This window comes from Eulemur rufifrons, chromosome 26, assembly GCF_041146395.1.
Source record: "Eulemur rufifrons isolate Redbay chromosome 26, OSU_ERuf_1, whole genome shotgun sequence".
Taxonomy (NCBI): domain Eukaryota; kingdom Metazoa; phylum Chordata; class Mammalia; order Primates; family Lemuridae; genus Eulemur; species Eulemur rufifrons.
The window spans coordinates 6,395,061-6,539,239 of NC_091008.1; the positions used below are offsets into that span (position 1 = coordinate 6,395,061).

Here is a 144,179-nt window from a genome sequence, read left to right on the forward strand (position 1 = left end):
TAGTCGATCACAAATTACTATTGCTTGAGAAAACTACGCAAGATCAAGAAATAGTTTAAAGAAAAAAAAGTTTTAAGCAATAACTCCTGCTTTCCTATCATGTTTATACAGATTTCAGATTTATAATGTCTTCTCCACGTGTTTACACACAGTAATTTATTCATCTAGTCAAATACATTCCATATACACTTTATTTTATTTGCAATTGCCTTTTTTGTGTGTGATTCTTTCACATGTACAAACTTATTTTCTCATCTGGAATTTATATAAATTAGTAAAATGCTTAAGTACTAAGCAAAATTTTAAAAAAGGAAACATTTCGCAGATATAAAAATTGAAGCCATTTTTTTCTTGTGGTTTTCTTAGGATTTTGCCAAGAGCCTGGGGTGGTACATCATAATAATTTAGTTTAGAAGACACTTATCAAGAGTGTATCTAATATTTCTACCAATTTATATTGAGATGTGTGTTTTCAATGTGGGCAATCTTCCAAATGCCTGATTAAATTTGTTGGAAGTTTTGTTTGCTAAAACATTTCACATCCTGGGGAAATTAAACCAAATATGTTGTTTTTCTTTGTTCTCCACTGAGCCATGCAAAGTTAAACAGAGCTTTAAAAAAAGAAGAAGAAACAAAAAATCTGAATAAATCCCCTCTAAATCAAATTGACCTTTTCTAGGCATTTTTTTCTATATCTTGGCAGAGACTGACTCTATCCTTCTCTTTTCCTAGGTACACTCTGTGTGGTCCACGTCCTGTTGGCTGTTCCGTTCTCTGAAATGACAATATTTTTGGACTACAGTAGCTTAAAAAGCATTAATTCCCAGTCATTGGAAATAACCTACATTTCACTCAAGGCAACGAAACCATTCCTGCTTTCTGATACTTGAGCTTTATGGCCGCTGATTTAAGGCAACCCAAATACTGGAAGGTGAGAATAACCGTTTGTTCCTGTGCTGCTTTGCGCTGCCACCCGCTCCCTGTCCCCGGCCAGCCTGTCCGCACGTTCTCCTCTCGGGCTGCGGTGGGGAAAGTAGGAGAAAGGCGTGAGGGTGGAGAGCGAGTTTATTTTAGGCAAATTCAATCAAGCGGCGAACTTTTATTTTTACTTTTTATATGTTGGGGAAAATAATTCACTTTAGAATGACAGAATTTTGGAACTGGAACTAAGGTTTAGGGATTTTCAGTTTAACAGATGACGAAACAAAGTTTTGGACCTTTCTGCTTTTTCCCTTTACAATTTACCTCCTTTTTTGGGGGGGGGGGTGCGGAAAGGAGATAACTTTGCAGTATTCTCAAAATGCGGTGCCCCTCAGTCTACAGTATTTGGGAGCAGCAGGCTGCTTGAAAGAGAAGAAAACTTCCCGATTAAGAGTAAAATAGACAATTTTCCAGACTTCACTCAGACATCTAATGGAAAGAAAGCCTCTAATTCAAATGGTCTGAGTTGGAGTTGCTTTGCTGGCTTCCTCTCTTTTCCATATTCAGATAAATCAAACCAACATATCATCTTGAGTGTGAGTATATGAGCCCTGTGGTAGGCACGTCATTAATCGCAACAAACCCATTCTCTGTAATTTATGACTGTGCAACTGCAAAGCTCACATTTCTCTGTAAACTGACACAAATTACCCCCCGGGGCTCTAACTGATAGAATCTGGTCCATACAGCTTTTCTACACCTTGAGTGGATGCCCTGCCAAATATAAGAGAAATGCCTTTATCTCTCTTTTGTCTTATTTAGCAAGGTTGTCTGTACTCTTTGTTGTCTAAATGCCCTATTCAAGACTGTATAGTACTGAAAATTATTTATGACGCATTTATTACATGGTGGGTAATTTACCTATTATCTCTTTCAATGACTTAACTAAACCTAAGGGCTAGTTATGCCCACTTACCAGGTGAGGAAACGGAGACTCAGGCTAAGTTAATCATCCTGTGTCTTACTGTAAGTGGCGAAGACCTCAGAGATATATATTGTTATAGTATATATAATATTATATACTTCTGTGTCCTAGAAGTAATGCTTAGAACTTTGCAGCTATTAGGGATATCTACTATAGTGGTAAAACAGAGATTGTACAATCATGGAGACCTAAGCTCAAATACTAGCTTCTTTTGGACAGGTTATTCAAATCCAGGGAAACTCAATTAAATAAGACCAACTGTCTGGAAGCATATTCCCTAGAAGCAGAACTTAAAGCAGGGGTTTGCGTGTGCTTTGTAGAGGATATTCTGTCCAGGACCAAGTCGGGGAGGAGAGCAGGGTAGAGAGTGGGGAGAGTGGAGGAAGGATGAGGTCTCAGGGAAGGTCTAGCCTTGTCTGATCCTCCAGACACTAAGAATACACTTGGTGGTGGTGTGGCCCCACTGAGGGAAGGGGCAGGGCTTTTGTACCTCTTCATGAGTCAGTCGCTGGCCAACCACAGCAAAAGGTTGGCGTAACCTCTTCACAGGCAGCTTCTGGCAAGTTGGCGCCTGTCAACCAAGGGCAATTTTCCTAAAAAGGTGGCAGGTGGAAACCACCAGTCCACATAATTCCCCGTGCCTGGGAGGTGAGTGTTTCAGCAGGATAAGATGAGCAGTGTAGGGCCTTTCAAACGTCTTTCTTATCACCTTTGACTGAGTGTCTCCTAGATGCCGTTTACTGTATCCCTCACCCTGAAGGAACTCAAAATGTAGCAGGAGAAAAAACGAGTTTGACTGGGGTCAAACTAGAAGTATAGTTATGATGTGATGGTGTGTTTTGCATGCCTAGAAGATGGAGAGGGGAAGAAGAAAGAGAGGGATGGTCCAAGGGGCCAGTGAAGAGCCAAGTACAACTGAATGATGGAAGGGAATGACCTTGAGGTGCCTCTTGGAGACTGTTTAGAAGAAGTTAGTGGATGAGGTGGGGAAAGGGAAGAACAGTGTCAACAGGAGAGGCTGGACAAAGCGTGGTGACTTTCGGGGCCAGCGTTAGAGCTCTAGCATGATTGGCATCTGTGAGGACAGGGCAGACGACGAGGCTGGAAAGAGAAACAAGAGCCACCTCGTGAGAGGTCTTTTGGTTTGTGCCTAATGGTGGAGCTTAATGCTGAGGAAATGGGAATGCTGAAAAGAAGTGTTGGTAGTCTGAAGTCTGCGTTTGCCACATCTATGATAGTAATTACTTATTACTTATGGACATTACTTGCAGACACGTTGCTCTGTAATTGGATTTGTGCAATGTCGCCAAGTTGGTTTATACTTCGTTTTTCCCACCTTCACTTTCCTGGGAATACATGCAATACAGCATGGTCTCACCACACTACTATAGATGATTAATGTCCATTAAGGATAATCCTGGCCGGGCGCGGTGGCTCGCGCCTGTCATCCTAGCACTCTGGGAGGCCGAGGTGGGCGGATTGTTTGAGCTCAGGAGTTCGAGACCAGCCTGAGCAAGAGCGAGACCCCATCTCTACTAAAAATAGAAAGAAATTATATGGACAGCTAAAAATATATATAGAAAAAATTAGCCGGGCATGGTGGCGCATGCCTGTAGTCCCAGCTACTCGGGAGGCTGAGACAGGAGGATCCCTTGAGCTCAGGAGTTTGAGGTTGCTGTGAGCTAGGCTGACGCCACGGCACTCACTCTAGCCTGGGCAACAGAGTGAGACTCTGTCTCAAAAAAAAAAAAGGATAATCCTGAGGGTGGCATAAGGATGGCTGCCTTATTCTCCATGGCAGCCAAAGCGTGGTTGGGAGCACAACTGGCCCAGGCTTGCAGAGCCAGGTGGTGGGTTCTCCTCCAGGCCTCTCTGAGCCAGGGCTCCCCTGATGCTTGCCCCCTGGTCTCGGAGGTCGCCCCACCTCCTCCGCAAGCCCCGTGGCTGTGAGACTCCTAACTTGCTAACTTCCTCTGCTGTTTCTCAAACCCATGGCGCACGTTGTGGAACACCAGTAGATTTTAGGGTGGAGGCCAACTTATTCATTTTTGCTTCTGGTCACCATTGTTTTCTCTCCGTTTTGATACTTTGTCCTTTTCCTGTCATAGAATCGTATCGCTTTTCCACATGGCCTCTCGGTGGAGCCTGTCCTCCGTGGACTCAGCGCACCTCCCCTGAATTCCAGCCAAGGTGCGTGTGTTAGAAATGCTCTTCTGAAAGGGGGCGGAGCAGTGGGGACACAGGCGCAAGTCCGGGGTTCAGAAACGGGCGTGTGCAAACAGAGGTCTTAACAGCACTGTTTGTGATAGCAAAACCTGGAAACGACCCAAATGCCCTTTGGGTGGGGGGACGAATGACGAGGGTATAGTCGCACAATGGATTATTGTATGGCTGTCAAATGAATGGATTACAGTCCCACCCAGAAATATAGCCACATAATATCAAGTATAAAAAGTCAGTCCCAAAAGTGTATATATAGCATGACACCATTTTCATAATGTTAAAAACAAAAAATAAACATTTTAAGAATATATATATATGTAATAAAACCACATAAAAAAAGAAGCAAGGGACAAATGAAGTAGGATCTGAGATGGTGGTTACCTTGGACAGGGGAAGCACAGGGATGGTATGGGGAGGTGACTGGGTGTATGTCAAGGTCCTGGCTTTTGTTTTGAATGGTAAGTTTATGTGTGATTTGTTTTATCATTGAAAACAAATGAAAATTGTTAACTACACGAAAGAGGGTCAATTTGGACCAATGACGAGACTGTGTCATGAGCCAAGGATTGTCATTAAACTCATTCTGTGTACCTGAAACCCAAAACAAAAATCATAGGTAACTTTTGTAGTTACCTATGGCGATAAAGGAGAAGCAATACTTGAGGCCTGAGTTGTTTGGAGAATTAAGTGAGACATACTCTGATTAGTAAGTATGAAGTTCTAACTACAAATTCAGCTGTGGAAAAAAAAAAACAACTGTTGCACTTTGTTATCTTTTTAAAATCAGCTGAAATTGGACTCCTGGCTTGCAGCGACTTTCACTTGAGTTATCAATGAGGTCTACTCCTCTCTGCAGCCTGCTCCCCCATCTTGCTTGAGCCAAGTGTCTTCCAGAGCAGAAGAGAGCTGGGATCCTGCCGTTCACTGGTGAGAAGTCCTTTGCCCTCATCTGAGTGGTCCCTTGAGCCGGGACAGCTTCACAGCTTTTTAACTGAGTTGGGAATGGGAGTGAATCTTTGGCGAGACTGGGAACCCTCATCCTTACGATTAGGCCTTGTAAGTGCATGGCACAGCCATTTCTCTCTGAGGCCTTGCCAGTTGGATATTCTTGTCCTCTTTCTACTTTTTAGGAATCTTCTCTCTCCTTACTATCTACAGAGTCATTCTCCTTCCCTCTGGAATACCTAGTACATTCTCTTCGATGATTTTAATTTTTTTTTCCAAAATATCGGAAGACTGACTTCAAGAAGCTTCTGCATTATGGCCTGAAAATATACCTAAGGCAGGGAAATGGAAAAGGGAAAAATGCAGGGAGGGGAAACACAAATATTTTAGCAAATTTTCCTGTCCGAACGTTAGGGACTGGTCACTGGGGCTCAGTGAGAGTTCCTGGCCTGCCTCCATCCCCAAACTAATGACAAAAAGGATGGGTGTTTGTTCCCCGATTGGCTTGGGACATCACACCTGAACATTTGAAAGAGATCTCAGCTGGACACAGGAGAAAAATCTGTTCTCGCTATTCTCTTCCAACTGTGCTCTGCTTTCTCCAGAGCAAAACTGACAACCTGTGTGCTCTGGGGCCCAGAAGAGCTAATATGTGTATATTACTACATCTAAGGATTGATCAAGAAGAATTTCCTGACTGATAACTATGATGTAGAAGGTGAGAAAGTACCATTTTTTGCTTGGAAAGAAGAAACCTTAGTCAAAGAAGAATTAGCACATGTTTTAGAAGTGGCCTGTGTCTTTCCAAGGCAGGGGTGCGGGGGTGTGGGGGGTTGGACACGGTCCACTCAGTTCCCTTTTTCTAGGCTGAAACAGGATGGATGTTTGCTAGTCCGAGGAATAGGAAGTGTGTGTACTTCCTTGGAGTGGGACTTCGAACATCTGGGTGTGCCTTGAAGACAGCCTACCCACCACTCCCCTTCCCTGCCACACTTAACACAGTAGGAACCTCGCTTAATGCTCTGTCTTCCTTTGCTCTCCAGTGATTCAGGTAAGCAGACAACACAAGGCAGTCTTCCGCCTTAAAAGAGCAATGGCTTAATCTTAGAGAAGTCATTCTGCACAGCAGACTGTCCATTCAGAAGTCCCTTTGCCTCTGAGCAGTCCCCCGGGGGTCACAGCTATTCACTACCAGCATCCCCCGAGTGATCAGCAGACCCGGCCAGTTTGTCCAGATGGCCCTAGCCTATCACTGGGTGTTGCAATGACACAAAAAGAAAGCATGCCTTGTGTTCGCTGATTTGGAAATGGATCTCTGTTGTGGAGATAAATATAGAACACTGATCAGGTTACTAATCTGCCATTGAATGCGGGCCTCAAAGGAAAGTCATGATCATGCTTGTCGTGCCTGTCTTCAAAGGCTGCCACAAATATAGCTAATGAATTACAAGAGCACCTGCCTCCACCTTTATTGGCTTCCCTTTGTCTGCTTTGCTTTGTCTTTTGAAAATGATATCGGCTGGTTTCATCATAATGTGATGGTGATACTGAGTCTAATACTAACAAATACTAGAAGACTGAGAGCTAGTCTTAGTTACAAGCACCAAAGCATATTTCTTATTTGTTCAAAAAAAGCCCAGGCTTGAAAAATGAGACCAAGTATTAGAAATCAGAAATAGTGATTTCTGATCTGTGTTATCAACATTGGCCTTGTATCAGAGGTTTTTCTGTCTTCTTGGTTTTTTTTTTTTTTTTCAGTTCAGCTAGAAATTTATGGCAATTGAAAATTCATCTACTTTATCTGTAGCTCACTACAAACATTTTTGAATGAATAAATTAAAATATGCATTCAGATATCTCAAAACTATCTCAAACATGTGTAAAGCTATCTTTTTTTAGTCTTACATAAAAAGTCTCCATAATTTTAAGTAATGATCCACTTCAAATTATTTTTAAAACTTATTTTTTTGTTTAAAGATTGAAAATAATGAATTACCACCTCCTGCATAAAACTATTTAATGTCATTTAAAATTATTATTAGACCACTCTAGAGACTTGTTAGCTGACTATCTTGTTGCTTTCGACCTTTTTTCCTTGATCTCATTTTTCAATTAGAAAGATGGGAGGCGTTTATACTGAGGAAATGTGAGAGAGAAGGTTAGTTCATGGAAGACTTAGGTAAGAATCTGTATAGAAAGGAGAACCAGGACGCTGGTAGAGGAGCCCAAGGAAGGAACAAAGGAATGAGTGTCACCCGTAGTAAGGCCATCACTGTAAGTGAAGCGAAGCAGTTAAGAAGATGAGAAGTGGAAAAGAATGCAGTGGAATCTTGGAAAAACAGGGTTTGAACTGTGCAGGTCCACTTACACTTGGATTTTTTTATGCAAACACTCAACCAAACTAGTATAGAAAATGCAGTATCCCTAGGATGCAAAACCCAGGTATACGGAGGGCCAACTTTTCCTATGATGGGTCCCACAAGCCCTACTGAGTATGTGGGGACTGGAGCATGGGTGGGCTGGTGGCGGGGGTGGGGCAGAGTACTGGGACAGATGCCTGCGTATATGGAGGGACCACCGCATGTTCTTGCCTATAGGCTAGTAAAGAGCACAGAGCTACGTTTTGTTACTGGACTATAGTAGATGTCATAAGATCTAAATGGGATGAAATATTTGGGGAAAATGATTGTAATTTAATATAATTAAAAAGAAAAAAAAGACTCTGAAAAACCTTTTTTTAAAAAAAGCATTTATTTTTAGAGCAGACACTTTCAAAATCTTTATCCAAAGTAAAAAAAAAATAGCTTTTAAGAGGAAAAGATTTGTGTATTTTATATAATTTCTCTAATTATCTACGTGACTATATATTTGCTTTCTGTTTATTCAGGAAAAATCTTCATTCTCTTTAGACAGAAGAGTAAACCCAATAAATGTCATATTATTTCAAAAGCATCAGTTACACTTTTAGGGTACAATCACTTATTTTATATGCCACACTCTAAACACTATATTTTCCTTGTGATACAATGAAAGTCAGGGTGGGCTTTGGGGGAAAAAAAAAAGTGAAACTTTCAGAACGCACATTTGCTATTGATTATCAGAATGTGTCAGATTCGTGTGTGGGGAAGAGGAAAGGGCGAATGGTGGGTAGTCGCATGATCTATTAATAAGAAACAGTTTCATGCAGTGCATCACTAAAGCATGGCTGATTCTGAAGCCAAAAGCCACACATGCTTAGCTTTCCCCCTAGCTTTAGAGCCAGGCTCCATGCACTCAGTACAGGAACTGGAACATTATTCTTTGAAAGCAAAGCCAGTGTTTAGAAAATCTGAAATTGAGCTAACAACATAGCATATAGAAGTCACACAGGATGTTATTTTAAACGGTAATGCAGACACGTCAGTTCATTTGATATCTTTATTTGTTACATGTGGGCTTGAAGAAAGCATGTTATGTACATTTTTGCTTTGTGGATATTCTGTTACAGGGTATTTTCAACTTTCAGGGAAGTTTGAGGTCCATCAAAGGAGACACATTCTTTACCGAACAGTTTTTGGAGCTGCGGAAAAAGAACATACAATGATTTCTCTAACTTCTTCCCCTGGAACAATATATATTTAAAGATGTCACTCAGGAGTCATTCAGAAAGGATGTCTAGCCGGGAGAATCACATACCCGAACTGAAATGATTATACAATTTAAATATCTATCTCATCTTCTATCAACTTGCCCCTTCTCCATTGCACATAAGTCAAAGATTTGAACACACAGTTGGATCCCACGGAAGAGCTGTGCAATATCCAGAGGTAATAAACATCACATTTCATTGATTGCATTTGACTAATGCTTATGCTGTCCCCTAAACACTAGGGTCCAAATATCTCACGTGATCCACACTCAGCCCTTAGATTTTCTCTGTTTACTTCATTACCAGTTACATTCGACTACTCCCAAATGTTAAGTCAGATGGCTAATCGGTGAGCTTTCACTAATTGATTAGATTAGCTGTTTTTTGTTTGTTTGTTTGTTTGTTTGTTTGTTTTGAGACAGAGTCTCACTCTGTTGTCCAGGCTAGAGTGCCGTGGCATCAACCTAATTCACAGCAACCTCGAACTCCTGGGTTCAAGCGATCCTCCTGCCTCAGCCTCCCGAGTAGCTGGGACTACAGGCACACACCACCACTCTTGGCTAATTTTTTCCATTTTTAGTAGAGAGGGGGTCTCACTTTGCTCAGGCTGGTCTCAAACTCATGAGTTCAAGTGAGCCTCCTGTCTCGGCCTCCCAGAGTGCTAGGACTACAGGCCTGAGCCACCTCGTCCAGCCTGATTAGCTGTTGTAAAAGGGGAAAAAAATGGAATGTGAAGTTTTAAATCAATGACACATGCTTTCATGTTCACAATAGTCTGGAGATTATACATGTCTGTTGTGTATAAAATACATAAAAAGAATAAAAATATTAGTTGAATTTTTTGTCTTCTACAGATAAGCAGAAAACTCTTTTGCATATACCACTGAATATAAAGCAATCCTTGGTACCCTTTCTTGGAATTATTTCTAAGAAGAAGATGAAGAAGACTAAGAAGAGCAAAATTTTCTTTAACAAGAAGGTAAAAATATGGAGAAAGGACTTTAATTTTATCAGTTTAAAAAGTAGAAAGAAAAGCCCGTAAGCTATATCTAGATGTTATAGCTGTAGGTGTAGTGTCTTAGTCCGTTTGTGCTGCTCGAATAAAATACTTTAGACTGGGTAATTTATGAAGAATAGAAATTTATTTTTCATGGTTCTGGAGGCTGCGAAGCCCAAGGTGCCGCAGGTTCGGTGTCTGGTGAGGTGTCCAGGGTGGTGCCTGTTGTGCCCTCCAGAAAGGAACAGAAGGGCAAAAAAGGGCCTGAGCAACTTCCCTCCAGCACTTTCATAAGACACGAATTTATTCACGCTGGCAGAGCCCTCACGACTTGATCACTTCGCAAAGGCCTCTCTCTCGATGCCACCACAGTAAGGAGGACTGAGGGACACCCGGACCGTAGCAGGCAGAGAAATTCTGTAATTTAGGAAAAGGTCCGCCGAACCGTGAAGGCAGAGGTTTTGCGTCTGGACTGTGGCCAGTGTACGAGCAGCCAGGCTGTGTTGAAGGTGATGTGTTGCAACTCCTGTCTGCGCCAGTTTGATTGAAAGGATCTGGCAGTATAGACACTTCCAAATGGGCGATGGGCTATTTAAAATATTCTATTATTTTTAAACTTTATTACCCTCAATAAAAATTTTTGTAGGACCACAGCTTTTTCAAAATTGTGAAAGTAAACAGGAACGTATTTAGAGTGGAAAGATTTTATAACTGTATGTATTTCAAAAATTAAAGCACACCTCTTTCCAAATGGCTTCATTTATTTGAAAAAATGAACAAAACTAAAGATAACGAGCAAATTTTATTTTAAAAAAATTATTTCAAGCTACTTAGTATCCTGAAATGTCTCTACCCTTTCTAAAGTATCCTGAACTTTCCCATCATACTTACCTAAATTGAAAATTCAGTATCTACTTGTTCAATTCTTTAATCTCTCAACTAGAACTTCAGCAGAGTCTAAGATCGTGCCTTCTTGCTCACTGTGGTACTTCTGGCCCTAAGTGACTAATCAGTTATTTTTGAATAAATAAATGAACAAGTGCTGTTGGATCACTGGAAATGTTGATGTTAGAAAAATTCCTTTACTCTCCTCTTCAGGCTATTAAATGTCAATTACATGAGTTATGAGATTCACTTGAGCGTTATTCTCTGTGACAAAGGGAAGATCTGTGGAGTATCTGAACACTGTTCACAAGCCAGCACGGCTGCAACGACTTTATAGCCCATCCTAGTCCGGATGGAAACGCGAGAGGCAGCCTTCCTTGCTAAAAGAGAGTTCAAACATACGAAATTAGAAAAACTGAGTTTTTAAGTATTAAATCTGTCTGTGGTACGATTATTTCTCTTGTGCGGAAATGTCCCTCTCCCTATAAAATTAAAAATATAATAACGGCATACACAAAATTTCAAGTTCTGTTCCGTGAAATTCTGGAGGTTGGGCCATAATTGAAAGAGCTTCGCTGAAATACGGCGTGGTCACGAAAGACCTGCTTTAACAACGCCACCGTGGGGACCTGGTCCTGACAAGGAAAGCACATGGGGGATAGCAAATAAAACTGTCTTCTCTGGATTGCAGAATTTAGAGTTGCATTAGGGAAGCAGTGACTAATTTATGACAAGTATTTGGAGAAGAGATAGTCTGTCACAATAAATGTTATCTTTCTTCTTTTCTTGAGAGGAAGCAAGCTGTTTTATGGAGTTTCTTGGAATCCTTAGAAATAGCAGGAAAGGAAATGTTTCAGTTATTCGTGGCATGCTTTATTCCTGCAGGCCGAGCAGGTCAACTATTTGCAGGTGAAACTGAAAAACTCCACAAATTATTGGACATTGAGCACTTGTAGGCATGATGCACACCCACAGCTTATATCACTCACGTCCTTTGGCTTCCTCAGTCTGTCAGACAAACGGGTGCCTGACTTTAGCCACACTTAGATTCTGAAAATTCTGTAGGTCAAACACAGAAGGGAGGAAACCAGAGTATTGGGTAACCCAACGATACTTGCAAGTGACTGCTTGTGTTCTTCCTGTACATAAAAAATGGCAGAATTCATACTTCAAATTCCTGGATCACCCTGCTCCTATTCTCCGTTCAGATGATTCTGCCTGCACAGGCCCCCATATCTTTTTTCCTGACCCCCAATAAATTTAATCCTAGACTTTGAGGGAGCTTCTGGAGACAGGTACGTCTGGGGCTCCAAGCTCATCCTCTGAGTGAACTGGAAAAGTATCAGTTACTTGCAAGGTTGTGATGAAGACTAGACAAGAAAATGCAGCACTTAATGAGAAACCTGGGACACAGCAGACACCCCATAAATGGTAGCCCATAAAATCAGAGATACTGAGATCCACATCTATTTTATTTAAAATAGTCTCATAATGATACTATGCTAACATGCTTTTTCCCTTATTTTCAGTTCCTTCAGTGGGCACTATACATGCTCTTTTTCATGGGATCATGCAGGTAACGTGTGAAAAGATTTTACCTTGTATTTGTTCTACCATCATACGATGTGTTTTTCCAGTGTGTTTATGAGCTTACTCAGGTTGAGAAATAATTAACCAAAGTCCCTCTTCTCAGAGGCTGTCTTGGGCACACAGTAGGAGAGCATGTGTATAGTCTTTGAAAAATGGTTTTGAAAGTCAATTTTCAATATTTAAAGGCATCTAGGTCATGTCCCTGATCACGTATCAAAAGTGGGACAGCTTAAATAAACAGTTTTCACTCTCTACTAGAAACCAATGTGCAGGATAAGTTTATGGACGGTATTTGTCAGATTTGGATTCTTTTGGAAGATATGGAGGAAAATAATGCCTCATAATGACTCAATTCAATTTAAAATTGATTTAAAAGTCTCTCTCTTTGGTTATTACAGTTGTTTGGGTTCCTGACCCTCCTCCTCTAATGACCGTGATTTCTGGCCCCTTGCACTTCTCCTTTATTTCTTGCCAAGGAATAAAATCAAACCCTGCTGTGATGATCCTTTTTCATTTTTTTTTTTTCCACCAAGTATTGTCTTTTCAGACTATGGAAAGTGAAGTGGGAGAAAGTAAAGTTTTGGTTGGACTGTTCATCTCTGATTTCTTCTCCTCTGGGAAATTTTTTCTATGCCCTCCCTTTCAAATTTCTATAAATGTAATTATTCATGATTATTCATTTTCTGTGCTAGCTCTGCACTTGGCACACATTGTTAATCTTTCACGTTACCCCACTGTGCTGTAACTTACTTCCTTGCATCCCTGCATCCCTTCTGAGACTGAGACTGTGGGCTGCCTAAAGGTAATGACTGTGCTGTGACATCTTTGTGTCCTGAACTGCTGCTCAGATACATGTGTGGCAGTTATTTATTGAACTGAACTGTAGAGTTCTTAGGTCTTACTGTTACTTTTAATTAACATGTTTTAAAAATATGTCTACATTTCCATTTCACAAACGAACAGCGATAACTACTTCACTAAGCCATAACTTTGAAAAATTGTCTTTGTAATAAGTTCATATTTCCTAACTTTAACAGACATTGTTGCGATATTTTTTCGTCTCTAGACTCTTGGCAATGAATTACTTCTGCTTCACATGCAGCCCTTAGCTCTTGGTGAAAAGTTTCTTGTCTGTTCTGCCTTTTCTGATTAATGTTTTCCTGCTGGGTGTGTATAAGTTATTTACTTCTCCTATAATGACACGTTCTGTCCAACCATATACTACCTTCTACCTAAGTTGTCACATAAATATCCTAGATTTAATTGCCCCTGAGAAATTAGTATGATATTTAAAAGATTTATATTCTCCCTGTTGTTCCTCTGATAAATAAGTTCAGCAAATATAGAAAGGATGTTCTGTGGAATATTATGTACTATGTTTTTGTTTACCTTAATTTGGGGGAGTAGGAGAGGAGATAAAGGTGAAAATATATAAATTAATAGGTGAACTTTATCCCTGTCCCTTACTTTCAATTTTTGTACTTTAATTTTTCACTTTATAAACTTTTTACAATGTTTATACTAAGTTTTTTCTATACTTACAAGGGAGACAATAAAGCAGGATAAATACTGAACGAGTGATAGATGCAGATTTAGACATATAGTATTTTGGAAGAAAAATTACAAATGCAGAAAATCAATGTCCCTATTCTTAGTAACTATAACGTATTTTGGATTTTCTGTCCCTGTATATTTATCCCTGGCCCTATCTCTGCCACTAAGTGACACGATTTATGGCTTCTTTCTTCCAAGAAATGTGAATATTTAGGAAATAGAAATTCATTTAATGTTACCCTATGTAAAACATGAGGCAACAGACCTATGAAAGAAAATAATATATGACATTGCAAAATAGGTCTTTTACTGGTAATTGATATAATTTTTTTAATTGATAGAATGTTAGATCTTCTTTTACTAGTTATCTTAAAGTCAGGGTTTGTTTTTTTTTTTCCCTCTAGCCCTTGAGTTATTTATTGCTCAGTGTTTTCCTGCATATTAACATTTGTTAATTTTGTTCGTTTACCTGACCAAGTAGAACGTTACTTGAATGTAAGGATATGTCAATAGTTACACAACTGAAGCAAAAATAGAAATGACTCTAAAAAATTTAAAGAATATTAAAACGTATGTAATAAAAAGTTAAAAGATATCCTTTATCAAACCCCTTTCCTGTAATCTCACCTCCTTCTTTGTGCTTTGAAATAGATTCCTAAACGTGAGCCTGCTCGCTGAGTCAAAGGACAAAGGCACGTGCGGGTGACCAGGTAGCCAATTCCGTCTATGTGGAGTGAAGCCGTTCTGTGTTCTCACCAAGAGTGTGTGACGGTACCTGTTTTCTCACAGCCTTGCCATGGAGACATTGTCAAACATCTGGACTTTTGCAATCTGATAGGTAAGAAATGTTATGTTGGTGCAATTTTAATTTTAATTTCTCTTATTATATTCATGGCATTTTTTTCCTATTTTTATAATATATATACGTGTTTTTTTTGTTGTTTGTTTTGGTTTTTTTTTTCCCCCTCCAGACTGTCTGTTCTTAGCTCTAGGCTAGTTTCTTTATAAAGTTGCTGGACTTTTCCTTTTTCATTTTTAGAAACTCTTTATATATCAGTGATATCCATTATTTGTCCCTGATATAAGATTCATATACTTTTCCTGTTTGTTGTTAATATTTTAGCTTTACTTGATTTTTTGCCATAAAAAAATCATCTTTATGAAATCAGATTTTCCAATTTTCCCTTTATTACTCTTGTATTTAAGACAGAAGTAAGAGTGGCCTGATTATGAGGAATTCAGTTTATGGAGGAATTTATCCATTTTTTTCCTTTTATCTCTTGCATTGTTTTATTTCTTTTCCATTTAAATTTTTCATCCATTTGGAATGTATCATTTTGCACTGTGAGAAATGGATTCAGTTTTAACTCTTTTCATGTCTATCTAGTTAGACCTTCCAAAAAAGGTAACTATGCGAGATGATGGATATGTTCATTGTCTTCACTATTGTAACCATTTCACTCTTTATTTCTACCCCATGAATCATGTTGTAAACCTCATATACACACAATAAAATTTATTTGTTTAAAATCCGTTTTTTTCTCCCACATTTTTGGGATGCTGCCTCTGTCGTATACTAAGTGGCCGTATGCAGTTGAGTAGACTTCTGAGTTTTCTGTTGTTGGTTTGTGTGTCTGCTTATATGCCAGTAGCAAATTAACCTCTTTGCTAGAGACTTGAATGTCTGGTCGCTGCACCTCTGGTCTTCCCACCAGTACTCTTCTTGTTCAGAGACTTCCTGATCACTTTTATGTGCTTTCCCGATCAGTCTTGAATTTTGTTTCAATGCAGTGAATTTTAAATCAGCTTTCCCAGCTTTAAGGAAAAAGAAATATGATGTATTCTTATTGAGATTATATTAAATTTACAAAATAACTCAAAAATCATGGATATCTTTATGGTGTTGAGTATTCCCTTTCAAGAATGTTGAATAACTTTCTGTTTGCTTAAGTCTACTTTTACTTTTTTATCTTTCAGAAGTACAGTCTGATAGTTATTTTCATATAGATTTTTGTACTTCAGGTTATGTTGTATTATTAGTCTTTGGCAATTGATGGGGGATCTTATTTTCTGTTACAACTTTAAAATGGCTTTTTCTTATATACGAAAGCTGATCATTATTAGATATTAAGTTTTAAAACTGCTTCTTTACTTTTGTGGATTTTCCAGATATATACTTATGCAAATAGAAAATAGTTTTACTTTATCCTTCCTGATTCTTATGGTTATAATTGATTTCTCTTACTTAACTGAATGAACGTTACCTCTAACACAGTGCTAACAGTAGTGGGGATTGTGGACATCCTTGTCTGACCTTCTCACTTTCTCGTTTAAGCATCAGGGTATTTTCTACTAAGTAAAGATGCTAACTCTTGTAATGAGGCACACACACACACACACACACACATATACATACACACACACACACCCCTGCACACACATATACATACACACAAATCACACATATGCATACATACACTCACACCTACACACATTTACAAACACACACATATGCATTAATAAATTCCCACTTCACTGAGTATTTTTTTTTAACATGAATGATATTGGTTGAGTGTTGCCAAATGGTTTTTCTGCATCTGTAAAGGTGATCATATAATTTTTTTTCCTTAGCTGTATTATCGTGATGGAAAATATTAATGGATTTTCTAAATTTCTATTTTTAAACAAACCGCATTTAGCCATGGTGTATTGTTTAAAGGGCCATTAGATTTTCTTTACTACTATTTTATTTAAGGCTTCTTCACGTCAATATTAAGAAGATTGGTCTTTTATTCTCTCTTGTATAACTTGTCACTGCATGTAGCCATTAAATAATATGATATCTCTCTCTCTCTGAATAATGTCAGATAGTCTTAGTTCTACAGGTAATTGCATATTTAATATTATTACTTATTTCAATCTCCCCAATCATTGCCGTTGTCTGAATCTTGTGAATCTCGTTTTCTGATAAATTTCTGAGTAAGGGCTTATGTGACAACATTCTCTGTCTTCTTGCATTCACAAACTATTTTGTCTATAAACTTTTGCATAAAAATTAGTTTAGCAGGATTTAACACCCATGGTTCACATTTTCTTTGCTTGAGTATCAGTTGCCTTCTGATATAAAACATGTCTGTTAAAATGTTCCTTGTAAGTGCCATAATCTCTTTTCTTACTGGACAAAGAATTGCTTTTTTTTTTTTTTTTAAGTTGAAAAGTTTAACTAGAATATGTTATAGTGTTGTCCATCCTGGATTGACTTTCCCTTGAGTAAGTATATATGTAGTTTCAAATCTTTTTGCTTTTGTTCTTGTTACTTTAGAAAATTTTCTTATAGTCTTTAGTATTTGATTTATTCTGTTGCTTGGGTTTCTTATTTGGGGAAAACTATTATAAGTATGTTGGATCTTCTTTTCCTGTCTTCTATGTTATTATTTTTTAAAACTCTTTTTACTTCTTTTTAAAATTTCTTTTGATTTTTCCAATTTCCCTCCTTTCCATCTTATATTTATCCTAAAGCATTATATGTTTTATGTTTAAAGCATTTTATGTTCTTTCCAGTTTAATCTTCATTTCTGAAATGATTTTTCTTGTTTATATCACTTTTTAAGTCTTTTTTTCCCTTAGAACATATGATTAGAGCTTTTTAAATTCTGATTTATGATGTACTTTCTTACTTCCAATATTTTTCTTAATTTGTTTTAGCATGTTTTGAAATATATTACTTTTTATATGTGTTTTGGGGCATTGCTTTATGGCTTGCTTATACTGATGCTATTCTAGCACTTACTTACTTTTTACTCATATTAAATTTATATGTGATTGGACCAATATCTTTTCTGGTTGCCCATTTCTAAGTCAAGTAAGTTTTTCTTTGCTATCGAAGAGAGGGTTGGTCCAGAATAAACTTTTCTAGCCTCATTGCTCTTGGAAGACCCTCTTCTATTGTTTTCGTGAAATGATTTTAAAAATGGCCTCATATTTTTGAGATCTGCTTCCTCCCCTTCTATTATTTGAAATTTTTTTCTTTTGTTCCTATTGTCCCTGCACTGCTCAATTTGGATCCCATTCACAACAGTTTCTCCTCACTGAAGGGCTTTGTTTCTTGATTAGGCTACAGAACCCATTCCCCTCTGATTTTGTCTATTCTCAGATTGGCTGTGTTCTTTCCAACCTGTGTTTCTCCAACCTGTTGGAGATTTGAGTACTTGCTTATTTGCAGAACTATATCGCTTTCCTTCAAATTTCTACTTTCATAGAAACTGATATTATATGGGCCTTGTAACTATTGGGGATTGTGTTCACTCACCTTTTCACCTAATTTTACTATAAATGTCATATATATGTGTGTGCACATATATGTGTGTCTTTGGTTTTGTTAATCCTCATATCTTTTTCTGGTTTTGTATTAGCACTACAGGAGGTAGAAAAACTACACTATCGTGTATTCCCAAATTCTACCTTCTGATTTTTACCTATGGGATTTTTGAATAATCACCCCCCGCCGCATTGTGTTGGGGCTGCTTTATTTGATAGTTTATCTCAAGCGGTGGAACAAGTAAGGTCAGGATGGAGTGAGTGAGGAGGGAAACAGCTTGTTGAAATAGTTTTTGAAAGAACCAGGACAAAAAGTTGCAAACATTATTAGGGTGATGAGGAGTCACAGGAACTAGGGGACAAGTATGGAAATTCTTAGATTTTGTTGCATTTGTTTTCTTTTCAGGTAACCAGCGAAAGACAGAGGATAAAGAGGCAGTAAATGAGATTAAGTAGGTATTGTTAATTTCCAATGCATTCTGCCCAATTATTGGATGATTTACAATATTGTATGCCTGCCTTTGCTTCTGAGTAATTTGAAACAGCTTTTACAACGCCACATGGACAACCTCTGCGTAGACCATGACAAAGGAAGATGGCCCTTGTGAGTCTAGTTGGATAAGGGAAAATTTTTTAAAGTTTTTCCTTTTTTAATGTTGGCAATCTAATATTTGAGTAATACTGCAACCTTTTCATGGGAAGAATAGGTGATTCTATTCATTCTTCTCCATCCAATAACACTGGTATAGGAAAAGTCTTTAAACTTTCTCCAGAAAAATGACTTTGTAGTAATCTCTAGCTCATCTTTGTTACCACGATAAGTGTGCATTACTGCCCTCTGCTGCATGAGGTAGAACCTCTCAGTCTTTCAGACTAATAGCTGTGTAAGATTATTAATTTTTTAATCCCATTACTAACAGTTAACAGGAACTCATGTTGTCAGAGAATGATACCATGATGGTTGCAATTTCCATCTCCCACATATGTGGATTTACTTAGGGGCATTACTTAGAATGGTTTCCTTAGAGACATTTTAACATTAAATGGCCACTGAAACAGAAAATCAAACGATCGTATCTGCTTTGTTCAGGAAGTGCTTTACACGTGAGTGACAGACATCATACACATTACTTTATAATTAGTGGTCTTGGGCGGTATCTACACTTGGCTAAACAAAATGAAGAGTTTGGACTGCAACAAACATAACTTTGAGTTGCAGTTTACAGCTATGGGCTTCTTTAATGAACAACCTCCTTAAATTATGCTAGTATGTAGGAGAAAACTGAAGCAATTCAGTGAATTTGGAAGTAACGCTTAGAAGGTTCTAAATGTATCTTGTCTTATGTTGGAAAGGATCCCAGTTTGCATACCCCTGGCCCCAATACTGGCTAGCTCCAGCGTTAACTGGTGGGGGGAAATATACTCAAAATTTAAAGCAAAAGAAATAGTTTCAAGCTGTGAATACTTCCATACATGCTAAGAAATACTTATACAGTACATTTTGATATTATATAAAATGTAAATTGACCAAGGATTGAGAATTTCATTTTTAATTAAAATATTTATTAATTATTAATTTAAAAAATTATATTGATTAGCTAAAAAAAATTTAAAATATTGGTTGGTTTTAGAGAACAAGGCTACCACAGCTTTAGCTGTATTACGTAAGCAGTTGTTATGTTTTAGGAAATATTATTTGATTTTTGGTATATATAAATCTGCACATATATTCTTAACACTAATAACCAAAATACATTTCATGAATTTCAGAAAGAACAACAAAAAACTAAACTAAATTTGAGCTTATTCAAACTCAGATTTCTTGATAATTTGAACACTAAGTGGTCAAGGGCACATATATTAAAAATGATTTCATTAGCAGTTTCAATGAAATTAGATAGTCCCATTTTCACATGTTTATCACTGTCTTGAATTTATTAAAGGTACCGTGATTCCAAGTGACTATTATAATAATTTACTGAGTAAATTGAACAAATCAAATTAAATTATGGATGAATTAAGTTAGTAACAGAACAACTTGACGATTGCTAGATCACTTTGTGTTTGATTGTCACTTCCTTTTTCTTTGATCTGCGATGATTTTTTCTATCATGTACTCATGTGTTTTATTGTTTCCAGCTTTCACTAACCAGGTACTTTTTTAAAATGTAGAAATGGCCTTATCTTCTGGGAAAATTGCTTGTATTCTGTGTTTTCTTTTTCAGGCCCCAGTGGAATCTTGACAATCACATTCAGACTCAGTTGGCTTTAAATTTAGCCACAAGTCACACACACAGGGAAGGTGAGGAAATTAATATCATTAACACAGATTCGGAAGTAAATGATGATAGAATTAAATAATGTTTTCAAGTGAACATATAACACAACTCCCCCATTAAGTTTGGAAATTCTAAGAGAATGATGTATGTCTTTTGTACAGAAATGTTACTTTTTTCCTAAATGTTTGATGCACTACATCTATAAATCCACCTATTACGAGCTGAATTGCACCCTCTGTACCTCTGCCAAATTCATAAGCTGCAACACTAACTCCTGGTACCTCAGGATGTAACCGTAGTTGGAGATAAATGTCTTTAAAGAGGTAACTAAGTTAAAATAAGGTGTTTAGGGTACTCCCTAATCCAATATGACTGGTATTTTTATAAGAGAAAATTTGAATGCAGACCAAGGGACCCAGCTGAGAACACAGTGAGAAAGTATCATCTGCAAGACAGGGAGAGCAGCCTTGGAAGAAACCAAATCCACTGACACTTTGATTTTGGACTCCGGGCCTCCAGAATGGCGAGGAAATAAATTTCTGGTGTTTAAGCAAACAAATCTGTAGTATTTTGTTATGGCAGACCTAGCAGTCTAACGCATCACCTTATGATCATTTAGTCCCAAGAGTTTTACCACATTAGGCAAAGCTGCAATACATGTACTCATGTTCTCATATTTTTTATGTTATTTGTAGCCCTTTACCAAGTGTTTATCCTGGTTCCTTCAGAGAAATCTGTGCTGGGCCCCGCTGCAAGGATGCAAAGCCACCTCCAGCTTTTTCTGATGTGTCCCCTTTTCTTATGTGCCCTCCGCAGTATTGGCATAACTGGGCGTCTGTACCTACAAATGAGGACCTGCTGTGCTGTGAGCTTCTCTTTGCTCAGTATTATGTTAATATTGGATTGTCCATTCGTGTTTTAAAGGCATGAACCGTGGGAGATAAATAAGAGATAATACGTGTATTCAACAAACCTGGCGCATAGCAAGTATTCCATAAATTTGATTATTTTTATTATTGCTTATATCTTCCAAGTTACCTACAAAATTCCTGAAGCTGATTGCAGTTTAGTATCTTGACTTTCTCCCACCCCAAACTATTTTTGAGCTTAGGTATTACAACCTATTCCTAGAGTATCAAAATTAGGACCTACTACAAATTAATCTCCCAGAGATGAATTAAATACATTTTACATTTTTTGTTACCAAGCCCAGTTATGCTTCAAACACAGATTTTGAATTGCCACTCAGGAACCCATTTCCTTACGTTTTGCAAATAGTTTTCCCATTATTTTTAATTTGTATCACAATTTATTTTATGTGTGATATGAGTATAGTTAGGTTCAGGTAACTGACCAGGGAGAAATACATTGTACCATGACTTGACTAGCTATGCTTCATTTTTTTAATATTCACTACTTCAAATGATCAAATTATTTCTGACTACATAAATTACCATATTTTCAATAGTTTCCCCTTTGGAGTAACATTCATTTTGGAAGTAATGTGTAGTAATAACAGGGTAGAAAGCAATCCATCCTGTTGTTGGCAGTCGGAAGGCTTACAGCGCAGTTTGTCCAACTCACCGTGGCTTCTAAATCTGAGCAGTTAAGAGTTGCTTAAAACCAACCAGCCAAAAAACACAATCCTTCCCAATAAAAACAATAACAAAAACAGGCACGTAAAAATTAATGTTGCTGGATCCCTCTCCTCTGAGGTCTTATTAAAAATACTCTAACTCCCCACTTCCTTGTGAGACCACTGCAGAACCTCAGAGATCTAAGGAGCAGAGTCAGGGAACCACCACCAGTCCAGACCATGGAAAACTTGTTTGTTTTGTTGTTCATCAAGATGAGATTTCTTGCAATTGAACCTCACTCAAGAATTACACCTATTTCTCTTTCATTGCCAAGTATTACTTGTTACTTTAATACTATTTCCAAAGATGAATCTTGAAACAGCCTGCCAGAACTCGACAATGAGAAAATACCAAGAAAGGTATGTTGTGTATAGAACCAACAGAAATTGTGTATCATAAAGGGAAAGGTTTGGTATTAAACATTTGGCGATTGTTTCTAACTCCACCTCCACACGCAAGAATCAGTAGAAGTTTATCTGCCTGAGGTTTATGTTATGTTACTTGAATTTTATTTTTATGCCTTGGGTTCAGGCTCAAGGGGGAGATGTGTTCAGTAATCCTCTTTCCTTTAGGTAGCAGGGAAAGTATTGAGAAGATGACTGATTTATCGAGGTTCAGAAAAGAAGCCACTGACTGAGCACTTCTAACGTTTCTGATTTATTTACTGTGAAATCCCCTGAACCATCTCACTTGTGCATGTTTGTGTGAAGCACAGCCAGTGACTCAAATGTAAGTGACAAGGTATTTTCTCATTACTAGTCTTGTTGTCTGTGCCCGCGGTCCCCAACCGCAGACTGGCACGGGCCTGTGGCCTGTTAGAGCTCTGCCACTGTCCTCCCCCGCCCCAAACACCCCCGCCCCTGTCGGAGGAAAAACTGTCTTCCGTGAAACTTACGAAAGGGGCAGGGCACACAGCAGGAGGTGAGCTGAGGGCAAGCAAGGGAAGCTTCACCTGCATTTAGAGCCGCTCCTCATGGCCCGCATCACCACGTGAGCTCTGCCCTCCTGCCCTGTGGAAAAATTGTCTTTTGTGAAACTGGTCCCTGGTGCCAAGAAGGTTGAAGACCACTGTCTGTGAGATCTCAGCGGGTTGGAGTAAACAACTGAAACTAACACAGGGATCCAATAGGAGATGCTGTTTTTCATATCTGGGATGGAAATTGTTCCCATTAAGAAACAGAAGAGATTCTCACAATACCAGTGCTAGCTTACATTTGTTACAAATTATTTAAAATGTAATTGACGGCAGCAAGTGATACTGTTGTTCTTTAGGCAGAGTGAGAAACATAAAACTCTTACGTGATAAAATCCAAAGTGGGAGTACCACCAGAATACAGAATGAGGCAGCTTGGTTTGCTATAGAGAGGGCAAATCCACATAACCTTATTTTCCAGATCCTTAACATTCATCAAGATTCAGCCATACGATGATGATCTTTCATGTCTATTCTGTGTGTGCAAGATGATTTGGGGTCCTATGAGACCTGCTAGAAAGTAATCTCCCTTCCCAAGTTCACCATAATAAAATACTGCTATTCTTATTGACCTAAACTGACCATCACCAGGATCATTTCTTTGGGCTCAACCACAAATATAGGCGTATTGTCGCTATGTACACTATTAAAATCTCCATGTAAATTCTGGAGAAAGGAAAGCACTCTGGGAGGTATCTTTAATCCTTTTTATTCCCATAGACACATGAACTCAAGGCAGCTTGGAAGTTGCAGGTAACCTGGGAGAAACCAGACTCTGGTTTCTCTGGCAGCATTCAGCAGTGGGTAAAAACAGAGGACGACTCAGAGAGGAGCTAGAAGCAGATTTCAGTGAGTCAGGGCTTAGACAGTGGGCCAGGGCTACGAGCCTCTTCAGGGCCAAGGCCCCCACTCACTCACCTCTGTGTCCTCAAGGTCCTGCACTTAATGAATGCGTGATGAATGCATAACAACTGCTGAACAGACTAACATGGGAGGTATTCGCTAATGCAGGGAGAGCGAGAATGGGATGAAAAATAGTGAGTCGCAGCAACCAGGAATAAAGTGACAAGTCGTACACTTATCTACCTTCAGGGTTCAATATTCAGAAGGAAACCAGGATCCAGAAACAACTGCTGAGAACGTGTTGGCTTTTCTATAGAACCAAAATGGCCCCGCAGCCAGAGGAGCAAAGAGAAGAGGGAATGTATGGCCAAAGGAAAAGTGTTCGAAGAGGTACGTTCTTCTGAACAAGAGGGTCCTGTCCCTACTTCTGAACAGTCTTGATTTTATCTATTTACTCTCTAATCATGTTACTACAAATGGCATAAAATCTCTTTTTCTAAGTGAAATATGAGGCTTGTGTCTTTATAGTTAGGAAAACACACAAGGCAAAAACACATGTAGGGTTATGACGGTTATCTGAAAGGTTATGTTGATTTGCAGTTGATTTTGTGTGTGCATATCTGCTTGTCACATGTGGGTTATGTGTATCTATTTCTGTCTGTCACACAATTTTACAGAAAGCTTTTGGGTCATGACTGGAATTAGTTTTTGCCTCCTTTTTAGCCTAAAGTGTAGTGGTGTGTGCTTTCGCAGTGGATTCCATAGTGTGATTTTGTTTTCTATGGGAGAATGTTTGTGCAAGTACATTTTATCTGAACCTTGATTTTAACTGTATTTAGAAAAGTTTGCTTTTGGAGCCTGTGTGCTAGTGTGTGAGCCTCTGTAATAATCTCTTTATGATCGTACGCAGAGCTGATAGTAAATGCTCTGTGTCTGACATTTCTTTTTAGCAGTACAGATGAGTGAAATTACACCTGTGTGTGGGATATTACTTTGACTAGAGATAAATGAAGAAGGAAGAGACAGAAATAGGCAAAGCATCTGCAGATTTTCTCTTGGTTCATTTGAGTTTGTCCTTCATCATGGGAACAAATCTATATCCTTCCAAGTGGCTGTAGAGTGATTTGTTGCCTACATATTTAGCTACATTTTGTCGTTTCCTTTTGTCCTAAAATGTACTTCAAAAATATCTGAACCAGTAGGTCCCTAACTTGAGATGGAGAAAACTCCATCTCTGTAATGCTTCCTGATTGGCAAATCAGGAAGAAGGCAACAGGTACACCCTTTTGTAAGTCTAGGCTCTGAATCCCAAGTACTCACTTGTAGAGTACGGGTCAGTTTCCTTGCCTTCTACTGGTGTCTGAAATGACTCGCCTAACCTAACAAACTTACAAATCTATTACTGGGCATATATATATATAAATTTATAGTGTATGTATAGGTTTATATATGTATATGTATATATACATAATGTGTATATATACATTATACACATATAATCAGGTCAGGACAGAAAAATTTGTAAAACCGGAGCTGTCTCGGAAAGACCAGCTCCGAATACACTCTTTAGATCTCAGCGTTGTTAGGAGGAAAATAAAGGAGTCACTAACGTTCTCACTTAGCTACACGTTAAACTTGTGCCCCCAGACGTGCTGGTGCGTGCCAGGATCGGGCGTGAAAGCTAAGGAACCCTAGGTCCAAAATTTAAAGAGGACACTGCTAGCGTCCTCGTCTTGCTGCTGGCCGTCACTGTCTGTTGTGGCTTAATGCTTGGGTTTCTCTGCCCCGGGACGTTTGTGCCTGCCAGGGAGAAATGCAACAACGTTCCAACAACCCCTTACTTTGCAAGTCCGCGCCGGGCGGTCAAGCCTCACCGGACTCAGCGCGGGCCAGGACAGCTCGCCCCTGCGGCGCTTCCGCGCTGCGCCAGCAGCTGCCACGGGCGCCCCCAAGCGCCCGCGCTTCCCGGTCCCTCCCGGAGCCGGCTCCGACCTTCGCCAAAGCGAACCGGACCTGGGAAGCCGCGGGGACTGACAGCAAAGGCTACCCTGACAATTCCCAGGGGCTGGGAGACGGGAAACTCCTCGAAGAGGACCTCGGAGGCCCTCTGTCCCTGCCCATTCCAGCCTGGGATTTCCTCTTTGCCAAGAGGGCAGTGGCGTGGTGTGGTAACGATGGTCCAAAGCTGCGAGGTCCAAACCCTTGAAGCACCCCCGGGGTACCCCGTTACTCCAGACCTTCAGCGACGTAGACGCTCTGTGTGTGCTGCGGTCCGGGTGGAGGAGGAGGAGGATAAAAAAAAAAAAAGCCAGACGCCTCCGGAGGGGAGAATAGGCTCATCTTCCCCCTTCTTTGGTCTCTTCTCTCCTTCCAAAGCCTCCGTCCGCATCCGCTGGGTGCCCCCTGCGCACCTGCCTGGCGCCGGCGTCGCACACTCACTGGGGGGCTCGGGCTAAGCCTAAACCCGAGCGCACGGGGACCCACGCGCAGAGGCTCGCTTTTCTCGAGCTTCCGTGGTGCTCTGCCCGCTCTCCCAGGGAGTCGGGGGCCGGGAAGGGCGCAGGGGTCGCGGCGCGTGGGGTAGCTTGCTCTCTCCGTGTCCCCTTCTGTTTAGAAAGGTCCCTCCACCCTCCCGAGCTGTTGCCAGGAATCAGGAGCCCCCAGTCTCCTCTGGGGGTGAACCCCACTTTTCCGTTAGTTGTGGGGGAGAGGAGGAGAGGGCGGGCGAGGAGGGGCAGCCGCGCAAGGAGCCGCGGCAGGGGCAGGGGAGGAGCGGGCAGGAGCGCAGGGGTGAGAGAAACGTTTTCACTCTTTGTCACTCTGGAATTGGGGGCGGAGGGAAAAAAAAAAACCCCACTGTGGGAAGCTATAAAAAGCAAAGAGGGCGGGAGAGAGAGCAGAGAGCGCAGGAGCTCGCGCGGGGCGCAGTCCGCTCCCGGGCACAGCTGTGTCTCTGGCAGCGGTGGGTCGTCCCGTGTGACGCTTTGGGGGCGACTGTGATTGCGTGCGTGGGGGACTCGGCTCGCCTCAGCTCTCGAGGCTCCGATCCGGGGGGCAGCTCCTGATCCCTCCTTACAGCGCCTGCTGCTGACCTTGAAACGGAGCGCTTGGGTCCTGCAAAGGTGGAATCGCAAAGGGTAGAAACGGAGAGGTGAGGAAAGCATCCGAGTCCGGAGAAGACACCGGTGCGACCCCCTAGCCGATTAGGAGGGGGACTGACCCGCGGAGATTTCGGCGGGACCTCTTCGGTGCGGTCAGCGAGCTGCTGGAGCGGTGCGCCCCACGGGCTGGGTCCTCCTGCACCTCGAGTCACGCCTCCTGGGGGAGCAGGCGCTGCGCCTTTGATCGCTGCCAGTGACTGCGGCACTTCCTGCCCCGGCGGAGAAGCGGGTCTCGCTTGGGTCGCGCAAGCTTCTGGCCCGAGGCGAAAGACTGAGTTCGCCCGACCCTGGGGCTCAGAACCAGGAAGGGTTGCGGGAACGGGAACGGGAACACAGTCTGCGTATCCCCGCTCCCCAAAGCGAGGGGCCCCGTGCTGGGGTCCTCCCTCCCCTTGCATTCGCACCCTCCGGGCCGTGCGCCCCCCCAGGGACTCCTCGCCGGGAGATGGCCGCGTGGATGCGGGGCAAGGATCCGTCCCGCTGCCTGCTCCTCCTGGCCGCGGTGCTGATGGTGGAGAGCGCACAGATCGGCAGCCCGCGGGCCAAACTCAACTCCATCAAGTCCTCCCTGGGCGGGGAAACGCCTGCCCAGGCCGCCAACCGATCTGCGGGCGCGTACCAAGGCCTGGCTTTCGGTGGCAGTAAGAAGGGCAAGCACCTGGGGCAGGTAGGAAACATCCCTCCACACACCCGCAATGTACTCTTCAGCCAGGAGCGGTGGCGTCCGGCGCTCTTACGCCCGCAGTTTGCCTTTGCGCCCCGCAACTTTTGGAGAGACGGCCCCAGGTGTGGCGCGCAGGCGGCTGAGCTGGGGTTCCCTGCGGGGGAGCTGCGCGGGCGGGTGTGCGGGTCGCCGCTGGTCCCGCACGGCTCGGAGCGGGAGGGTTGGGGGTCTGTCTCACCTCTGCTTTGGGACGTGGGCACGTACCAAGCTTTGGTGCGTTCCTGTGGGGAGAGTGGCCAGAATGGTCATTCCGTTGACCAGTGATGAGCATGTTGATGGCGGCTAACGCGTGGTGACTGTTGCGTGCCAGGCACGATGCTAGGTGCTTTGTGTGTCACTCGTTCTATCTGCACGAGTCTGCGAGCCAGGCGCGGTTGCGTTCCCGCTCTGGAAATGCAGCAATCGAGGCACGGAGAGATGGGCGATGTGGCGGAGCGGTGGGCGGTCAGGTCCGGGTCCTGGGGCTGAACCATTGCAGTCTGCAACCCGGAGGGAGGATTTACCCCCTTTCACCTTCTCCTTCTCTCTCGGCCACTGTCTCCCTTCAGAGAAGCGAGGTCACAGGTAGGGAACGACTCCAGTGGACACGCACTTCTCACGTAGGATTGTAAGTAAACCGCCCGTGGGAAGCAAAGTGACGAGGTGACAATGACAGTGTAGTAGGTGCCCGAGAGACAGAGCAAGGACGTGTTTTTAAGAGCGGGAACTTTCCACAGGCGTCTCTGTCTCTGTCACACAGACAGTGGCAGTCCCTTGCGAACGGTTACAGACACACGCAGAGGCACGAGCGCGCAGTGGCCAGGAGAGGGGGCTCTGCGGGCGCCGGGGCTCGGGACAGCTCCCCTTCCGCTGCTTTGTGGGAAGCCACAGCTGAACCGCGCACCTCTCACGGCACAAGTGTCACCTGGCAGCTCGGGTCGCCCTGAGGAGACAACGCTGCGGCTCCCGCGCCCCTGGGGTCCTCCGCTGTCCTGCCCCGGCCCAGGCCACAGGGCGAAGGGTGACAGTGACAGCCGGTCCCGGGTGGACAACGAGAGGACTCTGGCCCGGGCTTGGCCCCTACTGCCCTCTCGCGAGGGTGGACACTACTGGTTTTGCAGTTTTGCTAGTTTTGCAGTTCCAGAACGCTTCCCAGCGCTTTGAAATGTCAAATATTTCAGCTGTCCTTTTCACAGGATCACAGGGTCTGCAATCAAAGAATTGTTTTTAAGTCTCAAGGAAACTAAGACACCAGACATGCACGTATATACATCGCTAACCGCTGCACACCCGCACACACGTGCACGTGCCTACGTGACCGCTCCCCTTCCCTTTTCCTCTCCCTGGGGGAGACCCTGCATTCTGCAGAGCGATGGGCCTAGCAGTCTGGAGAGGCCCCTCGTGAGTGAGGGCAAGAATTGCAAAGAAGGGGTGCTCCAGCCCAAATCAGGAGACTTCCCTAACGCCGCTGACTTCAGCTTCTGCGTTCGCAGTTTAAGAGAGCTTACCGTGTGGTTACCCTACGCAGACAAGGGCGGACTCAAAGATCTTTTGAGATTCCTTTCCCTTCTAATCCAGGTATATTTTGGGGATCTTTATAGAGCACTTGTTACTTCTGTCACAACAGGGGGCCCCGACCCTGATGTTCCTCTGTCGATAATCAGTTATGTAAACACTATCACTAGCCAGTGTCACCCCGAGTAGGCTGCGGGAGGTGTCTCTGACTCAGTTTAGTCTACGTGTTTGGATAATATATCTGTATGTAAATGGGTATAACACGTGCTTACTTTGCTATCCCTCCAAACATCTACTTTGTTATGCATCCTAACGCGTTTGCCACTTGCGTCTCCTCACTTCGAGGATTGATTGATTGATTTTGCAAATGAGCTGAGTTTCTGATACGCCCTCCATAATTTAGCAGTTCTTTGGAATATATGTCATTATATTTACTTACCTGGAGTACCAGATGCTTAAAATTTGATGATAGGCTTGTGAGCAAATTGTAACATATTGGCGATAACAGTAAAACAAGACGAGTGCTGGGTTGGATAGCAGGACAGTTGGCAAATGGGATCATTTTATTTTGTAGATGCTGCCTTTCCCTTGTGTAACAGATGATCTAAAAATGCATGTTGTTATGAAGAAACCAGTAGGAAAGTCTCTTTGGAGTAAGAAAAAGAATTCTTTGGATATTTACGAGTATCTTTATCTTCTTAATTTTACTAGTCATGTGGCTGCCACCCAAATTCCTAGTACTCCTATTTTCAGAAATGGAATGGAAATTAGAAATGTTATTCAAGGGAAGATGTTGCTTTCTTTTAGAGAGAAGATCCCTAGAATTGAAACGTAGCTGAGCTGAGTTTTTATCCATCATAATAGCAAAATATGATTGCGAAGATTGAAGGTAAATTGCAGCTGGTCATGCGAGGCAATTAGGCAGTGTCACTCTGAAACGTAACAGTCTGATTGCCCCCCATTCCCTCCACCCTTGAGTGACAGTGTTGAAATATGTGCCCGTCAGGGACACAGGAGCAAGAAACTAGGATGCCACTTCAAGCAGGTAGATTAGAAGCTTAGTCTTTGGTCTTCTTTTTCTGAAATGGAAATGGAATAATTGCGTATTTTAATTTTTCAGGATAGAGAATTAAAATGAAAATTTTATTGCCCTTGCAGAAGAAGTTCTTGAAGAGATTTAATAATTCATTAACCTACAAAAGTCAAAATGAGACGAAACATGCTCCAAGATTGTCTTGAGATTTGCCTGATTTCACATGCAGAGAAACATTCTTATTGATAGGACTTCTACTTGTTCCATAGGCAAGGTGTATTATTCATAATATCACTCCTAGAAAATGTGCCCTTGAATTTTAGGAAAGATTTAGAAGACCCAGAGAGAAAATGGACTATTCTGCAGAGGTGGTACAATTCTCATTTTTAGGTTTGATTTCAAAGACGGGTTACGGTAGAAACTGACATAGAAAAGTGAGAGTGGTAGTATTCAGGTGGTTGATACAGAATTAGCGAAAATAATTTTGCTGAGTTACTCACCACAGTATTTTAATTTGCCCTTCTGTTTGCAGTTATTACTAATGGGTTTGAAAAAGTAGTGTGTGTACGTACTGTATATGTATATGGGGTTAATTAAGTTGCAGGACTGTTGCTAATACGTAAATATTTATATATGTAAATATTTATATTTAAATATTTATATATGTAAATATTTATATATGTCACCTCCTAAGGAGATTTATAACATTTCAAATGTTATAAATCAAAAGTAATTTCAAACCAAATCTTCAACATCATGTGGATAAATATATTTTTATTAAATATCAAAATATTTAATCAAGTATTTTACTCCATATCATCTCTGGAGTTTAAGTTATTGACTTTCATGAAACACGTTCAAAACAAATTTAAAAATTCAAGCAATTAAGAAAACAACTTTGCAATTCACAAGTTTTTGTGTGTAAAGGAAAAACCTTTTGGATTTGTGTTTGTAATTACTTATTTTCCTCTTCACTCCTTGCTTTGTCTTTTTTGAGACTTGGCAGATGAATTTAATTTGAATTCAATCTATAGCATTTTGAAATTCTTTAACAGTGGCGAGTAGAACAGTGACAAATAAATGATATTTTAAATGTAGATTAGCTTCCTGGAGTGTGTTTCTAAAAAGAAGCTGAAACTGGTTTAAGGTAAATTCAGCTTCCATGATTTTCTAATATAAACTTGAACACTTGAAGGACAGCGGTTTGGATGACGTTATGTTGTGAGAAAAGAATTTTTGACGTTTATTGAAACACAAACTTAAAGGAGGTTAGAGAGCACTAATATTTGTAGATTGCATTTGTAGATTGCATTTTCTGTGGTATCTATTTGTACGCACATTCATGAAAGTGTGCACTGAAACTTTATACTCTACTTTCTGTAGGCGGCCTTTTCACTTTGTGAACTTATTCATGCCTTTTTTTTTTTCTCTCTAACCTCAGCCCAACTTTCTCGTTCGAGAGAGTAAATAATCTCCTAGCCTCTCTGGACATCAACTGACACTCAACATAAGAGGGAAAGCAAATAATTTTTAAGATCAAATTTTCCAAAATAATCGAAAAGATTTTGAAACCATCTACATTAAGGTTCCTGTTCTTTCACTGTGAATTACGGAGAATTGATAGTTGATACAAATGGAAGGTTACATCATGAATAGCAAGAAAAATATTTCAATGGTAATCCAAACATGCCTATCTATTATTTTTGTGCTATACTAGAGAGAGCAACAGGACAGGTTACTTAAACTCAGTCCAGCTGTGACTCTGACCCTGTCATAGTCTTCTTTAGTATTCCCCTCTGATACCAATTTTCACCCCCTCTTCTCCTTTCCAGGATGTCTCAAATCTTACGGTTTTTAAGGTGGATAAGGCCATATCATAGTATATTCTGTTCTAGGGGAATATTGATGCTTCCTCTTTTCTTCCTTACACAATCATTTAAATGTACGTTAAAATGATCTGTTAAGTTTTAGAGAAAATGTATAATCCTTAATATACTTACCATTTTAGATTCGTTCTCTTAAAGCTGTTCATTCTTTGGTATTGAGGTAACACCAAAATGAATTATAATTTCATTTAAGCCTGTGATTTTTCTGACAGCCCATTAGAGCTGTTTTATTTCATTATACCTCTAGTCTCTTACACTCATCTATAAAAAGAAGATAAACCTGCTTCCAGTTATTTATCTGATCATTGAAAAGATTTATGTTATATATTTGTGTCTGCCTGAGCCTCTTTTTTTAAAAAGAACCTCTGCCTGTCTTTTTTTTTTTTTAAAATCGGAGGCAAAAATCAAAAGAAAATAGGATTAATAAGAATTACTAGATTGATTTTGGCATTGGGTAGCATTGCTTTAAGATTACCTAGGAAGATAAAATATGCAACCCATCACAAACATTTAGTGTTACTATTTAAGGTAAGCAGAGGTCAATTTTCTCTTCCTCCTCTGTCCACTTTTGCCAAGAACGGGAGCAGAATGACATATTTTTCTGTAATTGTTGGTTTTGTTAGGACAAATATAAACCATTTTCCCAAAGAGGTCAAGTAATATAACATTTGAGAGGTATTTTTTCCTTTTCTTTGTAATGGTAAATTGAATTAGAGCAACTTTTAAGGCAGAGAGATTTCAATATCATATCTAAATTGTAGTATTTTAACCCAAGTAATTAGTTTACGTAGCACTAAGAACAGAATCGCTACTCTAACACTTATTCATTTTTTTAAAAAGTCACTTCTCTGTCTCTCATAGTCATATGAAAGGGAAAATATACATCAAATATCCCTCTAAATATTTTGCAGTATCTAATTTAAAATAAATAAAACAATCTAGAACAGAAAGAAACTAAATCTAAACCAAAATTTTAAAAAATCAATGAGTTGAATAAGTACATTAATTGCCAGAACAAATCAGAGCATCACAATTCAGGGAAGTCACTTCTCAAAGTCGATCTGTCCAAACCTTTCCTAAGAGACGCCAAGTTATGCTTTTTCGTGTGTAGTGAGAATGTTCTTTCTTCAGGGGACTGGAAGAAATGAGTGACCTTCAGATGTTATTTCCTCAACACTGGCTTGCAAGTAGCTGTGGCACACGTTAGGTTACAGTAAGTGGTACCATTGACTGATTATTCACTCTGTCAGGCCCAGAACCAAATGCTCCACTGGCATTAACTCTTGATTCTCCAGGCAGCCCTTTGAAGCAAACCCTAGTATCATCCTTGTATTATAAATGACGAAACATTTGATAAATAATAAAGACGTTAGTTTTCCTGAGACACAGAGAGGTTATGCAGTTTGTACCAGTAAGTGAGGAAAGATGAAGTCCAAACCTGAGCAATCAAATTGTTAGAACCCATATACTTAACCAGCAGACTGTGTTGCTACAATATGCTTGTTCTGGATTTAAGAGAGAACATGCACTTTTCTTTTACTCTTCCCTATTATATTTTGTAATGACATGGGAATAACCGTAGCTCCAGTAAAAGCCACAACAAAACCCAGACCCTCTGTTCCTGCCAGCCACTACTCCTAGCAGCTCAAAGTGTGTTAGTACTTCGTGGATACAAAGGCAGGCACCATGGCGGTACATCACTTTCATCCCTGCCTCTGCTTGCTTCCCTGCCATGGGGCTTCACTGTCAGCAAGGAAACACACACACACGCAACACATGCACATACGTACATACATGCATACGTACACATACACACACCCCATCCTTGTACTCTTTCTCATTAAATTACGGTGTTGCCCTACCCAGGAAGACATCTCATTGCATAAAGCCTATTTTGTCTTCTTTTCTCCTGCCAACAAGCACACATTCCCTGGACCCATCTCCCTGAATCCGAGTGCTGCGGCGTGCTCACAGCCAGCCCGGAGGCCCAGCCCTTCTCAATGGCTTCTCAATGGCTCAAAGTTGGTTCAAGTGGCATCATTTATACTATGATCAGATACGGGAAAACTGTCTAGGCTTAGAGCCTGCTTTTGCTTTTTCCTTACTTTTGACCCCGCCTAACCGCCTTACAGAGACTCAGATGATCTGTACCAGCGTTATAGCAGGACAGTTTCCCAACAGGTTTTAAATTCCAGCTCACCGCTGACTAGCTTAATATATGTCTTTGGAAATAACAGTCTAAGTCCTTTTTTTATGTCTGTAACATTGGGATAATAATAGTAGCAACCACACTAGTAATGATACTTAACTCACTGGGCAATCGTGAGGATCACATGATATAACATATATGAAAAACTTCGAAGAGAAAAGTGTGCCTCGTTATTGTGCTGATGTCATTATTACCACTGCCATTATAGAAGTAAGTAAAGTCAAATGCTTTTGCACCAAATAAGAAGTGGCTGCTTAATCTTCTCCAGCAAGTGGGGCAGGGGGCAACTAAACTAACACATACGATGAAGGAAACAAATAAACCTAATTACCCCAAGGCTAAGAATTGTAAAACAAACCAAGACAAAATAAACAGACACACGTACTGTCAAATTTCTCATATTGAATGGTGACATTAGGAGGGATGGTAAGTCACTGTTGTCTTGTGGAAAATGAGCAGATTAACACACAATTGAGTAATTGGTGAAATCATGGAAAGGACACAGAAGCAAGGCTATACCAGACGTTAAAAATACAATCACAACGAGTAGAGGTCTTAACAACCAAGGCAGTATTAGTTATTGAGCCACAGGAACCAAAATAATTGAACAACGTGTTCGAGTCTGCTGCCGTTAATTTGATATTTTGCAAAGTAAGATAACCCCTGCAAAGACAAGATTCTTAATACTTTCTACACAGTGCCTAGGCCCAGACAGCTTGCTGGGAATTTGGAACGCTGACAACCGTCTTTGAGCATCGGCCGTCTCTTCCAGGACTCAGAAATTGGGTTCTCATTATTTCCATCCCATTCCCTTTACTTTCAACCCTCCCCCCCCATTTGGAGTTGTATTTTCATGATTCGAGCGAATTGGAAATATTTTAATAATGTTAAATTGAGAGGGGAAAATCATCTCACGGAAGCATGTGACAAAATTTTTTTCAACATGTATTAGATGCAGACTTTTTGCCAGTGTTTCTATTGGGTAATAGACTAAAAAGCTTCATCCAAATGGGAGGGGAGAGGGAAGAATTATTTAAAATCACTTGAAATTACAGTTGCATTCAGATAATGGTTTTCATTTGCTTCTTTAATATTATGCTATTTCTGTTTTCTTCTCTGGCTCATTCCTGTTTATTTTCTCCGCTGAATCCTCTACGACTATCTTCCTACAATGTGGCATTTCCTCGAGCTCTCTCCACAGCCCTCCTTTCTTTCTGTTCCACTTTCTCTCTTTTATTGGTATAATTGTCCTTCTTTGAAATCATTTGCCACATATGCATAGATCTACCTTTATCTTTACAAAGTTTTCAGCCTCATTTCTTGCTCAACTGTTTTGGAAATCCTGCCAGAAACAATAGCAGCAGGAGCAACAACAACAAAAAAAGCCTCTACAATAAAAATTAAACCTTTTATCTCTAACCTCAGATTGTTAGGAATCAGGCAACCCAAGCTTTATGATTTCTCATAGCTATCAAAAGAGCCTGTAGACTGATGCAGACTCTAAGAACAAAGTCTGATTGCCCCAAACTGTCCCCATGCTCTGGACTGTTCCTTCACTCACTGGTGATGAATGAACACTGTGTGGGTTCTCATGAAAACAAGTTCTTTTTGTTTCTTTAACCCTACTTATTTGAATGCTTAGGGTTTAAGTGGCCTTCAATTTTTTTCTCTCTGGTGGACCTACTGTTAGAGGAACTCATGTCTGATTAGAATGTGCACGTAACTGTGATTTAAACTCAAAATGGTACATATTATAATATGTACATGCATATATTAAACAATAGCTAATGTTTACCTTTATATCTTGAACTATGTATTAAAGAGTATTTTTTTTTTGCTAGTTGCTACTTTATCAATGATTATATATTCATTTTTCAGTGTGAAAAACTCCCTTAATATTTATTTTCAACCTGATAGAGTCTTAAAAATGCTTGAACATTTAATAACCAAGTAAGAGGATTCTTCAAATGTGCTTAACGGTTATTATTCAAGATAGAGTGCTTTATACAAAGGGCCAAGAGAAACTTTTATCATCTAAAAGTTTTAAGAAGTTATATAGTAAACTAAAATAGAACACAGTTAGACCTAGGAGACACATCAGAAATTACCTAATTTAACTTGTTCGTTCTGCGCATAAGGGAAGCAGACTAGGCAGTGTTTCACGATCTGCCCGGTGTACTACACGTAGTCCGTGCCTGTCAAAAACAGATTCTCGCCTTTCAAACAATCGAAAGCAATGCTTTCTATTAATCAAACTCTGGGGAAGAATTAAGTTCAGTTGTCTTGAGTTGATTAAAAAGCCGGTGGGAGCTAAATTATATGTAGAGCTCTTTTTCAGCTCTCCATTTGTGTCTGTCACCATATATTATCAAACATTACAATGTCACGATGACATCCGTGTCAGTGGGTTTGAAATAAAATTAATGAAAGAAGTGGCTTGGACTGTATTGTCTTTGCTCACTGTTTCAGTCCTGCTGACTCTCGGGACATGATTAGCAGGAAGCGCAGCTAGACGATCGGCCCTGGAATGGCAGGAGCACACACAGGAAGGGACAAAAGCAGGGACTGGCAGGCTGCTGAGAGCGCGGACGGTTTGACCTCTGTCCAAGCATCATCTGCGATAGAGGCCAATGACTTTAATTTTTTTTCCGACAGAGAAATGTATTTTACATTCTGATCCAGTATACCACCCCCCACCCCCACACACTCCTGAAAAAAATGTTCCCAAAATAAATATTCTTTTTTTTTTTTTTTTTTTTTTCTTTTTTGAGACAGAGTCTCGCTCTGTTGCCCGGGCTAGAGTGCCATGGCGTCAGCCTCGCTCACAGCAACCTCAAACTCCTGGGCTCAAAGGATCCTCCTGTCTCAGCCTCCTGAGTAGCTGGGACTACAGGCATGCACCACCATGCCCGGCTAATTGTTTCTATATATATTTTTAGCTGTCCAGATAATTTCTTTCTATTTTTAGTAGAGATGGGGTCTCGCTCTTGCTCAGGCTGGTCTCGAACTCCTGAGCTCAAACGATCCGCCCACCTCGGCCTCCCAGAGTGTTAGGATTACAGGCATGAGCCACCGCGCCCGGCCCCACAATAAATATTCTTATGACAGAAACATAGCATGACATTTTAAAATTTTAGTCCTTTCCTTCTGCTCTGTATTATTGTATTATCTGTTACTTTCTTCTCTTTTCTTTCTTTCTTTTTTTTTTTTTTTTTTTTTTGAATGCCAGTCGTGACTCATCGAACTGATTGATCCCAACCTGCAGTTTGGATACCACTGACCCGTTAGGCTGCTGCCCTGGCCTGGCAGGGACCTCGGGGCACTGTGATTGGAGCGGAGAAGCGTTTTAGGAAGACGCTCTCAGAATCAGCCGCAGGGAGGGCCTCATGTAGGTCAGCATCCATGCCTCAGACCTCTCCCGCTTTTCCTTCTGCATCTCTGTGTCGGCCTCCGGCCTCCATGGGGTGGGGGATTCTTTTCCTGGGGATGCACTTGACCTCTTCCTCTTTCTCCGCCTACACGAGTAAGCGAGCTGTAACTATGGGGCTGTTGATATTTTCATGTTTCCGGCATGTTAAATCTGGATCTCCTGTCCCACGTTAGAATTGTGCCCCCTGGGTGTATGCCCTTACACCACCGTAGTGTGTTTCTAAGAACACACCGTTAAAGACGTTTGCAATTTCCACGTGGGAGAGCAGGTGAATTTGAACGAGCACTGGATATCGATTCAGTTGAAGACCTGGTTAGACTATTTTTTTTTTCCCGATATGCTGGACCTCAAAGAAATCACCTAAAATATTTAAGCCTTAGGTTTCTCATCAGTAAAATGGCTATCATAATAGTAGTGTCTTTCTCTATCTCTTTGCAGACCATAAAACATTGCTTATTTGTATTAATATCATCAGAGGTTGTTTTATGAAAAACTATAAAAATAAGACCTTTCCACCCTGAATTTATGAAGGGCAAATCTGAACTAGACAGTTAGAATAAACTCAAGTATGATTTAAAATTCTGGAATCATGAATTCAGTTTCTGTTTAGCTTACTTTTAAAAAATATATAGGCAGAGAGATTGAAAGTGGAAGATTTTTATGGTTTGTTTTTCCTTCTTTTGCCTATTTGTTTTGATTTTTCTTGGATTTCTTCAAAAAGTTTAGTATCAGTAGTAAGACTTTCACATTTCTGATAAAAGTTTAGTTTAGTTTTTATTCTTGCAGGCCACAAATAGCTCTCTTGTCTGCTGTTGTAATATCCTGCCTATGAGAGAAGAATCATCTGCCTTTTTCCCCCGATCATGCCTGGGAAATGTGCTACTCTTTACATATTTTACATATATTTAATATATACACTCATACATGCACACTATTTTTATATTTTATATATACACACTATATATTTTTGAAATATCTTGGAAAGACAGGGTAAAGCTCTCAACGATAAAAATCAATGTATTTTTAACGTTCTTAAACTAAGCTTGGGGGTCATACTTGGGACACAGTATAGGTTACAGGGTCAGAATGGACAAAGTTCAAAGAAGTAGCCACTTGTGAGACCGAGTTGTATCAATGTGTAACCACATGGACTGGGACAAAGGAAATACCCTTTTATCAAAAACTTTTCAAACAGGAAAGTGGGTATTTTTCAAAGCTGTTGAAAACGCATTATTGTATCGCTAAGCAGGCATTTCCTACTGAACACAGTAATAACTCTGATTATTCATGTTACATGTGCAAAAATCTCAGCATAGTAAGTATCGTGAATATATATGTAATATATATATATATATATGAGACTATCATACAGTGTTCAGTGAACCAGTGTGATTCTTTTAAATTATTAGTAATAGACTTTAATTTTTAGAGCAGTTTTATTTTAGGTTGGAAAAAAATTGAGCTGAAAGTATACTGAGTTCCCCTGCATTCCCTCACTTTCCCTCTGTGCCAGTTTCCACTGTAACTTGCCTTATCGTGGTAAGTTTGTTACAACTGTTGAGTCAGTATGGATACATTGTTATTAACTAACATCCATGGTTTACATTAGGGTTCACTGTGTTGTGCATCCTATAGATTTTGACGAACACCTAATGGCATGTGTCCATCAAACCGTACTCAGTACAAGTCCCTAAAGTCCAGTCTGGTGACACACGTTACTTCATGTGCGACTTGTTAGTTAAAATGCATGCACACACACACACACACACACACACGCACGCGCGTGCATACACACGAAGTCTGTAGGAAGTTATTTTTTTTTATGAGTTGACTGTTTTAGATTCCACATATAAGTGAGAACATGCATCATATATCTTTCTGTGCCTGGCTTGATTTAATTACTCTACATTGTATTCATAAGCTGTAACATCATTTGTGCACCATAAATTTATATACAATTTCTAAATTGTCAATGCACAGCAAAGGTTTTTTTTAACTTAATTTTTTTAAAAAAAGGCAAATATATTCTGTTAAAATTTCAGAGAAAAGACTCAACTGCTTAACTCAGTAAAAATGTTTTTTCAATTGTTCAAATTAATACAATGCTTCCAAAATACTCTTTGGAAATCCTTGTAAATTTCCTTGTTTGCCTATTTGCCTTGCTGCTATCTTCCCAACATTCTTTAGAGGAAATGGCTTTTTAACAAGAAAAATTCTCTTGAAACTATATTTCCAAGGGGGTTTTGGCCACAGCAGCTGCAACGCATTGTAACTGAATTTCAGTCTCTGTTGGTTCTCGTTGTTAAAAAGCACAAGTGACCAATACTCAGGTCTCCCACCACAGCCAGCCCAGTGATTGATCACAAATTGGATTGGAGTGTGTACTATAAATTTTCTTGTTAGAAAATACAAGTTTTCAACACAAAATAGTAACTGTGGCCTGGAACTTACAAAATTAAGTAAGACCTAAAAATACAACCCTGCTTCTTAGTAGCCATCAATCAAGAATAGCGTAGCCCAACCTCACCACTAATTTTGTTTCTGGAACTAACCAGCATGGACGCTCTGATGGTCGTGTTCTGGATTTTTCAAGGACTATTTAAAACATCTTACGAAACCGAAGGAAAGGGAGGGTCCAAAGCAACGAACACATGATTGATTTCAAATCTATGCTGTCAGACTTAAGAACTGCGCACTCAGTGAAGTGCCCATAGCAATCATTATAGTGGGATTTAACATAAGGGTTTGAAGCAAGGTATTCTGCAGTTAAGATATATGGAAAGGAAAGGAAGAGCGTGACTGACTGGTCATGTTCCTCCAAAAATCACAAACAAAATCAAGTAGGATAAATACAGTGCAAATCATAGTCATTGCTTCTCTGACATTAAATGTGGTATCACTGTACCTCTCCAGTATATTCCTAGCAATATCTTACTTCCAGCATTAGTGTGGTTGAATATCTGAGTAATACATAGTGTCTTGCTTCTAGAAGACAGGGACAGCCACCATTTGGTGAGCACCTACTGTATGCCAGAAATTTTATGTTATCTTACTTAATCTTCTCGATATCCTACGAGCTTCTGCCACGTGCAGGGTACTCAGAAAATATTTAGAGGAGGAGGCAGGCAGGCAGGAAGGAAGATGCAAGAAAAGTAGTCAAATAGGTTGAAACAAGCTCAACTTTTGCTATCAGCTTCAAAGTCAAAATTATTTTATTTCAGTTTTAATATAGGATAATTTTGAATTGCTTAGTGAAATGGGAAAACCACTTAAGTTTTGTTTTTTATTTTTGTTTTCGTGAAAGTGAATGAGATTGTTTTCTTCATAGTGGGTTTTTATTTTGTCTTGTTTTAGGAGGTTAACAACTTAGAGTACTATGCCTATAAACTCTGGAAACACTGTTGAAGTTCTTCCTGTCTTGGAGGAGGAAATGAAAATTTACTATAATCTTCAAGGGGAGCAGGTGTAAATCTCTTTTAAAAATAAAACAACAGACAAAAACAAAACAAAAGAAAACACTACTAACAAAAAAACAACATTTTAAATACCTGATAATTACTAGTAGTTACTAAAAGATAGCAGATTACTAAACAAGGGCTCAGCCCCCAGAATTGCAAAGAAGTGAGTGTTAGTTTATACTTTTCTAGATACCAGTTTTAGCAGGGGGCAAAAGGCAGTTAATACCAATGGTTCTCTAGAACTTGGATTGTCCACAATGACCAGATTTTCATCCATCAGGACAAGGTGTGGGCCAAATATCCCATTACGTTTTAGAAGGGATGGGGAAGAGAGAGAGATTCCCTTGTTGGTCTGATTGTCACTAACCCAGCCACAGGAACAGAGAGCATTTTTGGAATGTGCACATGCTTAACACCTGGAACTTTCTGAGAGTTAGAGTCATACTTCATCAGTCACCAGAGTGAAAAGCCAAATGCCGATCTAAAGGAGAACTTCTGAGGCAATTCTTCTGGAGTTAGCAATATACCCTACTTGTCATCGCTCAGACATTAGCCTTTAATCCCCTCTTCCTAAAATTGTTTATTTTAAAATGTGAGAAAGGCTAAGGATGTCACAGCCGAGCTGTGAGCTTTCTCTTTTAAGAATCCCATGCATCGAGCCCATCCTCGGCAAGAAGCTGGCATCGCATGTGGGGAGCAGATGGGCTTGCGCGGCGCTGGCCGGCCCACACGCGCAGCTGGGCGATCTGGCACCCAGGTGTCCTGATTTGGACCTTCCCGAAATTCTGACACCACGCTCTCCGCCACTGGGGAGTATGACTTGGCCGTGCTGTTTTCCAGTGACAGCAGATATACCGGCCTAACAACAACAGCTCGGACTAAGGTGATAACATAACCCGCTGACTCAGAGCGAGCTGAGATCGAGGGTGTATGGTCTGTTCTAAGAGTCTGGGCCAACTTTTTGGTTTTGATTTCCTCTTTTATATGGTGTATTGTCATTCGTGTTTCCTCCCTTCACCTCTCCGAATTTTGAGTACTGCTAAGAAGGGTGGGAACGTCCCACCGTGAGAAAAAACGTTGCAATAACCAAACAAAGCTGGAAACTGCAGGAAAATGAGTGGCTTTTCCAATCATTGGTAGATACTGAGCAACCACATTCCAAAGTTAAGTGGTGTCCAAGCGTTTAGAAATGAAGGAAACTAGACAAATTCATTAAACTTTTCATAGCGTTTGACAAAAACTACTGTGAAAGGAAAAGATTTCAAAAATGTAGGCAACAAGGAAGCAATGTGGTCGCTGTTCCTTCTGCATCATCTTTTACATAATCATTTCCGTCTCACCAAAAATATTTCTCAGTGCAGAGCCCAGATGTTTTGAAGTTTTTTTTTTTTTTAAGAAAGCAATATTCAAGAACTTTCCCATTCCTTTCCATCTTAGTAACAGCTGCTTCTAACGAGTATAATAAATAGGAAAAACAATAGTGGGAATACATGAGGTGAATAGATTGTACCGCAGTTCAGAGCTTTAGATTATGTCTTTGTGCAGCCTCTGATTCTGTCTCTCTCTGTCACAAACACACAATTTTGAAAATAGTGTCTCGTGTATTAAAACTTACTCATCCTTGTTCAAGTATGCTCTGCAAAATCAGTGGCTCTGCCTTGAGATAAACAGATGTAATTACTCAGCTCAAGAGGAAACTAAAAATGTGTTACCCGGAAGTGATTTTATCCTGCTGTGTCAGATCACTTCTACCATTTCCATTAATCTAAAAGGAATTATATAGTATTGAAGAGATACTCTGATTTTCAAAAAGCGAAGGTTTATTCTATAGAGTGATGAGGTTGATATTGATTCTGGTTTATGTTACAGAGCAGATTATAAAATGAAGTCCTTGAGGAAGTAGAGATACCAAAGAAACAACGCAGGTTTACTCAGGATAACCTCACCAAATTAATTTTATTATTTCTTGAACAGGGAGGCTGGCATCAGTACGATGTTTAGTCCTTGCCATCTGTAGTCACTCCCTTTGGGATTTAATGGTCATCTGGATCTAAATAGCACTATATGCCAATGACCCCCATATTTATAACTCTAAGCAAAATCCTTCACTTGAACTTCAGATGATTATATACAAGCGCCCACGTAGCATTTCCATGAGTGGGTATTTCATACCGCCCATACCCAAATCCCGTCTTTTCCCCTTTCCAACCCTGCTGCTTCCATGGTCTCCCCATCTCAATTGATGGTAAGTCCACTCTTCTGATTGCTCAACCAAAAGCTCTGGATTCATCCATAACTTTTCTCTTTCCTTCCTGCCTGCATTCAGCCCATCAGGAAAGCCCCTCAGCTAAGCCCCCTTAGCTCTCATTTCAAAATATATATTTAAATCCCAAAAGGCTTTCTTTTGAAGGAATAACAGTATCTCATGGAAAGATAGTTAAAAATGTGGGGATGGGCACACTTATCTCTTTCACTCAGACGGTACAAAAGCAATTTACACCCGTACGTAATATTCTGAAATAAAAAAAGAGGAAAAAAAAAAGAACAGTCAACCAAAAAAAGAAAGAAAGAAAAGAAAAAAAAGAGAGAGAAAAGAAAATGGAAAAAAACAGTAGTTCACAGAAAAATAATTTAGACATTTAAATCAGGCTGAACAGAATACACGCAGGGCAGAGCAGAAGCAGACCTTCCTAAGGAAATAGCTTCACAGAAATGTGAGAAACATCTTTATTTTATAGTCTAGGGTCTGTTTTATCTGTCTACATATAGAACATTAAGAAAACTGGCATCTTAGAAACCGATTAAATCATCACGCCTGCCACTGCCAGGACAGGACAAAGGACTGAAGTAGCGTTTGTTGACCATATCCCGTAAACACAAAAAACACTTTACAAATCCCGTCCTTTGTTAGTAAAAATGGAAATCCTCAAACACTGTTTTTGGTGACTAGATAATAGCAAAATCTATATATTAGACATGTCTTCTTAATATCATCCGATTTTTTTTAGCTTTTCTTTCCGCTATGGCACACAGATAGCAAGCAGCAGATGCCAAGCAGACAAGCAGAGTGATTTCTTAGACTTTCCGTGTTGTTCTCTAATGGTCTTACGGTAAGATGTGACTCAGCTCTATAAACTCAGACTTTCAGATAACTTTGCTCTAGTTTGACTCTTTGGAAAATCAGGCCCTAATTGTTGTTTAGGGTTAGGAAAAATGATATCACACAGGAGGTGTTATGATATTGTCACCACATCATTTATCATAGGTCCCGATTTTTATCATGAGTATTAAATACTTCTTTAATTTTCACTCATATTACCTATATGCTTCATCTATCACAGTGGTACATAGACATTTGAGGGAAACTGTATTTGATTTTAACAAGTAAAAGCATCCTAGTTTGCCTAAATTTCAGGTGATTCTGTGATCCCGTTAACAGAAATTAATATTTGTGTTTCAAGAAAAATGAAAAATGCAAAGCTATACTAATTGACACTTTGGTATGACGAATTAACCAATGGGACAGACTAGAGAGCCCAGATACAGATTGCGACAAATCAGCCGAGGAAGTAGGATCTATTTAAAAAACGATGCTGGAAAAAATTGGGTATCCCTGTGGGGGAAAAAAGTGGTATCAGAGCACACTACCTTATTAAATAAAAAAAATTAATTTCAAAGAGATTAGCATTTTAAAAGTAAGAATACTGGCTTATCTAATGCACCATAAAGAAAGTAGAAAACAGGCCACTAACTGGGAAATGTACCTAGCACATACAGCCAATCCAAGTCCTGTGTAACTAATGATTAGTGTTTAGAATATGTAACAAATCCCTATAATTCAGTAAGGAATTACCAGGGAGATAAACAATCCAATAAAAATGGGTAAAACGCGTAAAAAGCATTTGACAGAAGAGTAAAACAGTGCCAATAAATATTTGAAGAGAGCCTCAGTCTTAGTAGTAGCAGAAAAATGCAAATTAAGATACTGATCTTCCATTTGATAAGATGAGATTATCAAAAATTAAGAATGTCGACCATAGCAAGCATGTAGGTGCAGACGTGGAACTTTAACATGGTTCGTGGGGGGTGTGATCACCACAACCATTTGGCGATATCTTGTAATTCGGAACATTCGTATACCACTATGGCCTAGCACTTCTGCTGAGAATAAAACCCAGAGAAATGTCTGAGCACGTGCACGGGAAGACACGTATGAAATGAACGGTGACAGCGCGGCTTGTGGTACGTCGCATCCTTTTCACGTGACAGCTCTCTGACCTTCCTTCCTTGGTGACATCTCCTTCTGGCTACAGCCTGGAACGTTTTTCCAGTTGTAGAGACCCATGCGATTAGATTCCGTAATTCCAAGTCCATCCCAGATATTCCAGAATAACCTTCCCATCCTCAAGCCTCGATCCCATTTGCAAAGTTTGTTTTACCATATGAGGTAACACTCTCAGAGGTTCCAGGGATTAGGGTGCGACTATCTTCGGGGGACTGTCATTTTGCCTACTATAGCGTGTGGCCTTTAGGCAGTTGTTTTGTTTGCCACATCTTCTATAATTTATAAAATTACAGACTTGTATAGTAAGGCAGATTTTTAAATTGTATTAATAGTATTTTTGTAGCAACGGCATCTGCAGTGAATTAAGAAGAGTACAATGACTTGTAGTTAATGGTGGAATAGACGTTATAGATACTCAATTGAAACTCTGTTCTAAATCATCGTTGAACATTTGTCTAGGAAGATGTCATTGTGAATCCTAGCATAGGTCTACTGATAGTAACCAACACAATTAGGTGTTTCGTTTTTTGTTTGTTTTTTTTTTTCGTGTACTGGAAGAGATCACTAGAATTGTGATCTGGAGTGAGCACCAGATGGAGTGGTTAGCAGATGAAAAATGCGTATCTCTAAACACTTGAGTGACAGTGAAGTGAGCTGCCCACAGTGTGAAGCGCTTTGTCACCGAGACTGAGTAATGGCAGCAGCGTGTTTACATACCCAGTCCCTCCCTGACTTTGATGACACGGTCTGGAGTGGCGAGCTTAATTTAAATTGTTCTTTTTCTTGACTTCTGTTTCACTGAATCCTGCTCTCTTCTCCTCTCTCTCTTCTCTGTCTCCTTTCTCTCCCTTCCTTCTCTTTTTCAGTCCACATAGCATCATGAATATAAATGGTTCTGAACCGTATTGCTTCATCAATTTTAATTTCGACCATCTCTCATAAAACAGCAGTAAATAAAACAATTAGGAAGTATATGCTCCATCCTGATGAGTTTTTGCCCATCTAGTAGTTCAGTTTGGAATGCGAAATTTACAGAACCTCTACAGCGATGCTGCTTAAATGTGCACATAAATTTTCCGGAGATTTTATTATGATGAAAATTCTGATTTTGATGAAAATTCTGATTTTGCAGGTCTGGAGTAAAGCCTAATATTTTAAACTTTAATAATGCCCCAGGTAATGTGATGATGCCAGACCCAGTCCTGAGACAGGTTAGTTTTACGCTACTGAAGATAGGTTGTTGCCATGGTAATCCTGCTCGGTAGGAAAGGAAGATGCAGGTCCAGGCATTTGACGTACATTCTTGGCTGAGGAGCCAATGGGATGACACAACCAGATCTAAGACAGAATCCCTGCAAGGCAGGACTGCAGGACGGCGCTGCTGAGCCTTGGCTGGCCCTCGGTGCAGTGAAAGCACAGGCTGCCGGGAGCGCGAGGCCTCTCCAGTCCTCCAGGAGTGCACCTTGGAGACCGCTGTTGTCCGCAGCATCTGGGAAGCGCGTCATGAGCACAGAGGGTGGAGAACTAGGCCTGGGCAGAGCGATGCCGGAGGAAACTCTGGTGGAGGTGTGTCGTGGTCCTGATGTGCAAATCTGTCATCTGATTTGGGTACAGGGATGAAAGACCGAAGCTTCTGGTAGCTGGTTTTTCTCTGAGTGTCCCTCAAGATAGCTGGCACAAATGGGAGGATGACGTGTGGAAACGAAGGCAGAGATCCACAAGGGAGGGGCCACCAAAGATTGCCAGCAACCGAGCAGAAACTAAGGGAGAGGTATAGAGCAGATTCCCCTCCCGCGCCTTCAGAAAGAACCAGTCCCATCACCACCTTGTGATTAGCGAGGTGCTGGTGGACCTGAGCCAAGAAGAATCTTTCGGTCTAGTCATAACCCTGTGGTAGGTGCCATAAATCATTCACTATTAGTGATCTATGGAATACGGTCACTTATCTGACGCTATATTAAGGATTTTATATTTGTTATCTAATTTAATCCCCACAGCAGTGCCAAGAGATGGGCATTCTCCCCATTTTACAGAAAAGGAAGTGAAGATGAGAAAAGTCAAGTGATTTGCCCAAGGTCCCACAGTTTGTAAGTAGCACAGCTGAATTCAAGCACATTACGTTATTCCAGGACCTGAACTTTATTAAGTTGCTATGCTGCCTATTTAGACAGGGAGTAGACCCAGAACCCCAGGTCTAGTCGCTAGAATATTAGAATGAGATTGATTTTTAATTTTTTATACCATTCTTTGGCCATATCAAGTTTGCTTTTCACTCAGCATTTGATCGGTGACTCGTGGTTCTCTCTTTGCTTTTCTTTTTTTCGTTTTGGGAGTAGAAGTCATTGAGCCAGCAAAGCAAAAGCATGTGAAACCCTCCAGCAGATAAACATTTTCCATTCACATTTTGAAGAAAATAGAAAATCCAAAACAAAAGAACGCAAACGGCAAACACTGCAAAGCCATTTATTCGTAAAAATAAATTTTCGGTGAAGAAGTCTTTCATTTGGAAATTAGACCCAACGTCTGCTTATGGAAAAAGCAAGTAAAAGACAGGGAGAACCAATAGGTCTGCTGACTATATAGCCACATGGTGATACTTAAGAGTTCAACAACACAAAAACATAGATTTCAAAGATTTTAACAATTTGTTTGCATATCATCCACTGTGAAATCAGGCATCGTAAGGAAACAGTCTCAGCTAGTTCAGAATGATATAATTCAGGACAGATTTTTTTTTTTTTCCTCTAACACATGGTTTTGAAATTGAAGATTTCTTTTCTTTGAAGGAAGATGGAAAAGTCATTATGTACCAAGTGCAAAAAATTAAGTTTGGAGTAAGATTTTCATGGAACGTAACATTTCACTTCCTGCTTAACTTTTGAGTGAGTGCGTGTATTTCTTGTCAGCAAAGACCAGCGCGTTTTCCAGGGTTGAGGTCTGTGTAGTCTAATGAGAGTAATATAATGATAAGACTTTCATAGCCCAAAGGACAATAATTTATTTCTGTTGTTAATTCAGAATGTTTTTCTTAATTATTCCAGAAATTATCTCTAATGCATAGTTGTATGCCTTTCCTTGTGGGAAACTAATAGTCTTTCATTCTTCTGGGTTAAAATATAATTATTCATTCTTTTGCGCATACAACATACTGTCTTCCATGAACAAGACAACACACTGAATGTGAGAGATGGCAGGCCATGGTCTTTGCCCTCTAGGATTTTATACTCTGCAAATAATCTGAGAAAAGAGGGTAGAATAAGAATGAGAAGGCTCTGTTCTTTACTGAGCACCAGACACCTTCCAGGTTTGGGGCTAAGAGCTTTAAATATATTGTCTTATTTAATCCTTACAACAATCAGTACTAGTTGATTTAAACTCCAGTTCCGTTGCCTATAAAGCTATTTCCTTAATTTCATCCTGAAAGTAAGAATATCCTCACCTGAGAGTTAAATTATTTAGAAAATTCTTAGGAGAGGAAAGGCTTTAGGATTATAAAATCTTTGTTAATTTCCTGGGATTGCTGTAACAAAGTACCATAAACCAGGTGATTTAAAGCCACAGAAATTTATTCTCTCATAGTTCTGGAGGGGAGAAGTCTGAAATTAAGGGGCCAGCAGAACCGTGTTCTCTCGGAAGACTCTAGGGAACGGTCGGTCCTTCCTTGCTTCTTCCTAGCTGCTGTTGGTCGTGGGCAATTCTTGGCACTGCTTGGGTTTGTATGTCCCTTTGTATGTTGTACAGATTTGTGATGCTGGAAGGTGAAAATGCCTGGTCTTACTGGGGATGTGTGTTTCTGAGCTGAGAGCAGGAGTGATTTGCATGTTCACTTGTTTGTCAGCAGAGAGAGGAGCCCTGTCCCCACGATATGGTGAGAAGGGAAAAGAGTTAACAACCCACAGACAAGTCATCCCTACTTTTTCCCTCCCAGGAGCCTCGGGGCTATCAACTTAGAACAAGTTACAGTTAGTACAGTTTGAGGAGTTGTGGAGTTGAGAATATTTACCTCGACTCTGATGGGCTTTGAAGGTAGTGAGACCTAAACTTCCTGGCTCCATGGCCACGAACGAGAGACTTGATTCAAATTCCAGCTTTTTCATCTGTAAAATGCAGATAATAAAACCTTGCAGGAAGATTTTATGAGATTATGCATAAAGAGACTGGCATCATGCCTGATACGCAAAGGACCGTAATAGTTTGTTCTATTTCTTTGTCTTTTGGCTGACGTGGATATGCTATTTTATGAAGGGACCACAACTGGGGAAATCTGGAGTAGGCCCTTCAGTTAACATGCAGAGTAGGAGAACTGTAAAATGGAGACAGATTAGCATGTAACAGACCAGAATGATACTAAAGAGTTACCAAATGTGTATAAAAAATTGACGTATGCAGGTTTCAATTGCCCTTTTGCCGTTTAAATGGAAGCCTCCACAATGAGTAATGTTTCAGGTGCTAAAAGTAGTTTAGTGTCTAGTGTCACAAAATTGATGGTGCAAATTTTTCTTAGATTAAAAACCCCATAATCATTTTGTCCAAATGTTGTAAACAGCATTCTTTATTCTAATTGAGACGAGTGCCATATTGTTGATGAATTAAACAGAAACATTGTAATTTAATCTCTAGTCATTAACATCATTTCAAAACCACTGAACTGTGTTTTTTTAAGTTTACAATACTGGCAACGAAGAATCCATAGTAAAAGCAAAAATTGCCATTAATCAAGGACTAAGCTTCTTAAAAATAAGAATGTATTAGACTTATAGCAAATCTTAAGTCCTGGTTTTAATAGGTTTTTATTGTTAATTATTCATAAAAGTATGCATTGTTTTAAATATTCCAGCCTGTTGATGTTTATATTATATTTTATCACCCCTTTACACACTTTCCTCTTCTCCAATTACATATGCTCTTATCACCTCCTTCTGTATTTCTTTTCACATTACATATTTCATTATCACATTTATTCATCTTCTTAGTGATAAGATTTCAAAACAGTTCCTTTCCTTTCACAGACTCAGTTATTTCTACCATAATTACTTTAAGAGTTGAAATCTTGACAGATTTAAAATGCTCCAGTTTATACTTAAAATTTATATTATATGTATGTCCATAGGATATTAAATTTAAAAGAGGAAAAAATACAAAAAATTTAGCTTAGATTTTTTAAATTCACTATTTGGTTTTTTGTTATATAGCCTTGTCCTTTCTAACTAGAGAAATAAAAGTTGAATTAGAGAAAAATACACATATGCACACATATATGTATATTTTATAAAGATTTTATTTATAGAGTTACTACTAATGCCTTCTTGAAACCCTGCAACCTACAATTACCCAGGCTTGCTGCTGTGTGATTTACATACTTCAGTTGTGATACTCACAGCCACCCTAGAAAGTAAGCATAGAATTATCATCAGGAATGTAAAGTAACTTGCCTAAGAACACAAAAACTAAGCTGCAGGCTCAGCATATTAATCTAGGTCTTTCTGATCTCAAAGTTTGTATACTTTCCTGAAGCCAATTCCTGTTCTTTCTTTTCTTTTTCGAAAAAAAAAAAAAAAAAAAAACGTAAAGTGGATGATTCTAATGCATTACCTTACATCCACCTTTATTAAGTGAGTGACTCACACTTTTAATGCCTCAGGTGTTCCTCTGAACAATTTTCAGATACTTTTCGGGGACCTGTTTTTATCAGTTGTACAATCACATACTTATAATCAATTTCTGAGCTACCTTGAAAGTATTTGAAATTTTATTGCCTCAAGGTAATGATTCTAATATAATTCTCAATAGGAAGTACTCTTTTATGTTTTCTGTAATAAGCACAATAAAACTGGTTTTTCTTTCTAAAAAGAATTGGGGCAATTTTTCCGATTATAACTATTCAGATCTGGCTCATTTTAAGAAAATCTGACAACAGATCTATTAAACATACACTTTTGGAAAGTATTATTGTTACATTAGAGAACTAAGACGTTCATTTAAAATGTTATAATTTTTTAAATCACTAGTCTTTTTTGACAAGAGCTACTGAATTCAATGAGATTATTATACCTGCTTGTTGGCATTCATCTAGGAGATTGTTTTGGAATGAACATTGACTGGTCGTCCTGCGTAGAGTAAGGGAAGGCAGGTGTGCAAATGCACCTTTCTGGCTTTGAGTAACCGAAGTGATCATAACCATGTGCTAGAGAGATGGGGGTTCACTTCTTTCTCGCAGAAGAAAGGGAAGCAAAATAACTTGTTTTGGAGCCAGATTGAGGGCTACCAGATTTTGAGATTGAAACAGAGTGAACTAGAGAAACCCAGGACACTTAAAATAGATTTAAAAATACGATTCATTTATTTTGTGGAAAAACAAAGCGTCTTGGCAACTGAGAAGAAAAGGAAAAGTCCCTTGGCTTGGCTATTTCACGCTTTCCGTGACAGTTGCTTTAGCATTCTCCTGCCGTACCTGCTCACAGAAGGGTGTTTCATATGGCGAATGAGCCCCGGATCATCCTTGTTCTTGAACAGTTCTGACAGCTTTAAGGCTGTAATTCTAGAAACAGGAGCTTGATGTTAAGCATCCGCACATGTTCTCCATTATTTGCTCCAGAAGAAAACAATAGTTGGGTAACATTCCACTCTAATGGAATCCATTTTCACTAAATAGGTACATTTAGTCAGTTGTAATTTGGTAGACCATAAAAGAGTGAAAAAAAGTTATTTAAAATGAGCATGGCAAGTGGGAGCCTGCTATAACGTTTCTGAGTAACTGATTACACATACATGCATAATTGCAAACCTGAATATTTATTTCAATGTACCTGAAGTGTTGGAGGTGGTTGAGAAAAAAACTAAGGTCACCGGGAACTTTATCATGGATGTTTTGGTTTGTGGACTTAACATGTTCCTGTCCCCATTAATTTTTTATGGATGAAATTGCAAAGAAGTTTTCCGGTTGACACAGTAAGAAGAGTTCAACTCTAAGGAAACAGAGAAATCTATCGCTTGAGTGCCTAACTGACTGGCTCCAGATAGTCTTGTGGACAATGTTGGGGATCCCCGACATTTGAGGAGAAATTGAATCTTTTTGCAGGTCGCATAAGTATGATCTGTATATTCCACAAAGACGCACAACATCTGGCTGGCAAAAAAAATCTGAAAACCATTTTACAGGATAAGTGAATAAAATAATTGAAACTTTTTTTTTTTTTAATGTAAACCTCCTTTTATTTTTTTATTTTTTTATTTCAGCTTATCATCATGGGGGGTACAAAAGTTCAGGCCACATACGCTGCCCATGTCCCACCCATCCCCCCGTCAGAACCTCAAGCGTGTCCATTCCCCAGACAGTGCGCATTGCACTCATCATGTAGGTATACACCCATCCCATCCCCCATCCCATCCCCCACCCCCATCCCCTCCCCCCTCCCCCATCCCCTCCCCCCACCCCCATCCCCTCCCCCATCCCCTCCCCCCACCCCCATCCCCTCCCCCATCCCCTCCCCCCCACCCCCATCCCCTCCCCCTCCCCCTTCCCCCCCCTCCCGAGTCAGAACTTCAAGCGTGTCCATTCCCCAGACAGTGCGCATTGCACTCATCATGTAGGTATACACCCATCCCATCCCCCATCCCATCCCCCACCCCCATCCCCTCCCCCCCACCCCCATCCCCTCCCCCTCCCCCTTCCCCCCCCTCCCGAGTCAGAACTTCAAGCGTGTCCATTCCCCAGACAGTGCGCATTGCACTCATCATGTAGGTATACACCCATCCCCTCCCCCATCCCATCCCCCACCCCCATCCCCTCCCCCCACCCCCATCCCCTCCCCCCTCCCCCTTCCCCCCCCCCAGTCAGAACTTCAAGCGTGTCCATTCCCCAGACAGTGCGCATTGCACTCATCATGTAGGTATACACCCATCCCCTCCCCCACCCCATCCCCCACCCCATCCCCCCATCCCCTCCCCCCTCCCCCATCCCCACCCCCATCCCCTCCCCCCTCCCCCCTCCCCCTTCCCCCCCCCTCCCGAGTCAGAACTTCAAGCGTGTCCATTCCCCAGACAGTGCGCATTGCACTCATCATGTAGGTATACACCCATCCCCTCCCCCATCCCATCCCCCACCCCCATCCCCTCCCCCATCCCATCCCCCACCCCCATCCCCTCCCCCCTCCCCCATCCCCTCCCCCCTCCCCCTTCCCCCCCCCCCCGAGTCAGAACTTCAAGCGTGTCCATTCCCCAGACAGTGCGCATTGCACTCATCATGTAGGTATACACCCATCCCCTCCCCCATCCCATCCCCCACCCCCATCCCCTCCCCCCACCCCCATCCCCTCCCCCCACCCCCATCCCCTCCCCTCCCGAGTCAGAACTTCAAGCGTGAAACTTTTTAACCAGGAAAGAATGTCTAGCAACACTTTATAGTGTTGACATGGAGTAAATAATTCATTGATTCGTTTATTCACTTATTTACTTCGTAAACATTTATTGGCAGCCTGCTACATGTCGGGCCCTGTGCCAGATGTGAGGATGTAGGAAGAGCTTCTGTGATGGGAACGGTTACTCTTTGTAACAGGAGGAAGAGCTGAGACTAATGGGTGGGCATGAAAGAGATTCACACTTGAGTTTTGCAAGAAGGAAAACTTTCTAAACATCAGAGATTTCATAAAAACAAATTGACTGATTTGAGTTATAAAACTCACCGGGAGTGTTCTAAAGGCAACGGTGTGCCCATCTGGAGGGAATATTTAATATACGATAGTTTAGTGATGAAACTTTGTAAGCTTCATCTCATCTCTATGATTTGTTTCTAAAATGGTATGTAATTTACTTTTAAAAAGTCAGATTAAAGTTAGGTTTTCAGAGTTCGCCTTGGCCTACAGAGAGAGGCTAAACTAGGTGTCAGACATTTTTCAGAGAAGCAGGAAACAAACCTACTGGTCCTATTCCTGCCACAACTGCCTTGGAAAAGGGAAAGCCAGGCTCGTGCAGCTGTTTTTCCTCGTCCTTCTACTTTTCAGACTAGCAAACCAGGTCACCAAGGGAGCTATGGAAACCTGTCTCTGTCCGATGGCCCTGTAATTTTCTGCGTGAGGTTAATCACCAGACATCACCCTTTCTGTGATGTCTTAGGGCAAGAGGGGGTAGTTGTGGCCTTCAAGACCTGTCAGCTTCAAAATCTATGTGATTTCATGTGGTTTCCCCGAGAACTGTAGACTCAAAAGAACTTCATTCAGAACCCTTTCTTAGTAGCGTACTGCCCTTACAATCTGTTGTCTAGGGGAGGTGCTCAGTTACCTTTCCTGGAATCAGAATAAAATCCCCGTCTGAACGCTTAAAACAAGAAAGGTCTAAGTTTGTAGCTTTCTCCTTTGAGTCACATAGTCTATGTTTTTCATAAATCGAATGGTCTACTATTTTTAAAATCTGATCTACACAGCTTGGTAGGTGCAGACAGCTTTATATCTGGACACCGTTGTCATTTAAGAGATCCTGTAACTCTGAAGACCCACAGTGAAAATCTATGTTGTCAATACACATTCTCTTTGATTTTCCTTACAAATGAAAGACTTCCCAAGCAGACTATTTTGTTGCTGGTATTTTTTTTTCAATTCTTCAGGTCTATTTTTTCTTCTTTAAGCCCTCTCAATATCATAGCATTAAGGGTTTAAGACAGATACTCACATGGCTGATTAAGTAAAGATATGAAAGCAAAATCTCTCTTGGACTTCTCACGGAGAAAGGGTGCTTTAAAGGTAGAGTCTCATTCTCAGTGAACTCACTCTGGGGGGGCGAATGATTTGCTTTCCTTCTACATTATGCAAGATTCTGTAAATTCATATTGGTGAATTTATTTTTAAAAAATCCCTTCAGCAAAAAGTGAACAGGAAAGAGTAAAATGAATTTGTTCTGTGTATCTTATTTCATGACAAACAGAACATCCACTGAGACTTTAATCTGAAAATTTAAAAAAATACATCAAATGGGAAATTGATAGAATTTCTGAGATAAAGTTTCAATTTTAACTTATAATTCTTTATATTTTTTTTGTTCACCAAACCGTATAACTCTTAAGTAATTTAGGAAAAAGAATTCACTTTTCTATTCAATATATTTCCAATAATGTCTATAGCTAGGGAGAAATGAAATAAAAGGATTAATATTCTGTACATTTTAATTTCTGACATTAATTCCTCAAAGAAGTTACTTTAGAAGATGACATTAGGAATATTACTAACCCTAACATAATATTTAATATTATTAAATTCTAGAAACATAGAAGACAAATTGGATTATAGGAAATTAATATTTTAGGTAATAGTTCTAGTATTATATATATAATTAATCCTGTTAGTAGTATTATCTATAATCCATGAAACCATATTTTTATAAAATAACATGCCAGTCTTGAGAAATTTTCTGTGGTAGAATAACAGCTTCTTTTACTAGAAAAATGAGTCCACCATTTCCCTGAAACTTGGTCCAACAGGAGCCCTTGCAGTCGTCCCCTAGTGGCAGGTGCCAGGGACATTTCCTGGAGGAGCAGATGAAGAGGGATGGGCCAATGGTAGCCATTAAAGTGCTCATTGATTAACACTTGTATTATTACTCTATTACTCTTCTATTATTTACACAGACAAAGTTATGGTATTGAATTATAAAACAGAAAAAAAGAATTTGTCTCTACTCTGCAATAGCATATTCACTCTGTATAACCTACCCTTTGACTTATTTAATTTAGAATTATTATAAACTTTAATTGTGAACTTGTCCTGAGGCTCATTTGTGTGCGTGTGTGTGTGTGTGTGTGTGTGTGTGTATGACTGTTTTGAATGACTTCTTGCTGGAAGAAAGAGGGATGCACATCTAAATCCTAAACCAAAATTATATAAATAGACTCGGAAAAATTATCTTCAGTGAATATAAGCAAACTTTTGGATGTGTTGTAGACACTTTGGTCTTCAGAAATACCAATGCGTGGGCATTGCATGCAGACTCCGAAAGCTTGGCTTTTGTCGTCAGGAGGTCCTGGGCAGGCTGGTCACAGCCCAGAGATGCAGCTGAACGGCCTTGCTCGGTGAAAGGGAAGGACGGTGGGTGGACTTAATAGGGGAGAGGCTGCTAAATACAGTGTGTGCTGGCAGTTGACATAATCCACAAAATTCTCCTTAAGTTCTTCAAAGCAAATTACTTCAACCAGTAGATAAGGTTACCATGCGTGATATTATCGTGCTGCAGGCCTTTCCCCCCCTCCAAGTTAATATCTTTGTTTTGATTTTGGCTGGGGAAGTTCCTTTGCTGGTCAGCCACAGCATCTCCATTAACTCACATAAATTCCCCGTCTCACGACTCCTGCCAGTTTTCTCCCTGCCCAAACAGGATAGATACCATTAGCCAGTATTGCATGAAACATCTGAAATTAAAATCATTTTTCCCGCAGCTTCCGACCACTGGATTGTGAATAACTTCAGCATTATTCACAATGTTCGTAATCGGAGCAATGAATTTGGGAAAATTTTTTTTACTTGAAGTCAGAACTAAAACTTGTTATATTATATTAGAAATTTAAAAAAAAAAAAATAAAGGGAGTGCCGAAGTTGCTTCAGAGATTACTTTTTGATCTCGTGGAATCTAGTTTGCCTGTTTTGGCTGCCAGGAGCAGTGGCCACTGAGAGCTGGCGGGGCCTCCCCCTTCAAGTCCTAAAGGCTGAGAGTTACCCATTAGGCCTCGTTAGGCTAATCCAGCAGTCCAGTCGGTCAGCGGTCCAGGTAGCCAAGTACCTATTAGTTGTTAAGCAAATCAGTGCTCATGTATCCTATGGCAATGGCTACATGGAAAAAGTTAGCTGGTATGTTACAGTTTAAATAAACTACATAAATAATGTTATTACTGGGATCATTGGGAAACCTCATTTATTGAGCATTTTACCATGTGCCAGGCACGGGGCCACATGCTTCATCTCTTGAGTTCCCGAAAACAACCCAGAGGTAAATACTATTCAGGTTTACAGATTTACAGGCATAGCTCCTTGCAACATTAGCCCAGGGCTGTATGGTCCCCAGTGGAAGAACCGGGAATTAAGGAGGACCAGAGGCTGCGCTTCGAACCACTGCCTCGTGCTAGTTATTTGAATCCCGGCTACATCCAGGTCAGCCAGGATTTGGGGAGAGTAGAAATTAACAGACTTCTTGGCACCTGAACTGGTTTCTGATTCAAATGAACTCAGAGAGAGGTCCACACTGGTTCTGTGCAGTGTCCATACGGGATCCTCATGTCACTTGAAGAAGATCCTCATTCAATCCTCATGTAATCGTTGCTTCCTCAGAGGGCACAGGGACACCTGTGGAGGTCCCAGTTAGACACCTAGGTGACAACAGCAGCAACAGGCCCAAAGAGTTTTCATCTTCAGCCAGGCTCTGCCCTGAGTGCTCTCCACGCAGTATCACGTTTAATCTTCATGACAATACTCAAGGGTAAGCTCCAGTGTTCTGGGGGCAGAGTATAGTGGAGGGAGAGTTTGCTACTCAAATATATGTGTGAAATGCTACCCACCCTATTATTTTTTTAACAATTCACATTTCACCTTAGCTTAGTAAAGGTTCTGAGTTCTGCAGTAAAGAAACTTGCTTTTGTCCTAGCCAGCATAGCCTGCGTTTGTTCAATAACATACCCCCTGTCTTGACTACCAACCTGTGAGTATCTCACAAAGCACAAATTGAGGACTGCTGCTCCAGGCCTTCGGTCATAGCCTGTATCCAGAAGCAAACCTTCAATTCAGGGAGGAGGGGGGGAGGGCAGCAGGCACAGAGGGGCGTTATTCTAGCAATTTTAGAGACGACACTGGAGACAGTGTGGGCCTCAGATGAGCAAAGTTGCATTCAACATGCCAATCATGAGGTTGTTGGCCAACGCAGAAGCAAATACAGAAAAACATCGTAACTTAACCACAGGTTAGCACGTGATGAACCCAAGCTTTCAGCATTTCTGCTCTATCCTAATGCATCTTTTCTCTAACAGTGCAGTGATTATAAGATTTAGGGCAGTGTAGCCTCATACATGTTACTGCTAATGGTAGGATAGATCTGTTCAGGCGGAGATAATCTTGTTATGTTTCCTTGAAAACTGTTGTTCCTTCCTAGCCTGCTGCGCACCTCACAGCTCTGAGGAAAGGTTCAGCCTAGTGACTTTCATTCAAAATCTGATCACCTTTCTGAATTCCTGGGATCCCTTTTACAGTTTAATGTAAAAATGTAGCAAAAGGAAGGGCTGCCAGGGAGGGCAAAGGAACAACCAGAGTGAGGACCCAGGTGGTAAAATGAGTCAGGAAATCAGTTGTCCCTGGAGTTCAGAGTCTGGAGCTGATGATGTAGGCCAAGGGGTTATAAGGCCTTCAAAAATTCTGAGCTTGAACCTCAATGATGAGTGGCATTTGAAAAAGTATAGATATAGATACAGAACAGTGGTATTTTGGTGTGTATACATTTGTGCTTATGAGTGTGTGTGCCTGTGTGTGTGTGTGTGTGTGTTGGAGGCCAAGCAAAAGGAGTCAGCCTGAAACCAAAGCACTGTGGTCAATTGGGCCTGTGTTTTGCAGGCAGCAATAACTTGATCTGGCTGTAGGGAAGTGCTTGTATGTATGTTCGTATGTTCGGGTTAAATTCAAGTTGTGATGTTCTTGAAAGACCAGGTCAAGATTTGGAACTTGTTTTGGTCATCAAAAGAGAGTGGCAGAAAGTTCCTGAGTAGTGGGATGACATGGAAAGTAGTATCTTAGGAAGAGTCGCCTGGTGGTGATCTGTGGGGTAATCGGGGAAGAAAGAGGGAAGGCAGAGGAACTCACAGCAGGCAAGAGCACGGAGTGCAGCCTGGTGAGGACCAGGATTCCCATCACAGAGGCACAGAACTGAAAGGAAGGATCTGAACAATTACTGGCCATGAGGGACAAGACAGGCATAGCAGAGCACAGGTGTACACACCTGGGCAATTCCTAAAATGGAGGCTGAAGTAATTAACTGAAACAAAATCTTATCTATGCAGCACATTGATTTTGTCAGTATACTAAATAATTACACTACTAACTTAAAGAGACTCATTGTTTCATACAAAATAAAATATTTCAGTAACTATTATCAGCTAAAATTCTTTTCACAAAATATCTATACTGGGAGGGCATTCTTCCTTTGCACAAGTTCTGTACTCACAGAACAAAAATATTTCACCTAAAAAATAAACAATCTGATGCCCGCTCTCTATTTAACATCGTCCCTTCTAAGTGTGTGCTATAGATTTCAGTTGTCTTATGGCTGTCATTTTCTTTTATATGTGCAAAGGGAGAAAGCTGGACAGGTCGTCTTTATTTCGAGCACTGAGTGTGTTTTCCACGTGCCCTTCTTGGCCTTCTCCGTCTGTCCCGGGCCCTAGAAAACTGACCTGTAGGAAATGCATCCAGGGCTGCCCTTGCCTCTGGTACCAGTCGAGCTTGGTCAGCGGGAGTCGCCAGCAGGAGCTTGAAGGGCAGGAGGAGACGCAGTGGTGTTTTGGGGAGAGCCCGTTCTGCATATCTTTCCCCAAGGCTGCTTTCAGTGACATCATGTCGTTAGCTTATAATCAGCCATGGGAGGAAAATTTACACCACGTCAACGGGCAAATGCTACAAAGCAGGGTTTTCATTTCTGGAAAGTCAGATTGCCAGTCCGGCACTAGAGGAGTGTAGTCCCGGCTGTTTGTCCTTTCGTTCCCTCTGCACTGGGCCGTCTAGGTTGGTTGTGTGTCTCAGCTAAAGGGGTGTGGAGGGAGATCTCTCTCTGCAGCCGACCCTCTGTCCCCTTGCCCCTGCAGGCTTAAAGGAGACGGTGTAACTACCATGATGGCGTGACTGAGAAACTAAATTTTGCATTTAATTTAGTCAAGATTCATTAACTAAAATTAAAATTAAAAAACCAAAATAACAAAATATTTTTAGATTAAACACAACCTTATTTTGGTAGGACTATATTTTACGTAAGGATTTGCTATTTGAACAAAAATGGGCTGCAAGTATAAAATACACAGCAGATTTAAAAGATCTAATATAAAAAATGGGAAAAAAAATTTACTAATAACTTTTTATGTTAATTTCCTATTAAAATAATATTTTGGATATGTTGCATTAAATTAAATATATTAAGATTAATGTGACCTTTTGTAATGTGTTTACTAGAAAATTTTAAATTACTCTGTGGCGTCCACGGTGGACAGAGCCACTGTAAACCTGGCCCGGTAGCATCCTCTGGGACCCAAACTGATGCCAGCAAAACCCAGAACAAAACCATGTATTGTGACTAATCCGTTTTATTCCTTGTGAGCTAAATCACCACTGAATTTTTAAAGAGAAAAGAAACAGGCTTCTCTCAGGGGATACATTCCATGGGCAGTGTTACCCAGGCGATATTTGGCTTCTAATAGTGTTGCCTAAACAATTAATAGAATTTTATCATGTGCTCTAGTGGAATAATCCTCCAGAGTGTAGGAAGGAAATACTAGTATTTTTAAGTAGCTATCATATGCCAGACAATTTTTGGATAGGTTACAGCCCTCCCAATAATCCTGATAAACAGAAATGTTTTGAGATTTCCCAGACCGGGAAACTGAGGCACGGAGACATTACCTGCTCCAGTCACACAGCTGGTGGCCACAGAGACCACAGTCAAGAGCAGGTTTGCTTGATTTTATAGTCTAGGATCCTTCTAGCACATTGTGCAATAAATATTCCTTACTCTAAGGCATTTTAAACAAAATTTATGGGGGGAAACGTTGTTGATTTTTGCTAGATACTGATTTTAAAACCTTCCCCAAAATGTAGGTGGTCTTTAGCATGCCTTCTCCCTCCCACGCCAGTGCCTCGGACCACATTCCACCTCTTCCTTGACCCCAGGGGTAGCCACTTTGAAGCCAGACCTAGAAGAGACCAGAGCTCACAACACCTCCATGGAAAGTGGCTTCTCGAGGTGGCTTGTCAGGTCACCGGCAGGGAGGGGTGAGCAGAGGGTTGGTGGACTCGGGCCGGTTTGAGCATCCGACATTCAGCTGAATCTGGCTCCAGCTAAGCCCCGGGCTCCCTCCACCCCAGCCCTGATCCCTAATCCCAGTGCTGTTTGGACCACGGGACAGTCGAGATCCCCCTTAAGGACACTGGGAAAGGCGGAAGGCAGAGGCTCAAAGACATGAACTGTACCCAAGTAACAGATGGGACGGCGGTTCTCCACCTCGGGTGGGAGACCTGGCAGTGCGGCCTCCTGTGCCTGTTTCCCATCTAGACAGACTCTGATCCCCCGCGTTTGACCGGGACTCACAGTGTGGTTCTTCATGGGAGTTCTGAAGCCATGTTTACACACGTGTTAGCTCTCGTTGCCCCGGACTTCACTTATCCTCCCTTGCTAGATGGGTGTGAAATGAAAATATTTTTTTTTTAATGCAGGTAGGCCTTGTACTTGAACCCATGTTAATTCCAGAATTGTGCACAGCTGTGGGACATTAAACACCGCAAGGAGAGTAACAGGAACCTCCAGGATCCCTGAAGAATTGGTCATGGTTCTGTACTCCTTACTTAGTGCAAGGAATCCTTCGGGTTCATAAGAAATACCGACTGTCGGATTAAATGTAACAAAGCAAGGGTCACTTCCTCCTAGATCCATTTTACATTTTCGGCCCGATCTGATATCACTGTGTGACCACCTAGATACCCTCCCACGTGAACGCCTTGAAAACAGAAGCAGCGTTACCTGGGGTTTAGAAGCAGAGCGTGGAATGAGGCTGACGTCAGGTCGGCTGTGTGAGCTCAGTGCTGCGAGTGTGGACCGCCTCCTCACCTCCGTGTCCCCGTCCGCAGGAAGGCGGCAGCGTCATGTCAGTTGGGGTTTTTCACGTGCAAGCAACAGAAATCAATTCTTACACAACTAATATGTTTCAAAAAGGAATTTATTGTAAGAATACGAGGTAGCTAAAGGGATCAAAGGAAGGACTGAACTGGACCTCAGAGGAGTCTGAGCCCATGGAGCACCAGGGTTCTAGAAAACAAGAAATGATGGGAATTATCAGGGTACCACAGCTAGATGGAAGAGCTAATCAAGGTGCATCCTTATGCCTCTCTACCTAAGATGCAAATTCCCCAGAAAGGGTCTGGGCGGCTAGTTGGGATCCTGCGTCCCCTTCCTTGGCCAGGGGAGGGCAGGAGGCAGGGTGCCCTGGTTGACAAATGGCAGTGGATGCTGAAGGCCACGTTCTCACATACATCAGAGTGGTGTCACCAAGGGAACAAAGGCGTGGGACAAGCAAAGGACACTGAAGTGTGCTATAGACTGGGACTTACAGAGTCATTATGCTGTCCCAAGGAGATAACTGACAAAGGCACACACAGTGACAGTACTTACAAGTTATTAATAAAGATAATTTTTAAAATTATCATTAGAAAGTTCATAATCCAGTTTATTCTTCTCCACTAAGAATAATCATGTTCTCCAAGAGCATATTTTCTTTACACACATACGTACGTATGTATTTGAATAAATATATTTTCATAGCAGTCCCTTCGATTTTATTTAAAATTTTACGAACAGGACATTGGAACATTTTGCTATCTAACTAGGTGGAGATACATGGAAAACAAAACAAGTGGCAATTATATCCCAAATAGTTGGCATGCAATTACTTAATTCAAAAATCCGCCTTTGCTATTTCAAACATAAGCCAACAATAAAGCCCACACCGTCTATTTTAGTTACGGTAAATCGTAGTCGTATGTGGTCGTGATTATGGCTAATTGTGGGATAAAGGATTTAATTTTAGAGTATGAATGAAATATACTCTTGTTGACATTTTATGCATGACAGTCTGGGAACAATAGGGGAGAGCCAGCAGCTATTTGATATAAATCCCCCTATAGAGAGAATAAGAAAGAACAATAAATCAAGGATTCTGATTGTTAATGATGGTTTTAGAAGCCCGGTCTCTCCATATTTAGAATGTACCAGCTGCTTCAAATTAGGAAGACTGTAGCCTCTTCTGACATGAGTTCATTGATGATGAGTGTGTGTGTGTGTGTGTGTGTGTGAATAAATCACTCTAGTTATGTGTAAAAAGGAAATATAGAACACTTCCCTAAACTATTAGTTTATAAAGGAATATATTCCGTGGTAAACTGCTATTCTATACTAAGATTGCCAATCTGACATTAAAATTTGTAAGTTTTTAGAGAACACTAAGAGAGAATTTGTTTAGCGCGTGGTCTGAAGTTGCTTATGGACTGCATGTCAATGCCAAGATCTCACAGGGAATTGACTCTGTATTTTTTTTTTAAACTTCTGCTTTCACTTCACAACAGACAGTGTCTCCCATTAAAACTAAACAATTAGCCCTGTCAAAGCAAGTCCTCAAACAATTAAAGACTCAAAGTTATTCTCCCCCTCGGAAATCTGTAGCAAAAGGCAGAATATTTGTACGTAACGCAGAGGAACTGGAGTACGCCCTTTGCCTCCATAACCAGTCTCGAGAGACATTCCTAGTGCATTGATGGTGACCATTCAGCAACAAGAAATAGTGCCTGCCAGAACTTTTCGGAGATAGCTGTAAATAAATATATGTCAAAGGAAATTAAAAATTGTGCCGTTTTATAACGGCACTGTGTGCAGTAGGTATTAAAGTGAATCTGAGTTTGCCAGAGTAGCTGTGCCATTTTACATTTCCCCCAACAGCGTACGAGTGATTCGGTTCTGCAGCCTCACTAGCATTTGGGATCTCTATTTGTTTGGTTTTTTAATTTAGCCATTCTGATAGGTATGTACTGGTACCTCCCTGTGGTTTTAATTTGCATTTCTCTAATAACTGCTGATTATCTTCAGGTGAATTTTTCCACCTGTGTATCTTCTGAGATGAGATGTCTCTTCACGTCTTTATCCTGTTTTCTAATTGGATTATTTGTCTTTTTACTATTGAGTAGTCTGAATTGAAGACAAAGATGTTGGTAATTTAATAGGGATTGCATTGAACCTGTGGATCACTTTGGGTAGTATGGACAGTTTAACAGTGTTGATTCTTCTGATCCACGAGCATGGTATGGTTTTCCACCTGTTCACATGCTCCGTGATTTCCTTCCTCACAGTTCTCCCTGTAGAAGTCTTTTACCTCCTTAGTTAAATCTACCCTAAGTGCACAATTTTCTTTACTCTGAATCCATCCTTTTTTTTTTTTTTTTTTTGAGACAGAGTCTCACTCTGTTGCCCGGGCTAGAGTGAGTGCCGTGGAGTCAGCCTAGCTCACAGCAACCTCAAACTCCTGGGCTTAAGCGATCCTACTGCCTCAGCCTCCCGAGTAGCTGGGACTACAGGCATGCGCCACCATGCCCGGCTAATTTTTTGTATATATATATTTTAGTTGTCCATATAATTTCTTTCTATTTTTAGTAGAGACGGGGTCTCACTCTTGCTCAGGCTGGTCTTGAACTCCTGACCTCGAGCGATCCACCCGCCTCGGCCTCCCAGAGTGCTAGGATTACAGGCGTGAGCCACCGCGCCCGGCCTTGAATCCATCCTTTTTTTTTTTTTTTGCGATACAGGCTGAACTCTGAGAATTAAATAGCAGAGTCAATAGCAGACATGTGTGTGTATGTACACACATATACCTATTGTTACATGTCAATATATGTAAATATATAAATACATAGATATTATAGATCTATAGCCATATATTCTAAGTTGAAATTAGTAATGCTAGTGCCTCAGAACGTATCAAGTTTCAAATCATACTGATAGAGAAAAAACATACCGAAACAAACACATCTAGCTGTACCCCCATCACCTTGTTAAAATTAAAACATTGTTTCAGAGCTCTGAGAGCATCCTATCTGGGAGAAGCTTTCTGTGTTATAGATTGGTGTGGCGCTAACTGTAACTCATACACCAAAATGAAGTTCCATGTGCAGGTTAGCGGATGAGTCACTTAAGACTTACGGGAGTAAACTATTGAAAGTGACTAGTTTTATTAATTGTCCCCTTATGAATCTACTTGGGCAACGACAAAGGTCATATGTGGTTCAGTATCATGGCAGGACAAACACACACACACCTGGATGCTGTGATGTACGGAAACAGACAGGAACTGCATCCGTGCACCAGAGCAGCGAGTTTGGGTAAGTCGGTGGTGAGGCTGGGAACCGCGCGGCGTGGGCGTGTGTGTTACATACTTCCCAGCGCCCGTCCCGAGCACGTGCAGGCCCTCATGGCTCGGCCATGGTTAGCCACACCGTCCAGCCGTGATGTGGGGCTCTTTCTAGGATAAGTCACGAGTGTGTAAGTACCGTGGAGTGGCCTCTTTATGGTCCACAGGAGGATACCTGGCCAGGTTTGTTCCCCACAGTTATTAAATCTTAGCGGCAGTTAAAATCCAAGATACAGAATGACTTTGCACAAGATGACAGGATGCTTCCTACACTCTTCCTGTCTTTGAAAAACATTCCATTAAGTGGTCCGATTAGAACTCAGGGAATGGAAACAGTGTGCTTGAAAAATCTTGAGTTTTGAGTCAAATGAACTTGCCTTCAAATCCTGTATCTTTTTTTAACCTTCGTTAGCCTCCATTTAGTTTTTTGCCCCACAGACAAAGCAGTATGTACCTTGTGTGATCATTGTGAGCAGAAAATAAAATAATAGATGCAAATGTACTAATATAACGCCCAACAGCTGTTAGACAACCACGATCCCTCATCCTCCGACACCAAATTGCCTCTCAATCCCCCGTCACCCATCAAGAAATTAATAAGAGAATTTCAGAGTTTTATAAATTCTAAAATAAGAAAAAACTTTGAGTGTTTTCCTATTGAAGATTAATGCTAATTCATGTGACAAGAAAGCAGTAGCTTCTCATATATTGGTACCTAGTGGGGAAAAGCCTGCTACGATTCTGAGAACTTTATATATGTTATTAATCCTTACATTAATAAATATTCTGATAGATATTATCACAAGCATTTTGCATATGCTCATAATAATGAAGAAAAATGTAACAACTTACTTATATTGGCTTTATAACAAGAATGCAAGTTCTGCAAGAATAAGACATGTCTTCTCCTTATATTTTAACAATACTTTGCACTTAATAAATAGTCAAGAAATACTGATTTTTTTTTTTCCTTGAGACTTTGATTGTTACATCTACAAAGACAGCGACATCCTAGATACTCTCTGCTTCTTAGATTTAAGTACTCATCAAGAAGCTGGGTAGTAAAGATCTAGCTAGGTAATAAATGGAGAAACAAGAGTTTTGCTTTGCGATTGGTGAACAAGCAATGAATTTGCTTCTGTAAATTGATTTGCTCATTTGCATAAAAATGTGGGCGTGAAGGAGAGGGAGGAGAGAAAGGTGGAAGGGGGAGAAAGGAAGGAGAGGACAGGATTCTCTAAGTTTCAGGCACAAGAAATTACTAGTCAATTATCCTTGAAGTGGTCAGATTGCATCTCCGTGGGTTGCACGGAGAAAGGGACCCGAGCAAACACTTACTATGGCGCTGCCAGCCTGAGGCCCTCACCCACGTGGACTCCGTAACCAGCATCCCAAATAAACGCTGCTCCGTCACAGTCGCCTGCGGTCCCCAAGAAAGTAGTGTCAGGTGGCCGCATCTGGATCATTTTCAGGGGTGGAAAATAAAATAATGAGGATGCCAACTGGGCCACCCACTGCAAAATGCGGGTGACCAAACGAGCCAGCGGAGCCTCTAATGAGTATTTACTGCAAAGGACTCCGCGTGTAAACCACTTCCAGACTGATGTGTTGCCAGGCCCAGAGGATTACGTCTCTCGGTGGCTCTTGTTGGTCAGCAGCCAAGGCATCTAGGAACAAAGCAGGGGTCTCACTATTAAACGTATCAAGAATATTACTTTCAGGCAAGAAGAATGCAAGAACGGATCAAAGAACCCTGTAAAATAGATGGAAGACAGTAGAAGTAAGTCATAACAGCATCGTTCGTTCACACTCTGGATGCAGGGCGACTGTATTTGGTTAAGCATTATTTTCCAGAAGGCTTTAAAGCATCGCTTAGCGTTTATGTGGTCTGGCCTGCATTATAGGTAGTTGTGTACATGTCTTTGGTTTGGATGATCTTGGAGGCAGGGAATTCTCTGCTCAGTCCCCTCAGAGTGCCGTTAGACCGTAGTTCTTTCCTCCTCCAGCACTAAGCAGAGTGCAGAGACAAGCTGTTTAATAACTAGTTTTGACATACATTAAATTGAATTATGTGGCCACTATTGTTTTAATAATACAAAAAGCATGAAAAGGAAAATAACATAGTTTTCTTTTAGGAAGGAAAAATTCATCATACAAAGAAATCGCACGTCTAGAGGGAATAGCTCAGTGTCACTTGGAAAGTTAATGTCTGGGTCTGTCCTGACTCATGGATCCCGTATATCACAGACTAATCGCATCTCCAAAGCAGTGCAAATGACAGAGTGCATTCGGAAAACCACATTCTTTATATGTTTACCCAGAAAGAACACAAAGCAAAAAAACATCTGTGACAAAAGTCAGCGCTAGAAGAGATTCTAAGATGGCCACCCAAACAAATGTTTACTCCAGCAAAGCAAAGCAAAGCAAAGCAAAGCAAAATAGAGCAAAACCTAATTCGGTATTTTAAAAGTTTAAAACATAACAACAGAAGTCATTTGATTGCTTTTTTGTGTTTCCAAATGGTCGTGTCGACATTTTGGAAACTCCACCTCTCTGATCCGTCTCAAGGAAGTGGCGGGTGCATTCAGAAGCAAGATTTATGAAGAAACACGGTCAGACCTGAATGGTGGCTGCCAGGTCCCCCTTCTTGAGGTCCAAGGTGACCATACGGGTTTGAGGTGTTGACCCGCTCTGTCTGCGTTAGATTTTCCCAGTGGTGGGCAGTGCCGGTTTGGCCATGGCTCTCACCGTCTGTGGGTGCAGTAGGCCCTGTGCATTACGGCAGTTCACAAACCCCACCACAGCAGTGGAAATAAGACTGAATTTTGACCCAAAACAGTGAGCACTTGTTGGGTCAGTCATTGGAGAAGTTCCATGACAGCAACAGGGACTGCCAGTGCAGTTGGGGGGAAAGGAGGTGTTCGTGTAACCTCAGTAATACTGAGAATGGTGATAATGATAGGTATTGTTGAGTACGTGCCCTATGCCAAGCAGTTTGCTAAGAATCTCACACGCATCGTCTTACCAAATCTTTAGAGCAATAATGGCAAAAATAGATAACCGTTTTCTCTCTTTCAGATCCACTATCACTGCAGGCTTGCAGTTATATACGTATTCTGAAAGCTTCTACAATGTTTCCTTATTACGTATCTTTTTAATGAAACAATCCCGTCTAGAGCCAGAAAATTGTTCTCGTTTCTTTACATTAATTAATACTTTCGATCTTCACAATAGCCTCGTGAAGTAGCTAGTAATGTTGGTCCTATTTTAGAAATGTGGTATCCGAGGTTAAATAAATTGTTAAAGACCATGCATGTCGTAAGCAGGAGGACTGGGATTCAAATCCAAGCTACCCGGTGTGAGTGTCCTGAAGTTTGACCCAAGCTCAAAAATACATGTTCGGATAAAAAAAAAAAATGACAGTGGTTGGATTTTCATAAACTTTTATCCCAACTCATAATATCCCTGAAACTGTATATTAAGGGTCTCTCTGCTTTAGTTCCCATCCGGCTCTGTAGTTCTCCAGGCCCTCTGCCCCTGGGCTCGGGGGTCCCACAGATGTGTGCTGAGAGGAAGGTCGGGAGTACGAGGGTGGTGGGGAGCTCTGGCCAACTTCAGCTCCCAGGGATATTTCTGTCCCTTTGAGGGGTCCCTGTCTCCCTTTTGTCAGTCCCTTTACTTTGCTCCCACCAGTTAATTCCAAATACATTTTTTCCTTTCTGCTTTCATTAGTTTAGAAAGCAGAATATTTCTCACACCTGAAGCAAGCCCTCCAAGTAAATATCAAAAGCCTTCGAAGGTTATGTGGTCAGGGACTAAAGAGAAATAGAGAGGGCTGAAAACACATCAGAGGGGAAAACGTATTCCCGCTTTCTGCTTTTTATTTCAGACACTATCCTTCTCCCCATTGCCATTTAAATTCTATACTTGCTGCAAGTCATTGGTTGATTTTCAGAGTAGACCTGTTCTGTGCAGTTCTGGAGTTGGCCTGGGGCTGGATTTCCCAGTGGAGGGCTGGAAGCACAGAAATGACAGCCCTAGGGAGAGAAGCGTTCCTCCCACTGAGAGAGCGGGTCTTGGGCAGGGGACCAGGAGGACAGTCACCGGGAGGTGGGAGCACCCGGGAGGAGCCTGCGCTCTGAGAGAGGAGTGAAGGGAGAGAGGAGAGAGGTGTCCAAACTGGGGCCTAGAAGTTTGAGCAAAAGCAGAGCTGGGGAAGCCATGCTTCAATTCTGAGCAGAGATTGAGAAACTGCTTCTTCGGGTTAATTGACTCATAGTGTAAATGAAAAAGCATAAATCGGCTCCATCCACCAGGAACCTACCACTTAACCCTGATTCCAGAAAGAACTGGAATGTATTTTAGGCCAAATGCTGAAATTTCTTCTTCCTGAGGGTTTCCTTTTGTTTCACTCTGGGCGTGTCTCTAAACCGACCAGTTAGCTTCTGTGAAATCCACACTGGCAGCGTGGGAAAGGGCGGAGGAATAGGACAGTGTATCTTAAAGGAGTGTCTCTCTGTCTTCTCCTGAGTGGGGAGTCAGTAATATTAGCTCCTTTCTTCTTGACCTGGAAAACGACAAGTGGAGCACGCTCTTTAATTTTCTAGAAGCCCCATGTGTGACAACCGCGCGGGAATCCAGCCAGCACGGTCAAACCCACGCTGCCCAGAGAGCCATATGGAAAACGGAGAATCAATTACTTCATTATGTAGTCCATTTTACGCATAAATCGCATTTCTACTATCTGTTGGGCACATCGTTTGACAGTAAATCTAATTAAAAGTGAACGTAATATTTGCAATAGTTTTAAGAGTATGTGGAACGTGGTCCCATTATTTTGACTCTTACTTGAAATCTAATCACAATTAAGACCTTTCCAGTGGAGAGAGAAAAAAATATATGAGACATATATATATATATAAATATATATATATGCTTGTGTGCTTGTGTGCACACACACACACACACACACACACGCTAATATGCTGGAGAGAGGGATGGTGTGTCGTATCACCTTAGGCAAGTTGCTTAATCATCCTGGATTTATTGTCCCCATCTATAAAAATAGTGATAACCACCAAAATGAGACCACCTGGGAAGCTCTGGAGAAAGTTTGAGGAGCCACAGTAGTAGATGGGGAGTTGATTTGACTTAAATATCCTAAAATCTTACACCTCTACTATGTCTCACTCTCTGAGGCTTCCTTCCTCCCCTTCCTCCCTCCCTCCTTTCCTCCCTCCTTCCCTGGTTCCCTCCCTCCTTCCTTTTCTTGTAACAAATACTTGTCAGCTCCATTAAGTGTCAGGCACTGCATGCTTGGTCCCAAGTTTAACAAAACCCTCAGCAGGGAAGACAGGTCTGTGGCTAAGATGACGTCCGAACCCTTCAAATCCTTCTGTAACTGCCTGTTTCTTCCCGGACAGAGACCCATCTCCGGATCGAGGCTGAGCAGCCTCCTGTCACCCCGTCCCCACCCTGCTGTCCCCCCTCTGCCTGCGTTTTCACCGTGCTGTATCCAGCCCCAGGGACATGACACAGCCCTTTCCACTTTCTGGCATTTTCCTCCACTTCGCTCTCCTCTTCGCCAGGTGACTCCTAGGCACCCTTCAGGTCTCAGCTCAGATGTCACTTCTCTGACCCTTAATCTAGATGGGGATCTTTTGCTTTGTACTTCCCCAGCACGGTGACACATTGACTCAGAGCACTTGTCTAGGCTTGCCGTGTTTATTTTACCGATTTCTGTCTATTCCATCAAAAGGTAGGGTCCGCGAGAGCGGAGGAGTCTGTCCTCTCCCAGCACTGTGCAGCCGGTGCCCAGCACAACACCAGGCCCGGATGTGACACGTGCTCCACATGTGTTAGCTGAATGAATGAATGAGTAATTGAATGAATGGATCCACTGAGGAACTTCATCGTCACCCATTCTTTTTCTTATTGTTAATAGTATCTGTGAAGCTTTAAATAAAGTAGTTTCTCTTTTAGACTTAAAAATACATGTGGCTCCTGCAATACACAAATGGCCTCTAATGATGAAGATAATTCTTTGGAGAGAGTCCCCGTTGGGACCTTTCTTTTTCTCGTACTCTATTATTAACCAGAAACCTGTGGCTGAAAAGCCTGGTAGTTCCCAGGCAGCCTCCAGAGAGTTAGGACTTCCAGGCTCTTCATTAAGATGCGCATTATTTAAAGACAGCGAGGACCCAGAGGTTTGCAATATGCTGTTTCAAACATGACTATTTGAGAACAATGGTGAAGACATTCAGTTTAGTTCCCAGCAGATGAGATTTAAATAAAAAACACAAGCACATTCTTGGAAAAATTAGAATGGTTGAAAATGTAGAAGGGACGGAGCGTTGGTTACTAACAAGAAAACCTTCAGGAAGTTGACTGGGCTGACACTCTGTTGCAGCTGTTGTGACTAGAATTTCCAGTAGGTGCTACAGAAGTTTCCGCCTCTGATACATATTCGCATGTAAATTCCGTTGTGTGAAAGGTATAGGAAAGGGTCAGTGCACACTGCCTGCTTTTCTTTAAGCTCAGAGTCTGATTCCAAAGTGAGAAACGTTTGTTATTATTGTTCAGTGAAGGAATATTACATCACAAAAGCGAACTTGTTAGCAGAGTCTGTGTGTTAGCCACTGGTGGGAAAGTTATCCTGTTAAATGACTCGTGGGTCCTTACCGTGCACTCTAGTGGGTGTTGGAGCACACGTATGGTTCCGTCCCCCTCATGAGCATGCAATCATTAGCCATGACTTACCACGGACATCCAAACCTAAGTTCATTTGAAACCGCATATTTACAATCCTTTACATTTTCTCATAATTACTTTCAAATCTTAAATTATTATAGGCACCACTGGATTTTCACAGAGCGTCAAATATGACCAAGAACTGCTTAGAGGAATTAATACTCTTTGGAAGAAAGCTGAGAGAATTATATGAAAGATTTAAAAGCAAGTGAAGAAGATTACATGTACTAAAATCTTATTTTTGGTGGGATGCTCTAGTTTTTATTGCTTTTTAAATGGGAAGACCTGTGTAATTCTTAGCTTTGACGTTCTTGGGAAACTATTCCAGACAAACTTTTAGAGCTAGCTCATTAGACTCATAAAAGGTAATGTTGTCGTAGTTTAAACACAATGGCTGATATTAGCTATTTTAAGAAATATGAAATATTAATTTATCTAGATATTAACAAAATGAGGCAAAATCATAATTCTATTTTGTGTCTTCAAAACTGCTATCTTAGGTGAACAGTTATGTGCACATATAGTAGTAACATTCATTGGGTGTCGGGCAGGTGGGAGGAGGGATGGGTATATTCCCACCTAATGGGTGCGGTGCGCACCCTCTGGGGGATGGACACGCTTGAAGCTCTGACTTGGGGGTGGGGCAAAGGCAATGTGTGTAACCCAAACATTAGTACCCCCGTAATATGCTGAAATAAATAATATGAAAATAAATAAATATCAAGAAACAAAATTTATAAGACACAGATAAAGTAGGAATAATGTAGGATGACAAGAAAAATGTGGAAAGAGAAAGATAAATATATTTCTTCTTTTATCTTTATTCTATCTGAAATCAAGTAGGTTGCGTGGTAATGAGTACTGGGCTGTACCAGTCAGGGTTTTCAGAGAAACGGAATCAATAAGGGGCGTGTGTGTGTGTGTGTGTGTGTGTGTGTATGTGTATGTATATCACATGTATACATATATTCATATATACACCCATTAATATATGCATAATATATATAGTATAGATACATTTTTAAGAATTTGGCTCACATGATTGTGGGGTTGGCAAGTCCAAAACCCTTAGGCTGGAAACTCAAAATGTGTCAGTATTTCAGTCTTAAAGCAGAATTTCTTCTCTGGGAAACCTCATTTTTTGTCCGTCAGGCTTTCTAACTGATTAGTAAGGCCCACTCATGTGATCACTTAAAGTCAACCGATTATAGATATTAACCTCATCTAAAAAATGCCTTCCCAGCAACACCTAGATTTGCACTTGATTAAAAAATTGGGTACTATGGCCGACCAAAGTTGACACATAAAGACAAAAACCTAGTTGCTCATTAGTCTCCAGCTTCCTTAATTACCTGTCACGTGTTGGCAATTCAATTTATCTTCTTAATTTAAATTTTAAAATATATCAGCATAGAAAACTCTGGTACTTACGATAAGTATATCTTTATATAATTAAATAAAGATTTATATCTTTTTTTTTTTTTTTTTTTTTTTTTTTTTTTGAGACAGAGTCTCGCTCTGTTGCCCGGGCTAGAGTGCCGTGGCATCAGCCTCGCTCACAGCAACCTCAAACTCCTGGGCTCAAGCGATCCTCCTGCCTCAGCCTCCCGAGTAGCTGGGACTACAGGCATGCACCACCATGCCTGGCTAATTTTTTCTATTTTTAGTTGTCCGGCTAATTTCTTTCTATTTTTAGTAGAGACAGTGTCTCGCTCTTGCTCAGGCTGGTCTCGAACTCCTGACCTCAAGCGATCCTCCCTCCTCAGCCTCCCAGAGTACTAGGATTACAGGTGTGAGCCACCGTGCCCAGCCTATAATTATATCTTTTCTTTAGTTGCCTACCTTTCAGTCACTTTGTTGTATACTGGTACGTTGCTCTGAGAGTCAGAAGGAGACGAGAGTACAGAAAGCTCACTTCCACCCATCGTGGACTTGAGCAGTGGATCAAGTACACAACACCCGTTTTGTAGTCTGGTGAAGCTTAGGGACCCCCTTGTCATATTAATGTTTAAATAAAATAAGAGAACTAAAAGGAACAACATTTATATTGAAATACGATTAACCAAATTTGTGATACAACATATGAGTTTATTTACATATTAAATAATAAAATCTAGTTGATTTAATAACTACCATTTTTTTAATTTTTAATGTGGATACATAATAATTGTACTTATTTATGGTACATGTGATAATTTGATGCAAGCATACAATGTGTAATGATCAAATCAAGGCAATTGAGATACCCATAACTTCAAGCATTTATCATTTCTTTGTGTTAGGAACATTCCAATTCCACTCTTTTAGCTATTTTGAAATATACAATGAATTGACTATAGCCTCCCAATGGTGCTACAAACGCTAGATCTTATTCCTTCTAACTGTATTTTTCTGTTCATTAACCATCTCTACTTTATCGTCCCGTCCTCACTACCCTTCCCAGCCTCTGGTAACCATCATTCTACTCTCTATCTCTCTGAGTCCAATTTTCTTTTTAGCCCCCAGACATATGAATGAGAGTGTGTGATTTTAATATTTGTCTTTCTGTGCCTGGCTTATTTCACTTGACATAATTTCTTCCAGGTCCACCCATGTTGTTGCAAATTACAACAGTTCATTCTCTTTTTTTTTTGGCTGAATAATACTCCATTGTGTATACGTACTACATTTTCGTTATCCATTCATCCATTGATGGACACTTAGGTTGATTCCATATCTTGGCTATGGTAAATAGTACGGCAATAAACATAAGAGTGCAGATATCTCTTCTATATAATTTATTTTCTTTTTCTTGGATATATACTTTACAATGTGATTACTAGATCACATGATAGTTCTGTTTTTAATTTTTTGAGGAAACCCCCCCCATACTGTTCTCAACAGTGGCTGCAGTAATTCACATTCCCGCCAACATTGTACAAGGGTTACCCTTTCTCCTAATCCTTGCCAGGATCCCTTATTGCTTGTCTTTTTGACAAAAGCTATTTTAACTGGGGTGAGATGATATCTCGTTGTAGTTTTGATTTGCATTTCTCTGATGATTAGTGATGTTGAGAATTGTTTCATATACCTGTTGGCCGTTTCTACGTCTTTTTTAAAGAAATGTCACTTTAGATCTTTTGCTCATATTTAAATCACATTATTTTTTCTTTCCTGTTGAGTTGTTTGAGCTCATTATGTATTCTGGCTATTAATCCCTTATAAAATGGATTGTTTGCAAATATTTTCTCCCATTTTGTGGGTTTCTTTTAACTTTGTTGATCACTTCCTTTGCTGGGAAGGAGGTTTTTAGTTTGATGTGATCCCATTTGTTCATTTTTGCTATTGTTGCCTGTGTTTTTGAGGTTTTACTCAAGAACTCTTTGTCTAGACCAGTGTCCCTGGAGTGTTTCCTTAATGTTTTCTTCTAGTAGTTTCATAATTTCAGGTCTTAGAGTTAAGTCGTTAATTCATTTTGACTTGATTTTTATATATGTGAAAGATAGGAGTTTGGTCATTTGTCTGCATATAGAAGTCCAGTTTTCCCAGCACCGTTTATTGAAGAGACTGTCCTTTCCCCACTGCATGTTCTTGGCACTTTTGTAGAAAATGAGTTGACTGTAAATGTGTTGATTTATTTCTGGGTTCTCTGTTCTGTTCCATTGGTCTATGTCTCTGTTTTCATGCCAGTATCACACTGTTTGGGTTACTCTAGCTTTGCAGTATAATTTGAAATTAGTAATGTGATGCCTCCAGGTTTTTTTCTTTTTGTTCAGCATTGCTTTGGCTATTTTGAGTCTTTTGTGGTTTAATACAAATTTAAGGATTTTTTTATTTATGTGAAAGACGTCATTAATAACTATCATAATTTTTAAAATGGTATGAGGGGAAAAACTATTTTGAAATCCAGAAAGAACGGCAATGTAATGTGGACATGTTTGTAATTTCTTGAACTTGTTGACAAACTTTATAGATACTTCTAATGCCACTGAGATCCACTGCATCCCTTCACAACTGAAGGACATGGAGTTAGAGCTTAGTGAAAATAAAGATGTCATGTTTTCCCAGTCAAATGCAGAGACCTCCTTAAGAACCGGTCCAGTATTTGGTGAGAAAAAAAAAATGATAGTTGGACAAGCTAAGACTTGAGGATTATCTGTGGATTTATTTTCTCAAGCTTTGCCCTGATGACAAGTACAATAATAGCAGTAGCTAACACTTAGAGAAGTTATTAAGTGTCAGACATTGTTCTAAGTGCTTTACACATGTCATATTATATCATGCTCAGAAAAGCTCCATGTGGTAAGATTTTTACAGATGCACAGAGAGGTGAAGTACTTTGCCCACAGACACACAGTTTTGCAAGTGGAAGAGCCAGGAATCAAACAGTACAAGATCTTTTAACCATATAATTGACTGCTGGTTTCTTTGTATTTGCCTGAACTGTGCAGCGAATGATGAAAGGGCAGGATTATGTGAGGAAATTTTTTTAGGAGAAAAAGTTATGAAGCATATTTTGAATATATATTAATATGAATTTGCATAAAGCATTTATTATTGTCTATTTAACTTACAAGTGATTGTAGCTAAATTTTTAATACCAGAAGCACAAGAAAGAGAAAATCCATAAAACGATGTTTGCAAAAAAAGTCTGTGATTTTTAACTATTACCAGACTTTTTAAAATTTGTACAGGCTATTGGTGGCTGCTAACTTAAAGAGTTTGAAATTCTTTATAAGGTCAAAACATTTTAAAATTTATTGTTATACGATTGAAATCCTATAATCACTTTGTTATGGATATTTCAAGGTTTTAGAAGTATTAATAAGATTAAACATTTAGAAAAATTAACATGGTGTTAAGACATGGCTACTATAATGAAATAGTAAGTATTTTTCAACTCTAAAAATTTTGTAAAAGAGACAAACAACTTTTCAATAGGGTCAAAACACTTTTTTTTCCTTAAAGTATTTATTAAATTTAGGATTACTATTCCAGAACACATGGAAATTTAGTAAATTTTTGATTTTCCAGAGAAAGGGGAGGTGATAAGGCAAGAGTATTCATACATAGTGTCAAGCCAAAAGTAGTACTTAATATATACATTCTCCTTTATCAAAATATTAGTTAGCTTTTAATAAATAGATGAATATTTAAAAGAAATTAGTGTCTTCATGTATTACCTTGTAAAAAGAGAAATTCAGATAAAAATGGAAAAGAAAAATCAAATGTTTGGATTGCCCTATCTAAGTATAGTTATAATGAATAAAATATACAGTGACCAACCATATCATTAAACCATTTTCCTCAAGTAAAGTAGGCTTATGACAATAGAACAAACAAACTGGTAGAAAAGAAGAAAATAGGAAAAATATAAACCAGCCCACTTCATTGTTCTTTTACAGTTTAATTACTCACTATTGTTAAGACTGACTTTGTAGAAAAAAATGAATTTGTTTAATTAATTATAAGCATTTCCTCTAATTATAAAGTATGACTAACGCAAGGGAAAGTTTACAGATTTTATAACACTATGAATGTAATTGAAATATCCTGAAGTTTCAGGCAACGTGCCTTAGAGATAGTTGACCATTTATTTAGTGGGACATAAGTCATTGTTTATAAAATGGATATTTAGGTATCTAGCATGAAATGTATATACAGACATTTAAGTTTTTCTTTCTTTACATAACCAGTTTCATGGTTTTTTTTTTTTTTTTGGTCTAAGTTTGCATATCTTAGTTAAGTTTTCATATTAGTGAGCAAATTGTTTCAAAACTTGAAGATATGTTGCACAAACTCAGGAATGACATTTTAAAAATTACTTGAGCTTCATTGTGTGTAGGCTTAATTGAGTGTCTGTACGCCCTGTGGGAGGAAGGGCAAGTAGGTTTCAGAAGGAACAAGAAGTATTTGGTTCATGAATGCATGAATGAATAAGTAAATAACGAAGGAGTGAACTTTTGCCAATCATAACTTTTCTCAATGTCCTTCAGTTTTGCAGAGTTCTAGGATGAATTTGCTTGTATTTGAATTTTTATTTTATTCTTTATCAAGCATATTTTTTCAGTTTTTTGCAAACTTCTAGTATGAATTTGCTTGTATTTGAATTTTTATTCTTTATCAAGCATATTTTATTTTATTTATTTTACTTTTATTATTATTTCAGCATATTGTGGGGGCACAAAAGTTTAGGTTATGTATATTGCCCTTACCCCCCTCCCCCCCCCCCGTCAGAGCTTCAAGCGTGTCCATCCCCTAGACAGTGCGCATCGCACTCATTATGTATGTATACACCCATCCCCTCCCCACCCCACATCTGCCCGACACCCGGTCAAAGTTATTCCTAAATGTGCTCTTAGGTGATGATCAGTGACACCAATTTGATGGTGAGTACACGTGGTGCTTATTTTTCCATTCTTGGGATACTTCACTTAGTAGAATGGGTTCCAGCTCTATCCAGGAAAATACAAGAGGTGCTAGATCACCATTGTTTCTTATAGGTGAGTAGTACTCCATGGTGTACATATACCACATTTTATTAATCCCCTCATGGATTGATGGACACTTGGGTTGTTTCCACATCTTTGCGATTGTGAATTGTGCTGCTATAAACATTTGGATGCAGATGTCTTTTTTATAGAATGTCTTTTGTTCTTTTGGATAGATACCCAATAATGGTATTGCTGGATTGAATGGTAGGTCTACTTGTATCTGTTTAAGGTATCTCCATATTGCTTTCCACAGGGGTTGCACTAGTTTGCAGTCCCACCAGCAGTGTATGAGTGTTCCTGTCTCTCCGCATCCACGCCAACATGTATTGTTTTGGGACTTTTTGATAAAGGCCATTCTCACTGGAGTTAAGCGATATCTCATTGTGGTTTTGATTTGCATTTCCCTGGTGATTAGAGATGTTGAGCATTTTTCATATGTTTGTTGGCCATTGTTCTGTCTTCTTTTGAAAAAATCTCTGTTCATGTCCTTTGCCCACTTTTTGATAGGGTGGTTTGAGTTTTTCTTGCTGATTTTCCTGAGTTCTAAATAGATTCTAGTTTATCAGTCCTTTATCGGATGTGTAGCATGCAAAAATTTTTTCCCATGTGTAGGTTGTCTGTTTACTCTAGTGAAAGTTTCTTTGGCTGTGCAGCAGCTTTTTAATTTAATCAGGTCCAATTTATTTATTTTTGTTGCTGTGATTGCCTTTGGGGGCCTAGGCAAAGAATTTATGAAGAAGACAGGGGGCATATTTTATATAAAAAAATAAAAAAGTTTTGAAATTCCCTTTAAAATTTGATCATTCTGTTCCAGAAATGAAGTTACTTAGGAGACTTTTACAAATTGGGAGTCTAGGTCCCACTTGATCTCTATATCCTCTTAGAAAATATTTGAAATAATAGACATAAAAATTCAAGTGAATTTCACAGATAAATGAATAGATTTACATGAAAGGGAAAGGGGTAATTTCCTTGTGTTGAGCACAGTGAGCCGACTGTTTCTTAATGGCATGGAAGACCAATTTTCTAAGAGTGAGATCAAGCAAGAACATAAATTTATGTGAGGCAATCAGGCGTTCATAAAAATAGCTTAATAAAATCAATTTTTGTGATGTGGAGACGTGGGCTATTTCATTCCTAATCCACCAGAAAAACCCTTTTATATGTTTGGAATATTTTCTCATACAGGCAAATAAAGTCTTTCTTTGGACATCTTGTGATTTCAGAAAGTCAAACACAGTAATTGAACATACATGTTTTGTTTTCCAGAATATTGTCTACTTGTTATGATCAGGAAAAGAAATTTAAACACATGTCTTGACTTAATGTCTTTATTAATCTTTCTTATCATTTTGTTTTATTTATGGGATGGGGAGGATACTAGGAAAACTGAAACTATTAGGAATGAGGGCAGTTGGTTGACCTGTATACCAGTAATTAGAAGCAGCTGTGGTCAAGTGCATACGTTTCGCCCTCCTTGGTTAATTAAGATTTTTACCAACTATATCCTTTGAAAATGTTGCTAGGCATGTGTGCATGAATTTAGACTGACTTCACAGCACCTACCATATATATCAGTACTGTAGGATTATTACTATTTATATGTGTGGGGGTGGGGTAACTGTAACACGAACAAAGATTAATCCTAAAATATCACTCTTGTTTTTGAATGCAGGTGCAAATGTTATAAATCACAGGTAATGTGCAATCCAGGCATATTCTCATAGATCTCATGTTTGCATCTATTTTTGATTGAGCCTGTTACGAATGATTGTGAGTAGTATTTACACCTGAGCTTGGAATAGTTATTATAGTATTCTATTAATAAGGATCTCAACAAAGATAAAGATAAAGATAGTAAAACAGACCCTGTAATATAATCTATATATCTAATATACTTTTTAATATATATTATCATGCTATCAATTACTTCTGTCATCCGTCATAGAAATTGTAAAAACAACGTGTCGCAATGCAGACAATTCCAAATAGATTCCCAATTCTTTTACTTTAATTAACAGGGTCATCTAAATTTCTCTTAAGAACCCTTGCTTTTTTTTTTTTTTTTTTGTTGAGACAGAGTCTCACTTTGTTGCCCAGGCTAGAGTGAGTGCCGTGGCGTCAGCTTAGCTCACAGCAACCTCAAACTCCTGGGCTTAAGCGATCCTCCTGTCTCAGCCTCCCGAGTAGCTGGGACTACAGGCATGCGCCACCATGCCCGGCTAATTTTTTTCTATGTAGATTTTTAGGTGTCCATATAATGTCTTTCTATTTTTAGTAGAGACGGGGTCTCGCTCAGGCTGGTCTTGAACTCCTGACCTTGAGCAATCCACCCGCCTCGGCCTCCCAGAGTGCTAGGATTACAGGCGTGAGCCACCGCGCCCGGCCAAGAACCCTTGCTTTTTAAAAAAAAAAAAATGCTATATAGGGTATCACATTAACAAATATGGACTATATTCTTAGATTAAATTATCTTTACAGTTCAGAATTCCTGATCCTCTTCTGTGCACCAGAAACCGCGTTGTACACTTAAAAACAGACATGAGCAAAACACCCTAGTTGCCCTTAGGAAGTTTCTAAACAACTATGGTAAAATGTGACCAGTGCTCCAGTACAGAAGTGCAGCGGGAGCAAGGCTGGGAGCCCCGTTTCCGGGGCGCGGAGGAGGGCACGCAAGAGAGGGCATCACAGACGGGCAACATTCCTCTTTTTATCAGAATTCTGATAAAATATCGTACTACCGAGACATGCTTTACGTTGGCTCTCTTTGTAGTTCTGGTTACAGCAAATAAACCTTTTGGTAGATCCAGGTTTAGCTGCAATTTTGCCAGAGGTTTCTATGGCATATCACGTAATAATGATTTGATTCTTACTTTGCATGGTTAGAAGTGAAGGGTTGTGGTGACTTCGCGTGTGACGTGATGCGTGTTGGGCGTGATTCCATGACGAGCAGGCGCTTGGTTCTCCAGCAGGCATGCGGTGACGGTGGCGTGGCCGTGCCTTGGCCTCGTCACCGGAGCCAGCCAGTGGGGCTGCTAAGACCATGGCTTCACCTCACGTTGCTCTCAGAGAGTTCAGGCTGCAGAGATGCTGTGTCTTTCCAACTGCTAAAGGAAAGGGAAATATGAGTAAGGAAGAGGAGCAAAAAAAAGCCACTTGGACTTCAACTTTTGAGAGGGCGTCAGTACAACATTAAAAGAGAAAACAAAAGCCCATTACATTTCCAGTAAGTCATTATTTTTAAGATAATTAACATTAAAATCCAGCACACTATGTCTTGTTCACTAGTACTTGATTTATGAATAAAATAAATTCCCATTGAGAAGACATGTGAAGTTGCCTCATCGCACAATTTCCCGAGGCTCTGCAGTTGAAGCAAAGCAATGTTATTAATTACACGCTTGTGAGGTCCTAGTCCACAATGAGGAAACCCCTCCACATTGTCCAGAAATGTTTCCATCCCAGTCCCTGTTGACATGGTCTTGTTTCTTTTTCTTTTTTAACATGGGTGGTTTCTGTACAGCATGAACTGCCAAAGACCTGGTTTTCTCTGTCACATAAAAACGGACATTTCTCAAATCTCATTAGGCTGTCATTTGAAATAACAGTAGTATATTGAAGAATATATGGGGTCTTGATTAAAATGCAATTACAACAGTCATTTCATTTCCCTCTGTTATTTCCTAAGATAGAGTTTAGATAGTCTACATGGAAAATATAAGGAAGTATTAATAATATTCTATCAGGCAAAATGAATCGATAAACAAAACAACTCAAAACTTTGAAATTCATACGCACAGTCCTAGGGACTTTTAGAGTCTAGCTTACCTTTTAAATCTTTTGTCTGTGAAATTGTAGCCGGCACTGTGGTAACATCGGCTACATCTGGGAGAGGAGAGAACATTCCATCATTCAGGTTATTTTCTGTTCTAGGTTTTTCATATAAATCCATGAGAATGATAACCCTTTTATAATGCACTTTAAATAACACATTATGTCATGTGACCACTCAGTGGTGTAGTAGATAGGACAGTAGTTATTTGTATACTCGTGTACTTGTGCAGAAGTGAGGCTTGGCCAGTAAGTTGCAAAAGGCCACACTCTACACTCTATCCAAGACCTGGATTTTCCTCCCCACACTACACAGCCGGACTTTAGAAAGAAAGAAAACTAGAACTTAGAAAACTAAGAAAGAACTTAAGAGAGATCAAAAACTTAAGATAAATTCACCAGAAGCATGAAGTAAATGGGTAGAGATTAGAAGTCTGAAATATCTGATTTTATGGCCTGAAAGTGTTAGGGCTGTGCTACAGTGCCATAAGCTCCATGCCCTCAGATGCTGTGATCCTGGAATGTCAGAAGGAGGCTGAAATGTTCCCCTTTCTTCGGGGCGACACCCTGAATCTCACAGACTGCCTCACATGGACACAGAAAAAAAAAATAGCCCAGTAGCCTCTGAGCTTCTGAGAGAAGGATAAAAAGGATAGGAAGCCTCACAGGTTTTCCCCTTTCCGTCTGCAGAGAAGACTGATCTGTAACCTTGGCAACTGTCAAAACGTAATTGACCTTCCAAGTGGTGCTGGTTAAAGTCCTTTCTGTCTCCCTGCTCCTTTTTTTTTTTATTAAGCACTTTTTTTCCCTTAATGTAGAACAGAACCACTGGGAAGTCATGCCCAGAGTTTACAGCAGAAGGGTGTTCTACCACCTCTTCCAGTCTGTGCTAGCAGCGAGTTTTTGTCTGTTTTATCTCCATATAGAAAAGTAAAGTCCAATCTCTCCTTCAGAGCAGTGAACGCATCCAGTGATGGGGTGGGCCGGCAGTCAGTGCTGGTTGCCCTGGCAACAACATCTCAAATCTTACACTAACATCTGGTGTTCTTAAGCTTAACAGCTGGTTGTCGACAGAAAAAAATTGGAACAAGGAGTTGAAACACAAATGGGAATACCACAAAATAAAAGTGGTTACCTAGGAGGAATACCAAAAAATAACTAAGCTAAAGCAGGAAATTAGATGCAACTCGCAAAAGACAGAGAGAAATATATCAGAGATGTAAAAACTAGATAAAAGACAATAGCCCTAAAATATAAAATGAAGATTCTGTGTTTAAGTTTTGCATCATTTTTATAAGCAAATTGACCAACGCATGTTGAGATGATGAAAAATTAAATTTTGGAGAATTTGGACGAACAAAAACAGACTGTCTGAAATCTCTTCAAATCCTAACAGACCTGGCAAATGTGATTCCCAGTTCAGTTAAACCTCTTGACCATTGATGGTAAGGTGTTTGAAGATTAGAAAATGCTCAAGCCTTTCCCTGCAAGCAGTTGATCAATAACTTTTAATTTATTTCGATTTATGAAATCTATCATATTATCATTATATTTTAAGGCTTATGAGTCTATTTTCACTTTGAGAAGGTTGTTTTTAATTTATGAACTCACTGAATACATACAGACATTGAGGTAGCACTCATTTCAGATCCTAACCTTACCTTGATGTAAGTGAGGAATTTTGTCATCAGTGTCACTTGTCATTTTAAAGGAGCCAGAATCTGATTATTTACGAAAAGTTGTAAATAGGAATAGGGAAGGTTCTTAACATTCATGTCTTTTACGTTAGAACGTTCATTAAGTTGCCAATTCCTATGGTTAAAAAAAAAAACTCCTGCTGTACCTATTCTCATACTAGGTGATACCAGAATGGCTGAAACAGAAATAGGTCCTTTTCTATAAGGAAATTAACTAAAGCTAAGAGGATACTTTTCTGTAGTTTAAGACATAATCGCAGAGAGTTAAATGAAACCTCTGTACTAATAAGAGTATAAGACTTATTCTGAGTAGATCTACTGGAAAGAACCAGAAAAACTGGATAGGAATAGAAAGGGAATTAGACTTTTACTTGATATAGGCAAGAGCAGGTTAGCAATTCACTTTCAAAATGGAATGGACAGCCCCCTGGGGTCATGGTTTCCTCCCTGAAGCCAAGACTGGACGGCCACATGTCAAAGATGTCAAGTAAAAATTCATGTTGAGTTAAATAACTGCCAAGCTCACATCCCAATCTAAGATTGTTGTTTCATCCACGCCACACCAAACATTCCCTAGTCCCTTCGCCACAAGGTTTTTAAAAGTCTCCTTTTAAACCTTTCAAACTCGCAGAGTTTTACCTTTTGGGAGGATGTTTAAAGAGCAATAGGAAAGTTGGGGGAAAGAAATGGTCTTGGATGAATCCTAATAAACACAAATGTAAACATGTGGCATTTAGGGTGCCAGAAGAGATCCGGAACAGCTAGGCAGTGAATGGGTCTCAAGGGACGAGTTTTAGTCACTGTTGTTTACGATGCCAGCTACCCAAGATATTTGAAGTTATATAAGTGAAGAGAATTATGGAGTGAAAGATTCTATAGGAAAATAAGAAATCTGAGGCCAGAACTGTTAAGAATCACGAGGCTAGAAAGGACTCGCTTAGGAGAAGTTTAAGAACAGGATGACATGCAACAGAAGCTAAGGAGAAAGGCTGTCCACAAAGGTAAACCCTGTAAAAAGAGTAGAGAATGATACAGTCAATTTATTGAATGATAAATTCAATAACCCTTTGAATTTAGCTATTAGAAGGTTATGACCAGAGGTGAGTGATGGATTTCTTCTGTACAGTGGTAGCCTAAGATTTCCTGTAAATTAAGGAATAAATTAGTGTCCAGAAAGGCTGTATGTGCATGCTGCTGTTTCAGGAAATTTACCAATGAAAGAGAGACTAAGCATAATTAGGATTTTTCTTCAGTAAGGAATTTTTGCAAGGAAAAGAAAAGTTGCTAGTAGATGAATCGAATTAAAAAAAAAATATATCTCTTTCTAACTGAACTCCCATGAGCCAATGTCAGGAAAACAATTAATTCAGGTGGTAAGGCAAACTTTTATAAAATAAAGGAAAAATAATTGAAGGAACAAGAAGCTATGGAGCCTGGAGGAGAGACAGAGCAGTAGGAAGGAGAAAGGACTTCTTTAATGCTGAATATGAAAAACCAAGTTTGCAAAATGTATCTGTTCATTCACTCACTCACTAAGCATCTCCTATGGGCTAGAGACAGTTCTAGATGTTGGAGATACAGTCACAAAGAAAACACAATTAAAAATCCCGACCGCATGGTATTTCTACTTCAGTGACCAGAGGCAGAACAACTAATAATTAATATTAACAATAATAATATAATAATAAATAATTAAAACAGGTAGTATGTCAGAGGGTGAGAAGTGCTGTAAATAAAGAAAAATAACACGGGCAGGAATGCCAGCGAGTGGCACAGCGTATGAAGGAGGCCTGGTAAGAAGGTGACATTTGAGCAAAGACTGGAAGGGGAGGAGGGAGTGGCCTCGCGGCTCTCTGGGGAGGCGCGTGAGGACGCCGCGTCCAGGAATCTAAGCAGCCAGGAGGGAGTGTGGCAGGCAAGCGCGGAGCTCGTGGGGCGGAGTGGGAGCGGGAGCGGGCGCGTGGCCGGAAGAGGCTGGACTCTGCAAACACTTTGAAGACAGAGCTGACCAGATTTGCTAACGGATTTGAAGTTAGGAACGAAGGAGAGGAATCCAGGATGGCTTCCAGGTTTCTGGCCTGAGCAGCTGCCATTACAGACTTTTCCATTTGCTGAGATGGGGAAGACGTGTGTGAAAAAGAAATAGAATAGTATCTATAATACCTGTGCAGCCCTCCAAAGGATCATCCCCACCTGTAAGGATTTCAGCAAAACACACATGTCCACTGGGACCTTTCTGACTTTCCAATTTGTAACCGAATCGTGAAGGTTGTGCAACACACGGCCTGTCTTGCACCGTCCGGGAGCCTTCGCAAGGGAGCCATCGCTCACAAAGCGCTTAACCAGAGCATGGCACGCAGGACACAGCCCGTGGTGGTGGTTACTGGAACTCTCTGTAATGCTGGGCTGTGTTCATGACGATGCTATTTCATATTCGTCTGACGTTCTGTCTCGGTGTCTAGCTTGTTCTAATAGATAAAAACACAGTGAAAGGAAGTCACATACTATTTCTGTAAAGCAAAAGACGAAGATTAATGACAGCTCCTGGGACCATGGTAAGTTTTGCATTAATTGCACAAGATGCCTTCTTAAAAATAAGACAAAAACTGACCTTTTAAAGCTGTTTTTCTTCATTCTGTATATGAGCAACCAGAAGCCTCTGAATGTTAAGTGACAGGTGCAGAGTCTACATGCCAATTGGTGACAGAGTCAAGACCTGAGCCCCAAATTCTGTCTCCCAATCCATAGCGACTTTGACCTCAAAATGTTCTCTCTCTCGTTTGAATCCAAAAACCATTTGTACAAAGATTCTATGAGTGTGCAATCGACTGCTTTTATATACACAAGAGCTATAAGGTTTTCATCCTCCCTGAGTCTCTGTGCCTTGGAAGAAAATAAATAAAAACCATAGCAGGGTGACCAAAACTATCATCTTTTTACCCAAGGTAAAAAAAAAAAAAATAAAAAAATAAGTAGCCACCCACCCACAGAGCAAAGATCTAGAAATGTGTGAGTAATCCAAGTCACCTGGTACCGCGGGCTCTGCAGGTGTTTGTAACACACACCCTCTACTGGGAAATGGTTTCCTGGTGTTGCTTTTGGTCCTAGTGTCACTGCGTAAAGAAGAAAACCTCAGACATCAAAGGAAGAAACAAGATTAAAGGATCCCAGCACTTTAGAAATCAGGCATTGTCAGCTCTACCGTTGGTTCTCCTGCAATGCTCCACGTCACCCAAGCCGAGTGACCGGGTGGGGGCACACGGATCTGGCGGGCAGATGTTGGAATACGTGCCGGCTGTTTTACAGATCAGCGTCCATGCACGTGTAGGCACATGAGGGCATGGCAGAGAAAATGGTCTGGGGTCGATTCTAAAACAGGCACCAACTTAGGCAGAGATGCAAGGGAGGACAGGATGTGTCAGACACTGCAGTCGGGGCGTTAAGAAGATCCTGCAGTGCATCCAGACCAGGACACCGGCGTGAAACTTGGCTGGGCTGAGGATTAACCTGTGTAGACAGCTCTGCCCATCATGTAAATCAGACAGGTTCTGTATATCTGGAAGTGCTCCAAATACTACCAAAAGAAGCCCTCTTGTGTTTGATATTAAGTCAACCAATTCGTTAGACAAGCAGTTAATCACCAAAATACACCAGGCACTGTGTCAGCCCCAGGATGGGAGATATTAATACCTCCAGTTCTGATCTACAAACTTCCACAGTTCAGCAGTTTGCTCAGATGCGTTGTAAAGCGATTACAAGCTCAGCTAGTTAAGTAAAAGGACTAATCTTCAGCGAGAAATCCGAGTCTAATGTACATGGCGATTTTTAAGTTCAGTGCTTTCCCCTGCATGTTTTCATTTTGATGGTGATTTAATTTAAAAAAAAAAAAATGGTGAGGCAGAGAAAGCAAGCGCCTCCTACAAGCCTGCTTTGCTTCAATATATAACAATCCCCGACTGAGTTAGCACAACCTGTGATCACGCTAGCAGGATGGGCGAGTCCTCGCACCACGGCTGTTCCCACAGTGTGGTCGCTGGGTCAGCAACACCGTCCTCACCTGAGAATTTATGAAAAATTCAGATTCCTGGGCCCCACTACAGACCTACTGAATCCGAGACTTTGACAGTGGAACCCTGCAGTCTGCGTTTTAACACATCCCAGGGGTGATTCTGACGCAGGCTAACGTTTAAGAACCTCTGGTTTGGTAAAGAATTCAGAGTTAGAAAACCCAAGTTCTGTTTCTAGCTCCAACACTTACCAACAGCACGTCATTTAACGATCTCTGAGTTGACCCCCTCAGCTGTAAAACTGAAGTGAATGATGCCTACCCGAACTGCTTAATGGGCTCAGAGTTTTATTTAGGAGGAATGGAAACGTTTAGGACCCGAATCAGAGGTCGCGGTTGCCCGACACTGTGAACATATGGAATGCCACCAAACGGTTCAGTTGAAAATGATTAATCTCATGTTAGGTGAGTTTTACATCAATACGTTTTTAAAAATGCCTACTCACCTCACCTTCCGCATCTGCTGATAGAAGCTACGCTAAGCTCTTTGCCAACCACAAGGTGCTGCACAGATGTGAGTTCGTGGGAAGGCCTTTCTGAGAGTAACGATCCTCAGCGACTTTTATTCTTCCTGAAAAACAGAGAGCTCTGTCATTTCGACACTTAGCAAGTGTTGCAAGACACCGTGGCATTTTAAAGAAAACACTTTATGGTACTTTTCGAGCAGCTGTCTCAGGGTGAAGTTGGGGTGGACGGAGGGTGGGGAGAGGGGACATGGTCACAGCAGGTGTGCTGAGTGGTGCTGGTATCCAGAGATGCCACCTTCCGATGCTGCCCCTCCAGGTCGTATATACACCCCAGTTATTCTAAGATCGATCAATCAGTCAATCAATAGCAGTCACGATACTGCACGTACCTAAAACATTTTCACTCAGTCTGATGGTATCCGTTCTTTTTTCCCCCTTGCGGTAAATTGTGAACGGTCCAGCTTGTGTGGACCTCCCAGCTCACACCGTCAGAGGTCTTTGCAGCCCGAGAGAGAAGTTGCCCTTTCAGCCTCTCGCAGTAGCAGATGGAGCCAGGAAGGGAGAATTCCAGTTCCACAAAGTCAGGATGCTGCCTGCGCGCTGTGTAGCACAAGTGATTCGAGATGATGTCTGGAGTTGGCTGCTCGTTAGGGATTAGTTTTGAAGTTCTGTCTATGTTGCAGAAATTCTTCAGTGTGTTTTTTTTTTATTTATTTAATGGAAAGGCCAAACATACACCAAAGTAGAAAGTGAGCCGTGCATGCCCGTCTTACAGTTTTAAAAATTCTCAACTCCTGGCTCAATCTTGTTTCATCCATACTCCCCAACTCACCCCCTAGAGGTTATATTATTTTACCCACAAATATTTTAGATGTTTCTTCAAGAGAAAAAGAGTTTTTAAAAATAGCTGCAATATTGCAATCAAAACTAAAAATTAATAATTCCTTGAGATTATTAAATATACACTAGATGGAATTGTTCAATGTTTACAATTTTGGAAATTACCAAAGACAAGCGATTACAATTAAAATTTGTGATTTGGAATAAGCAACAGTGGTTTTCACTCATATGTAAAATCACACATAGATAAAGTACCAAGGCACATAAGTGCAATCATTTTGTAAAAATTACATCTGCAAAATATCTGTGGAGTTTCCAGGAGCCTCTTATTTTCAGGGTCTCGTGAAAATATGTGCAGTTTGTAGAGAAGCTCTAGCAACCGTGGCATCTGTTAGCAGAAGGAATCTTTGGCTGGTGAGACGGTGAATTTAAGGATGCACGGCTGGGCTGAGGTTATGTGTCGAGTTACTGAACTCTAGCGAGAAATGTGAAACTCTCATCCTCACCACACCCAGGTTATGCACCCAAATTCCCAGACAATTTTTGTCCTATTTTCGGCAAAGCTTGTCCTCAATGAAAACCATACTGCACTATCACTGGAAACACATTTTTTTTTTTTGCCTTGGATCGGGTATTGGCCAAGGACTCAGCAATGAACCAGACACCAGGACCTGGGTGTGTTGTATTATTATCCCATCTCCGCACATCCCAACGTGTTTCTCTAACCATGGAAGGATCCCAGAGCTAGATAAACACGAACAGGACGCAACAAACACATGGATGTTAAATAAAGTTCTGTCTGGCGATCTCCAAACATGTGTTGGCAGTTTGTGACAGAGAGAAGTAATTTGTTAATACTTAAGCAGTTCACTCCTTTGAAGACAAAAGGCTCCATGTACAGATGCTGTTAAGTATTAAAATTCATTATCATTATATAATCAATAACCAACTGATGACTCCTCTAACGGATTCATTCTGTGAAACTGTGTTTTGGAGATCTGCTATTTCTTACTGGAAGGTTCCCAGAAAGCAGGACTGGACTTTTTCGCAGATTTGCCGGTATTTATTAATGTTTCTATATAAGAAAGTCATTCTCATGTTTCTTGGGCGCGTCATTTGAAAGTTGTAAATAGTTTCCAACGTGCCATTTATATAAAAGTACAGCTCCAGTTCTCATTACGATGGGATAAGCAGTCTTGCTTCAAGGGCCTCATCTTGGCGGTTTCAAACCGTCCTACTTCAAATCAAGGCAGAGTGGATCGTGGGCATCAGACGGTGCTGTGCTTTAGGAGGGAAGACGAAAAGCAGCACGTGACCAGATGCTTATGGTTTTGATCTGCCCTCAGACAGGAGCCTGACTGTAGTGCTGGGTATTGTAATAAACGTCACTTCATTCAACGTGAATACGGAAACGACTTGTTTGTGTGAATACAGTTCTGGTGATCTCATTTGCAGCCAGGAAATGTTCAAGTCGGATGCTAATCCATCCTGTCTGATACCTGCTGTGCCCAGGTTGCTGAGTCTTTCCTCTTCCCACAGAACAAGGGAATCCAATTACTGCAGGCTCTAGACTGTGCAGACGGACTGCACGGGAGTCTTACAAGGGGTTAACCTTTTCAAATGCAGTCGCTGCCTGCACTCAGAATATGTAGCCCACGCGTAACTTGGGAAACTCAACCTAGAAGACAGAGTTCTTGTTTCTTGCCTTCTTGTCCAACTAATAGGCTCACATCATCTTTCTGCAAATATCAAATGCAAATCCAGCTTAGGTGGAAGGAAGTCTTTTTGAAAATTTCTGTAAGTTTTTTTTGTTTTTGTTTTTTAAGACGGAGTCTCGCTCTGTTGCCCGGGCTAGAGTGCCGTGGCGTCAGCCTAGCTCACAGCAACCTCCAACTCCTGGGCTCAAGCGATCCTCCTGCCTCAGCCTCCCGAGTAGCTGGGACTACAGGCATGCGCCACCATGCCTGGCTAATTTTTTCTATATATATTTTTAGCTGTCCATATAATTTCTTTCTATTTTTAGTAGAGACGGGGGTCTCACTCTTGCTCAGGCTGGTCTCGAACTCCTGACCTCGAGCGATCCACCTGCCTCGGCCTCCCAGAGTGCTAGGATTATAGGCGTGAGTCACCGCGCCCGGCCTCTGTAAGTTCTTAAACTTGGGATCAGGGCATGAAAAATGCATGAATGTTTCTAAAATTGCAATAAGTGTGGGTCCAGTGAGGAAAGTTGGGTAGTTTTATATAAACATTATAGACATTATTTGAAATGAATTTGGTTCAAAACCTAGAAGCACTGTCCACATTTTCGGTGAAAATTGACATGCCAGTGAGATTTGACTCATTCGACATGGCTGGTGAGAACCTTGTGTAACTCGATTTGTCTAGGATCATGAACAAGTTAGGCATCAGATAAATGTTCTAGCGGCGGCATCCCATGAAGCACGTGTTCGGAAAACGTACTTTAGTTGTCGCGTGCTGGTTAATACACTGCTGTGACTAGGGTATCCCAAGAAATCGATCCCCCTCGTACCACCCAGATATTTAAAGGAGCTCTCGTGAGTCACCTTTCTTGCTTCTTTGCAGTAACACCCCATAGTGGTGGAGGTTAACTAAGAACATCAGATGTAACCCTCCAACAAGAGGAATATTTAGAAACAGAGCGGAGACGAGTCAGAAAGAAATATTTAAGGTGGGAGTGTCGCCAGTGCCATGGGATCCTCCGAAGTGCCCACTGCCATAGCTCCCACCTGTTCAAAGGCTGAACCAGTTCCAAGAGGACGATTAGTCACGAGGTCAAATCCAGCGACTGCTCTGAATGGCTCTAGGATGTCATTGCTATGGCAGAGACCATCCAGACCACTTAGAAAATGCAAGAGCCTGTCCCTCACTGTAGATAGCTTACACATGAAAAATACGCTCAGCTACAGGAACGTGACGCAAAGGAGCTGGTGACAGCACTGAAAAGTGAATATTATGGCTCAACCTGAAACACTGCCAGCCACGTTACTGGCCAGAAAATGACTCAACAGCCAGTTTCCTTTCTTCTTAAATACATACGCTGCCCCCTTCCCTAGAGAGCTGTAGGTTATAAATGACTTATTTAGGACTTGGCTGATTTTAAAACATCCATTCCAAAATATCTACCAAATCATCTCTTAATCTTCAAGCTTTTTCTTTTCACCATTTCGTGTTGGGTTCTCACGTGAGCATGTTTGTCCATTCAATGCTACGAATTTCCAATCCTCGTTTCAACAAAGTCTCATTCGCTAATTCATCAGTGGACACATTGCGGAATGCCGTACTATTCCAGGCATCGCGTGGCCACTGGGGATACGGAGATGAAGGATGTTCTCCTCACTCAAAGAGCACAGAGAAGGCAGATGAAGAACTCAACCGAGCGTGATCTCCAGCATGGTCCAGATGAGCATGAAGGGTCCGCAGGGTGCGGGTTAAACGAGACGTCCAACTGAGCTGGGGCTGGGAAGTCAGCCCAGAGGGTTTCCCAAAGGGGAAGTCAGTTGATAGCACCTCTGCATGACAAGTTGGAACTGTCCTCATGACGAAGCGAATGGAGGAAGGGTGCTCTTGGTAGAGGGACGGAGTTTGCAAACACGTGGATTCGTGAAGGAGCGGCTGACTAGGGCATGTCCCATAGCCCCGTATGCTGGAATGTAGAACACAAGAGCCGGAGAGGTGGGCAGGGGACACGGATCACACACCACGCGAAGAGCAAAGATGTTTCCTGGTCACCCTGATTTGCAACGCAGCTTCCCTTTTTGGTTAAAACAAACAAGTAAACAAGAAACCAGGCCACATTTCGTATAGCATTCAGAACATAGTTCTAGATCCATTTCACTGTTCGATATAAGGGGAAAAAAACTTGGAGTAAAAATACAGAATTACAGATGGACCCTCCCAAAGTTATACAAAAACTCCATGAGCCAGTTGGCTAATGAAGTTTGCTTGCTGTGTTTGCTTAGACGTCCTACTCACCAAAACAGCACTCGAGGCAGGACATCTCCATCCCAGTCCCGGGGGATGCTACTTCCTTAGCTGCGCTCCGCTTCCCCTTTCCCACTCTGCCTCCCCCAGCTCCCATTTCAAAGCCCTGTATTTGCCGCAGAGGCGGCTGGAATGTGAGGCCAGACGTGGAGGTGTCGAAAAGAGTCAATGCCAGGACATCTGGGGGCCCTGGGTAGTGAATAAAAACCAAGAAAATACACAGGAGCAATACAGAGGAGCATACTCATTGCACGGGCTAGAAGAACCAGTGAGGTGGAGGAAAAGTGACTTAAACCTGGAGACAGGATTGCATGGTTTGCATCGGGTGACAAATCTCAACTCTCTTGCACTGTGGAGCGTGTGCTGTTCACCACGCTGGAGCGGAGGCCCTGGGATGTGGGTGGTGTTGGGGACCGACGTGTCCAGCGTGGTCTTTCTGGGGATCACTAACACACCGAAGACGTCATCACGAGATGCACCACGTTTCTGAGGCTGAGATTTGAACACCAGCATCACACAAACCAAAGGATCTATTCTCTGGCTCATAATTCCCTCCGTTTCCAATCCCCTAGCAAAGCATTTAAATAGAATATTTCGATAGAAATAGATTATAAGCCCATGAGTGATGTCTTTATACCATGCTGCTCGCTAGACATAAATTCCCCTCGCCCTCATATGCCGACCCTCCCTTCCTCCCTCCGCACAGTAAGAATTTAAATTGGTTCCTGGAGGTGGGAGGCTGAGAAGCAGGTCCATGTGTGTGTTGAGATACTGATTATTTTTTGGAAAAGTATTTTATTTTAATAAACAACATGTGGTCATATTATTATCATCAGAAAAATAAAAATAAAAATCCTCTCCAAGCTCGGGCTTTTCAACTCAATTGTCTGGAAAATGTCTGAAATACATTGAGTAGCCTTGGATATTGTGAAATTTCATCTGTCAGGAAGTCAAGTAACTCTTCTACCAGGAGGCTTTAACCCTGTCCCTATGTTGGGACTCGGAGACTGGTCCAAGCTCTCTCAACTATAGTTTGTCCTGAGGTTTGAAAGCCAGAAATGATTAAATTGACAATGCAAGTGTACTCAGAGCGCTCCTTGCATAAATTGGTAATGTAAGATCTTTCTTATCAATATCAGCTGAACATTCCAAATAAATGAGAATGAAACACAGATTCTTACCTATTTCACAGGTTATCTACGTACAGGGTTGATATACCCAGAGAAGGTCTCAGCTGGAAAATGGGAAATAACAAGGATAGATAATTTCCATTCCCTTCTCTTACTAACAGATAAGGTGGCTTGCTCAAGGAGTTAAAGTCCTTCATCCTGTTGGGATGTAACTTGCAGCTAAGTCCTTCCCTATCCCAGGCAGACATTTCTGGTCCAAGAATCTTCGCAGACCTATGGTGGTTTGATTTTCTTCCAAATGGCAGAGGCAGAGAGTGATGAATGACTTAAGCAGAGCTCTGTGGTGGGACTGGGCGCCTCTTCCTTACTCTAGTTTCTTAATCAAAGGTTTCTTAGTCAGTTTCATCCTCGTCCTGATGGCAATTGAGGAACATCTTACTCCAACCCTCCGGGTCATCATTTGGGGCAGCTTTTTCTCCAGTCTGTGCCTTCCTTGCAGCACACCAGGAGTGTTAAAACTCCACCTGCCCTTTTGTTTACAGACTCTGACCTCAAATGGAACGTTTTAGAATTTTCAGGCAATATTTACATGGGGCTTAAAGTGTCTCCTCTGAAACAGACATTAGAAGTCCTTTCACTACGGAATGAATATTGAGGGTTATATTTTGCTGTGTTTTTATCTACCTTCCCGACCATAGAAGAACAATCTTTTAACTTTTATCTGCCTCCCTCAGCTGTTTCCTCAAAATCAGAATAGAATGTGGCCAGTGGCCATTGGACTGTTAGTCTGCCCTAATTCCTGCAGGAAATGAAAGAGAATTAAACGAGATTAGAGAAGCATTGCAGATTGAATGTTCTATAGTAAATGAAATCAGCCACGACTGTAAACATCAGTCAATTAAGTAATTGTTGCAACAACGCATTGTGTGTGTGTGTATGTGTGTGTATTTTAATGTTGTATTGGTAGTCTGCTTCTGCTAACAAGGTATAAAATTTATAAAGCCAAATTTTATTTTTCAGTATGTTTGAATTTTATTTGTATAAATTTAAAGGGTATAAGTGTGATATTGTTACGTGGATATATTGTGTGGTGGCGAAGTCTGGGCTTTTAGTTTATCTATTACCTGAATAATGTTAGAAACTTCAGTCTGGACGCTTCACACCTCTTGGAGGAAGCCCTGACTCTAGTAAAATCAAATTATTCTAAGCTTTCTTAATATGAAACCATAAGGCATAAATTAGCAAGGAGTAAGAAATTTCACTTTGATCTTATAATATTTCCTTTTTAAATTGTATTAATTTTAATATGCATCTAGTGCAAATTATGCAATGTTCTAAAATGTTTACATGTAAACTGAATTTTCTTCTTTCCTCTGTTCTCAATAACCCTGTCCACCTTCCTGTGGGCAAACTGTGTTATACGTATCTTGGGTGTATTTCTTGAGATAATACACACACACATATCTTTGTGTATGTATGTGTATATACATATATACATATCTTTACATGTGCATATTCACAAGAATCTCATGCCCTCATTTCTAAACCCATAATGTAAGTTAAAAATTACTCACTTCACCTCATATAAAAACATTAAACTCATGAGTGTTTACATTTGGGGAACAGACATATTCACCAACTGTGATCTATTCTATGATCACAAAGCAGGTCTTTTCTGAACAGTAATTTGAAAGTCTGATATCCTATCTACCTGAATATCAATTTTTGAATTTTAAATGTAATTTGCATTAAAAAAGAAAACGTTTGGCCAGGCGTGGTGGCTCACGCCTGTAATCCTAGCACCCTGGGAGGCCGAGGCGGGTGGATTGCTCGAGGTCGGAAGTTCCAGACCAGCCTGAGCAAGAGCGAGACCCCGTCTCTACTAAAAATAGACAGAAATTATATGGACAACTAAAATATATATAGAAAAAATTAGCCGGGCATGGTGGCGCATGCCTGTAGTCCCAGCTACTCGGGAGGCTGAGGCAGGAGGATCGCTTGAGCCCAGGAGTTTGAGGTTGCTGTGAGCTAGGCTGACGCCACAGCACTCACTCTAGCCCGGGCAACAGAGTGAGACTCTGTCTCAAAAAAAAAAAAAAAGAAGAAAGCGTTGATGTTATTACAAAGAACAGAAAATAATAAAAACACACATAATCTATTTATCATGCTTTATACGGGGAAGAAGAATATTTGTTGTGTAAGGACTCACAGTGTACAAGATACAAAGAAAACTGCAAAGTCAGGCCTGGCCAGCAAGACACAGGTGTACAGCACTTGAGGATGTGAACCAGTCCGGCCGTAATGGCGTGCTGACAGCTCTGAGTCCACGCTCTCCTCCTCCCAAAGCGCACTGGTGTGCGTGTCATGTGTTATTTTACTTTTTATATAGCTTTAGAAACTCTCAAGCCCACCCCTAAGCACCGTGGCTAAGTGCTAGGAGTGAAGATGAACTTCCCTGGAAATAGTTGTTGTCGTCAGTGAGTTTCCTGCCCAGACTCATGCTATCAGAGAGCCAGTCCTTCCCTTGGCCCCGTGTCTATCTGGAGACCCTGCTGGGTCCCCATCGTGTATAGACCAGGCATCGTCTAGGTGACATGTACACGGGAGGTGTGATTCATCTTTGCAGCGATTCTATATAGCAGTTTCCCCCATCTTACCTTGATCATATGATCACTGGGACAATATTTGTTAAAAATACAGATTCCTGGACCCCCATCTAGTCTTACAGAAATAAAACCTCTAGGAGTCTGTGAGTAAGCAGTTTATAAAGAAATCCCATGGAATGTTTATGACGAGGCGAGTAGGGAAACGCTACTGAATTTAGCAATTACATCAGGTTGATCAAGAAGGAAACTGAGATCCAGTAACTTAGCTAAGAGTCGCACAAGAAATTAACTTTGGAGGCATAACTCCGACTGCAACAGAACTCTCAAATTTGTCCTGCCGTGTAACTTCTCTGAAGGTCACGAGGTCAGGCAAATCTGTAAGGCGACCTACAATGAAAATTTATATTACAGACAACATCAGATTTGCCAGAGACCTTAAAATCGTGCCGTTTCTTCCTGTGTTTGGGTTAGGACAAATACGCTCAACAGTTACAGAATTATGAAGAATTTGATAATTGCACATTGTCCCCAACCCCTGTTGCAAAGCCTGAGATGCCGCTTCCAGAGCATGAATAAAAGGGTTTTATCCTACGTATCTTAAGCGAGGGAGGGGAATGGGTCAAAACCGACAATAGTCCAGTGCCTTGTAAACCACGCAGTTGAGATTTTGCTGGGTGCTAGGACTGTGCGGGACAGCTTAGTTCAGAGTCACGCCGTGGTCGACAGCAGTAACGCACTTTACAGTTGAGAACGTGGTCTGTGCTCACAGTGGAGAATTTCCTGGAATCTCCTTTCTGCTCAACGACATACGGTGAACAGGGTAGAGAACCTGAAGTTAGAGAGGACCTTCCCCCCATTTCATAGAACTACCCTGTCTCAGGATTCAAGCGAGGCTTTTCTGGGAAAACTAATTGGGGAAACTAACAGACCACTGGAAGAAATCTCTCATTGCTAATTTATAATCCAGGAAATTTTAGTAGATACTCTCTCAGCTCTGAACTTTTGTCATCAAAAGCCATTTTTCAAACTACTTCAGCTTTAAAATGAATGTGTGTAAAATGTACTGAAAGATTTTCCATGACGTGCGCAGCTTGAGTTGTTATAATGGAATCAATTTCCAGATCCTCAATTTCCATGGTTCTTTTTTCTTAAAATTGTCCAGGAATATGCCTGGTATTATAATAATTCGTTTTGCTCTTTTATGGGTAGAAAAGGAGGTAACACCCTCTTGTATTCCAAATCTTAATGTACCGCATTAGCCAGAGATACAAAAACTATTTGGGGTCGGGCGTGGCGGTATCTACAGCCCCAGCTAGGGGGGCTTAAGGTGTGGGAGGATTGCTGGAGGCCTGGAGTTCGAGGCTGCAGGATGCTGTGATCGCTCCTGTGACTCGCCACTGCACTCCAGCCTGAGCAACATGGTCAGACTCTATCTATAAAAACATCTGTCATTTTGGATGACGGATTAAAGTAGAATTTTGGGGTAACGAATTAAAGTAAAGTTTGGAATTTTGGTTTTAACAGTGATATTCTTAATGATTGCTCAGAACATCTGAAACTCACAATGGTGCTTTATTTTCTCATCTTACCGTTAATTCTTTAACGGTGAAACTTTGCCCCGGTTGGAAATTTTGGATGCAGAACATTAAAAATAGCGGTGATGACTTGTATATTTTAAAATTTAACTAAACGTTTTCCAGACTATCCAGTTTTTCAAGGGAACATGCTCATGGATAAATATGCTGTGACTGATTTAGGACCAGTGTGCTTTGATTAATAAAGTAGTTAAAAGACATTTTATTGAATCATGTCAAATTACCATGCAAACATCATCTTATAAAATGTTTACTATATCATAGTAATAAAATAAGCTTAAACAGACGCTGAGAAATTTTAGATGTCAGTTATGTAAAAGGATGTATGTTTTTTCAAAATTATTTTAGGGGTAACAGACAAAATATTTGCAGATCACTGAATTTAGTTGTGTCTGGATCATAGTTGGCATTTGATAAATATGGGCTGAATAAATATTTATTGAATATGGAATAAATACCCAAGCAGTTGTCCTAATGAAGCTATGACTGCACATTCAGAACATCATGAAATATCTGAACTTTCCCCCTCAAATTTAACATAGCTCAGTCCTCCTGGCCTCACCTTCGCGAATCCTCAAACATGCACGTGGCGCACCTCTCTCCCCTGGAGGTTATCGCAGACAAAGGGAAAGATGAGATCGCACAGGCTTTGGCAGACAGGACACAGCTGCACATGGCCACATTGAGTTACAGGTCCCCGAACCTCCTGCAGTTGCAATCTTAGGGTCTCACTTTGAAACGACCACCTTAAGGGTAGCATATCTTGCGTGTTGTTGGAAATACAGCTCTATCACGTAGCACGTTGCAACAAAGGAAATCAATCCTTTCTCTAAGGACGAAGGGCGAGCCAGTCTGATCTGGTTTCCCAGACACAACTGCCAACCTTCTGCTGTGCTCACAGAGACCCCGGAAACGTCCCCGTCCCCAGCTCCGCGCTGGCACCTCCCTCTCTCCACTTTGCCTCAGATGTTTTCCATTCCCACAGCCGGGTTTCTCCCTGCGGGCTTTCTGCTGCCTGCCCGGCTGCTGACTTATTTTTGGCTCCAGAAAACCTTCTGAGATTGTTACAAACAGCGCCGGCAGGGACAAACGACTGTCCTCATTAAAACAACAACAGAACTGGGACAGTCTTGCGAGAATCCGGATGGGTGGCCGTCCCACACGAACACCGCGCGATGCTTCTCTCTTCTCTTCTTCCCCTCTCATCATCAAACGGGAACAATATCATTATTTTGAAAACTTGAGAGTCAAACTAAGGTTTCAGTTGTGGCCAAAGGTCTATTCCGTGGTCAGGACAGCCCAGATACCTGAAACTGCTTCTCATCTCATTATGCTTAGGGATCTGATGACTTCAGTACTGCATTTGCGTGTTCTAACGGATGGGCAGTTCTTGAAAAATAAGAACAAATTTGACCCTAAATATAAGTCTTGAATTAATAGGCCTTTTCTCCCTGTACAGGTTTGAGATTAATTGGGGGGAAAAAGCTTAATTAGCTCAAATAAGATGGACTGGCTATATTTCATTTCTCTTTGCTCACTAGACTGTTATTTCATTATCATTATTGGCATGATGGCCTTTTGCTTCTAACGCTGGTTTACACTGACGTTAAGTGTACCTGAGACTGCTATCAAGAAACAGAATGAGAAAATGTTTGCGGACTTGTCACCGTTTTCCTCGAGGAGTCTGTCTTTCCAGCAGCTGCAGCTGGACATGCTGTTGGTATTTATTTGGCGGCTTCTTGAAGGAGATGTTTGGCCAAGTTTATTTTTTTAATCTCTACATTCAGCACGTAGATCACTACTTAATGATCTTACCTACGTGTGCATTAAACCCTATTAAATGCCCGTTCTCATGACACCTTGCAGGGAGGCCGGAGAGCCCAGGCAGTGGCCCACTGTCCCTAAATTCTGTGCCACTGAGGACACGTTACTTATTCCCAGCAGTCACTTCACCTCCCTTCCCTTCTTTGCTAAAATTTTAAATGATGATTCCAAATTAGCACAGAGGAAATGGACCTTTAAAAAAAAAAAAAAGCCTTTTATACTAAAGAGAAATGTTAATTTCTGATAGACTTTATTTTCAAGCTGTGTCCAATGTGTTTACTCTTTTTTTAGTTCGTGTCATGACCATAATAACCGGCACCGCTATTTGTGGAAACCGCTCTATTTTTAGCCTAAGGGGGATTGGCCAAAAACGTCTTTGTCTTTTGGCCTGAGCATGGATAGCTCTCAAGCATCCTTAATTTATGGCCAGTCGTCTGCTATTATTAGGTGTCCCAAATTAATTCATCTCCTAATTGCGACCAAGAGTGAGTAATGAACGCGCCTACATGAAAGCTAAGTGTCTCTGGATGCTCACGAAGCCAGATTTCTGATTCAGCTCTGGGACATTTCAGTATGGCCCAGGCGCACTACGGTCTCTCCCTCATTCATTCACTTGAGTCCCAATCTTTCACACAGACTACTGTTGTTCTCAGACAAAAAAGAAAAGTTCTCTCGTCTATTCACCTAAAGTCTGAGTAAATGAAGAGCCATGAAAATACCACTATTAAAAATTTCATAAGCAAGTGAAATAAAAATCAGCCTCTTTTTATTCACCTCTAACATAAGCACCAGATAAGCATAGTATTGATTTTGTTAAATGGAAACTTAGCCTAAGGTACTCAAGCCCACTTCTTGTCACAAAACCATCATCAGATAGGACCAGGTAACAGCATTCGGGGGCCAAATTAGATGGAAAATAAAGATTTCCCATGTGGAAATTTCTGAATAGCGCTTTTATTAATGTGTACGATTCCCTCCAGCTGTCCCTTGGTTTCCACAGTCCTCACATCTTCAGGGTCCTACATGGCTGCTGTTGACCATGTCTCTCTCTCTCTCCCCTGTGATGCCATGCTCAGACTCTGTAAAGGGCTTAATGCGGGGGAAAAACCCAATGGCAAGCTGCAGAGCCCTCACACCTGAGTTGAAAATGCCTGGTTTAAAACCCTTTACTGAAAAATAATGCATGATGCTTGTTAAACATGAGAATTGCTATTAATGAGTTAGATCCGTATCTTCTCATGTTCCAAGTTTTCTTGTTGATGGTTCCCCAAGGGAAGCTTTATGGCTGAGATCTGTGCTGGAGGCACTGACTTCAGAAGGCAAAGCCTGCCCCCAAATCACCTGCCTTCCCTGAAATCTGCTTTCATTTAATCCATTTCATCTCTTCTTGACTTTATTCCTACGTAAAGGGTATTTATTGGATCCAGGAGTTTCCTAAGTAGACTAACAGCTGTGTGATAAAACCTTGCCTTTCAGTTATTAAAATTTATTTTTTTAATTTCCAAAGAGAGCATCGTGGTGTTTACGTTCTGGGATTCCAGGTTCAAGTTCACAATATCCATGACCTTTCAAATTTTAAGAAGTTATCTCAGCCTATTTTCCCTTCCTACGTCATTTTTAATAAGAGTTAATTAAGAGATATATTAAAGCATAATAAAACTACCTATCCTCTAACGTACTTTCTATTTTGGACAAAGTGAGCATCCCGCGATAAAACCTGAATTATGATAATTTTACTGCGATCCGATTCAAGTAAACACTACTGTGCATACCACGTTTTATAATATCATCTGCTCCAAATATTTGCCACTTTAATATCTTCCATTTCCCATCAGCTGAGAATGGGAAGATGGTGATGGGTTTTTCACAATTTTCTGCATCTATGCACTGCTACTTTTAGCAAACAACTGTAATTAAATAACTATCAATAACAACTAATAAATACCATAGCCTACCACGTAGACTACTTTTTAGGGTTAGAACCCAGCATCATTCTATATTCAGAATCCCTCGGGCACTTGCTGTTTGCGTTGTAAATAGCACTTCATGTCTTATGTGGCACATGTTTATTTCCGTTGAAAGAAAACGTCCTATTTTTGAGGAAGGAAAGAAACTCGTAAGACATCAAATGTTTCTTGCAAAACAATTTGATGAAATAAATGTAAATGAATCAGAAACATGTGAATGGCATGACAATTAAAATTAATGGGTTTAAATATGAAGGGGTAAATCGCTTGGGGGGACGAGTGTGGTAAGGCGGGAAGTGACATTTGTTTTGTTTTCATCAGTCTTGGATTCTTGAAAAATGGCCTCATACTCTCGGTTCAACCTCATTCAGATTCTTTCATGCCTAATGACGGAATTACAAAATGGGAAAATAATATGCAAATTCATTTTATAGCTTTATCTGGCTCCAATTATAACGTATGCAATCCAACATTGCCACTATGCAATCCTGCAGAAAAATCACTTCCAATCGGAAGTGAGTGATTTTTCCATGTAATTCTTTTAGGGGTAAACAAGAAATTGTAATAATGCTAAAATATATTTTTTCCCCTCAGATGCACACATAAATTTCACGTTTCCTTTTTCTAATTTAAGATGATCAGATCTAAATGGAAACCACATGGGGGCTGAATGTGCACAGACGTACGCACAAGATGGGCAGGGGGAGGAAAGAAGAGAGAGAGAGAGAAAGGAGGAGAGGGAGGAAAAGGAGTGAGCGACGCGTACAGAGTTCGGCCGTCAAACCTCATTCCGCAGTAAAGCGCTCACATGACTATCCGAGAGTCACGGAAACTTTCTCCCATCACTTTATATTCCTATCATCTACATACCTGAGAACATGTACTTAGATTCTTTTTATAGCTTGCATTTCTCAATTTAAAAAAAAAAATCATGTGTGACTCTGAAAATCAGAAGGAAAAAAAATGCCCAAACGAAAGAAAGGCCAACAGATAAGTCTCCCTGACTCAGACGATGAGTTAAGTTTAATGTGTGGTGTGACGTCTTAGTTTCTCAACGCTCAGTCTCTGAAAACAGGAGCATTTTAAATGTTTCAAAAACTTCCAAGAGGTAAGGAGTACATAAATTATATATGTTATAACATATTATATATAATATATAACATATATTATATACAACATATTATATAATATACAACATATAATATATAATATATAACATTATATAATATTATATATTATAATGTATAATATATGACATATTACATAATATATGCAATGCATTATATATTATATACTGTTTTATATATATAATACATATACACATAAAACAGTGCTTAAGCAGCCTTCTGCAGGCTACCTGGTAGAGAAATGTGTGAACACAAGTCCTTTCCATGTGAGCCGAAGGTGCTTCAGCTTGGGGGGCTGTTTTGCTCCCTGAGAGCACAGGGTGTAACCACAGCTCAGCCCTCTCCAGCCACTCAGACTCGGCCACCGCTCGTCACCATGGTTGGCACGAACACCTCGCTTCTCCGTTTCTTTGTGCCAAGCAGCGCTTGGCCTCACCCTGCTCTGGAAGCATCTCTCCTCCTTGCTCTTTGCAGGCAGGGATTGTGAGGAGTCACTCTTAAAATATCTGTTGCATGATCAGGCAGGAGCTACGTTTTGGTTCCTATCACAGTCCTTTGTTGTTTTATTTAACCTTCCTCGCGTCCCCGTTTAGCAGATGGGAAGCGGAGCGGCCACGATGAATGGCCTTAAATTAGCAGCAGTGCAGTGGCCGTAACTGTTCCCGAGACCCCAGAGTCACTCATGAGGTTCCGCTCATCAACAGAAAGACCGAGTCCTCACTTGAAAGCTGTGTTGATGACAATATATGAATCGTGTCAGTTTTATCTTTGTCACCATCAACGATCAGTATGGAGTCCCGAATAAGTGTCGCTGTGTTGCAGCTATGCTCAGAACATTCAGGACGGTCACATTTCGATTCGAGTGCCATGGGGTTTAATCCTTTGCTTTCGCTGTTGTCTCGCTTGGCGACAGGCCTACCCTTGCAGCAGCGACAAGGAGTGCGAGGTCGGGAGATACTGCCACAGTCCCCACCAAGGGGCGTCCGCCTGCATGGTGTGCCGGAGGAAAAAGAAACGCTGTCACCGAGATGGCATGTGCTGCCCCGGGACCCGCTGCAATAACGGTAAACGGGCTCCATCAGCTTCATGGGCCTCTGTCTTTGTCCTGCAGGAGCGCATCCTGCAGCTCACACTGCTGAACTGTAAGGGGTGGTGTTGGTGGGGTAAGATGAGCTGGGTGCCTCCCAGGTCTTAGTTGTCCTGGACTCCGACCACCTTCTACATGTGATGATCCACACTAGCACACCGCCACACTGAAGTGTCGTGTAGAAATAGCAAAACGTTCTCCTCCAACACACGCTTGGGTGAACACAGGCAGAAGAACCAAAGACAGGAGCCTGGTGTGAGTTAGTAACGCAGTTGTGGTCTCTCTTCCAGTTTCACACCAAGATGTTCTGTGACTCACTCTTAGGTGATGGAGTGAGATTGGTTCCATCAAGTAGAGACACAGGATTCTACCCCCAGCCCGGATTCACCCAATCTCAAGGAATTTATAGGCAGACAGTTCAGCATTAATGACGAAATAAAGAATCACAAACAACACATGATAAAAAAAATTAAATAATTGCAGAAGGTAATCAGAAATATACACTTAGGGCCGGGCGCGGTGGCTCACGCCTGTAATCCTAGCACTCTGGGAGGCCGAGGTGGGCGGTTCGTTTGAGCTCAGGAGTTCGAGACCAGCCTGAGCAAGAGCGAGACCCCATCTCTACTAAAAAATAGAAAGAAATTATATGGACAGCTAAAAATATATATAGAAAAAATTAGCCGGGCATGGTGGTGCATGCCTGTAGTCCCAGCTACTCGGGAGGCTGAGACAGGAGGATTGCTTGAGCCCAGGAGTTTGAGGTTGCTGTGAGCTAGGCTGACGCCACGGCACTCACTCTAGCCTGGGCAACAGAGTGAGACTCTGTCTCAAAAAAAAAAAAAAAAAAAAAAAGAAAAGAAAAGAAAAGAAATATACACTTAGTCTTACAGAAGAACATAATTAGGCTTATACTCCCACCCTGTTCCTGACCTCTGGGCATAGATCTGCTATGAGTACCTTGGACTTGAGGTGAGGGAAGGAGAATCTCACACCATTAGAGAAGTTCACAGTGTAGACGAAGAGTATATCGTTGATTAAGAAAGGAACCTGGAACCAGAAGATGTACGTCTGGTCCCCTGATTTAAAAATACTAATAGCCAACATGAATGTGATTCTTTGCTATGTCATTATTCTAAGCATTTCACATGTATTTGCAATAACTCAGTGAAATCAATGCTATTTTTATTCCTATTTTTGCCCAAGGTCATTTGATCTTGAGAGAGGCAAGATTCCAATCAAGGAAGCCTGGATCCAGGGCTAAGTTTGCTCTACTCAGTCTCAGTAAACGAGTAAATGGATGGATGGATGGACAGACAGACAGATAGATGGGAAATGGGCTCCTGCTTCACATCAGGAAAATGCTTGGGAAGTGCTACGCTTGGTAGAACTGAATTAGCCTAACCGCTGACATGCCTGTCCCCAGGCCTCTGCATCCCGGTCACTGAGAGCATCTTGACCCCTCACATCCCAGCCCTGGAAGGCGCCCGGCACAGAGACCGCAACCACGGCCACTACTCAAACCACGACTTGGGGTGGCAGAACCTGGGAAGGCCACACGCCAAGATGTCACATATAAAAGGTGGGGCTGTCTGTAGTTACGTTTGTTATTTCTTGTTTTATAAAGAGGTGAAAGAAAAATACACATAATTAATTCTATTGGTTTTGGAAAAAAAAAAAAAACGACTACGAAAAGTACCTAATAGCAAAATTTAAACCGAATTTATTAATTCTGAGGATGCTAGAAATTTCGTGGAGATCTTAAATCGTCATATATATTGTGAGAATTGCAGGGCCTGGATGAGTCGTGCCGTTTTCTAAACAGGCTTTCCTTTTTACACGGAATTTAGAAGAAATCTCCCATACAGATATTTCTGGCACACATATACCAAACGATAATGTCTTCCAAAATATAAATGAGAACATAAATGTTTACCGACGCGTGATTAAATCCTTAAGCTTTTGGGTCATCTTCTCACCTTTTCTGATTCAGAAACTTTATTTCACTAAACAGCCAGATGATAATGCTGTCCCTAAACTAACCTACCAGAAATATTTAGTTTATTGTGGCGTCAGGTATGGCCATCCAGTCTCCTTCCTTGTGTCAAAATATTTGAGAAACCTAATCACTAACAGTAAAATTTGAAAGCTTGAGATTACTGAAACCTAATGCTCCCTGAAGTCCCCAATCCCTTCCCCATGTCTCCCGTTTCTACTCCACCAAACTCACATGCATTCATGATTACGCGAGTCCCTTCCTTATTCCAACAGATTCTGTGTCACAGTACAGCTCCAAATTTACTAATAATTTTTATTCACTTGTACATACAATTTTCTGATGGCAGATGGGAGAAATCTTATTTTGCACGGCTAGCGAGTTGGATTAGTTACACCTGGGCTGACAGACACCCTCTATCCCAGAGGTTGGCACCCTGTCGCCTGTGACCCAGTCTCTCCTGCCTCCTGGCTCTTGTTAAACATCGTTGAACCGGAACACAGACTCACCCGTTGATTTAGGCTTCATCTATGGTGGTTTCTGCAGTAAAACAGCAGAACTGAGGATTGCGGCGGAGACCACGGGGCCTCAAAACCCTGACATATTTGCAATCCGGCACTTTGCAGAGAAGTTTGCCCGTGTTTGCTTTACATACATGATGCATCCACCTGCCACGACGGGTGGGGCTGTTCGCTGACTTAATTGTCTTTGGAATAAGACACCCAGATTTGTGCCTCCGCATATGTTTTATTATGAGTTCTTGGTGGCCCCTGAGGCTGTCTGCCCTCAGATGGGCTGATGGCCATTTCTGTTCTGCTCTGTCTCCCAGCTCTTTATCGACGGAGTGTCCTGGGGTCCCTGTCTCCTGCCTTGTGGCCCGTTGGGGTTCCAGGCTAGTAATTCCAGCCCCAGTCCTGACATCTGCTCCTTGGGGTCCTCCACCCTAAGTGTGGCTTTTTGTGGCTGCCAATCTCCATATGGTCTCACCCTCCTCTGATAATTCTTACCTCTCCTACTCCCCGTGTGACCAGTTCTCTGCATTAAATATCTCCTGTCTGAACACTCGAAGTTTCTGTTATCCCTGGCCAGACTCTAACTGACACGTGGTCTTAGGAATACCTGACAATTTCAGCCTTCTCCTTGAATCAGATGTCTGTTTAGACCTTCCAAGAAGGTATCAGATTAATTAATTTGAAAGCAATCTTTTTACTTTTTTTTTTTTTTTGCACTCTCCTTATAGGGAAAAAAAATGATCAGGGAAATATTTCAAAAGCAGATGGTGACAAGGTATAAGAAAAGATGAAGCAAAGTCCTGGCTATTTATTAGATTTCACATTCAGATGGCAAATAATGGAAACAGATGATAGTGATTAGAGACAGCACCAATGATTGATGAGAGAGAGAGCCAATTGGTACGAATTCAAGACTTTTCATTATAAATGGCACCATCATAGAAGATAGTGTAATATAAGTGAAAATATCTTATGTGCTTCTGAGCACAAAGTGGAATTGTTGTCCTCAGGCGTCATGGTAGTGTCTCTTGGCTGTCACCCTGCAGGGCACGAAGGAGACCCCTGCCTGCGCTCGTCAGACTGCGTGGAAGGGTTTTGCTGTGCTCGCCACTTCTGGACCAAAATCTGCAAGCCAGTGCTCCACCAGGGAGAGGTCTGCACCAAGCAGCGCAAGAAGGGCTCTCACGGGCTGGAAATCTTCCAGAGATGCGACTGCGCCAAGGGCCTGTCCTGCAAGGTCTGGAAGGACGCGACCTACTCCTCCAAGGCCAGACTCCACGTGTGCCAGAAAGTCTGATCGCCGCTGAGGATCAGCACCAGCAGACTGTGAATCCGTGGATTTAACGCATTAGAGCATGGTGGGAAATAACGTTTGGGATGCAAACGAATGGCTAAAATAAGAAACGTGGTAAGAACGTAGATCACAGCAGGAGAGAAAGAGAGGGAGACCCGAATAGATCAGAATGGGTGAAAAGGCAGCACAACCAGTGTGTTTCCATTATGCAACTGTTTTATGTAAATAATGTACACATTTGTGAAAACACTATTATTAAAAAAAAAAAAAAAAACACACCATGGAAATTACTGATGAATACCGTGTGACCATCCAAGAGTTTAGGTTGTCCTAGAGCAGAGGTTTCCTTCAGATTGGAGATTGCCTAAAAAACTAACCTAAAAGCCACGTTTCTATTCAAGGTTATAGTTTAACAGAATACTTCCAGTATACTTGGGCATACAATAGGCTCCAAAATCAAAAACATTGTTAAACAGGAAATAAAAACATGGAGCATAATTTGCAACACGGAATCACCTTTTAATTTAGAATACTAATTCTGCTCAATTAAAGGCCTTGGTAAATGAAAAAAAGTAGTCAGAAGTCAACATTTTTCAAATAATTTCAAAATAATGGCAGGTGTTGTTTTTTTTTCCCCCCGACAAACTGCTATTGACATTTTTCAAAAGTTTAATTTGGCCCGTAATTAGTTAGAACTGGTATGAGACAAAAACAGTCCCTTCAGAGTCTAAATGACGGCGCACGTTTCTTTATCCTGTGTGATTCCTGCCCTGAATGCGTTTTATTTTCCAAAACATACAACAACAATTGTGACTAGCACAATACTTGCACAGCGCAGAATTTTCACAGGTCGCTAAAAATTTAAAGATGCTCAATATATGTTGGAAACAGTCTAATGGAGAGATCATTGGGTTTTTTTTTTTTTTTAATAGCTTTGCCATGGCCTATGTTTTCATAGATGAGACTGATAAATACATTTTGTTTTTCACATGCTCAGCAGTAATACAGACTTGAGCTGTAACTGCACCGCACTGAGGCCCGGCCCGAAAGTGCGGGAGACGCTGTCCGTTACCCAGGTGTTGGCAACACCTAGGTCGTATGTCAACAGCACAAGGTGACTTTTCATCTTTGAAACCGGAGGCGGCACAACAGAAATGAACTATCTCCATGGGATTTGCTATGATAATATTTACTACACAGATGAATTCAGCGTGAGGTCGCTTGCCCTTCCTGTCCTCAAAATATTTATTTTATATTTTTGAGGTCCTAAACTAATCTTAACGTAAGGAGTTCTCACGAAATGGACTCCCCAGGCAGACAGTTCAGTGAGGTTCCATTGCCTTCCACAAGCTTCTCACTAACCAACGGCACCATCTGATTTTTTTTTTTTTTTTTGCCCCCAACTCTCCCTGCGACAGCTGTTTTATTGCCAAAGATACAGTTTCTGTTTTCTGCAGCCATTGAGGTGAAGAAATATAAATAGAATAACTTGTAAAATCCACATATTGCTAATCTTTAGAAACCAAAGTTTCTAAATTCTTTGAAACAACTTTACTAGTTTTTTTTTTTTTTTACTTAACTCAGTTCTAAATATTGTGTCTAGAGCATAAAAGAAAAAAAGGTTGTCTTATAGTTGTTACTTTAAACTTTCACAGGCCGCAAGTCACTCCTCAATTTTCTTTTATTTAAACGCCATCTGCAGTCTCCAATTTAAGTTGTCCTAGTAGAAACTGAATTTCAGCCTGTGTCTCTATTAAGAATTTTAGCTTCCCATGCACATTTACTAGGATGATTAAGATTTATGTTTTCCGGCCGGGCGCGGTGGCTCACGCCTGTAATCCTAGCACTCTGGGAGGCCGAGGCGGGTGGATCGCTCAAGGTCAGGAGTTCGAGACCAGCCTGAGTGAGACCCCGTCTCTACTAAAAATAGAAAGACATTATATGGACAACCAAAAATCTATATAGAAAAAATTAGCCGGGCGTGGTGGCTCATGCCTGTAGTCCCAGCTACTCGGGAGGCTGAGGCAGTAGGATCGCTTGAGCCGAGGAGTCTGAGGTTGCTGTGAGCTAAGCTGACGCCACGGCACTCACTCTAGCCTGGGCAACAAAGTGAGACTCTGTCTCAACCAAAAAAAAAAAAAAAGATTTATGTTTTCCGCACGTCTGCAGAAACAAAAATTACAAGCTAAATTATCCAAGAACTGAAGTTTGCACAAGCAGATTGCTGTAAGCTTGGTGACATAAGAATGGGACATTTCAGTCAAATGCTTCCTATCCAGCAACTACATTTACAATCTGGTTTCTGCATTATTTCCCTTATGTTCGCCCTTTCAAAAATTATTATTTGAAGTAATTTATTTACAGGAAATGTTAATGAGATGTATTTTCTTATAGAGATATTTCTTACAGAAAGCTTTGTAGCAGAATATATTTGCAGCTATTGACTTTGTAATTTAGGGAAAATGTATAATAAGATAAAATATATTAAATGTGTTTCTTCCAAAATTTGCATTCAGAGTTCTTTGTATTTTGCTGTGGGAAAAACTTGCGTAGCATCATAAATTCTCAGGGCTCAACTGGACGTGGTCTCATGTCACAGACTCAGTGGGAATCCTTTAGACGACGTTACCATGAGGTGATTCCAAGAGGTTTCTTAGTACTGAAGGTGGCTTATTTCATGGCAAGATAGCTATAATTGCTAGAAAGTTATTATTTTTTTTCATTAAACCAAAATATTCTAGCTTGTGATTTCCACCCATTTATTCTTACTTTGCCTTCTGGAACGTCATAGAACAAGGGGCTCTGCGCAGACCTCGTCACAGTACTTGAAGACAGGTAGCATATTCCCCATAATCTTCTTCTCTCTAGGCTAAGAAGAACCAATGCTTAGGGTATTGGTTCATTTCCATACGACCTAAAGAAGCTACAAGATGGCCCTTATCTGTCTTTGGAGACGCATGGAGCTACTTGGTCCTGAATGGACTCAAAACCCCTTCCTGGGAAATGGGTCTCTCCTCTGCTTCCTGAACCCCGAGAGGCCGGGAATGTTTGACAAAGAGAACTTACCAGACCAAGGATGGCCGTAAGAGCCCAGGCTGGACTGAGAGGAAACCTTCTGTGACACGCAGAATGGATTACGTGTAGCTATGGCGGCTCAATGAAGCGAAAACAGCCCCAGAGCAGGAGGTCAGAGTTGCTCCCTCAAGCACTGATGAAGTCATTTCTGTATCATTTCAATCCGTCACTAAGGGTACTACTATTAAATAGCTATCCACTACCTCAGATAGTGAACGTTTATTAATATATATTTCTAGTTAAACTGTTCTATAACAGGCATACGGGCAAAATCAAAGTTCAAAATCCTCAAGTTAATGGCTAAAATTTTCCTCCCTTTTTCCCCACGTCCGGCTGTGTCTCACTCAGAGGGTTTCTCCATGCCTGGGTGAGAGGTGACCCCCGCGGCAGCTGTGGCCTGGACAGTCTGTCACCAGAATGAGTGTTGGTCCAATAGGACCTCAGGAGTTCATCAGTTGGACAATTTCTGATATAGCTCACTTTTCATACAGTCCAGTGAATTATGAGGACGAAGCCCAAGATGCCATCCCATTTAGAAAACAAGCCGATCTCTATTTCTTAGAGAAGATATCTCAGGCAAAGGGCTGTTAATCCACGCAGGACTTAGGGATGCCCTAAACTGTACTAGAGATGCAAGAAATCTAAGCGGAGAGAGATGGAGAAAAATGTTTGCTTCTGCTTTGCTAGAAATGCCAGCCAGTCCTAAGCGAGTGTCTGGAAGCCATGGCCTGTGAACTTAAACCTCCTTGGGAAACACGTCCCATCAAAACGCTAGATATGGCACTGTGCTTTACCATTCGGTGGGGAGGGAAGAGAATCCACTCTCCTCTTAGAGAGAGAGTGGCATTTGGGGCATTGCTGCCTTCATACAACATTGATCGAGTTTAGAAATTTGCCACGGGCTTCTTTCTTATGCTTCTAGAACATTCAGAGCATCAGCAGCTTAGCTGAGAACAGGCTCGTCTGGGGGTGTGGTGTCCACCGTATCTTGCGAGCTGATCTCTCTCAAGGCCATGCCCGGTGGTAGATGCCACTGCTTCACGGTGTAGAATCATTCGCTCCCTCATCTCTGTGTTCTCTTCTAGTTGCACAAGCGCATGAACAGATTCCTGAACTGAAGTCGCTGCTGCTACTTCCGAAAGTTATGTCGTGAAAGGCCACACCCCTAGGTTCTCCCAGCTTCGAGTCCCTCACTCGACCCAGTCGCCGAGCACCCACCGTGTACTAGGCACCTTTGCAGACATAGCGGGTGGAAGTGGAGAACGAAACCAATTCAGTCCGCGCCCCCTTTTCTGCATTGCAGTTACGATCTAGGGCAGTGGCCGGAAAGCAGAGAAGGGAACAGCAAATATATCAATGCTGCAGGAGACAGAGACGAGCACCGGGAAGAAAATGAAGGCAGAGCAAAGGGGCAGAGGGAGATGATTAGTTCTGTTGGACAGTCTCAGGGAAGATCTCTCAGAGGAGCAAAGTAAGAGCAGGAACCGGGTGGAAGTGGATGGTGAGCAATGGGAGGGTCTGGGGAAACCGACAGGCGGTGGAAGAGCAAGGCAAGCTCTTGCCAGTGGGCTGAGGCTGGGACGGGGACGGATGAGGGTCGAGAGAGGAGGCTGCAGTGAGAGCTGGTCAGACAGCGTCGGGCCTCACTGACGATCATCAGCTCTGTCTGCAAAGAGACATGGAGCTGGGGAAGCTTTTGCACAGGGGGTAAAATGAGCCGACTTACGTGTCCAACGGATCCCCAGGCTGCTGTGTGCAGAACACACCGCAGGGCATCCAGGCGAAAACTGCTGGTGCCTTGGATTAGTGAGAGGAGGGGGAGGTCAGGGGGAGCTGTCGGATTCAGGGAACGCTCGCTGCACGGCTGGATGGACTGAATGAAGACTGGGAAAGAAAGGGGTCTCTTTAGACCAGCATGAGAATCACCAACACAGGAAGAGACATTGCTGATCAGAAAAGAAAAGCTGGCCGGGCGCGGTGGCTCACGCCTGTCATCCCAGCACTCTGGGAGGCTGAGGCGGGAGGATCGCTGGAGGTCAGGAGTTTGAGACCAGCCTGAGCAAGAGCGAGACCCTGTCTCTGCTAAAAATAGAAATAAATTATATGAACAGCTAAAAGTATATACAGAAAAAATTAGCTGGGCATGGTGGCGCATGCCTGTAGTCCCAGCTACTGGGGAGGCTGAGGCAGGAGGATCGCTTGAGCCCAGGAGTCTGAGGTTGCTGTGAGCTAGGCTGACGCCACAGCACTCTAGCCCGGGCAACAGAGCGAGACTCTGTCTCAAAAAAAAAAAAGAAAAAGAAAGAAAGAAAAGAAAAGCTAAAAAAAAATATCTTTTCCCTGTGCCATGCCCTTGTATGACGTTTCACATATCAAGGAAGAATTGCTTTCAGCAGGACACTAGCAATGCTTCAGAAAGCTGACCTTTGGAAGCCTCCCCGTCAGCCGTCTTGAGATCTTAAAACATTCTGGAAGGAGGATTTGCAGCCAGAGAAAGAGAGCTTGTTGGGTGCACGAAGGGACCTGGTAATAGACAAGTGCAAAGATGAACGGGTGGCAGGAAAACCCGGAAAAGACAACGAACGGGGCCAGAGCACAAAGGCTGAGCAGAAAAGTTCACGCGAGAGTCTAAGAAAGAGACACACCAAGCAGGATGCTGGAAATCCTCAAAAGTGCTAATAAGCAGCTTCGATTTGATGCAGATGTCAGAGGGCGACAAGGAAAACTAGCAGGAAGAATTCTCTGTTGAGTCACAGCGGTGCGTTTGGAAAACTGTTTTAGCAAAGGGCGTAGCTCAGGCAACGCTCCCGCTGACTCGGGCCAATTCATTGCATTAAAGGGCAGCTTGTCAAAGAGAGTCACGGTTCTCTTTGAGCATTAAGTCATTGCATACCGTCGGGCCCGGGGATTCTAAAGAAATAACAATATGCGAGTAATCGAAGTGCTTTCATGAGAACGCACCGGCCGTCGGCCCTCTCACACCTACGTCATGGACACCGCGGCGCACAACCTTTTAAAATTTCCTGGGGGTCGGCGTTTCTTGCAGATGCCACGGGCTTGTTTTATTTGCTCCACACCTTCCCGCCCCGCTGCACCTGCTGAGCCGTCACCGTTCCGTGTTTAACGGCCCGGCGTCTCCAGGGTCCGGGAGCAGATGGAGACCATCAGCCCGGCGAGCACCTGCGAAGGAGTCCAAGTCCTGCTTGAGCTGCTCAGACAGACCTTGAAACTGACATTGCTTTATCTTCCGTTCCTTTTCCTACCTTGCCTGTCGTTCCTCCCAGCCGTGTTCTTGTGGGTTTCATTGCTCCCGTCCCCAGTGTCACGCCAGCCACACTTCCATCCCACTGAGATCAAAGACAGAGCAACGTCCGTGGGCATCTCCCACGGTTACTATGGTAACCTTCAAGCTGGGTACCACACGCCCACGTCTTACAACTACCCAAGACCCAAACACAGCGACGCTGCCTGTTCTGATGCCCGAGAGGAACACGCAGGACAGCCCTGTTTTACGTGTTTCAGGGAACCTAGAATTCTCTATGGGGAATAAACTGTCTCACTACGCTGTGGGCTTCAGTTCGAGACTATTAGAAACCACCGTGGAGAAACGTGGGCATCCTTTGCAAAACTGTCCTTGAACTAAGAGGTCAAGACAACACGAACGTAGTCAGGATTCGCTTCTCCTGTGAGCGGGAAGTTGCTTAAAACACTGTTTGAAGATTACAGAGGAAAAGGGATTAGCTGTTATTTCATGGGGAACAAAATAGCCCCGAGAGAGGCCTGACGGGGGCCGAGAGCAGGATGGGATGAAGAGATCGTCCATCTGAAAGGGGCTGGCAGAGATGATTCCAGAACATGCTCAGGGAACAGGGAATGTGTGGATTTTCCTTTTAGAGAAACATGGTTTGGTAGCCTCGACATAGGACACACCGAGGAGGCACTTGGAAGGATGGACTGGGTGAAAACTGGCTGTCGGGGCGGAGGCTTTCCAGAAAAATCGGTGATTTAGGGACTCTCCAAACAGTACTGTGCGCGTCCAACATTCTCCTCCTGTTCTTCAGGTCACGTTACTGGGGATCCAACTCTGAGCCCGTGGTCAGCCGGCAAGAAGGATGGTTCACGAGGCCTGTCCCATGGGGTGAAGACACAGTAGTATGACAATGATCTTTTTCGTTCCTACAGCACTTTTTGCTCTGTCTCAGAAGGCCATCGCTCCCTTCCCCACCGTGACCCTGTAATTCTTCTCTCTCTCCAATGTCTGCTGTGGAACAGGTGCTGGCTTCGTGGTGTCTCTGCACCTTCTCATGTTCTCCGAGCGACTTCTCCACGGTTAAGAGGCATCGAGCCAGGGTTGGAGACCAGGACTGCGCGAGGCCAGAGTTTTCGCTCTTAACCGTCAGCTTTTGCTGCCTCCATCAGAAATACCAGCCCCTTTCCTATGTGGGCAGATTCAGGTCTTGCCTGCCGTCCCAGAGCACGAGTTCCAGAGCCCATGCTAAAGGCTGCCTTTGGGAACCACCTCCTCCGCTCTGAGCTTTGCTGATTGCATCCCACAGCAGTTTCCTAACTTTCCCTAAAACCGCGGCCGTCAGTGCTGACATTAGGGTGAACAATCACTATGTCACTCTTTCCCCCACCAGATATTCCTCGTTGTCGGTTTCTTTTCAGGGCACAAACTTGACCATCAGTTAGGATTTCAGACAACGTTAACAAGAACAGCTTAAGGGTATATAACATTCTGTAGGTTGTAACGCGTACAAATCAACACAGTATCATTTGCTATGTGGACCATTACCGAAAGGTAATTTATAAAGTTCAAAATGTCACAAAGAGAAGGAAAGCAGGAATAGGATTGTTCAAAACAGGATTCGGGGAGTGCATGGCTGGAATGAGCCTCGGGATGACTAACGCGCTAAAATAGCAACTGTATCTCCACCCTGCCCCACCTCGCATTCTGCTGTGAGAACAGAGTTCAGAGTCGAAAATGAATCACCAGTTCTCTGAAAACACTGTTACATTTTTAAGAGTCGGTTTAAGATCTCTGCTCTGTGTCTCTTACCAAAATACTGTCTCTATTTAGATAATACACAGAGTTACTGAACATGATGAGAATGTGTACATCATTCTTTGCATACTGTTTTTTTTTTTGTTTTTTTTTTTGAAATGTCTGATCATCCTGTCAGGGAGACTGAAATGCAGACTGAACAAAATGACTCGCCAGGGTAGTGACCTTGAGTTGGGGGCCAGAGGAAGTGGAGGTGGAGATGTGCCCAAATTATGACCAATATGCTTTGACTTTCCACCTGTGTTTTATTTGCGGGCCAAGCTCTCCTATGCGTTCTTTAAAAATGTTACTATTTCTTGTTTCTTTGTGTGGTGTGGCCGAGAGAATTTACCAGCTTCTGGAGGGACCGTGTTCCCTTATGTTGCGAACAGTACTTGCTGATGTCATTTGTTTATCCATTATTATTTTTTGTAATTTCAGAGTATTATGGGGGTACAAACACTTTGGTTACATAAATTGCCTTTGTACCTGCTGAGTCAGAGCTACTAGCATGTCCACCCCCCAGACAGCGCACACCAAACCCATTAGGTGTGAATTTACCCACCCCCTCCTCCCCCCTCCTACCTGCGAGACACCCAGCGAATGTTACTCCCATATGTGCACATTGGTGTTGATCGATTAGTACCAATTGGATGGTGAGTACCTGTGGTGCTTGTTTTTCCATTCTTGGGATACTTCACTTAGTAGAATGGGCTCCAGCTCCACCCAGGATAATACAAGAGGTGCTAGATCACCATTGTTTCTTATAGCTGAGTAGAACTCCATGGTATACATGTACCACGTTTTATTAATCCACTCACGTATTGATGGGCACTTGGGTTGTTTCCACATCTTTGTAATTGTGAATTGTGCTGCTATGAACATTCTAGTGCAGATGTCTTTTTTTTACAGACTATGCCTTTTTTTCCTTTGGGTAAATACCCCGTAGTGGGATTGCTGGATCAAATGATAGTTCTACTTTTAGTTCTTTGAGGAATCTCCATAATGCTTTCCACAGGGGTTGCACTAGTTTGCAGTCCCACCAGCAGTGTAGGGAGTGTTCCTATCTCTCCGCATCCACACCAGCATCTGTTCTTTGGGGACTTTTTGATAAAAGCCATTTATCCACTCATTATGTTTGGCTCCTTAAAGAGGAAACTAAAGTTGATCGCCAGTTTAGATTTTGTCTTAAAAACTCCGGGGTTTGATGAGTAATTTCTACCAGAACATAAAAGTTTCACTTGAGAAGCATTTTTCTTCAATAAGAGCAATGACTTGAAGAAACAGAAGTCAGGTAAGACAAGACTTCGTAGAGTGACCACAATTTATTAGCAATAAGCAAGTTTTTTTTTAAAAAACGACACAATTTTTAGTTTCAACCAATTTCTATAAAAAGGGCTCAAGTTGAAAAGATCTCTATCGCTTATTGGATGGATATAATTATCAAAGGTGGTAAGGTATTTGTATTCCCACCAATCTGATGTTTCTGAGCACCAACTGCTTTAAAAAAAAATTCAGCGTGGACTTTTTCTTCTTTTTGAACATGAAGGAAAAAAAATTGTCACACCATTTCTCAGCTACAAATACTCCAAGGTGTCCCATTCTCTTCAGACTAGCCTCGAAATCCCATACGATCTGGCCTGTCTTCTTGACGTGGGTTCATCTCTCCCCTCCTTCTCTGGCTCCAGCCCTGCCAGGCTTATTTTTCTTTCTGTTCCTTGAACCCACCTGGCTTGTTCCCACCAAGCTCATCCTTCTTTTAGGCCTCGCACAGTGTCCACATGCACCTCTGGACCTGAACTTCATGGCGGTTGCTTCCTTCTGTGTAAATGATCATCGAGCATTGCCTTTTCAAAAGGCCTCACCTCTGTGGAAAGCATCATGGAGATGCCTTAAACAGATTCAAGTAGACCTACCATTCGATCCAGCAATCCCATTACTGGGCATCTACGCAAAAGAACAAAAGACATTCTATAAAAAAGACACCTGCACCCGAATGTTTATAGCAGCACAATTCTCAATCGCAAAGATGTGGAAACAAACCCAAGTGCCCATCAATCCATGAGGGGATTAGTAAAATGTGGTATATATATACCATGGAGTACTACTCAGCTATAAGAAATAACGGTGATATAGAATCTCTTTTGTTCTCCTGGAAAGAGTTGGAACTCATTCTATTAAGTGAAGTATCCCAAGAATGGAAAAATAAGCACCCCATGTACTCACCAGCAAATTGGTTTCCCTGATCATCACCTAAGTGCACATTTGGGAATAACACCAATTGGGTGTCGGACAGAGGTGGGCGGTGGGGGAGGGGATGGGTATATACCTACATGATGAGTGCGATGCGCACTGTCTGGGGAATGGACACGCTTGAAGTTCTGACTTGGGGGGTGGGCGGGACATGGGCAATATATATGACCCGAACTTTTATACCCCCATCATAAGCTGAAGTAAATAATATAAAAAAAAAAAGAGAAAAAAAATTTACATACAGCAAAAAAAACACAAAAAACAAAACCTCTCTACAACCTGAAGCTCTCCATTCTGGGAGGAGGATTTAGCATGTGTGCATGCAACGCCAGTTTCTTGTTCGTTCTTTCTTCTGGCTTCTCTACCTTTTTTGCTCTGTAAACTCCAGCACCAGCACCTCCCAGCCTCATCCACCAGCGAATCCATAAATCGTAGCAGCGAGTGAACTAATTCTGCGTGACCTACGTATGGACCAGATTGTGACTGCTGCTTCAGCCCTGGGCTTAAGGGCCATGAGAGTTATTGTGCAGTATTAAAACCAGATGGTGTTATTTTAATTAGAGTAATGGGGGTTCTTAATCAGGAAAAGTGCACTAACAAAGCCAGGAGATATCATCATGGCCATTAAAAAAAAACAAAAAATCGACAAAAGGCTTGCAAAGCCATTACTTTAGAATATCCTTGAATTTTTTTTTTTTTCTGGAGAAATATCTGTTTCCATTAACATGGACTTGTAAGCCTTTTCCAAAATTCCTTCCATAATGTTTTATTCTTTTAGTTCTTTCGATGAAGAGACAAAAAGCATAAATGTTGTAAGAGCACATAAAGATAGATTTTTTTGGTGCTTCATTTTTGGGCTGTGAGTGTGTGTGTGTGTGTGTGTGTGTGTGTATTCTGTATGTGCATAAGGTATGTTTTTCTCAGAAATAAAGAATATAAAAGACAAATCCTCCCTTTGGAACCATTACCCGCAGAAGATTCCTATGAGACAAGTGAAATTTAATTTGGGAGGGATGAACGGAGCAAGCTGGTCCCATACGTAGCGCGATATACTTAGCTTCCCTCCAATCATTTTAATAACTCACACCCACTCTTCAGCCCTCCCCCTGGCCTGTGCTTTAGCACTTCTCTGTGTATCTCCGGAGACCAGAACATTCCTGACACTTGCACTCGTGCACACTGGGGCTGATCCTCTCTCTCCTCCATTAGACTCTAAATTTACGGTGCACCAAGAACTTTATAACTCCCCCCTCCACCCAGCCCCGCAGCTGCACACTTAGCTTCTCCACCAACCTTCCTGGGGTCCCTTCCGACCCCTGGTGATCCTTTGCTTCCCAAATTCATACCGCATTCTTCACCACAGCACAGCGCTCTGCTGTGACAACATGGCCTGAGGCTTGTTATGCGACACGCCAATCTCTCTGTGTTCTATACACACCACTCAATGTCATTCTCAGAGTAACTCCATGCATCAGGTACTGTCTTTATACCGGTCCAATAGGCCAGATTAACGTATTTGCTCAAGCCACATAGCCAGGAAATGATGACACCCACCCAGGTTTCTAAATTTAGAGACTTTCTTTTTAACTATTCTGTTTGATTCTATTACACCATCTCATATATGTACATGTGTGTGTGTGTATACATGTACGTATATGTCTATCTTCAGTCTCAGCCAAATGTCATACTCCACTCAAATAGCCCCTGTGGTACCCACGTCTATTCAGGTCTACACTATGGGAGACACCCAATAAACACAGCTCAGTAAATTCGGAAGCTGCAGTGGGAACCGAACCCTCTTCACGAGAGTCTCTTCTGTGCTGGATCAGCTCACCCAGCTTCACGGAGCCAAGGTTTTAAAATCTATGAGACTTTTGCATGTCTATTTTGACATCCATTAGAGGATTCCAAGCAAATGGATTTAGGTTACACAAGTGACGTTATTATTTTCAGGACGAAAAACTGAGCCAACAAACCCTTCCATATACCAGCACGACGAGAAATGATAATTCCTTTCTGGTGTACAATGAGTTACAGTGTAACTAGAAATAATTCGACTTCATTTATGCTGTGGGGAGAAACAGGGATGCCAGGGGAGAGAAGAGGCAAAAGGAATCACTGTTTATTAAGCTTCTTTTTGTCTTATTACCCAAATTTATACCCAGTGTTTTAAACTTTCAAAACTGTGCTTTAAAGTAATTTAAACAGGCCGGGCGCGGTGGCTCACGCCTGTAATCCCAGCACTCTGGGAGGCCGAGGTGGGCGGATCGTTTGAGCTCAGGAGTTCGAGACCAGCCTGAGCAAGAGCGAGACCCCCGTCTCTACTAAAAATAGAAACAAATGATCTGGCCAACTAAAATACATATAGAAAAAATTAGCCGGGCATGGTGGCACATGCCTGTAGTCCCAGCTACTCGGGAGGCTGAGGCAGGAGGATCGCTTGAGCCCAGGAGTTGGAGGTTGCTGTGAGCGAGGCTGACGCCACGGCACTCACTCTAGCCTGGGCAACAGAGCGAGACTCTGTCTCAAAAATAAATAAATAAAGACATAAAAAATAAGCACCAGGTCACCAGAAAATTCTGAGATTGGGACAATGAGACCTGAAAAGTCATTTACTCTGAAAATTACTAGGTACGGTGTCAGGATACTACTAGAAAATGTGTAACTTTTAGCAAGTTAAGATGCGTATAATAATCTTAAAGCTAGAAGGAGTTTTAAGTACCTTAGTCAAATTCTGTCTTCCTACAAAGAAGGAAAGTAATGATATTTCTTCTTTAGTCTCCTCAACTATTAAATATAGACTGTAACAAAAGCTTCTTTTAGCTCCTTGATATAGAAATTACCTTAGTAGAAATACAAAGTATTTTATTATATTTTTACTGTTGGCTATGATGAACATTTTGATAGCTCCCTCACACAGCTGAGCCGTGACGCCATTTGTCTCACACAAGCTCAATACATAATAGCTTGATACATAATAGCTCATGTTAACGTGTCAGAGAGGAGGAGATTTTGAACGGGAGCAGATACAACACAAGCAACCAGTGTCTGGGCCTGTGGGTTGTTCATCCTTGACAGCAAAATATCATGACTTTCATGTGCAGATGACGCTTTCTCTCCCTGCCAGGAGCCCACGGTTCAAGATAAATGTTTGAAAATAGGAGATTTCTCCCATGGAACCATAAATCCGTGTCTGTGGTGTTGTCTAATCTCTGTTGTGGGAATAGAGCTGACATCACCATTGGAAAGTTATGACTTCTTTCACCTCAAAGCCAGGATGCAGATGACAAGGAGGAAAAATTTCCCCTCTATATTCAGGCAAATGTCACAACGGTATATAATTCTGCTACCATGTTGGGAGGAAACTGGACTTAGGGTTTACCGTCCTTTCATTAGAATTCTCTGTCGAGGATGTCCTGGTTTATGCGCTCGCTAAAGCCACTGCCCCGAGCCTCTCCTTCCCCTCCGCCTCATCCCGGGCTGCAGGCTGCAAATGTCATCGCTGTAATATCACACGTCACGGCAACAACCCAGGAAAGCAGATTTGCATCCGAGGGTTCAAATCGAGTCCGTATTCCCAGGTCCCCAGTCGCTTCCCCGGGTCCTTTCATCAGACATTTCCAGTGGCCGCCACGCCTCGCTGGAAGTATCGTATTCTGTACATTCCACTTGTCAGAATGACATGATGCCAACGTTGTGCTGTAGGGTAGGAAAGCAACCTGCCACCTCTTCACCCGTGCACCCCTCAACCCCCGACACCACCCTCCAAGAAAACAGCACTGCTTTGGTGAATTTCCCTTCTTTTTTGACGTTTGAGCACATGTTGGGAGCAATGACGTCATGTGCTAACTTTCCACTCGGAAAGAGCAGACACCACCTTTCAAACAAGATCCCCGGGGCTGGGCGCGGTGGCTCACGCCTGTCATCCCAGCACTCTGGGAGGCCGAGGCGGGAGGATCACTTGAGGTCAGGAGTTCGAGACCAGCCTGAGCAAGAGTGAGACCCCATCTCTACTAAAAATAGAAAGAAATTATATGGACAACTAAAAATATATAGAAAAAATTAGACGGGCATGGTGGCGCACGCCTGTAGTCCCAGCTACTCGGGAGGCTGAGGCAGGAGGATCGCTTGAGCCCAGGAGTTGGAGGTTGCTGTGAGCGAGGCTGACGCCACGGCACTCTAGCCCGGGCGACAGAGCGAGACTCTGTCTCAAACACCGGAACAAACATTAACCATGCAAACTACTTCTTCCCTGTGCGTGGTTCACCGCTCACCGGCACAGCACCACGGGGAAGCAGACATACAGAAGGTCACTCTGTGAGTGACCACAGTGCCGCTGGGACTATAAACCAGAAGCCCGGGATCCTTACAACTGTCCCAACCGGAGAACACCGGGCCTGCTTCTTCAGAAAAGGAAGCACCTTCTCCTAGAAGAGGCCAAGGATTTGGCCAAGGGGACCCCAGATCGGGCCTCCTTCAGCCCTGAGCAAAGCCCCTTTTCAGACACCGTCACAGCCATGCTTAGGCAGGTGTGACTTTCGCTGAGTAACTATTTGCATCCGTGCAAAGACAATTCCCAGCTCCACTTTTGATGCTAATACAGAAGCCTTTTTTTTTTTTTTTTTTTTTTTTTTTGCTTCAAAGAGTCTCAAAGACTGGAGAAGAAGTGCTGGTCTGTCTGGAAAATCCCAAACACACTCCCTGACCCATAAAACACATCAACACAAGCAAACAAACCAACAACAACAAAACCCATTGTGTATCTCTACGAGCAGCAGGCAAAAATGCATTCCTCTTTTATTTTGAGGGATGGATACCTTTTTGTGGCTGTGAGTCGAATCAGGTGTATGGGTGGCTGCTTTAGGAGGTGCTGTGAAAACATGAACATTTGGAACTTACTCAGGCCTCAGAGTCCGAAAGCTGCAGTCCCCGGCCACTGTGTCCTCAGTCCTTGGCCAGCCAGGGTGAGCTCAGCAGCACTAGAGGGGAAAACATTTAGTTAAATAAAAACATAATTGATTTCCAGCTGTAATTCCAGCTCAAAACCCATTCTCAAAAAATATTTGTTGACTACAATAATGAAAATCGCTGTCAAAACCCACGTCTGTGAAGGATAGCCATTTCTCATGTTCTTTCTATAGGGAAAAATTGCTCTATCATGAAGAAGGCGGTTACTCAAGAATAATTTGATAACATCTGCTGCAAAAATATTGTGAGATACATCATTACTCAAGCAAGCATGGGTGTTGTTTCTGAATTTAACGTGCCGTTGAACTTGAGTGTGCTTTTCCATGCCATGTAATAATTCCATTGGCGTTACCCTAACTGGCTAAATCAATGAAGCCGCCATGTCCTGTTAAGTTTTATTTTTCAGAAAGGCAAGACCCCAGGGAGGAGTCAGAAATTTTCCCTTAGAAACATGCCACACGAAAGTCAGATTTTTGAATTACATTTTATTCTTATTGGTAAGTTTCCTAGAAACTAACCCGTCTGAAATAAGGTCAAAAATCTTCAAGTTAAATATTAGAGCCACGTAGAGATGAAGCAGACATTTGTCAGCCAGTAGTTTGGAATCTAGTACACAGTGACATCGAAACTTGTATGACGCAGTGACAAACACAAGATAATTACCGGGACAATGAGAAGAAGAGGTCAGAGGGGGAGGAAAAAAAAAACAAGCAACAAAAAAAAAAAACAACTCAAAGTAATTTTTCCATCAGTGACCTTTCACCCGACTCACATTGGTCAGAATCCAGTGTTGACCGCGGGGACTGGAACTCATTCTGATGATGTGACGGTGAGAAGTTGTGAGTTCAATGTGTCTGGTGGTCTTGGCAAGATTCCCAGAGAACTCCAGTTCCCAGCACAGAACTAAAGGCCCTCGACTTTGGTCCAAATTTGCACTCTTTGTTCTGTCTAAAGAGACCCGGGGTAGAAATGGGCCGCAGGGACACATTTTTCTCCTTCCTACTGACAGGCTTCATCTCTGAATGAGTGGAAGGGACCCTGGCGGTCACCTCTGGAGGAGTGGCGTCGGGGACCTTATTCTCGCTCTGGCCTGCAGTTTCGCTGGACGTGGCCTTTGAGGGAGTCCTTTGCAAAGCCGAATGCTATCTTTGGGGAGCATGAACTGCATCACTTGGGAAGATAGAGCGATTCCATGTGCAGCCTCCATAGCAGAGTCCTTAAGGACACGTGATAAATAAGCTGAGAAATTTTGTGCAGCAGAACCATCCCCTTGGGTGTGGGCAAGAGTGAGCCACGATCATGTTTATTAGAAATTACGCACCTGAAGGCTCCCAGACACAGCGACAGAGCATGCACGACCCACTCTGAGACACTTCTAGAAAACCTTTAGAATGCATTAGTGCATTAATACACAGGGCTTTAGCTCTGATCGCCTGATATGGAAATCCCAGCTGCTCATCTTTAAAAGGCTAACACTTTCCATTATAAAGTGTTTTTTTTTTTCCCTCCCGCTGATTTTTCTCCGTCTTTTAATTTGCAATATTCATCTGCAGAGTCCTTATGTGGTCCCTATGGTTTCTAAAGTTACTAAAGAAAAAAACAGTTCCCTGAAGTCCTTGTAAGTGGCTAGGGTGAATGATTCTTGCTCTCGCTCCAAAAATATATGAAAAAAAAAAATGCAAGCGAGGTCACGGTGAAGCCATTCTAGTCGCTATAATCATGCCATTTCACTGGTGGTGCAACCGAAGTGGATTATCTAAAAGACAATAGCGCAAAGCTTAGAAGTTTCTTGGAGAGGTTCGATCCCAGCGTGAAAAGAATGTAGGCAAGCAGCAAACAAATCACAAAATCAGGTCAGTAAAAGGGAGGAGAAGGAGTCTCCAGACGATGGTCACGGGAGAAAAAGTCACATGCTAAGCAAGAAGGTGCCAGATGAAAATGTGGTCAGCTCCTCCAATTTGCACCTTACTCGGCCTCGTGGAAAAATCTGACACTACATTTCATGCTCTGCATCTTGGCACAGTCGCTTATCTTGAATTCCATAGAACCAACTTCCTATCCAGGCTCCTGCTCTGCTCTTTACCCAGAAATTGATTGAACTTATTTGAGTCCTTTCTCTTATAGCTTTGGTTACTCTGGCTGGTGGGCTGGTTAATTCAGAGGTGCATGGGCCTCCGTGGGTGCTGGGTGGCGGGGGGCTCTCCCCCAACACCTGCACTTCTCGGGCGCCGTTGGGGGCTGCTGAGGGCACTGCCTGCTCAGAGGCCTTGGTGGTGGAGTGTGGGGCAACACGGCTCCCCATCACGGGGCACATGACAGCGTCCGCCCTCCTTGCAGCCACCCTGGCCCGGCAGGGGCGACGTGGAGGCCACTGCGGTGAAGCTGATCCCTGTGTAGACGCAGCACTCTGGGCCCGAGAGCTCAGAATGGTGTCAGGGCCAGTGACTCAAGAATGGAAGCCACTGGTCCTTTCTGTGCCTGCTCCATGGTACAGTCTCCAAGGAGCTCCCTGATCGGTTTGGAGGCTGCCATGATGGGGAGGCTGGGGCCTCCCAGCTGAGGTTGCAGTGTCCTTGGGGACAGTGTGGAGCCCCAGGGTTCTTTCCTCCAGCCCTTCCCATGTGTGGATGCTTCCCCAGGTACCTTGCGATCTTGCTGAGTAGATCACCCCACCGCCCTCTCTTTCGCTTTGTCTCCGGTCACCTCTCTGATGACTCATGATGTTTTCTCCAAGATGGCGCATCCGTAGGTGAACATCTCCTTTCAATCCCCATGTGCATTCTGCTTCCAGCCCATAATCTCGTCCCCTCCCTCTGGACATTAGTAAACAGAATGGCCACCTGGACACTTACAATGTACAGTGAAGACACGGGCTAGGATGTGTTAAAATGTAAGAAGTTAAAAAGGATGATTTGGGCCACCAGATGACGCCCACATTGTTGAGTGCAAGAAAAAGGAATGCACAGAATATGAAATACATTACATCGCAGAGAAACATATTAAAATGTTTCTAAATTTTTCCAACAGTACATAAGCATTAACGTTTGTGCTGAAAAGACTTTTTCTGTACAGAATTCCAGAAAGAGATTGAAAAAAAAAAAAAAGAAAAACAAGATTGCTTCTAAATTTTGAAAATATGGTTTACACAGTCTGGAAGATCACGTTAATTTAAGGACCCAAGATTTTCTTAGATTTGATTTTATATCAAAGCAACAGGAAACTTGGTTAGTGGCTCCTTTTATAAAAACTCTTTGGGACCAGCAGGAGACCCCTTTAGGTAGCTTATACTATGATGTATTTTTGAAAATAAAGAATCTGTCACTAATAGAAAGTATTTTTAGCCTGACAAGACTTACTGTGCTATCTTCACTCAGAATTTGGAGTCCGACCTATGCCATATTCTGAGGAAACCAAATAGTGATTCTAGCACATGCAGCGGCATGATAAGCCATGAGAGAAAATATCTCCCTGTCCGTAACTGACCAACATCATCGCTCAACTCAGAAGTGTTGACAGTCATATTTTCCCTTGTGAAGCGATGACTGAAATTGACATGAAAATATTTCACCACTTTTCAAAATAACTTTTTTTTTTTTGAGACAGAGTCTCACTCTGTTGCCCGGGCTAGAATGAGTGCCGTGGCGTCAGCCTAGCTCACAGCAACCTCAAATTCCTGGGCTCAAGCGATCCTCCTGCCTCAGCCTCCCGAGTAGCTGGGACTACAGGCATGCACCACCATGCCCGGCTAATTTTTTCTATATATATTTTTAGCTGTCCATATAATTTCTTTCTATTTTTAGTAGAGACGGGGTCTCGCTCTTGCTCAGGCTGGTCTCGAACTCCTGAGCTCAAACGATCCTCCCGCCTCGGCCTCCCAAGAGTGCTAGGATTACAGGTGTGAGCCACTGCACCTGGCCCAAAATAACTTTTTAATATATGAATTTACAACAAATCAGTTTAAACATGGGAAAAAATAATGATATCATGTTTAAATTAGCACTAATATAGGATTTTAAGTTCTTGTAGGTCATGTTCAAATACTTTATTTGTTGTCTTTGCATTTAACTTACTGAACAAATATTAGTTGAGCATCTACTCTGTGAGAGGCACTGGAATAAGCAGGTGGAAGAGAGAGAGCAATGAACAAGGGCTCAAGGTCCTATTCTCAAAAAACTCACAACCCCTCATGACCATCATAAAAACCTGCGAGGTAAAGCATAACGCCTGTCTTACAGTTTAAGAAACGGGACTTCAGAGAGATCATGTGACTCAATAAAGAGCAGTTAACAAATGCCAAAACCAAGACCTGAAATCTGGTCTATACATTCTTATTTTTTAACTCAACGAACCACGTGGCAATAGCAGTAAGCTAATATGTCATGGTGCTGAGGATGCTGGTGTTCTCTGTATTGATGGAGAACTTTCGCATCATGGTACTACATCCCCAGATGGCTTTAGACACTCTCTGGCCACCCCACAGAACCGGAAAGTTTGAGCAATTCCATTCTGCAACTTTCTGAGGGGCTGTTCTGGTTTCCCAGCGTCTGCAGGTAAATCACTGTTGCTTTAGGGTGGCCGGGAACCTCAGACGGGCCATGTTCATGGTGCCCAATTGCCCCATTTCCTAGCTGCCTCTTGAGTCTTCATTTCTAAGTTCCCTTTTTCTACCATGACTCATTCAAGCCATGACACCCTCCGGCATATGTTTAGTGACACTTTATTAGAACATCACTGTAGTCATCTTATTTGTAAAAAGTTTTCATTCTCCCCTCATTTATCGATCAAATTTCCTTAGCGATGGAAATTACTGTTGGCCTACACTCCCTAGATGAAGTCATTTTTTTTCTTTTCTTTAACAGGGAGTAGTTTTGAAGGATTCCTGCCACGTACGCTTTGTGGCTGGATCCTGAGGACCGAGACATGAACGAACACAAGGAGAGCCTGGGAGGCATTTGGCAGGTCAGCGTTCTCTGTGAGGAAGCGAAGCTTCAGACCAAGACGCAGAAGCATTGAGAAAATGACTTTAAACTCTATGTCATTTTCAGCTTTTAAAATATCAAATTCCAGAGTTAAAATAACATCCTTTTAAGTTTTCAGAGCTGGCCTCTGGTTCTTGGTTAACAGATCACACCATAGTGAAGAAGAAGTTCATATTGGGACAGAGATGGGTGAAAAATTCTGTACCTATAGTTCTGAAAATCAATGTTCTGCCCTATTGGGCAAACCCCCTTGGCATTCGACTCAATGGCTGCATTATTGAGCAAAGCCAACAGAGGAAAACAAATCAATTGTCATGGAACTTATTAATGATCTCTCCCAAATTATGCTCCCAAAAGTAAGTGTTCTCTTCTAGAATAGGACACAGAAGCGTAAAGTCAGTAGACGACGTTAACAACAAAAAAGAACGTCTTAGATGATCATATCCTGAAACATGAGAAAGATTTTGATAAATAAATTAAAATAAATAACCATAATATTTCTAGAATAGCAAAATCCCTTTCAAAAGCCCTACCTTTGTCAACACCACCCCCACGCCCTTGCCAAAAAATTTCAGATGATCTCAAGAGGAATGATAAAGATCTCAAAATTAAGTGAGTTTTCACTTAATTTCCAACAGAACATGTTAGAGAGAATATTTGGAGGTCTGGAAGGACAGTATCTTATTTATACTGGTTATTCCAGCATAAAGAATGGGGAATATCATCGTGTAGGCAACCACCATATTTTTTTAAAAATGAATCAATTATTAAATAAAGCAGGAGAAGTTGAAGAAAGAGTCAAAAACCACCAAAAGGTGAAGTATGCCTGCTTTAATATTAGAACTGCAACATTTCTTATATTTTAGCTACTTGCTACTTTGTAAGGAAATACCACCTCCTTTAGTAACATAAGTAAATGAATCTCCTAATGATAGTTGCTGCTTTGCGGTATTTACCCTGTGGTTGGAGCTATTTGTAATGTATTCCCTATATTTACATACCACTTAGTGTTTATAACTGTATTAATGTATGTTAGTGTTATTCCAATTTTAGTAACCAGGAAACAAGTTAGAATTACTAAATGACTCATCCAAGACACATTAATTATAAATGGAAAAACAAATGCTTAAGCCCAAAGCCTGTCTATCGCCAGAGTAATAATGCTCTTAACCAATGCACTGATAGCTGTTCATGGGAAGAAAAATGTATACTATAATAAACAAATGAATTATTTTCTTTCTTTTTTTTTTTTTTTTTTTTTTTTTGAGACAGAGTCTTGCTCTGTAGCCCAGGCTAGAGTGCCGTGGCATCAGCCTCGCTCACGGCAACCTCCTACTCATGGGCTCAAGCGATCCTCCTGCCTCAGCCTCCCGAGTAGCTGGGACTACAGGAATGTGCCACCATGCCTGGCTAATTTTTCTATATATACATTTTTAGCTGTCCAGATCATTTCTTTCTATTTTTAGTAGAGACGGGGTCTCACTCTTGCTCAGACTTGTCTCGAACTCCTGACCTGGAGCGATCCTCCCACCTCGGCCTCCCAGAATGCTAGGATTACAGGCGTGAGCCACCGCGCGCGCCTGGCTGAATTATTTTCTTAATGACAATATCTTATATTTACTCATAAAATTTTACAGTGCTTTCTTCTAGACAGTCAATTTTAGAGTGCAGATCATCTTCAAATTCAGAGGCTGTGTTCTAAACCATTTCGGCCGTGAAAAATCTGTCCCCCATCAAAACTAACTGTGGCTGCAATTGTGGACCCTTTTCACTGTTGGTATTGATCATATCATAATTTTGAGTCAATTTGAATTATCTATTTTTTCTTAATAAAATTAATTATCAAAGGAAGCAAAATAGCTTCTCTTTAAAATCAGCCAAAAGCTTTTTGAGCTAGATGTTCAGGGCCTGAAAATCAGTATTCTGAAGCTGGCTCCTCCAAGATCTTTATCCTTTGATAATACTTTAGTCTTTTTAGGGTTAGGACTTTGTATTCCCTTTAATTCCATCATCTTATCTTTAATAATCTTCTATTTACTCAAAAGCTTTTTTGAATTCAAAGCTAAATGAAAATGTAAACTTTGTAAAGACATTATAAAAGTCAACTAAAAATTATATTTACCGTCATTCATAACTAATATGTATTCTCACAGTTCTAAAATTAAATTACTTTTAAGCAAATGTGTAATATTTGCTCTAGAGATTTTTGTTATTAACATATAATTTATGTACGGTAAAAACCCTTTTTAGTATGCAGCTTTATGAGTTTTGACAAATGCACACAGTTGTGAAACCACCAGCACAATCAAGATGCAGAAAAGTTAAACCACCCCCCAAAAATTACCTTGTGCCCCTTATTACTCAACTAATTCTAATACCCTGGTTACTGGCAGTAATACTTTCTGTTCTCTTGTTTTGTCGTTTTAATAATGTTACAAAAATAAGTCCAGATTCTTTAACTTCACCTAATGTATTTGGTATTCATCCATGTTGTTGTGGGTAGCAACACACGTTAGGAAGTGAATCTTTCCATGTATCTGCACGATGAAGACTTTCTAAGCAAATGTTACTGAAACCTGGATTAAAGGACTAGTCTTAGAAGTTATCGGGTATTAAACCTAGAGTACTAGATCCCCATTCAGAGGGTAATAAAATTTAACAACCCCGAGAGCCAAATGCTTGCTTTCTAGGGTAGAAACTTCCCTCTTTCTTTCCAGATAAAACGGGTTTGCTTTTCAAAGAGCAATGAAACCTAGAGCGATTAAGCTGGTGGATTAAATCCCAAAGGATTTTAAAGAACCAGGGAGCAAATGTTTCTCTTCCTCTCTTTGGAGAGATGGGGGAGGGGCGTCCTACATAAACTCCCAGATTTCTAATCTCAAATTCCTCCTCTTTGGTGGTACAAGGAACCCTGTTTTGTTTACACGCAGGGTTGATCTATCTCTGATCACAATGCCTCAGAAAGGGGAAGGATTGGGTGTAGGGAACCAATGCATTTATTGTTATAATTATTAATTTGTTCTTAATCCAGAAATATAATGTTCAGGGTAATTTAAGTAAATGTAGATATTAAAAATGTATCAAATAGTTTATTCCTTTTTATTGTCAAGTGGTATTACATTGCATAGATATTTCTTAGTCCATTCTTGAATGCATTTTGGCAATTCCTGTCCCTTAAAGAATTAGCCATCCTTAATAGTCAAATTTATGAAGGATAGCTGTATTACTATTTTTACTAATATTATTATTTTGATATCTTTAGGACCAGTAGCAATATCTTTTAATTAATGTGACCATTTACATTTAATATAATTATTGATATGGTTGAATTCAATTCTGTCATCTTGATAGACGTTTTCTATTTTGTATTTCTATTCTTTGTATTTTTCCTTCTTTTTTGTGCCTTTTTAAATTAATGGAGTAATGCTTATAGTCAGTTTTATTTCCACTATTTTAGTTTTTCAGGGAGCCCTAGGGTTTGTAATGTAAATTAATTAAATACAGTCTTCTTTCAGACAGTACTAGATCTTATCACATGTAGGATAAGAACCTCACAACAGTTCCTTCATATCCTTTGTCTTGTTTTATATTATTTTAATCTTACATTTTCTATAAAACATATTGTCTGTAGGCAATCAGTTATTTTTAAAACAATTAAAGTAAGAAAAATACATTTACACTTATTTAGGCCATTTCCAATGCTCTATATTTCCTTTTATAGGTCCATGTTTTAATCTGGTATCATATTAGTTCTACCTAAGAACTTCTAATATTTCTTGTAGTCCGGGTCTGTTTTATCATGAATTCTCTGATTTTTGTTTAAATAGAACATTCTTTAATTTTCTTAATGTCTCGACAGACATTTTCACGAGGTATAGAACTGTGGGTTGAAAGGATTTTTTCTCCCTTCCAGTTCGTTACAAATACCACTCCATTATCTTCCAGCTGGCATAGTTTCAGACCAAAAGTCTGCTGAAATTTTTATTTTTGTCTTCCTCTCAGTAATGCATTCTTTTACTAACTTTGAATTCTTTATCTTTGGTTTTCAGCACTTTGTATATGTTGTGTCTAAGAGCATATTTTTTGTTTGTTTGCTTTTATGGTTTTATACTTATCATGCTTGGTGTTCTTGGAGCTTCTTGAATTTGTGAGTTGGTATAATAAATGAATTTTATAAAAATTTTTTTTTTTTTTGAGACAGAGTCTCACTCTGTTGCCCAGGCTAGAATGAGTGCCGTGGCATCAGCCTAGCTCACAGCAACCTCAAACTCCTGAGCTCAAGTGATCCTCCTGTCTCAGCCTCCCGAGTAGCTGGGACTACAGGCATGCACCACCATGCCCGGCTAATTTTTTCTATATATATATTTAGCTGTCCATATCATTTCTTTCTATTTTTAGTAGAGATGGGGTCTCGCTCTTGCTCAGGCTGGTCTCGAACTCCTGAGCTCAAACGATCCGCCCACCTCGGCCTCCCAGAGTGCTAGGATTACAGGCGTGAGCCACCGCGCCCGGCCTATAAAAATTCTTTAAACATTTTGTCTTTACTGCTTTCTCTGCATATTCTTCCTCTAAGATTCCAATTAGAATGTGCTGGACCATTTGATAGTATTCTAACAACTCTCGGAATACTCGGTCTGAATTTCTCATTCTTTGTTCTCTGTATTCTAGTTTGGGAAATTTCTATTACTTATCTTCAAGTTCATTTCTTATATTCTTGTCTATGTCAAGCCTACTGATGGGCCCATCAATGTTCTTCTTCATTACTATTAATTTGATTTCTGTATCTAGCATTTCCGCTTGACTCTTATTCAGAGTGTCCATCTTTCTGTCAAAATTTCCCATCTGTTCATGTAATGTCCACCTTTTCCACTAGAGCTTTTTACGTATTCATCGTATTTATTTTAGATTCCCTGTTTGATAGTTTCAACATCTTAGTGATAGGAGTCTGGTTCTGTAGTTACTGTATCTCTTAAGTATGTTTCATTTTTCTTTCTTCTTTGCGCATCTCATAATTTTTTTGTAAAATCTGGTTATCTTCTATAGAACAGCAGAAACTAAAGAAAATAATTTTTATGACTGGAAATGGGCTTGCCTATTTTTTGTTAGACCTTTGGTGTTAAGAGTTCAATCAATCTAGTCAAAATATGAGGTATGTTTGGGGTTCGTTGTTATCTTCAGTTTACAACAAATATAGGATAGAGTGGGGTCTGGAAGCTGGCTTGTCAGCATTGTCCTCAATGTCTGTTCTGCCATCAGCTTTAGAGATTCCCTTTGGTCCTGTGCCCCAGCAAAGCTCTCTCTCTATGCCCTGGTCCCTTTTACCCAGACTACTGTGACTTATTACCCAATGATTGCTGGTGGGCGGTCGTGGTGGGGGCCGTCTCTGTTACTGTGGATAAATTTCTAGATTAGGTAGGTACTAATGTCCCTTGGTTTTAAGGCTCAGGTCTTGTCAATGATCCTTCCTCTCTTCTAGCGGGAGGAGATTTCTAATATTCTGGGCCCAAGATATATTCCTGTTCCTCCCTCGAGAGTAGAGGAATCTTTTCATTCCCCTTTTATGACTTCAAATGGTCTTCACTCACGTCCTAAAGTCAACCAGTCTTGCTGCTCTTCTCCCTGAAGCTTAAGGCTTTTGTTCCACAAAACGGTGTCACAGAAGGGTCTTTGTGGTTTTCCTGGGAAGGCTGATATTTCCCTTTCCCAGATGAGATCACTAAGGAGGCTTCCTCCCATCTCTTGACCTGCACTTAATTCTTCTTGTAAATACCATGTGAGGTTTGTGGAAAAGAGCCTGAGAGTGGATGCAAATTGCCTGAGTGTTGGTGGCTCCCAGTGACTCTTAACTCTCAGCATAGCCCATATTCGGCCTTTAGCAATCTCTTACAATTGGTTAATTCTTCGCTTGGTTGGTTTTCAGTATCTGCCCAAATTAAGCAAATGATAGGTTCCATTCTTCCTTTGGAATTACCTACCCTTCCTTAAATGTTGAACAATTTCATTGCCTTATAACGTCAGCTTTCTAAAGAGGTAAAAATAAAATAAAATAAAATAAAATTTGTGGCTTTGCAGATTATCTACAAAAAACAAGCCTTTTTTTTTTTTTTTTTTTTTTTTTGCTATATGACTGGGTGCAATGGTCTTCTCAGCTTTTCACATCTTATGTGCAAGCCAGAATCCTAGAACTTTTTTTTTTTTCTGCGAAGAGCTATTATTAAATCAATGGAATATATTAAAGTTATGGAAAGAGGGGCAGTGAACCAAATAACTGCTGGCTGGAGTTCTGGAAGGCAGCTGGAATACCATTTTAAATCCAGTCTGAACATTCTTAGTGGTTCTGTCCTTGCTAGGAGGGGTGGGGAAGGAGGTTTATTTAATTTTCCACAGGACCCAGACCAATCTTTATGTTCACGTTCACCTGCAGTGGTGGTTTCAAATTTAAGAAATAAGGTAAATTATTAATAATACTCAATCCTATTTGATGCTGCCAATTATAAATAAACCCATAGAGATGACTTTCATATAAATTATTTGAACAGACACCATCTGTAAGAGGGTTAAGCCGATAGAGAAAATGACAGTTGTTTTATAACTCAATTTCTGTTATAGGATGCGTACTGATTTCCAAAATGTGTTTTGAATTGAGGTATTACCGCTCTCTCCCTTTAGTACTTCGATAAAAGTTCCTTGATTCTCTTGGTACAGCTGAAACAGAGGGAGACTTTCAAAGAAACTTCAAAGAGAATGGAAAAAAAGCAGAATAAACACACAAAACATAAAAGTTTTAGCTTCTTCTGTGACTAGCTTTATCTCTGAAAATTCCAGGCTGTGTTGGTCAGTAAGTTTAGCTTCACTGCCTTACTTTGTGCTCTCCTTCCCTGGGACAGCCTTGATTGAAACACCCACCTGTCAGGAAGTAAGCACCTGGACTTTTCAAAGTTCAGACAATGGGAAAAAGTTTTGCCAACTCTCCCTGTTGGTAGCCCTTTGCTTGCTTCCAATCTGAGGAGGAGGTATTTAGATCTTCCCTAGATGATTAATACCATGAAGTCCAAAAGTTTTGTGTTACCAGGAAAAATGACCGAATCTTTGCAGGCTACAATGCTGCCACTGTTTAAATAAGAATCCTAGTAGTAACTACTAGAGAAAGTTGTTATGAGAAGTCAAAAAGATGACACATGTAAAGCCCTGAACACAGCGCCTGGTGCAACACAAAAACTGTTAATTACTTTTGTCATTATTGCTATTGCCATTATTAATATTAACGGAATATCACAACCATTTGCATTCCATATAAAAACAAGGGGTCTCGATTTTTCAACCTAGTAATGTCAGCTAACTTGAGATGATTAATCAGCATCTCTTCGTAGATCAATGATTGCTGATTTTAGAAAATTTTTAAAAAATTAGTATTCTCTTAAGTAACTCTCATATCATTGAAAACTTTAAAGTACAACCGTAGACTATTAAGATATTGTAACTGCACTACAGGTTGTGGGATGTAGCCAAAAAGAAAGAAGAAAATTGTAGCCTTAAATGCACTCAAGATTAATCAAGAAAGAATGGAAACAAATTGAACAGTCAACTCAAGAAATTAGTAAAATCACTCCACCCAACAAAGGCCAAGCTTAAGAAATCCATGAGAAAACAATAAAAATAGAAGAGCAGAAGCTAACAGACAAGAAAATAGAAACATAGTGGAATTGCTAACTGTATTTAAGAGCCATTTCTTTGAAAATACCTGTGATATAAACAAGACTCTAGAACAGCTAGCAGATAAAAAGACTTAATTACAGGCATGACATCAGGAATGAGAAAGGCTGTATAACCACAGATATGGAGGAAATGTTTTTAAAGTATATTAAAATAGATAACTGAGCTGTAAATTTTGAAAATTTAGACTGCCTTAATATATCTCTGGAATGTACAAATGACTAACATTAAATGAGGAAGGAACAGCCTTCGCAAACCATAAAAGAAATGAGAAATATTGCCAAGGAACTACCATGATTTAGGTCCTACAAAGAAATCTCCAGTCCCTGGATCCTTAATTTTTTTTTTTTTTTGGAGACAGAGTCTCACTCTGTTGCCCCGGCTAAGAGTGCCATGGCGTCAGCCTAGCTCACAGCAACCTCCAACTCCTGGGCTCAAGCAATCCTCCTGCCTCAGCCTCCTGAGTAGCTGGGACTACAGGCATGCGCCACCATGCCCGGCTAATTTTTATATATATATATATATATATATATATATATATATTTTAGCTGTCCAGATAATTTCTTTCTATTTAGAGATGGGGGTCTGGCTCTTGCTCAGGCTGGTCTCAAACTCCTGACCTCGAGCGATCCTCCCGCCTCGGCCTCCCAGAGTGCCAGGATTACAGGCGTGAGCCACCACGCCCAGCCAAGACACAGACATTTTTACATATGTTCTTATCCCAGTTCTGTCTGCCCAATAGTTAGTGAATACCTCAGCCAGGTCCAGGCATTTGTCATCTTCATTAGTGTCTATTATTTTTCAAACTTTGTACTCTTTTCCTTGATTTTATAGGCATTTAAAGAGAGGCTTGAGGGATGCTGGGGCTACAAGGCAGATGTAATTTTAAACTATGTATACAGTGTTAATGTAATGGGACATTATATACAAGATTTCCAGCCTCATGTCTTTCACATAAAACTAGGAAATATTTTTCTCCTTTCCCTGTCCTACCCAGCATCACTTCTTTAAAAAAATGCAACCATTAGACATTTATCTATAACGTATTTCCTAGACTGATGAGGATAAAAAGTCCCCTTTTCATGCTTATTCTTCAAAACTTAATGAAAGAAATAACTCCGGCTGAAGAGCACAGCTGTGCTACTTGCAACTGTCATATAATGCGAATTACATCAAGAAAAATAACCACAAACCATCACAGTCATATGCCTCCTATAAATAAAACCTTTTAATACTCTTTCCCATTCTCCGGGAAAATCTCCTTCATAAATATGCAGTTTTGTAATAACGTCTTCATTTTTTTAATTACCTCCCAGCCTTTCGAGATGAGAACTTCCCACTCTCCTACGTTCCAGCGTCATTTAGCGCAATTTACCTCTTTCTTACATGTGGTTTTCACTTGAGTTCAGGATATTGAGCAGATTTTCTCTTGGGAAAGTTATGTTAATTAATTGAAGTCAATTGAAACACACAACATGGCTTTTGAAAAAAAAAAAATATGATCTCTGGTATCCTTTTTGGTCAAAAGTTCTCTTTAACCATCCTCTTTTAGCATCTATTTACTCACTAAATCGAGAAAGGCGAAGGAAACAAAAGAATGTCATTTCTTGGCCATTTTGGTTAATTCATTTTAATTTAAACTAAAACCATGTGTGAGAATGATCTCAACGTTAAGGCAGGTACAAGACAATGCAAAAATCACAAGGGAAAGTGAGCCTTTATGGAATGACGGCGTCCCTTTCTCTTTCTCTTGACCTTTGAGCAGTCTTATACTTGGATCTACCAAATATTTTCCAACTCCAGTAGTTGGATCTTTCGCTAATTAAAAAATAGTGTCTGTGTGGTTGACTGGAATTCCAGTCATGCAGCAGATGACTGTCGTGCACAAACAAGTCAGGAGTTCCATGGAATAGCAAATTTCATGGTTTTGATTAATATCTCTCCTATACTTAATGCCATAAACTGATTTTTTTTTTTTTTTGGAAAAACATTGAAGATAACTGGTGTTGATAGCCCTTCACACTGACCAGAAAGATCTTGGTTGCATATGTTTCACATATTTCTAAGTAGTCGTGAAGAAAAGTATTTTGTTTATAAAGATCGCTGCACATATGGTCGACAACTGGAATCCAAACAGAGGCTTCATCAGTGTAAACAATCATCAAAATAATGAAATTGGCTATTTTGGTCCTCTAGGCTGCTTTGTGAATCAGAACAAGCAATTTATCATTTCTACCACTGCCATTAAGAAAATGTGCTAAAAATGTGAACGTCTCAAATATCTACATTGTCTCATTATTCCCTAGCACAGTTAACTGTTATACTTACAAAATGAAAAACAGCATTTAAAATCTCCTGTACATAGGCAGTCTTCTACTCTAAGATTGTCTAGCGTAATGAATAGATTATTCTTGTAGTTTTTCGTAATACTGCATTTATTATAATTTAATTTCCATTCTAATAAACTCAATGGGACAGACATATTTTTATGTCAGAACTCAGAAATAATGAGAGAAATAAAAATTAAGACATCCAGCAAAGAATATGACAGTTTGGACAGTTTATTTCCTCTTTTCCTCCTGAATTCATAAAAAGAGAAACAAGAAGAAAGAAAGAAAATAAGTAAACTACATTTTCATTTTTTTTCTTTTTCTTTCTTTCTTTTTTTTTTTTTTTTAGTAGAGACGGGGTCTCGTTCTTGCTCAGGCTGGTCTCAAACTCCTGACCTCGAGTGATCCTCCCATAGTGCTAGGATTACAGGCGTGAGCCACTGCGCCCGGTCAGTAAACTACATTTTCAACAAAGCTAAAAATACATACATAATCTACAAAGTCTAAACTACGTAGGAGAAATGCCAAAACAGCGGAGATCAGGCAAAAGATATGCAAGAGGAAGTATAGAAGAGAATTTCAAAGAGTTTCTATATATCCCCAAACTTACCAGCAGATGAAGAACATTTATCAGAAAAATGTTTCTAGGGAAGAGATAAAAAAAAAAAATATGTTTTCTGTCTCAAAATTAAAATGATGTGATTTCCTCTAAAAAGAATTTTAGGAAGAACTCAGGAAAGAGATGTGAAGTCAATAGGACCAAATTATGAGCTGGTGAGCAAGTAGAACTCAAGAGAGAAGTAGAATAAAATACAATGGTAGTAGAAATAATGATATTTGAATGAGAGTGAGGAAGAATTGACACAGTTGAAAACACTATATGGGGCCATGGACAATGGAAAAGAGAAAAATAAATCTGAAAAACTGAACATAAAGAGCTATAAAGGATTAGAGGAGAAATAGTAGAAGATAAGCAAACAAGATTGAGAACAAAAACATATTTAAGGCACTAATTTGAAAACCTTACTGAAATAAAAGAACTTTAATTGACAAATCGAAAAGGCATACTGCATGCCAAAGGAAATAGACCAAGAGCATAAAAATCAAAAACATTGGGCAGCCAGGCAAAAAGATTAGCTAAGAGGCTGGGGAGAAATATGGAGATTATATGAAGAGACTTCAAAAAGTTTGTGGAAAAATAGAATTAAAAAATAAAATGTATAAACTTAATTTCTCAACATAACCTCCATCAAGTTCAAGAGGCTTTTGTAAGTGATGATACCAGCCATTTAGTTCATCCCTAAAGAAATGAGGGTCCTGGGAATTTAACCAGGTTAAGGCTGTCTTTTTTATATTATTATTTTTTTTTTAATTTTAGCTTATTATGGGGGATACAAAAGTTCAGGTTACTTTTTTATATTAACTAAAGAAAAATAGTTACCCTTGTTTGATGAGAGAAACGAGCAGGAGCATTATTGTGGTGGAGAAGGACTCTCTGGTTAAGTTTTCCTTGACATTTTTCTGCTAAAGTTTGGTTAACTTTCTCTTAATACTCTCGTAATGAGCAGATACTGTCATTCTTCAGCCCCATAGAAAGACAACAAGCAAAATTCCTGGACTCTCCCAAAAACCTGTTGCCATGATCTTTGCTTTTGACTCATTTGCTTTTGCATTGACTGGACCACTTCCACCTCTTGGTCGCCATTGCTTTGATTGTGCTTTGTCTTCTGGATCATACTGGTAAAATGATGACTCATCTCCTTTTACAAGTCTTTGAAGAAATGCTTCAGTATCTTGATCCCACTTGTTTAAAATCTCCATTGAAAGCTCTGCTCTTGTCTACAGCTCATCTGGAAGCAACAGTTTTGGCCTCCATTGAGCAGAAAGTTTACTCAACTTTAATTTTTCAATCAGAATTGTGTAAGTTAAACCAATTGAGATGGCTATGGTTTTGGCTATTGTTTGTGACATTAATTGTTGGATTTGTTTTATTAGGGCCCAAGCAAGATTAATTTTTCCTAGCAAATTGATGTGGATGGTCTGCCACTACAAGATTCATCTTCAACGTCACCTTGTCCCTTCATGAAATGAGTTATCCATTTGTAAAGTGCTGATTCTTTGGGGCATTGTTCCCATAAGCTTTTCAAAAAGCATCAGTGATTTCACTATTTTTCCACCCAAGTTTCACCATAAATTTGATGTTTTTTCTTCCTTCAATTTTAGCAGAATTCATGTTGGTCTTAGAGGGGCTGTTTCAAAACTGGTATCTTATCCTTGTTAGTGCCTCAAACTAGATCCTTTCAGATATGTGGTAACAAGTTAGTACAAGTTTATTTTACTGCACAAAAATTTTTTAAATCCACATAGTTTTTACATTATATGCATTTTTCATGAACTTTTTGAAGACTCATATTAGAGCAACACCTACAAAATAAAGGAATTATGATCCAAGGATGTCATATCCAGCCAAGATGCCTTTTAAGTGAAAAGATTTCAAAAGTTTTTAATATGCAAGAATGCAGGGGAAAAAAAATCCTAATCTCTTTTTGAGGCAAATTCTAGAGAGTAAATATCAACTCATCAAGAAATAATTGCAGAAAGAAAGCAAAGGATTGGAATGGGCATTTAATGTATTTAACTGTACAGCTAAAACCTACAGTATCATTATGACAAATGCTTTATACCAAGATGCTGTCCAAAGGATAAAACTAACAAAAATTGAAAGAGAAAGTAGAGAAAAGATGGTAATTGTGATTGAATCCATAGACCAATTTGGGGAAGACTGATACAATATTTAGTCTTCTGATACCCAAACACAGTGTATCTTTGAATATACTTATGCCTTTTTCCATTTTGGTCATCAATGTTATATAGTTTTCAGTGCTCAAATCTTCGTACCTTGGATACCTTTATCCCTATGTTTTTATGTTTTCTGATGTTATTTTAATGGTATTTTAATGTTAATTTTCAGTTATTTAGTTCTAGTATATAGAAATCCAATTGAATTTTGTAAATTGACCTCATATCCTACAGCTTCAGTGCCCAACCCACCCCTGGGGCCATGGGACAGCACTGGACTATGTCCTATAAGGAACCAGGTCGCACAGCAGGAAGTGAGTGGCAGGTGAGCAAGCTAAGCTTCATCTGTATTTATAGCTGCTCCCCAGTACTTGTATCATCACCTGAGCTCCACCTCCTGTCACATCAGCAGTGACATTAGCTTGTCATAGGAGCATGAACCCTACTGTAAACTGTACATGCGAGGGATCTGGGTTGCATGTTCCTTGTGAGAATCTAACGCCTGATGATCTGAGGTGGAGCTGAGGCAGTGATACTAGCGCTGGGGAGCGGCTGCAAATACAGATTATCATTAGCAGAGAGGTTTGACTGCACAGAGACCAAAACAAATCAATTGCTTGCAGACTCATATCAAAGCCTTATCAGTGAGTGGCAAGTGACAATTTAGCTGCATCTGGTGGGAAGCTTTAAGTCAGAATATGACACTTATTTTAGTCCACGTGTGGCCCACCCATTATTTTATTTACCACTTCCATACACACCTCTCTCCTGCACTGCGCACTTGTCTCGGTCACAGTTTTGGTAAGCCCACAAGCTAACCCTAGCAAAAGCACGTAAGAAACAAACGTCCCTGGAGAGCTTCTTTGAAAGGCAGGAAAGACCCAATGATGAGACAGCAGAAGACTCTCAGACTGCCAACGAAATGAAAACTTCGTTTAAAACAAAATGCCAGGAGTCCTACGTAAATTACAGGCTCATTGCAACAGGTGATTCACATTCTCCAAGCCCGTTTTGTATAAGATGTGGCAACCAGCTATCCAACGAAGCCATGAAACCTTCAAAACTGCTTTGCTACATGGAGACCAAGCACCCGCATCAAAACACAAGGCTTTGGAGTTTTTCAAAAGAAAAACATGTGAACACAAAGAACAGAAGCAATGACTGAAGGCCACCACTTCGTAAAATGGCGTCTGCACTGAGAGCATCATTCTTAGTGGCCAACTGCATTGCTAAAGCTAAAAACCCCTTTACTATTGGTGAAGAGTTGATCCTGCCTGCTGCTAAGGACATTTGCAGTGAACTTTTAGGAGAACTTTCTTTGTTGCTGTCTTTGCTTTCAGTGCAAAACAGGCTTTATATTCTTTCAGTGGTCAGTTGTTGATACCTTGTGTTTAGTGTGGAGCATGAGTAACAAAAGCAAAAATAGAGGAATTGGACTTCATCAAAATTAAAGACTTTTGTGTCAAAAGACATAATCAAGAGAGTGACAAGACAACCCATGAAATGAGAGAAAAATCTTTGCAAATCGTTTATCTGAGAAAGGTCTAGTATCAGAATGCATAAAAAAACCACAATTCAACAACAAAAGGAAAACAATCCAGGTACCGGGAGTAGACATTTCTCCAAAGAAGATATACAAATGGCAAATAAGCACATGAAAAGATGCCATCAGAGGCGACTTCTCAGGCCCCTCTCTCGGGACCCGTGAACCTCACCCAGGCCCCTCTCTTGGGACCTGTTACAAAAAAAAAGAAAAAGGAAAAAGATGCTATCAGAGAAATGCAAATCAAAACCTCAATGAGATACCACTTAACACCCACTAGGATGTATATAATCAAAAGATGGGCAGCAAAAAGTGTTAGAATGTGGAGCAATTGGAACCCCCAAACATTGCTTGTGGGAATGTAAAATGATGCAGCTGCTGCAGTCTTTCAGAAGGTTAAACACAGAACTAACCATGCAATTTCTCTCCTGGGGATAAGCCCCAAAGAATTGAAAACAAGTCCTCAAACAAATGGTCCTACGAACGCTCGTAGCAATTTCACCTAATTGGTATTCACAATACAGAAAGATAAAAACAACCCAAATGTTCATCAACAAATGAATGGATAAAAAAAAATTGAAGTACAT

General features: G+C 41.0%; 1 protein-coding gene and 1 non-coding gene across 2 annotated transcripts; one reads left to right on the plus strand and one right to left on the minus strand.

Moving 5' to 3' along the window:
- Positions 1 to 27,383: 27,383 nt before the first annotated feature.
- On the plus strand, positions 27,384 to 108,891 carry DKK2 (dickkopf WNT signaling pathway inhibitor 2). The gene is made up of 4 exons (XM_069459197.1): positions 27,384 to 27,605; positions 104,916 to 105,066; positions 106,513 to 106,668; positions 108,641 to 108,891. Exons 1-4 carry the CDS (start codon positions 27,384 to 27,386, stop codon positions 108,889 to 108,891), a joined length of 780 nt encoding a protein of 259 aa, XP_069315298.1.
- LOC138375540 (U5 spliceosomal RNA) lies at positions 63,825 to 63,936 on the minus strand. The gene has a single exon (XR_011231532.1). It is a non-coding gene; the product is annotated as a U5 spliceosomal RNA (small nuclear RNA).
- Positions 108,892 to 144,179: the final 35,288 nt, after the last annotated feature.

Bases quoted from the DNA above. Each gene is read 5' to 3' on its own strand.
- DKK2 (XM_069459197.1), top strand. From the start codon at position 27,384: ATGGCCGCGTGGATGCGGGGCAAGGATCCGTCCCGCTGCCTGCTCCTC. The intron at 27,606-104,915 runs GTAGGAAACATC...GCTTGGCGACAG, and splicing joins AGGGCAAGCACCTGGGGCAG to GCCTACCCTTGCAGCAGCGA. The intron at 105,067-106,512 runs GTAAACGGGCTC...GCCTGTCCCCAG, and splicing joins CGGGACCCGCTGCAATAACG to GCCTCTGCATCCCGGTCACT.